This window comes from Lagopus muta, chromosome 15 (assembly GCF_023343835.1).
Source record: "Lagopus muta isolate bLagMut1 chromosome 15, bLagMut1 primary, whole genome shotgun sequence".
NCBI classification, from domain to species: Eukaryota; Metazoa; Chordata; class Aves; order Galliformes; family Phasianidae; genus Lagopus; species Lagopus muta.
The window spans coordinates 14,397,488-14,536,561 of record NC_064447.1 but is presented as its reverse complement, the minus strand read 5'-3'; the positions used below and the strand labels follow the sequence as shown (position 1 = coordinate 14,536,561).

Below are 139,074 nucleotides of genomic sequence, written 5' to 3'. Positions count from 1 at the left end.
GGGACACCCGTGCTGTTCTTTTCTACTCAGTGCTACGCCATACCCTTCACAGGCGCTTCTCTCATCCACCAGAACCAACCATGCCGCACGCTGTCACACCTGTGCTTTCTGGTCCAAGCCACCCCTCATCCCAGAGATGCTTGAGATACTTTTGCATACAATGAATTGAAGTACAATTTTAACATTATTTTCAATTCAGACAATGAAGTGCTCAAGTGTTATTGATAACTGGTCACTGTCAAGTTTAAACTTCAGTCAAATAAACACATTCCAGCCCTCCTACTTTATTCCCCCATGGAGAGGTTTTCCTTACTTCTCTCACTCAGGTCTATGCTCCCAAGTTCTCCTCTTTTAATCACAAAATTCCCTCGTTTTCCCAATTGAATTTCTGCTTCCACCAACGCCAGCTGCAGGTAACACCCGAGAGCCACACGCTGCCACTCTCACTGCGCCCATCCCCACCGCCTGCAGTGAGGAGCCGCCAGTCCTCGCCTCAGCACAAGCACAGAGCACCACGGCTCCGCTGCAGCGCCTGCCGTCTGCTGAAGGAAAAGCCTTTCACTTCAGCACAACCATCAGCAAGGTAACAACGGCTATTTTACGCCACTGAAGAGCAGAAAAACAAGCCGTTAAGGCTGCTGGGCACTCACCTCGTCCCTGGCTGCACGCAGCGCTGCTCCTGCGCCCACCGCCCACCGGCGGGGCTGAGGGCGCCCCCACCCTGAGGGAAGATGGAGGCCGGGTGCCCTGAGGCCCCCAGCGCCAAGCACAGTGGAGGTCTCCTCCTGCCGGAAGTTGTTCTGGCCCTGATTAGGGCAATTGTGCAGCACACAGAACCAGGTAAAGCCACTGCTGCTTCCTCAAACAGAAAACAAAGGAAGAGCATCAAAATTAAATAGCATCCATGGGGTTTACTCCCCACTTCCCCTGAGGACAAAAAGGAATGAAGAGGGGAAAAAAAAAAAAACCTCAGTAATTCTATCCAAGCATGGTATATATGCCTGAGTTTACGAGGCCAAAACAGCCTGTCCATACCTCACTGCTGCCCCAGCAGCACCACACAGCCGCCCCAGGTGCCCGACCCTCCTGTCACACAGCGCACAGCCCGAGAGGCGCTGCGGCCGCAGACTGGTGATGACAACTTTGTGTTCTTGGAAAAAAAGGTGCAAACTGCAGGCACGTATTTTAAACTTGCATCAGGAAACAAATGTGCATCACATTTAGGAAGCCACATTCCTCCTCTGCTAGAATTAGTGCTTTCATTTATAGTGAGGTGCACAAAAGGTCGTTTCCTCTTTACAGCAGCATCTACCCCTGACAACTCTCCACCCAAAATTAGTGCTACTGATATCACAGTCCCAACCCCATCTCATTTTATTAGTGTAAGTAGGTATTATCTGGTAAAATCAAAGGCTACGCAATGACTAGAAAACAGAACAGCGCTATTTTCCTAAGAGGTACTAAGTATAGCTGGAGATAAACAACATCCTGCTCTCCAAAATTCAGAGCAGGAAGAAGACTGGAAATAGTGGATACAGTAACTTAGAGAAATATACACCCACCCTACTCTTCATACAAAAATAATAATCTGGAAAGGATTTAAGCCTCTATATTGTAATGAAATGAAGACAAGTTCCCATGCTGCTACATACACTCTGGATCAGAAGAGTTCTGTTGATAATTTCCCGTAGCATCACTAATAACACTGTCTTCTGTCCCACGTTTCAGTGCAATAATATGATGCTACGGCTGCTACTAAACAAACCAACAATAACAACAAACCTTAGGTGCACTAATTCCAGCAGTACTCCAAGATTAGAAGTTAGACATTTCACGTTTGAGGGATTTAAATCCTTTTCCCTTTTGCAAAACAAATCCAAGATTCAAGATAGTTCTTGCAATCACTTAAAAAGCCACACATTTTGGCATACCTTCAAGCAGGTTGCTGCACTGTTAAAATGACAATGGTTCACACTGTAAGTACAGTCTGATGTAACTTTCTTAATATTCCACTTTTCCATAGAAACGGTTTTCAACTTGCTGATTTGCAGAACCCTCATTCTTTTTTCCAAGGGAAATGCATAGCAAACTTTTTTTCAGACTTGGCTTTTCTTCATTACATTTCACAAATATCTTGAAAGCAGTCAGTCCATAGACCCAGAGGGTCTGCCTGATACAGACTGAAAACTGTATGAAGACTTAAAAATAATTTTAAAAAATAGTGTTAGGAAGAGCAAAATAAGAGCACAAAAATATATTTCAGGAGCCAGTACATAAAAGCAAACCACTTCCTAAGAAAATTTCTTTAATTTTCATTTTATGGAAATACATCTTTTGTTTCTATTTCCATGATACAAAAATGTTAAATATCAAACATTTTCTGAAATCTACCAATGCAGATCTTTTTTAAACAAATAGAGGGCTGGTACAGTTAGCAGGTTTGTCACAGGTACCAAAAAACATTTTTAACAAAAACCCCACAAGATGGGGAAGAAGCAGGGAAGAAATAGATAGGGACGTAGGGGTGAAAACAGCAGCAGATGTGAAAACAAAGAAAAAAAACTACCTCCCACCATGAAATTCATATTTAAGGAGCACATAAATTATATTTTTGGAAAAGACAGGGTATCTGTAAAGCTGGTATTCAGATGAAGCTGGCTGCACTGGGAGTGAAGTAAAGAATGGAAAACTAAAAAATGATTTCCGGATAGTAACAGGTAAAAAGCAATATGTGAAACTGCAGTTCTACCTGTATCAAGAGTTCTGAGCACTCTGATGTTGCCTGAAAAAATATCTAAAGATTAGGAGATTTGTGGTAACTTCCCTCAAGCACAGGAAACAGTCTAGCACAAAATGATAGACTGCCAGGTCTTTTTGTACATTTCATAGCCAACATGCCAAAGTGGATGACTGAAATACATCTAGTCTTGCTTCTTAAATCTAACATAATTAACAACAGCAAGGATTTCACTTGATCAACAACAAGATCATATACTAGTCAATATACACAGAAGTAAAATTGACAGTGATTGTTCAGTAAACAGTTTAAAATAATTAAACTGGTTTTCAGGACACATACTGATTTGTTAACACCACTTCAGTTAAATAAATTATGGCTTCCAGGAGGTGTATTCTCACAACTGCTTTCAGTCAATTCCACTTGTTAAGGCAGTTATTTCCTACCATGTTTCAGGGACTTCAAAAATTTCAGTGGAATTACTTGTGAGGCTTCCTAAAAAGACAGAATCAGAAAGCTCTATATTAATGACTTCAGTATACAAATACTGAAAGGAAAGAAGTAAAGTCAAGACTATTTTGGTTCTTTCAAAGCATACAAAATCCTATTTTTCTCCTCCAGATACATTATTTACAGTATTCACAAAGAGAACCCAACAAGCTGTTCAAAAGACATCCCCCATCCTCTCTTCTGTTCTACAGGCTGCAATAACTCACAAAACAGTGAAAATATCAGGTGAAACATGATCACCTGTCACCTGTCTGTATTCAGCCAAACACACAATTCCAAGTATTCTGGCTAGAAAAACATGTTGCTGTTGAAGTCAGCAGAAAGAAATCCTTAAATCAGCCCCATGTGAAAAGTCCTCCAAATAAAAGCAAGACAGACAATGTTAAATATGGAACAGAACACTGCCTATTCTAATTTATACATCCTAACAGTTTTTAGGAGATAGGAAAAGATCTATAATTTGTATTAGAAACACTATTGATTTTCAAGCACTGCATATTGAGTTCTTAAAAAAAAAAAAAAAAGAAAAAAGAGAAGATCCATAAAATACCTCAGAGAGAATAAAGACTGCACATTTTGACAGTTCTACAGGTCAACTGCCCACTGTTTCTTCTGCTTTTCAAAATCGCACTCTCCTGAAAATGAGTTTCTACAAGCTGCAACAGCTAGCAGTTCATGAAATGTGAATGATCTGCTCATGGACCAGTAAATCTTTCAAATAAACACGGGCTTACTCTAAGCATGTGGTGGACTGCAAGAATTGTTAAAGATGACTGTGAGCTACTCATCCAAAATGCTAGGAAGGGAGATTAAGCACACTCACTTTTCCTCAGGAAATAAAAGCACAACTATGTGATTCATAAAAGCTAAGTACTGCAAAATCTGAAAGGCCTGCCTAAGATTAAGATCCCAGTGGATGGGCACCAATCTGGCAGCTCGCTCCTCTACGGAATTGTCTCAGCCAGTACTTTATCAGATGTTCCAGAGAAGGAAGGATATCAGCATTGTACCATGTTGTGTGCAGGAGGGGTGGTGTGGGGCAGGCAAGCTGGCTGTGAAAGTTTTGGCTTAGTCTTAATGATAGACAACATTCGGACCAGATTGAAAAATAGCACTGGTTCCTGAACTTACAGAACTATCTCCCAAATAACAGTGAATAAGGGATGCCAGTGCAATGTCATCAAGGTAGTCTGTGTTAACATTTAGAAGTGTTAATTACAAGGACACATATATTAGCCTTCAGGGCAGTGGGTAGATTTATTAAAACTGGACTCCTTTGCATACAGTAGAGTTTGTTTAATGATACACATCTTGCAGACCAAGCTGCATGCATTCATTCATTCTGAGACTCCTTCTAATCAAGCTTAAGTGAAAAGGTCGACATGAGGGGAGTCTTACAACTGCTGATGGCTTGCTGGACTAACGAGGAGATCCACTATAGAATCCTGCTTCCAGAATTCTTTTACTTTTGTTTATGGTATTTGAAGTTCCTGCATAACCTGAAAAGTCTCATTGAAGAAAAAAGAAGTTTAAAATAGCTAAAAATATTTTACTATATAGAAGAAAGTAAGCCAATAAGAAATCAAATACATCCTGCTTCATTTAGTTTGATGCAATTTTTTTTCAGTTTAAATAACATACAACAAAATAAGTTGTAACAGTGCTTAAAGCGTGACATTCATAAGTCCAGAAAAATTGAGACATAAAAAACAAACAAGCAAAAAACAAACAAAAAACCTTCAACAACAAACTTCAGTTCTGTTCAGGCCTAGGGCAGTTTCAAACAGAACAGAAAATTATGATCAAGAACATTGCTTTTACCTGCTGAAACTTGTTCTCTCTTGATTTTTTTGAACCTTTTGGCTCTCTTCTTAACATCTGGAGGTGACTCTGCATAGCAGTTGGTCTCATCTTCTGGAACCCCTTCCTCTTCCAAATTGTCAGAACCAGTTTCTTCCTGAATAGGACTCATACTTCTCTTTCCCGCTACACTGGTACCTGTAAAACTGAAATGTAGAGAAAATACTGTTATCAACAAGTTAAGAATAACTACTAGATGGGTACTAGTTACTATGTATCTATTAAATGCTTAAGAAAGTAGTAATATAAACTGTATAAAGTGCTGAGCCATAACATTACATTATCTGGAAGATGTGACTCAGCTGTAAGAGTCCATAACAGTCATCGACTAGGATGTTGTGCAAGTGAAGGTTTTTATTGTTTGTGATGTAGGTGTCCCAGGCTCAGCTCAAGTGTAATTAAAGCTGCTCATCTTCGTATTGAAGGCTTCCACATGCTAAGTTCATCTCCTCTGTCAAAACTACACGCAGTTTTACAGTATTTCTACTACAGAGAAAACATCATGAACACGCATTTAGAGCTCTGTTTCATTCAGGAAACACTGAAGTTATGCTACAGAGATTTTCATTCAACTAGAATGCAATTATTAATAATGAAACAAGATGACTATTCTTTCATTCAATATTCAATTCTTTTATTTCTAAGTTACAGAACAAAACTTTTAAACAAAAACTTTTAAACACAGTTTTAAACAAAACTTTGTATTTTTTTTCTTTTAGTCACTAATACAAAGAAGCACAGGGTATCAATAAGGTTCAGGTAAGGGAAGTAAGATCTAGCTATACAGTTTTGGCTTTGAAGTGAAGGCCCTTTTTCATCTGAACGTTTTAGAACAGACTCTTTCTGAGATGTCCAAAAGCAGTTAAAAACCATGAAACACGATTATGCTTCATGCTCTTACTTCCACGTTAGGAACACAAACACCATTTCCTCTGATGAATACCTGGCTCTTCTTCCAAACATTCACACACAGAAGGCCTTCTTGAACAACCTCTTATAAATCTTGTTTTTAAGTCACCACAACACAGCTACCATCAGCAGAATGACGAAAGCCAAAATGCTGTTTGGAAAGGGAAGGGGGTGGGACAGGAGCAAAGAGCCCTCGTGAAAACAAAATTTTTAATTCAGAAAATTAAAAATTACAAGGGCTTGCTCCAAAAGTAATGCCTCCTATTTTCTGATGTCAGCAGCAGCTGTTGGTGGGATGGCAGCAGAGGCTGAACCTGCCCACCAACATTCTGTGACAGGTTGCTGCTGTGTGACAGATGGCAGCAGAGGGGCACTGGGACAGAATGGCGCCTGACATGGAAGTGTGGGGGGAGCGAAGGGTGGAACTGAATTCCTCCATGGAGAAAAAAGGGCCCCCAGTGACACTTATCAGTGCTTGTGAACACTTATGGAGACTGAACAGTGGTGTCAGTGCAGTAAGAAGGGGTGCTGCATTTCAGCTGTGGTGACAGTGACAGCAGCCACCTCAACTGGTGCAGATTTTCTGGGGGGGGGCACAGAACATTGAAAAAATCAGGTAAGCATTTTCTCTATCAAATAGCAAGAGTGTGCGCTTTGTGTCTGCTGTCGCTTCCATGGACATAAAAGGAGGCATTACTTCTGGAGCAACCTACTTGCTATTATATTAAAAAAAAATTGAAAAGTTTAGGAACTCTACATTTGGGAAAGGTATTCTGAAAAATACATAGGGAAGAAAAATCATGACCCATAAATTACAATTCCAGGACTTCGAGATAGTCTAAGGGCTCTTAGAAAGAAACTTACTGTAAGGAATAAGTTCAAAACAAAAACTAATTTCAGGCTTCACATTTTTCCTGCAGACAAAAATAGAAAACAAAACTAAAAAAAAGAAAGCAGACCAGAAAACAGACAGCACGAGGATCAAAATATAGGCAATCAAGTACTGTTGACTTCCTGCTTTCTCCTAAATTATTAGGATTTTTTCTACATTTACTCATTCATTGCATGGACTCCACATGACTACAGATTGTGGATTTGGTTGATGTTTTTTTTTTCCCCGTGTGTCCTATTCTTCTTTGACCTAAAATAAGGCTTGAGAAGTACAGCAATGTTATTTATTCACTTAGCAATAGTAGCAAATGAGTATGGCTGTGTATACGAGTCAGAGCACTAGTCAGAGCAAAGTTCAGTTTTCTAATTTTACCAGCTATTTTGGAGCACGTCCACCCGTCTGTCTCAATTTCCTTACTCTGCTGAGAAACAACTGAACAAAGTGGAAAAACACAAACTACAAGCTATCAGTAATTTTCCAATTCAGAATCCTCATCTTTCTGGATACCTCAAGCATCTAGAGACAGCCTTAGACCAGCCTTCGGAACACACGTTTAACAGCAACAATACGATTACAAAAGAAAAAAAAAAAGATATTTGAGCAGAGTCCAAACCATTTTTGGGCAGCAAAATAAAGTTTTATTCTTAGTTTTAAAGTAAAATTACTAGCCAAGTTTAGGGAAAAAAAGTAAGGGAAGCCTATCACATATCACCAGTTGGCAAATCTCCTTAGTTAGCACAATGCAGTTTTTCTGTTGATCACTGAAGATAGCAGGTGTGGGTGTGCATGTCTTCAGCACAGGCAGAGTCCAGCAGCCCTCCCTCCCCAACCTCTCCTTTCTGCTGACCTATCTAAACACCAGCTAGGATGAATGCCATGGGAAGAAGATGGTAAAAGGGAAATCTGGAGTTAAGGAAGAATTAATGAACCTTCAATACTGTTCTTCTAAGTTTGCCAATGTAAGGCAGAGGCTTTTCTTGTAAGAAACAACCAACAACTTCACTACTGAATGAATGTTGCCACCATGGAGAACAGCCATTCTGCAGCTGTGCTCCCTTCGCTGGCAGAAGCTGATACAGTAAGCTTATTAAGTAATAAATAAATAAAGGGTGCAGTAACACGAAGCTATTATAAGAGATCAGCTGCTAGCTTCATCATAGGAACGAGCACTAAACTATATATGGTTCAGATTAATCTGGAAAAATATGCATATATACACACATATAATCATTTATAACACTGTATAAATATGTTTACATGTATCTTTAAAATATTTGTGTTTATGTATCTCTGGAAAGAAAAATGCATCTACAGTTACCTTGAGTGAACTGAAAGACCACAAGGTTTGAAGTTACATGTTATACCTAAGCTGGTACAACTGCCAGATCACACTGCAAAGAGGAAATATTTGCAAGAGACAAGTTGACAAGAGAACACCATCTATCGAGTAAAAAAGGAGACAAAACTAAGAAAAAACATGCCAAAAGATCTGCATGGAAGGGAATTTGGAAGAGAATCAAGTCACTTTATTTCTGGATTAGTGAGAACTAAAATTTGTAGAACATCAATCACAAAAGAAGTTCAGTCTACAAACAAATTGAAGACTGCTTTCCAGGGTTATCAAAATGCTGATCATCCAAAAATAACATAGCAAGGGTGCTTCTAGGGGAATCTTTCAATACAAGAAAAACAGCTTCAAAATTTTCAAGGACATGAAGTGTTCAGGCAGACAACTCACTGAGCTAAAAGAAAACTAAGGAAACAATTCACTGAAATTTATTCAACAGCTTTCCACGTTACACATTTGTCATCATCCCCTACTAACTTGAAAGACAAAAACAAACCTGTCTTGCAGTCTTACTGCTTTCCAAAGTATTTGTTAAAAGACAGAATTATCTATGGTTCAAACCATAAGCCACCAACACTCACTGTCTGTCTAAAAGCTGCGAGATGCCCAAAATACACATAACAGCATTCAATAAGGAGAGAGACTTCCTCCACTAGAAATAAAACTAGGACTGGCTATCTTCATTTACCTTCCTGTTCCTGAAACACAAGGACGACTCCATCAGGACTGTCTAAGATGGTAATTTATACCCTTCACTGTGGCAATATCACCATGGAAAATCATCCAAAAAAAAAGAAAATCATCTTTACAGTAGCATAAGAAGAGAGCTTTCAAAGCTCCCAAATGCCAACAGCCATGTAGAGATGTGAAAAAAATGAAACAGGTAACTTTTTTCTTTTGGTTTTAAGAAACACTGCTGCTCCATCGAGCTCAGACGCTGCGAGTTGGCCTGCTCCCAGTATCACAATATTTCAAGTTTTCCTCATCACCAAATCCCCTCTATTCCTTTATCCATCATCTTGTGACAGGTGCTGTACCACTAATGATTTATATGCAAATTAATAAAATATACATACAGAGAAAAACGCCAGATACGAACTATCTGAAAAGTACAATGCCTTTGGTGAAAATATAACAAAAACAATGAGTCTGCACTGCAGGAAGTCTCACCTGTTAACACAGTAGTATCGACTCTGGGAAACGTAAGGTGCACCTTGAGTTTTCAACCGTTTTCTCTCCATCTCCTTCCAACTATCTTCCGTACATTTTCTCTTTGCTCGCTTTTCTTCATGTTTTTTTTCAACATATTCTGCGTATGTCTGGATCCTGTAACTTTCAGCATATCTGCTGGTGTTCACAGCTATGGGAAAGACAAGAGATGTTATAAACCAAACACATAACAACACGCCTTCTGAGATAGCTTAGTTTTAAGAGTAGAAGGCAGCAGACTATTTATTCCATTCATACAAATGTCTTCCATCTAGTTCCACTGTTAGTGGCAAAACAAACAAATAGCTGTACTCTCCTAAATCCACACTGCATGTTTGAATTACATACTCAAAATACTTCTGAGTGAGACTTCACACAAGAAGGGTTAATTCTTTTAAATTAGAAATCATCAGTTCTTCAGTCATAGTCCTCTTCCAGATTGCTTGTTGGCAAGAAGAGATTTCCTGGATTTTTTCCCTTTTAGTCTCATTACTTAACCCAGCAGGTTTATTTTGCATGTCTGCCAGGAAAAGACGACATTTGCAAAGGCTCTGCCAAAACTCTGTTTGATTGCTGTGAAACATAAGCTTATTTGAGCTGCGTTTTTTGTTGCCCAAGATACTGGTGGAAGCAGCTAACTAGAATCCAGCTGCTGCCTCCTATCTTTCTAATGTTCCATCTCCACTTAACTGAAAAAGTGCTGCCAGTTGGAGGTAGAAGAATTAGAATCACCTAGAAAGAAAAAACTGTCACTGCCTTCACTCAGCAACAATTCACCAGTGTTCCTTTGAGCCCCAGCATCTCTGCAGAGCTGCTTTTCATCTGTAAGCCAAGCTCTGGCATAAAGCCATTGCTGGAACAGATGAATCAGCAAATTAAACTGGCTGTCAACTGGTGTCTTCTACTGTTTTTAGCTTAAGTCACTGAAATAAACCGTCATAAATCAGCAAACCCATTTAAATATAAAACAAAAAAAACCCACATTCCTTTTCATGTATGCAGACAGAGCATTTTAAAATACTGTAATAATGAAGTGGAGATGAAATCTTTATTTTATCTGTGTACTTCCAACCACTCTGTAGAAATTTCAGATGTGTGTATCACCTTCTCATTCTTTATGAAGTGCTGTCATCTCAAATGCAGGGTATTCTGCACTACCTCTAATGCACACACAAGAGGTAGCATGCTCCCACATCACCACTCAGAAATGCAGGTTGTTTTTTTTCCTCTTTCAGAGTAGGTCTCTACTCTGCATATTGACTATGCTACTATGAAAGCAATTACCTATAGTACAAGTCACGGCACGTAGGTGCTGCTGCTGCAAAGTCTTTCAAACTTATGTAAAACTTGGCATCAATATCTTGTATATCTACTCCCAAGAATAGATATCTGCAACTATGACTCACGGCCTGATGAGACTGTTGCACTACTTAAAGGCACGTTAAACATACCTCCTTTCACACCCCTTACATTTGTCTGGACTGTGAAGTCAGAGGATCTCTTCATAAGAATATATATATATATACTGAGAATATGTACTGCCCATGAAGTGAGGGAGCAGGCATCGTGAATGAATTACTAATGCTCACTGGAGTTACTGCATACCAGCCAACATTCCTAAGGGTAACATTTGTTTAGTTAAACTCAAGCATGTTTTTACTTGCTAAAATCAAGCACATAGTTACCATGGATCATCTGATAAACAGTGATTTGTTAAAACACAATAACAATTTCACATTATTTGTTTTGCTATACACTAGGAGCCAGAGTTACGGCTCTTCCATTTAATTTCCTAACAAACCCTGCTTGCATTTAAGAAAAAGATAATCCTTATTGAGCATCTTAAAGGTCATTTTTTAAAACCTGTATGAGAATAAATATTTTTGGTCAGACAACTCTTCTTTCTTGAAACAAGACCATTTATTTTTAGCAGCATATTGCATTCCACAAACATATTCACTTTATATGTACGTATACACATATGAGTGGTTCTAAAGAGCTAAACCATACTGTGACCATCAATTGAGCACATAAAAGGTATATGCTAAAAATATTTCTCCACGCAAAGCACAACTGAAATGAAGACGTGGGCAATTCTAAGGAACAACACAGACAGTTAAATCCTGCATGGTCTTGAATTAAAAAGCAGCTCTCTGTAAGTTTTAAAAACATTTTCTCTGATGCTCTGTCAATGCTACCAAACCAAATAGAACTACCTTAACTCTCCAGTGCCAATTGAAGAAAAGCACTGCTTGAATGTCTTGTGAATTCTAACAAAATATATCAAACTAAAGGGAACAGAATTTTTATTTACTTATTTTTAAACCGTAAAGTGAAGATAAATTTTCCTTTGAGAAGCCTGTTGGTAATGTTGGTAAGCAACACCACATGGCTGCATTTCACTGCATGGGTTGCAGCCAAAAAGTCTTGGTAGACAGACATTTTCTCAACTCTATTTACAAAAAAAGCTCTCTACACTTGATAGCAACACACACTAGCAAGATGGATACTTTGTTGAGCTGGATGTATTTAGCAAACCACTTGCATTAAAATAAAACTTTATCCTGAAATAGTTTTATTCACTTTCAGCAGAATTATCGCACGTAAGCCTACTTCTCATAATGTCAAGTAAATATATTCCAATTGTGGCTGAAGGAAGTAGAAAATAATGACTAATTCAGGCACAGATTGCCTGCTTTCTATTTTCCATCGCAGCTGTGCTGCTGCAAATCCTCCTGCCCATGCCAAGGTAAGTACTGCAGGCTTGCACCGCCTTCCCCAATGAAGTGACACTTCATTAGCGCGCTCCTCAAGATCCTTGTCCTCAAGGAAGGCCAAAGAGGAAAAAACCCTCACTGCAAACTGTTATAAAAATAAAACAGTCAAGAGTTAGCTAGAGCAAGGTATTGAGGTCTCAAGGCAGATCCTCCAGGATAATCCTGCACTGCGGCATCATGAAAGGAGAGTCTGGGTTTGCTCTGAAGTCAGGAGACTATTATTTATTTTAAAATAACTGATAGAAAACACTTTAGCACATAGAAGAGCCTATTTGTTCAAAAACCTTATAACGTAGTGCAACTTTGGATCCCAGAATCAACTAGAAACATTCAAATGTCTTGAAGAAGTTAAGAATTTACTCAGTTGACACAATTCCAGAAATATAAACCCCATTCACTCTCAGAGATCATCAAAATGATTTACTCAGTCTTTTATTCAGTGATAAGGAAAGAAGCCTCAATACAACTAGCTTGGAGACTTAAGTCTCAAGTCTCCAAGTAGCAGGTGCAGCACTCAGTACATGCGCTTCAAGAAGTTTCTGACTCTTCAACAACCTGCCTGATGTTTCCTCCCCAACGGAATCCATCAGACTTTCGTGTATGGATCGCTCCTCCTCAGCTGCCCAGACTTTAAACAGGCTGGAAGCTATTGCATTGAAAGTGTCAATATTTTGTTAGAGAAATTTTAAGACTCAAGTACAAAACATGCAAGGACAAATCATCGCGTCAGACACCATTTTTCCATTACAAAATAGAAACATTTTGTTATTTAACTCAGTACCTAATTCCACAAGCCACCAACACAGAAGCACTCATGGACAGTGAAGGTCTATTTCCCTGCCTCAGGTAATCTATCCACGAAAGACTGATGCACCTTTTTCCTTTTCTTCCCTTTTTCTGATAGCCTCATGCTGTTTTATTGCCATTCAGCACAACTAAGAACAGCATAAAGGTGAGACTCTTAGTTTCACAGTAGCTAGCATTATTCTTAAAAGTGCTGACAGGAGCCTGAAGCCCCATAGTACTACTCTAATATTTTAAGGAAGTTTTACTCAAATGCACTTATTTACATGTAACACAGCACCTTTACAAGTCAGATATACTTGCAAAAAACACCTTCTATGTTCCTTTCTTTGCTGCATTGTAACAATTCTTTTTTTTTTAAATTCAGAAAAAAAACAACCCTGACCTTGTCTCACATTCCTGTAGGTACCACTGGGTGGATCTTGCACTAAGCTTACATCATAACTTTCTTTATAAGTAGAAAATTGAGGTGAAATGCCATTTTAATGCAGGATAGTTGGATTCAAGCATCTCCATGCAAATGTGCAGGCCAGCAAAGCATCAAGCCAGCATCATCACCTCATCTGCCCTGCTGCACGTGCTGGCTAAGTGATTCAGCATTCCAGTTACCAGGAGAAAAAAAAATCCCTCAACAATGACCACAGAAATGATGGTATAGTCCACTGAGACTGTCCACACCACAATCTTGTAAGCAGATTGTTATAAAGGATTTTAACTTTCTTAAGTTGCAGTTTAAATACTGAAAGAATTCAAACTATTTAACCTTTGCACCCTGTTTAAATTCCTCAGTAACTAAAACAAAATCTATGACACATATTTCAAATAATCCCAAACAAATGAAAAGGCAGTGATGAGAATATTGTTGCAGATAACTGACAGCAAATCTGTCCTCCTAAATCTGCATCACTAATGCTGAAAGCTGTGAAACAGCTGTGCTGTGAATTATGCCACCAGCTCTGCTTTGAGACCAAGACTGGAACGTATCAACCAGCAATTCCGCTTCTTGTTACAGACAAGATTGCCCAGCTGTACAAAGTTCACCACACCTCATTCCCAGCGCTGACGAGCACAGGACGGCTGGTAGAACTAGCGTGTTCAAATTTGTTAACATACAAAAAGAGTAAAATGCACAGAACACTTCCTTTCTAGTAAAAGAGGTAAAAGGTCTATGAGTACCAGTAGACATTGCTCAGGTATGAGAGACTTCTTGGAAAGAAACAGAAAGCACTGCCATTAGATTTCATCTAACAGCTTGTTACCAAATGGGAGAATCCCATTCCTTACTCCTTAGCAAGTCACATGCTCTCACGCCCTCCTTTATGGTGCTTCTGATGATTTCTGAGCAGTTGCTGAGCTGGTTAACCCCACTGAGCCTGCAACAACTTTTTTCTGGACACAGAATCAGACACAGGAAAGCAGTGAGAGCTCACTGTTAGAGTAGGAAAAGAATCACAGAATCAGAGGGGTTGGAAGGACCTGAAGAGATCATTGAGTGCAATCCCCTGCTAAAGCAGGCCCCTGCAATAGGTCGCACAGCTCAGCGCCCAGATGGCTCTGGAATATCCCCACAGGAGGAGACTGCCCCACCTCCCTGGGCAGCCTGTGCCAGCGCTCCGTCACCCTCCCCACAAGGAAGCTCTTCTGCATGTCAGAACAGAACCTCCTATGTCCAAATTTTAGGCCATGGCTCCTCGTCCCGTTGCTGTGCACCGAGAAGAGCCTGGCCTCATCCGTTTGCCTCCCACCTCCCTTCAGAGATTGATAAACACTGGCCAGATCCCCTCTCAGTCTTCTTTTCCCCAGGCTGAACAGACCCGTGTTTCTCAGCGTTTCCTCACAGGAGAGATGCTCCAGGCCCTTCATCACCTTCATGGCCCTCCGCTGGATGCTTTCATGTGAGCATTGAATAAAAAGGGATGACAATACCAGAATAATCATGTATAAGAGGCTGTTTCAGGTCAGTGTTCTCAAGCTATAAGTTATGGGTAGTTCCTTGACCATGGAAACTACTGGGGTCTGGTGGACCCAGCAACAATGAATGAAGAAAATCTCAAAAGCAAAAACTGCTTTTCTGCATAACTGGAAGGTTTACTTCCAATAAATTCAGAGCCATTGGTCACTTCTCTGTGCAACACAGTGGTTTTGTCACTAGAACTGCAGATGCTGCTGGCTTAGAGAATTTTAAAGCAGTTGAAGTCTCATCTTAATTCTGAAGTAATTTCAGAAACACTTACCTATTTGTACTTGTTCTGGCTGGCTCAATGATACAAACGCTGACGTATCATCAATCCATGAAACCTGAATGTTACCTAGAAAAGGCAAAAGAAACGATTGTTTTTATCTTAGGCTCAGTCACATGTTTCATCTGCCGTGCCAGATGACAGATAAGAAGATGCTCAATTAAGTGTAACTTCAGCTGAGAATTTTTTTTAATTTTTTTTTATTTTATTTTTTTGGCAACAGGACTCCACGGTAAAGGTGAATATTGCATCACCACGTATACCTGAGCCCAGAACCACTTCAGAAAGAGTGACCACTGCATGCTCATCCTGTATACCCTCAGACTCACTTGAGTAAGGAGGAAAAAAAACTATGAGATTTGACTAATGCCTTTCAGACTCCTACAGGATTCTTCTGCCTTTCTGTATTTTTTTCTCCTTCCAATCTTTTAACAAGTTATAATCAGCAGCTTTTCAGCCCTCACTCCATGTGCCCTATATATTTTCACAACAAAAATCAAAGTAATTTTGGTATGTAATTTCAATTTTGTACCAAAATAAAGATCATCTCTTGGAGTTTCAAAACCAGTCCATTCTTCAGAAGTGCAGCATTTTTTGAAGACAAAGAAAGGATTGGCCCAAATTACCACTCACTGTTCCTTTTCCAAAACAGCTACAAGATAAAAAAAATTCTGGTAGTGTAGGGGGGAAAAGGTGGCTCACACAAGCAGAGAACTCTAAGTATTGCAACACTAAGTCTTCCAAATCTGGTTTGTGTCACACTTTCATACTATTTCCTGGATGCACAATGAAAACCTCATTTTCAGAAATAAGAGGAGGTCAAATACACAAAAACTGTGCACCTCATTTGGAAGTTGTCAAAATGGAGGTGACTGGAATCGAGTTCCTCCATTCATCAAACATACATTCCATTTTCTATGGGAATAGCTTAAAATGTAACACAGGCGCAAAAACTGCTTACAAAGGAAAAAACATGTAGGCAAAGATTCCCACCCCAGACACAAGGACTTACTCTGCAGTCTGAAATCCTTTTACATCTCCAGTCCTTAGAAGAGCGCTGGCCATACATGTCAGACACTGAAAACTGGTGTGACCTTTTTCAGGCAGACCAGGATATGACATTACATCTACAGTCATATCACCATTTAACCTTCAGACTTTACAGGATTTTAAAAAATGATGCAAACTGACTTAAAATGCACTTCAATTTCATGTGACTTTCACCTGACCCATGAAAGGCCCTTAAACTGAAAGATGTACATGTGACCTCTAATTCATGAGTCCCTGAAGTTGTAGGTTGCTAAAAGGCAGGAAAACTGTTTTACTTTGGCTCTGTTTCTTACATTTCCTAATCACTTGCTACCTTCATTTAGCCAAAGAAAAAGAGATTGTAAGTACATTCTACTGTATTACAGAGAAGAAAAATGATCACAGTGACACCACCTTAAGATTGCAAAGTTTCTATGCACCAACATCAGACAAAAGAAATAGCTGAATCTTTTCTGTGAATAAGAGTCGAAGCATATATTGAATGCAAACAACATTTTTCTGGTGAATAATTGAAAAGGGTTAACAGAGCTTCCACCTCTCTGGCAGGAAGAGAGTGCAAAGAAAGCAAAAAGAGCTGAAGGAAACATTGCCGTGAAAAGGGGGAGGAAAGACCAGAAATGTGCACAGAAATACAGGATCAGAATAAAATAATTACAATTTTAAAAGGTGCAGTACATGAAGCTCTGATGCCTATGTGAACCTAAGCTACAGAAGAATATTTAGCTAGAAGTTTTTCCTTAAACTGGATTGTTCACATGTGACAGGGTCATTTTTTAAGCTCCACTTCTCTTAAAAAAAAGCAAGAAAAAAAAAGTTAAGCGAGGATTTTTCAGCAGAGGGAGCCAGGAACAAAAGTCATAGCGTGTCAACCTGCAATTGAGTCTCAAAGTTGGATTTAAAAGTCACTTAAAGCTACGTATGTAGTAGCTCAGACTATCAGAACAAGGTTTAAGCACATGAAGGATCAATTACTTTTATTTTTTTTAAAGTCATTTATGCATCTGCAGATCAGCAAGGTTCCATGAATATACCACTGTTCACTTTCCTCTCAGAGAAGTCTCTCGTGTTCTCACAAACCAGGATGCAGAGGTTTGACTCCACTCATTTGTAAAAAATTCACGTAGCAGGTTTTTACAATACTGTGGTAGTACATGTTTTAATTAAAACCCATTAATTTAAGTGGCTGCGAAAGATATGCACAAAAGCAATGAACTGCAACAGATACTATTTTGAATACCTTCACATCAGTGTTTAAAGAAACAAATGTTTTTAGAGTGCACAGTACTGCGAGCACCTGCTCAGTGAAATTACATTCACTCATGAGACTGTAAAAACATCTTGCAACTACAGGTTTCCACTTGGTCTGCATGCAGTACTTCAGCTGCAAGTTTGACATCGCAGTCACTTCGGCTGTCTCACTGCTTTCATTAGAAACTTCACAGGAGATTACAACTCTAATTCAAGTACTAGGCTAAAACCAAGTCAAAATGATTTTTCTCTAAGGACAGATCAACGTTATTATTTAACTTGACAATTTATTTAGAGTCCAGGTGAAAGTTTACTTTAAAAACACTTCAATTCAATTAGCATTATAAATGGAAATAATTCACATCTGTTGCTGCCACATTTTTGGGGCTTTTGGCAAATCACTGCATCTCACATTGCCCCTCTCTCTATCCAGCTACAGCTGAAAAAGCATGGGATCCTATGATTCTGGAAGGCATCCTCTGCAGCCTGTTCTGACATGGATTAAGCATTATCCAAAATACCACAAGTTTGTAAATTTAAATCCGAAAGCACACAGCTCTAGAATCTGTAAAAAAAACAGATAAATTCCAATTCCAAATTGAATAGTACTTCAGATGTGTAAGCATGACCTCTGGTGGTAGTGATCCCTGCTTCCGTTTCACACCAACACTGATAAGGAGTTGTTCAAACGCGTGAAGTTATATGGCTGAGTGTTTAAAAGCCTGCAGAAACAATACCCAAGCTGCTCTTACATGGGGTTCTTACCCCTGAGAGTCTAACTGAAGAAAAATCTCAGCAACTTACATTCTAGACTTATCAAATTTGAATATAAAGTTCTATCCTGCATTATAGTAGCATCACACTGCAATGCAGATCAAGTCAAAAGGAACAGAGATCCTGAACAGGCTACTGAGTCACATTCTAGGTGAAGAGACAGATATTATTACTGAAATGTTATTATAGTTATATGACAACAGTTATTACTACAGAGAATCAGAGCAAGCGCTGAAGTGACAGTATTGAGTATACTGAGGGACTTTCACCCTGTTACTGGTGATTAGACATCCTTAGGGTTCACACTGTAACTCCTTCAATCAAGGGAAGATTCAGGTTTGCCCTGAATCCCTCTGCCACACTACAAACTATGACTTAAGTCACTGACTTCGCTCCTGAGGGCTTGATCTGCCTGTCATACCAAGAGCCTTTCCCTTTGGTCACCTTCAGTCTCAACTCTTTACCAGGAGAGGATATGAATATAAAGATGACAGTTCCACAATATTTAACAAGTACCAGGTAACAAAGATTTCTAAAGAGCAGTTCAGTGAGGCAGACATTTTAGACACATCACTACAAAGAAATTCCAAAAGATATCTTTCAAAAATTACTGATTATGATTTATGTATGATTTACCCATACTAAGCCCAAATTCATAGGTCAAAAATAACAAAGAAAAGCAGACGTATTTTCCATTGTCAGAGGAAAAAACTAAAAAATAAAAAAAGACATAAGGAAGACTAGATTATATTACTCACCAAAGGCACTAAAAAGCTGGTAAAGGTCACTAGTCTTCCACTCTTTGGGAAAAGTGACGTGAAGAACATGATCTCGTTTTGGCTGCACTGCAAAATAAGAAGTTATTTATTAGAATAAAAGTTACCACTGGTATCTTTAGCACAACCTTAAAAAAGAAAAAGTTACCTTACATGGTCATATAACTTTTACTTTTTATTATTATAAAGAAAACAGGCCAAGACCTATGGAACAACACCAGGCATCAGGGAAAACTTGTCCGCACTTACGCATGAAGTAGATATACAGATGATCTAGTATGATTTTGTGTAAGAAACTGAAGCAGCATTACATGCAGCAGGAACTGCCCACAAAATCAATCTGTTTGGGGCTAAGTATAGAAAAATAAAGCAAAAAAGCAGCAGGCTCTTCATGCTCTGGCTCCGGTTTTAGTATGTTCTTAGCAATAATTCAATGATACAATTTTTCTGTCAGTAAAAAAAACCTTAGCCCTGAAACAATGTTCAAAGCAGTTTTCATTCCAGGTACAAGACAGAACACACACTGACAGACTTCCTATTAATAAAGTCGTCACCAGAAAAAAATACATACAAAGGCCAACATACAAAAAAAAGGCACCAAAGATGTTTTATATACACTGAAAGATATCTGGATATCTTGACCTCACCCAGTGAGGATCATCTGCACAAAAGAAATCAACGCTGAAGACCACGAAAGTCACTTTCACATAATCAGACTGTTTGTGCAACCAAAGCCCATCATTTCTAGAAAAATGGCTCTAACCAGCTACAACTGAGCAGAATAAACAAGGTGACAAACACTGCAACACTCTGGGCAGTCAGCTAGTTAGCTGCACTTTTTTTTTTATTTAAAGCACAGACTCTAAGCATAACTTCCTCCATAGTGTAGCTTTATTCTTTGCATGCTTTGCATGATTTTACTTCTTTGCATAAAGGCCACCTGCAAGCAAAAAAAAATGTCCAGAAAACGCTGTCAGCCAACAGCAGTGTTTGAATCTCTGGCTGCTTTATGAACTTCTATTTCTACTCAAAGAACCACACTATGTGTACATTTTTTTGAAGCTTAGAAGGTATCCTTGGTTCAGATTCTGCTGAAATGCCTGCATCAGTCTGCTCTGCAGAGGGCACTTGCAGATAAAAGAGAGATTTTCAGAGTCTTTTTTGGCAACTCTTCTTGGCAAAGCATCCAAATGATCCTGTAATTTGGCCAGCAAGCAGAAGCAGCATCTTCACAGTTTAGTAGCTTTGGCCTTCTCTCAATGATCCAGAGTATTGCCTATGCTATCCTTCCACTCAGTATCAAACTGGGGAAATATAATTAAATAACCATTCCACTAGATCTGCATAGCCACTGCTCAGTGATCTGATCACCTCCTGCATTTGAAAATTACATGCATGCCACTACAGTATATATTTACCTCTCCATCTTTCTAGAACTACATTCTGTTACCATTGAACTAGCACATAACAAAAGGGTCATCTTTCAGTCTGAGGTTTCTAACACACGTGTGGAAAATGTCTTCACAGAGAAACAATGCTCATCTGGAAGAGCCACTGAAGATATCCTTGTACCTCCAAGATGCATCACATAAGTCATATATAAGACACTACAAAGTTAAACCCTCACCTAGGTCAAAAACTAGGCTGACCTGCAGGACTTCATGCTTTCTTAAGTAGAGGCACCAGTGGTAACACTCATCCAAAGCTTTCTCCTTCATGATATAACATTCCAGAAGAATAAGGCTGTATCAGTAAAACATGCTCTTATATTAGCAAGTTATTATAGCCCCCTGTCTGTAACCTGGAAAAACTTTAAACGTTTAAGTAATATTTCAGATAATGTTTTTCAATTTCTCAAATCACTTCCTAATGTGGCAAAAAAAATAAATCTGATATTTTGGCTGAAGTTAAGGAAAACATGCTACTACATGGCAATTGTGAAGAAAGCAAGCCAGGAGACTTTTGGGACCATTTGCTATTCAGTACTTTGCATCCTGTACTTACTGCCAAGTGGGGGGAGAGGAAGGCATGTGAGTTAGGACACCACCTCTAACAGGTCACCATGCATAGACTTCACACACAAATATAAGCTACTATCTTCAACCCTCTTACATTCAGTTCAAAGAGTCTAACCTGTCCTAGTCAATTCCCCATATAATTTCAAATAAAAGGGTGAAGTTTTTATCCTTTGATAAACGGCTAATAACCCAAACACAGCTAGAGTCCTGCGTGTAAATGTATGATAACTAATCTTCACACCTCCTCCTCCAGGAAATTTGTCAGAATGGTAGCAAGAACACAAAAAGTAAAGCTACTTACAGTCTGGTCCTTGCAAATTCAGATATGGTATGTCCATTACTCTCATAAGAAATAGCCTGAAGTAAAACAGAAAAATACCAATCATATCTTCATCCCATACAGCCTACTAATCATATGTGGTTCTTATTCTTTAAAACGATCCATTACCCAACAAGTTAATACAACAGCTTTTTGTTATTTAGATTTTAATTTTTCCACATTATTTAAGCATGCTCAATTTTAATTTTATCAGCAGTCTTAGTGTACCACACCACAAAGAACGCCCGACCGGTTTTTCTTCAACTGTGCTACTCCCAAATCTCGCCCTACAAATAATGATAAAATTACAGCCATATTCCCAACACTGACATTGACAAAGCCATTCGAGAAGTCCAGGTTTTGATGGTTTAACTCTAACAGTCTACGTTTAACTCTCCTAAGTGTCCCTTGACAGGCTAGCAGAAAGTAAATTATTGTCTTCCAAATAAAAGGTATTCACTGTACAAATTTTGGCTTCATTGCAGCATTATTAGTGTGAAGAAGAAAGTCTAGCACTTCAATTTCTGCTAAGAAAAATGCTGTTAGCCATTGATTCCGAGGCTAGTGTTACATTTCAAGGTTTTAGAAGGGTTTGGGTTCACATTCTTTGAAGTATGGCATTACTTACTTGTTAAAAAAAGGTTCGATGAGTTTTGATCTAGCAGACACATGATTTTTTGGAGGACTAAGAAACGAACCTAACAAAGAAAGCAGAAATTCAGTACATAATAAGAAGCTACAGATAGCACTAAGGTCTGAAAAAGACTACATAGATACCTAAAAAGTTAGCCATGGAGATGAAGCACAGTCCAGTAATGTAAGCATCGTATCCCGCTTCATGAAGTTGTTCAGAAGCTGTGTCATAACTTGGAAATCCTTCTGCACTTTCTAAAGAGAAAACATAGTTTGTCAGCATACATCACTCCAGTTACCTGTATGTTCACACACACACACACACACACACACACACTTATTTTGTCACAGAGTATCATTTATAGTAAGCTTTTATGATTTTCAGAAGTATTTAATCAGGTACATCTTTTAAAGAAGAACAGATTCCTGGGATAGAAACCCAACCCTATTAGGAAACTATTAATCTCGTCTTTCACATACCTACTTAGCTCTGACAAAACATTAATGCAAAAACAACAGGATTTCCCCATACACCACTCTTTCTCCTGACTGCCTTGCAGCTAAAAGAGCAGTCACTCAGTGCTTAAGTTACTCTTAAATAGATACATTTCCCTTCTACCATAGTCTTACCTTCTGAGCCACCCGCTCAATCTTGAGACAAGCTTACCCTTCTATTAAATATTCTTTCTTTCACTTCAAAGCAAAGAAAGCTCCAGAGGAACTCAACTAATTTGTACAACATGTATAACTAATCACTACTTGCAGAATTTCTTAGTTCTGTTTGCTCAAGCGCCCCTCACAGAATACTGGCTTTGATCTGACAGACAATTATAAGCAAATAAGAGAGTTTTAAACAGTTTCAAATTACTCTCCAAAAATCAAGCTAAAGAACAAATGCCATCATTAGAAAATGACAAAACTGCTGTTCACTGAAACACCTCCATTCTTCTCTTATCTGAAATAAAGTGCAAGGATTCCTACCAACTAAATACAGCTGCACTGTCTAATATTGCCCGATTTTAAAGCCCCTTTCAGCAAAATACAAAATATTAGTATGGAAATTTACATCTCGGGCCAAGAATTAAAAAAAGTCCACCATTTTGATACATCCTTACCAACTTTAGGAGGGCTGAACGGAACCTCTTTTAAACGCTTTTCCAGTTCTGCAAGGGATGTATTACTAATGATGTCCTGCAAGAAAGGTCAGTGTTAACTGCCATGGTCACGCACATTTCCTCCGGAAACCGAAATCAAACAGAATAAAATGAATCCTTACTGCTGCCACCTTGTGTCCTGCAAGGACTTGCACAGGACCTTATTCCAAAACCATTACATCAGAGAAGTCCATCCACACAAGTTTTAAAAAGCTAACTTGCCTTGCCCACAACACAGCACCTATGAGTCACAAGAATTTATCAGTACTCTCCAGAATTCTTGAAGACGTATTATGCCAAAATTATATTCTATTTGAATCTGTTTCCACATATGGGTTGTGGGAAAGGCAGCACGCTGAGCAAGGGAAAATATCTGAAATACCAGTCAAAAAGGTTGAACATATTAAGGGCAACTACCGAAGTCTGCATACTGTACACTTTGTAACTCAAAGCTCTATGTTACATTGAAACTGCAACAAACAGACATCACTTGATCAAATGTTAGTTTGTATCCTAAGAATTTCAGGAGTTCAGATAAGGTGACAAGAAAAAACTTTTTTTTTTTTTTTTTAAAGATCATGATAGAACATGTTGTTAGACATTTACCTAAAAAAAATGTTTTGATACACTGCTGTAACTTTAAACCATTCCAAAACACTACATCAATTTACCTTAAAAGGCTGCGTACTTGCCATCAGTTTTGTATCCAATAGCCTAGAAACAAAGTAAGAGTTAAGTTAGAACAGAAGAACCTTAGAAATGCTTGGGTGAATTAGCTGGGAAGCAGCAGTCTCACCCTACTGAAGCATTATTCTCAGATCTCAGAGTAGTCAAAACACATTGGCTTTGTCCACTGACTAAACAGTAGCAAAAGACATTGTCAGTAGCAAACAGATCTTGTTCCAAATGTAGTGCAGACTCATTTGATGTTCTGTCAAAACACCAATAATTGTGACAAAAAGCAAAGGGCAAAAGTATTATTTTTTGTCAAGAAGAATAGCACAGCTCTTGTGAACAAGACATGTCACATAATATTTTTAAAACTATTTATCTAACTTGTTCACAATTCTACTTCTTGTCACAGCACTACAAAAATAGCATCAGTTTGATAAAAACAGTACTAAAGAAGTTGCAAGTTTGAATTAAAATCTTACCGGGGAAAGACACATGACGTTACTTCCTTGAATTCACTTAGGTCCTAAATTAATATTAAACCAGAAAAGAAAAGCCAAATAAGTTAATTGTCAGTCAGTCTCAGAATGGTAGGGTACCATTGTAACAATTATCCAGCCAGCTTCTAAAATTACAGGATCACAGAATCAGAGGGGTTGGAAGGACCTGAAGAGATCATTGAGTGCAACCCCCTGCTAAAGCAGGCCCCTGCAATAGGTCGCACAGCTCAGCGCCCAGATGGCTCTGGAATATCCCCACAGGAGGAGACTGCCCCACCTCCCTGGGCAGCCTGTGCCAGCGCTCCGTCACCCTCCCCACAAGGAAGCTCTTCTGCATGTCAGAACAGAACCTCCTATGTCCAAATTTTAGGCCATGGCTCCTCGTCCCGTTGCTGTGCACAGAGAAGAGCCTGGCCTCATCCGTTTGCCTCCCACCTCCCTTCAGAGATTGATAAACATTGGCCAGATCCCCTCTCAGTCTTCTTTTCCCCAAGCTGAACAGACCCGTGTTTCTCAGCCTTTCCTCACAGGAGAGATGCTCCAGGCCCTTCATCACCTTTGCAGCTGGACTTCACTGAGATGCAGAGACTAACTCTCGCCCCACAAGAGATGTTTTTTCAGCATTACCGTAAGTATCACCTGCAATTACACAGAACTACAGACTGACTAATTACTTCTGTTTTGTCTGTGATTTGTAGAAAGAAATGCTCTTCAACACCTATACCCTACCTTATCACATATCCTAGATAACCTGTAATTCCAACAGTTTTACTGAAACTCCTGAAAATGTATTTCCAGCATGTAATGCATCACTGGAATGTAAACAGTCACTCCAGATGGAAAGATGACTTCCTAACGGTTTATATAATCCAAGTTTCAGTGCAAGCACAACTCATAACTGCTTGTGTTCCAACACTGTGTTCCAACACTGTCCAGATAGGTCACAGATGCTTTCTCTCACCTGCCACTCAAGTCTTTCCCATAACATCCACCAGCCCTTGAGGACTGCAAGTGACATAACCACCATGCAGCCCATCCCTTCAAAGGGATCTTTGGCTTTCTCACATACTGTTTTTAGTGCCAGTACATTACTCAGTCTATCTTAATTGTTAGACTTGCCCCATGGTGCTCATGAAAGCATGTTCTCTCCAATTACTCAGACATTGCACCTCTTTAACATAATGAGCTTCATCATAAATTTCTGCTATCAAATTTCTTATCATTCTATTAATTTTACTTTATTATATGAAAAGACATTTAACAATTTTGTAAGTAGAGGGGAAAAAGCATTATATATCATCACAGCAACCAACTGTTCCAAGCCAGTCTCTTAACAAATACATAAATTTGTCTGCCATTATTGAAGCAGATCCTGAAGGAGTCAGATACGACCAGAAAGCACAATTCAATTCCAACATTTAATTTGAATTTTTGAAAGTGTAGGAGAAGAATTCAACTAAGCTTTCTATATGAGGATTTAAGAAGATAAGGTGGCAGCCAAGAAGCCACAAGTGTTTATTTTAAAATACTTCTCTACAGTTCTTAGTAAAACCATCATATGCTTTCACTCAAAAGAAAGGTTGGAGTTGATGACATAAATGCCTTAATATATGACTTTAATCTCATCTGCACACTGAGAAGATTACTTACATCAGGTAGAGGACAATAGAACTGATGTATAGTATGCATAACATCTAGCAGCATGTTGTGCCCAATAACAAGTTTGCCCTGTGAAAAGTATGTTAGAAGTTAGTCACGCTTCCAGGCACAGATAAATCAATGATAGCATGTGAAAAGCACAGTCCCAGATGTCAGCAGAGAGCAGCCAAGAACAAGCACAAGCCCAATCTGCCTACTTGTTGCTCTCTACCTGCCCACAGACCCTTCCATTCTTTCAGGGCAGCCCCTCCTCTCATTTTTCTGTTCTCAACACTTAATACAGCCTTCAGCAACATCTTGAAATGATCAGAAGATAATACTACAGGAGCTTCTCACAACTTGGTATCCAAATGTAAACTACCCAAGATTAGAGTAACCTGTCAGTTGCTTACCTTTTAATTTACAGCCTTTACAACAAATGTCAAAATACTCCCTATGGCTGTAATTAATATACAATAGTTATGGGTGTGACATGGCTTCTCAAGCAGGGAACCTTTTGTGCCAGATGCTGTACAAGGAAGTTTCTTCTCAAAAAAGTGCAAGAAATTTCTGAAATGTCAGCTTTGCTTCATTTGACATGACAACCTTATCCACTACCCCACATCTTATACTTGGTAGAGAAAACAATATGCATACACATTTCTTTTTTAAACTGCACACTGCCTCAACTACATGAAAATAAACAGGCTGAAGGGCTCAAACTATAGCCTGCTTTAACTATGTAGAAAGAAGAGACCCAGGTGACCTTTTGTGATTAAGACTTTGGCTGCAAGAAAATTAAACGATCTCTTTGGAACAGAGGAGGAAAAAAAAAGCTCAGAGCTTAGTTTCTAAAGAGAATCCTGTTAAAGCTGTAAGCATTTTCTACTTCTACTTCTACTGTTGACTCTTACAGATAAGTAGGTCCATGACTTTAGCTTACCATTGAAAACAATGACAATAGCAACTAGAAAAAAGAAAACACTAAAAAGGGAAGCAATTTCAATGTGTATTTAATCTTCTCTTGCAAAAAAGTTAAGAAAAGAACCTTTGTTGGAACTATTTATTTTTCTTACAGCTAGAAGTACATTAAAAATAATCTCAACTCACAGAATTTGCAATGGCATGAACAACTCTGGAAAATCCTACTGCATCATTCAGTTCTTCCTGTAAGCAAAGATTCTGGCATTAGTGAAATACAAATACAACAATCATCAAAATGGTACCTGCAAACAGAATCACAGAATCGTAGGGGTTGGAAAGGCCCTCCAGAGACGATCGAGTCCAACCCCCTGCCAAAGCAGCTCCCTACACCAGGTCTCACAGGTAGGCGTCCAGGCAGGTCTTGAACATCTCCAGAGAAGGAGACTCCACCACTTCCACAATCCAGTGTACACTGAAAATTTTAATCCCAGTTTGGCTCATACCATTTTTCAGACATAAGCAGTAAGAGACCACAAAAGAAATGCTGAAGTTTGGGGACACACAGGGCCAAAGCCAGATGCCACTGAGATTACTCCAGTTTTAATGCATCTCTGGATCACTGTAATGCTGGACAAGTTGTGAGCTACCGCTGTGGGCTGACCCCAGCCAGCAGCCAAACACTCGCACTGCCTTTTGCTCACTCCCCTCTCCAAGGGACAAAAAGAAGAAGATAACAAGATAAGTAGATAATAATTAGATAATAATAAGATAAACATCTTATCTTATCCATCTTAAAGAAGGAAAGGCAAAAAGACAAGTGAATCAAAATAACAGCAAGTTAAAAAGAAAAGCGTGATCAACATCTCCCACAGTCCAAGTCTTGGTACATCGTGAAACTTTCCTAATGCTCAGTAAGCACAAGTATCAAGTCCCATAAATGCTGAGTGCCTGAATACCACAAATAACTTTGCAGTCAAGTTGTTACTACAGTAGTCATGTGCAGCACCATTCAATCAAGAAGAATCAGATTACTTTAATTGTACAGAACATTAACTCAGACAACTAAAAGCAAACAAGTTTTGTAACAGAGTACTACTCAAATTGTAAATCCAAATAATGTGAAAACTTGCTTGAGAAATTCTGCAAGGCTTTTTGCAAGGACTATAGTTCTACAGTACTACTAAAGTCAATTGACCTATGTTTCTTCTGACTAGAGCTTGCTTCTCTGATACAGCATATTCACACAAGGAGGAATTCACTGTTCCAGAACACTGGCTAAATATTGTTTAAAGATGGAGTAATGTTAGAATCTTGTGGAGTATTTTGAAATTTTTTCCTATATTGCAAAGCCAAAGTTAATTGAATAGAATTTGGAGAATCAGTTTCAAGCAACAGCAACAGCTAAGCAAGAAGGAAATACTCCCAAGCCCTATCACATGCAGTTCTGCACAGCTGATTGAAAGCATGGATTCTTCCCCACCCTCTTAAAATCAAACTAAAGAAATGGAACTTACTGCAAATATTTACCTGTTCCTTTGCTTGTTTCTGCTGTTCTCTTCTTTTTCGCTCTTCTTCATCTACCTTACTAATAACAATATATCTCTCCTTCTAAAGTCAAAAGAAGTATTGTTTGAGGAATGACCCCGAGAAGTTCACAAAGACCATTCAAGTTTTTGCAAATTGAATTGTTAAGAAGATTAAGTCATACCTAGCAGCAGTTACTTCGCAACATGACTGTTTCTCTTCTAAGCACCACTTTATCACCCATACACAAAAGTCAGCTTTAGAAAGCTATCCACTAAACCTATCTTTTACTAAATACACTTCTTACTTCTAAGAAGGGTTACCAGTATTTCATCATAGCCTGTGGATTTCAAATGTTTTTTGGAGTTGAGATCTGGGCTAAGAAGGGAGGATACAGTATGTGATGACTGTTGTTTATTACTCCTAAGATCAAGATTTACTTTTCACCAATGGACTTACTTCTCATCAACATTAAATGTCAGATCCACTACATTTTAAAGCATTCTTTGGCAATTATATTTTAAACTGTTAAATAATATTAAGCCACACATATATATGTTTATCATTCAAATGTCAGTCAGATTTAAAGATCAGAAACTAGTTAATCAAATTTCAGTTTAAATGTTCCAGATTTGGCACAGGAAAGCTCAGATTAGACCTAGAAATCAGGGCAGTTGGTGAGACCTGGTACAATTTCCTTCCAACGGGACAAAGCTCCCAGGCAGTAGCACACCTGCTCACCTTATCTGACTCTAGAGTTTCAACGTGGATACCTTTTGGATACCTACAAAATAGAAAGGTAAGTATCAGCAGTTATTTATTTGGCACTTAGCATATTGAATCCACAGTAGCAATTACGTAACTTCATGTTTCATTATTACTATAAATCTTAGTCTTACATGCAAAAGAACTATAAAAAGTTAACTGTTAAAATACTGGCCAGTCAAATTGGCCTCCTTATGCACCTAGAATATTTTAACAGTTACTAAGATTAAGGTAGTTTCTTATGCAATTTCCCATCCTACTGTTGCAGAGGCCCATAACATCTTAGTTAATCAATACTGAGTAAACTTCCAAGGCACTTCATCACAATCCAGAAGTTACTTTCAAGAAAAGCAAAAGACAAAACATTGGCAAGAAAGTTCTTGCTTACTTGAAGCCACAAGTACTTTGGTGGCTGCAGGCCTTTAACATGTAATTCATTTTAGTATTTATAAACCACCCTTGGAAATATTAATACCAATTCTGCTACCTCTGCTACTTGCTTGTATCACTGCATCACAACCACACTCAATTGCCAAAATACTTCCATATTTTGGCAGAGCCACAGAACACACAACCTTCAGGATATCAGAGAAATCTTCACTTAAAAGAATTAATCACTCATTAGCTCTCACTCAGATTTTATTTTGTTTTTAAATCAGAAATACTGAAATCACAGAGTAAAGGCAGCATTATCAGTAACTTACTTCCAGCTCAAGGTCTGGTAAATTAGTTTCCTCTGAAACCTAAAACCAGAAGACAATTGTGTTATTAACACTTATCTTATGCATTCTAAACCAGTAATACTCAAATAAAGGCTGCTTCTCTCATCTGTACAAAGACTTTTAAGCTAAGGGCAAAAGTTACTGATACCCAAACCTATAGGCTAGTTGCTAAGCTGTGGAAGCATTTACAATATTTTGTACATCCATCCCCAAATCCTCTTCTTAGCAAACACTCCACCATTACTGAATATCAACATGGCAACACAACTTCACTCACTTCACAATGATCTCTAACTTCACATGGCTTTTTTTTTTTTTTAAATCACAACCATACTCTCCAAAGATCTGGATTCCAAAGCTGAATAGACCTTGGGAAGGAGACTGACTAAAGCCAATTTTAACATGCAGCATCAACAACAAACACTGACAATTTAGATCATGCACTTTGTTAACAGCAAAAGTGGGCTTAGGTATGCAAGAAGCTTCGATATACATAAGACAGATCTTGGCTATACTTAAACGCAAGTACTTAAATATGTATGTTGATGTTACGGCTCAAAGTAGAGCATGACGTTCATACAGATTACTACACTTTCTCAACATTCAGAGATAGGACAAATAAGTAAAGAAAGAACTGCAAGTCAAAATATCTTTCTTCCTTCTCACTCTCCTAATTCAATAGAGTAAAAAAAAAATCATTTTCAGAAGACAATTTCAGAAAACTGACCCTGTACATGGCTCCAGTTCCAAACTTTCATTTTCTTCATTCTTTAAAAATTCTTCTATTTGTTCCCTGGAAGAAAGAGATTAAATAGATTATTTGGTCCTACAGATTTCAGTTTTTACCAATATGCATATAGCTCTCCCATGAAGAAAACACTATTTAAAACCAAACAACAACACAGCTAGTGAACTAATAAAAATGTCTTCAACATACAAACATGGCACTATTGTTCACATTTTTGTTTCAAAAACATCTGGAGAAAGATGCAATAAAGAAGCACTGAACAACCCAGTAGCTGCGGGATACGTCTCTTTTTCTACTTAAAACCATTAAGTAACGCCAGCCAGATGAAGACTGAATAAAAGTCTTGGGGGACTGTTCCTTCCTGTAATTCTGCTCTGCTTTGGAAAGATTTCTACCAGATTCAAGAACAGCAGTAACACAGAAATCTAATTCCTCCTTGTGCTGATGGACAACTAAAGCGATTTTTACCAAACAAAAACCTCATAATGAATTTTTTCAAACTTCTCCTTCCTTTCACAGAATATTTCATCATAAATAGCAGGAGAGGAATTCTTTTTTTTAAGATATAATTTATTGTGATGTTACCATTTGTGTATTAGAACTCCAGTTTATTACTAAACAATTTTTACTTACACTGTTTTATCAATGAATTTTCTCTGATCTTCAGGAATTGCAACAGGACACTTTGTGGCATTAGGAGAAATATAGGAGAGAGATCCTGCACCATTGGCCTGAGAACGCTTTTCATCATACTGTTCTCTTAACTGTCTTTCCTCTTCCTGATTTAAATATGGAATTCCTGAAAAAGACATTCCAAAACTCATCATAATTACAGGTACGTTAGGGACATATGATTTAGCAAAGACTTGTTACTAACCAAGTGTTTGCCCACAATACACCTCTGGAGCCTGAACACACATCCCGACCTTTCAGATCTCCTGCTCTAGAGCTCATTCTTAATTTGCAGGTACAAAAGCATTCTTCTACCACACAACAGATGAGCTGGTACCACTAGATTCTTAAGAGCTGTATGCCTCATCTGCATAAAGCACGAGCCTGAGACTGGCAGAAATTCAGATGGCAATCACCAGAATACTGAGCACTTCTCTTCCTCGACACCTGCGCTGCTTTGATAACAGACCGCAGCGGCATCAATTCCAAAGCACAGACACCTTTGCTAAAACGTTTCTAAAAAGGCCTGACAACTGTTCCATTATCCTGCCATGTAATTTGTTACCCTTATCCATGTTTAATCACAAAAACCTACCAAGTACTTATCTAAGCATGAATTCTATTAATTTTAATTCCACAGAACAGACCTTTGAAGAGTAATTATCAGCATAATTCTAGAATCAGATACAAATAACTTAGAATTATCCTTAGAGTTTAGTAATTCAGAATTACTCTTAGAGAATGCCATTGTTAAGAGAATAACATCTTAGTTGCCTTCTTCTTTCTGCAGAAAATGAAGATGTCATGAATTTAACGAACAGGGAAAAAAGAAAAACAACTCACCATTGCGAAAAACTTTATTAAAATCAAATCCTTGGTTTGCTAAAAAATCTATGCTTGAACTCTGCAACAAAAGAATATAAGTTCGCAATTGGCAAGAGTATCAGTGTCTCACAAAGACCAATTATTGTTGAAAATTTAAGCTTTTCAGAAATTATGTAAGTTCAGAGCCAGAAGCAAGTAAGTTTGTGAGTCTAAAGAACTCAGATTCACTTTAAACCATGTCACTTTTGTCACTTACTTTCAATTTTCACAAGGCATCCCTAGCCCTAAATGTCTCTCCAAGTTAATGTGACACGTGCTCAGTCTGAAGCTATTTGGTGCATCGATAACAAGCCGGTGAAAATACGCTAGCTTCAACTGGAACTGCTGTGGAAACTTTTGATTGACTTTGTTTCCTGAATCAAGACAGTAAAGCCCAACAAAGAGAATACTTCAGTCTTAGCAGCACAGAAGGTCAGGCCCTCTCCTGCCTTGTATAAGACTATACAATATAGTCTTAACACAGACAGCCCAAAACTTTCTTTAGCACTGCTCAGTGCAGTTAAGCCTAGAATAGTTATCCACAGCTTCAGTTTAAGCACCCGGTTAAGGAGCACTCATGTTCATTTATTAGAGCTTAAAAATCAAAGTAAACATCCCAGTCTAGGAGACAGGTTAATTCCCGAGTGCTTCTTGATCTGCCTGAGTGCAAAGAACAGCTAGATGAAAAACATGGTAGAGATATAATTAAAATAAGAACAATAACAAAAGAAATAACTAAATTTCTGAGAGTAAGTCTCAAATCCCAGGAAAAAGAAAACAAAAATGCACATTCTGGACAAGCAGCAAGTCTGGCTGCACGAGAACATCGTCCTCAGCTCCCTGAAGGAACAGGGAGGTTTTCTTTAACTATGTTTTGACATTTGCTTGCTTTGCTTGAACAAAAAATTTGACTAGAAAACAATCATATCCTTGAATTAAAATAATCTGAGACTCTACTTCTTTGTATTATCTTTTATTACAATTTTCCTCACTAAATACATATACTGCTTTATCACAAGGAAAAACAAATGTACGGAAAGAAATCTCTGCTGCTGTGTCAGGTTGGGTAGAAAGTATCAGCAATTCAGTTAAAAGCAACATTTAAGCAGATTGTATTCTAGGTTTTCCTCAAATACTAATCTCAAAGTGCTAATCTCAAAAATTCTGCTTACATTTATGACTTTTTTCCACATACACAATAAGAACTGATAAAGATGAAAGAACAAGTGACATGGAGCGAGGAGAGGAAAGAGAAAAACATGGTACAGGAGAACAAACCTGAGAGCAGAAAAATGCTGGCAATAGCCCGGGAAGCAGTGAAACTGAAACAGCAGTTGGGAATAGAGGACCAAATGGGAAAAGCACAGAAACAAGCAGACAGACAAGGAAAAAATAAGAATGATCTTGCCAGATTTGAAACATTAGCTCCAAGATTTTAAAACTAAGTCACAAATATTGTCTTGAAGCTCACTTTTGGGGATTATTCTTAACCGACGTTTTTTACTTCTTATCTAAGAAAACAAAACCAAACCCAGAAACTTGTGCTTATCTGTTTTCTAAGCTGTTAAGGAACCAACCACTTCTCTCTCTCGATGGTCGTACTGATCTTCCTGAAAACGCTGCTTAGGAATTTTCTGCAGGCATAGCTCAGCCAAGCAAAAAAAATCAAATCTGTTTTTCTACTAACCTGACAGACAAACTTGACATCCGGTGAACTTCTGTTAAAGGGTTTTGGAAAAATATAGAAATTAAATGACTTCATAATATACCTGTGAAAAAGATGAGTTGCACATCAGTGCAGTTTATCAACATTACTTCATAAATTGTGTTGTGAACAACACAAGGAATAAGAGAATTACATACTTCTCTTCTGCGTGGTCATATTTAAAAGTGCAAAGGCCAAACTGAAAGAGCAAAAAATCCATGGAATGCTGAAAAGGTAAGGAAAACTTTGCATGAGAACAAAAGTGGTATATATTTAAAAACAGCTTCATTTCAGAGTTAACCTAGTCTGCATCTTCACAATCAATACACATTCTGTAATTTTTAGTAAATGGACTAGATCTTTTTATCTAGCCTTCATTCCCATTTATCATCTTACTTTTGTTCAACAATCATCTGTAATACACTCTGTATATATTTTGTATCTGTAATACAATCTGTAATAATTTTCATTCCCTAAATACACAAGAACTAAAGGAACTCCCATATCTCCCCAGCTGTTACTCACATCAGGAGGACACACTGCATCTAAAGCAGCTAGCAATTCTTCTCAGTGTTCACTTACATTCCATGTAATGTGGGAACACTTTGTGAGGGACGTGTGTAGCTTCCAAATACATATAATGACACTAAATAGTCTTCTAATTCACATGGCTAACAGCGATATAAGAGCTAGCATAGCTGCTAGGCACTTTATCATGGTGTCCTCAACTGTTTCACAATCATTGAATTAACACTGGAAAGGTTTTTAACACTGCTGTAAGTGGATAAGAAAATAAAGAAGCCTTCTAGTTGCACTGATTCGCTCATCTGGAGGGCTAAACAACTCTTTCAAACACAAGGAAAACACACTTTCTCAATGGCCACCTCTAGTGGAGAGGAACAATAGGAACACCAACCACTATGTCTCTCATACTGTAATACTGCCTCTTAGCAGAATAACAGCAGTGGTTAGTCCTTGAATGTCTCTTAACAGAATAATAGTAAACAGCGTAATCCATGGATGCCATCAGAAAACAGTACTGCTGCCATGCTTAGCACTTTTCTGAGCCCTGCGGATGGGAGCATGACAACCCAAACCATCACAGCTTTAACCTCACACACATTGTCTCCCATGGCCATTGGACTGTTTTTTGTATTTTGTGTGTGTGAGTTATGGTGACAGCTGGCATTTTGATTTTGTTAGAGACAGTACATTCTGATGGAGGAGAGGCTGTTCAGGAAGGACCCTCATTCTGATGTAGCTTCTCTGTCACTGACTTTCTCTTACAAAGTCCCAGTTTGAACCAAAAATTTTTAACACCCTCAACATTCTCTGACAACAAGTTCAACAGATCTACTGCAACTTACACAAAAAATCACACTCCTTGGTTTGCTCTTCCCACAGCTTCATCAGGTTTTATACGTCTTTCCCCAATACTTGTGCTAGCAGAAACAATAAAACAAGCAACTCTTTGTCAGCTCACACAGGTAACTCAATTTTACAGACCTCCAGTTATCATACTGTGCTGCACTGCCTCTTTGCTGAACTAGAGTTCTAACTTTTTGCAACACTTTCATTTCTGTCATGGCGAACACTTTACCTTTTTAAGTTTCTGATACCGCTCTTCTGGTGTGTCAAAGCCATTGGTTAATGCACTAACAGAAGGCCCATCGCTGATCCCTGAAAAAGCAGAGCTTAGGGTAAGCTTTTGAAAATTAGCCACAGCTAGAAATGCAACAACTGGTAAGACGTCAGTCGAGAGAAGCTTTCTATTGTGTAAAAGCATGAGTCTCAAACATAAAATATGTCCAACTAGAATGTGCGGTTCTAACACTAAAGCCTTGCTTTAAAAGCATGGTTCTCATTCTGTGTGACACAAACACAGTGCTGACATTACAACACAGCAGTGGTTCAAAGTCAAACGAAAAACGTGAGTAGGGCATAGAGATTTGATGAACGACTTAAACATCCGATGCAACACCAATTAGCAGCCATGCACCCCGAAGCAGCACATCTAACAAACGCAGCTCTGCTCACACTCGCTTTGTGGTTGGCTGAATTGACTTCATCCCACAGCCAGAACATTTACTGCAGGCTCTCTGACGCACAGACCCCCAGGCCTTAGAAATGTCAGAGTTCTTGCCGCTGCCTCTCCCTGTGCAAACACAGGCAGGACCTCCCTTATGTTTCCCAACCTCTTGCGTGCACAACACAGGCACAACTGCAGCTGAGAATCAACCAACCAAGCGACACCAGAAATCACCGCGGGCGGGAGAAGAACCGCGGCCACAACAGACCATTCTCCGACTCCACGGCACACAGACATGCATTTCCTCGACCAAAGCCCCACCACTGCACACAAGGCACACCAGCAGCCTCTGCCGCTTGTCCAAGCCAAACGCTCGGCCGCGTTCCGTTACCACACGATACGGCCCACAGCTCACAGAGCGCGCGGCCGTACCTGAGAACTCCCCATCAATGGCCAGGAAGTCCGCTTCTTCGACAGCTTCGTACACTTTGCTTAGGTTATCCTTAAAATCTGCAGCAAGAGGTAAAAGCACACCTGAGGCGACCGGCCGGGGCCGCCCGCCGCGCTCAGCCCGCGTTCAGCCCTCCTTCCCGCCCGCCGCTCAGGCCGGCCCGCAGGCGCGGGAGCAGCGCGGCCGCCCGGCATCCCTGAGGCGAAGGCCGGAGCCTGCCGCCGGCCCGGGGGGAGGAAGCGGGGTCACCGGGGAACACCGCGCACGGCTCGGAGCCCGCAGCCGGTCACTCACTGCTTCTGATCACCTCCATCCCTCGCCCGCACCAGCCCGCCCGGAGCCCGGCGCGCAACCGCCGCCGCCGAGCGCTTCCGGAACCGGCCCCGCCCCGCCCCGCCCCGCCCCTCCTCTCCTCTCCTCTCCTGCGCGCCCACGTGAGGCCCTGCCATCTTGCCGCGGGCGGAGCCGTTCCTAGAGCGCGGGCGGGAGAGTGCGGCCCAGCCGCTTCTGTGTGAGCGGTGACAGCCGCGCGGCGGTGGACCGTTAGGAGCTGGAAACCGCTGCGTATCGGCGGCAGAGGTCGGCAGCCCTCGAACGACCCGGCCCGGGCGCCGCGCGGAGTACCGGGGAGCGGTCGGTGTGAAGGGAAGGGCGGCGCAGGCGCCTCCGGGAAAGAAGTGGCGGACGTCAGCTGAGGAGGTGCGAGGAGCGCGGCGGGAGAGCACCGCGAGACAGCGAGCGTTCCTCGTCCCGTGCCGATGGAAAGGCGCTGAATGAAGCTCAGATGAACCTCAGAGCCCAGCCCGGCATCCGTGGCCGTGCTGCAGGAGGGAACGGCCGTCCGGGAGACGAGCGCGGAGGATCCCGCGGCAGAAAGGCCGTCCGAAGCACGGCGCCTCAGCTGCTTTCGCTGAAACGCGCTGCGGAACGGCGGGCGGGGTTACGGCTCACACAGCCCGGGAAAGTCCTGTTCCGGCAGAACGAGAGCAAATGGAGCGAGCGCCTGCACGGAGCCGGAGCTGCGGGCCTGGGCGGTGGAGCTGGGTGAGGTTTTGCCTTCTGGCTGCGGGCGGTTCATGCTGCGCATGTCTGCAGCGAATCGCCTGCGGGATTACATGGTGCTCAGTAGGAGGTTAGTTGAAATAGTAGAGTTCTTCTGTTTTGCAGTAACTTGTCTGAAATGTGAAATGCTAACCTTGCGCACGTAATTTTCAAGAACTGTTTGAAAGTTCTTGAAACTGCAGCCTCTCGTTGAAGAGTCGAAACAAAAGTTTTAGAGGTAGCAGTACTTAACTAGTGGTGAATGGGCAAACTGAAGCTTTGAGGTGTGGGTGATCTGCTCGTGGCAGTGCTTGGCTCCCATCCATTGCTGCTCTGGAAGCCGAAGCAGGGCACCAGTGAGCATGTGTGTGTCCAGAGGTTGATGGCTGCAGAGACCGTGTCAGGTGTGAAAAGAGCCTGAGCTCGTGGTATCTGGCCCGAGGAGAAGCGGTGCTTCCAGGAGCTAGCTGCAGAATTGGGCCAAAGGCACAGAGCAGCAGGAAGCCAAGGCTGCAGGACAGCAGGTCTGTGCTGTGAGGGCAGAGCAGTCTCCATGGGGAGAATAGCCATTCTTTGTTAACAGCAACTTCTCCCAGTGCACAGGCTGCCACTGCCGAGCTATGTGTGGTTGGTTTTGTTTGCTGAGAGGATCTGGTTTGGAGAAAAATAAAATTATTGATTATTGGCCATGATCCACATCTGGAATAGTCTCCTCTTAACTGTCTTCCTATAGTTTATTGCAATAAAAAGGAAATGCTATTGGATATTAAAAATAAATTAGGAATTATTAAGAATTCTGATTCAGAAGGTAACATTTACCTAGCGAGTTAAATATCCATTTCTTTTGTATGTGCACACTGGAGCAACTCCATTTACAAATACATAGCTTGTAATCTGAAATCTTTAAATGTCCTATTTTTTTTACATGAGACAAGATTGGCTGCTTTCCGAATTACTCAGTAGCCTTGGAGGAGAGCAGGTCAAATCACTAATTACAGAGTTACATTGTTTTTGTATTATGAACATTTTGTAAACTAAACCCAAAGTCTGAGTTTCCACATCCTCTGTATCAGTCTGCAGCACACTTGTATCAGACCTGTGTACTTTCTGTTACTTTACCAAGCGTCAAAGTGAAGCTAAGTGCAAACAAAAAATAACAATATGCCAAAAACAAGGCTCTAGAGCAAGAGCTAAATATTCTTAGTCCAATTCTTTGTGTGTGCCAAGACGGATGTAGGTGAACTTCCTCTGGTCTAGAAGAGGAGCATATTTTCATGCTAGGGTGATTTAAGGGTCTGCTCAGTGGGCATTAACTTCATATGCTTAATGAGGACTGCAAATAGAGTGAGGTGAGGTATGAGCTGGGCACTCCATCTTTGTATGAAATAAAGGCTGGAACTTAGCTGGGACAAAGCCTTGTGCTTTGCGTGTGGCAGAGGCTGGGACAGGTTTTGGTCCTCACACCATGCGAACTGCACCCTAAGAACCAAGTCTCTAAGAAAATGTCACGTTATATTGCACAGTAAGAAATCCACCTTGTCAGCACTTTAAAAAAAAAAAAAAAAAAAAAAACACCAATCTTTGCTTTGGACAGTAGTCGAAAAGGAATACAGTGAGGGAAGGGACACTGATATAAATATGCATGAGGGTGTGTGTATATATATGAGCTATCTCAAATGTAGTGAAAGTAGTCTGTGTGAGCCAGCATCCTGGGTACCGCTGCCGTTAAGCCAGCCTCTAATAGCCTGACGAAGCTCTGCCATCAGGGCTCCAGCTCTCAGCCGGACAATAACTCGGGCACGGTGGGCAGACGGTCAGAAACGCAGCTCGGTGCTCTCGGAGGGAAGCGAGCGCGTTCAGGAAAACTCAGAATGCAGAGCAGCGCCAGGAGGGTGGCTTTTAAAACGTTGAAAAACAAGGTTAAAGATCGAAAAGGGACGGCCGTGCGTGCGCAGGGCAGCCGCCAGCTCAGCCGAGGCGGCCGTCGGGAGCCGAGCACGGATCCGAGCCCCGCGCTGCGGGACGAACCCCAGAGGCGCCGGTAAGTGCGGAGCGGTGCGGGGCCGGGGCTCCTCCCGGGGCTGCGGCTCAGGCGGCCGACTGCGGGGCGCGTCCCGGCGGAGCGGGGAGGAGCAGCCTGGGCGGGAGGGCCGCGCGTCCGCGGGAGCGTTAGCGCCTGTGTCCTCGGGAAGGCGGAAGAACGGTCTCGGGCGCGGAAAGGTTGCCTTTGTTTCTCCTCGTGTAAGCGATGGTTCGCTCGCCGCGCTCGGAAGACCGGCGGTCCGTGCTGCGCTGCGGAGCGGCCCGGCGGGCGGCACTGCGCCTCGGGGCTCTCCTCTCCTCTCCCTCCTCTATCCTCCCGCTCTTCTCCCTTCTCTTTCCCCTTTCCCCGCCCGGCTGCCCGCTCTCGTGCCCGCTGGCGTTGCGATAAGCGCGGTGTGCTGCGGCCCGTGCGGCGCGGCCGTTCCGTAACGGCGTCGGCGCCTGCCTTACCGCGGTGATGCGATCGCCTCAGAGCAGAGCGAGAGCGCTAAGAGAACAGGGCGGTATTTTTGGCCGCAGTCGCTCCTTTCTCACCTGCGCGTTTCCCGAGCTGGCAGCGAGGAGCGGGAGCTGCTCGGGGCGGGTTCGGCTCCGCTCGCCCCGTGCCCGTACCTGAGCGCACCGCGAGCCGCTGCCGTCCGTACGGTGTGCGGACGTCGGCCTTGCTTTTGTCTTTTGTTCTCTTCTGGTGTTTTCTATTGATGTCGCTTGTGGGTAGTCAGAAGAAGAAGGGCCTCTGAATCGGAGAGCTGGTGGCGCCTTCGGTTTCGCTTTCGCTGCGTTTTTGGTTTCCGTAACGCCAGAGAAGAAAAGGCAAAGAGGCTGAGCCCGCAGCTTTACACCCAGAGCCTCATTCTGAGCGTGGTTTGGGGTGAATGTACTGTTGAAAAAGTGGAATGATGTTTCCCTTAGGAAAAATTTAAGTTAATAAGTTTTAAAACTACAAGAGCAAGAAAATGTGTTACAATGGAAAAAACACACTTCTTGCAATCCTAAACATCTGTAGTAACTTTTTTTTCATACTGAGGCCTCTCCTGTTACTTTACAGAAGCAATGCTGTGCCGATTTGAAGACCAGCTTGCATAAGGTATAAAAGAAGATGGAAGAAGATGAGAGCTTATGCAGTGAACCCAGCATGGCAGGAGTTACAGCACGCGCTAAGCCTGAAGTTGGCCGGCAGATATCAGTGAGTGAGTTCCTTTGCCACTGCTGTTACGACATTCTGGTCAATCCCACCACCCTGAACTGTGGGCACAGCTTCTGTAGACATTGCTTAGCCTTGTGGTGGGCGTCCTCCAAGAAGAATGAATGTCCGGAATGCAGAGAAAAATGGGAAGGATTCCCCAAAGTCAACATTCTCCTGAGGTGATTTTAATATACTTTTCTGCTGTTTGTTTGGATTCCTAAACCAAGCAAAACTAACTGTCTGCTTAGGTATTTCAGTATTTTATTCAAGTCTTTATTTTATCTGAAGTCTTTCATGCTACCCCTCCTTTTTTTCTGAAAAAAAATGGAAAGCACAGAAGTGAGATGGTGGTTGCTTGTTTGGTTTTTCCCTTCTGACTTTTTAGGGGATTTGTATTAAGTTAGAATTATCCTTGATAGCAAAGGGACTTTCTATGATAGGAATCTTTTATAGGAAGAAATGTGACCTTATGGCAGAAGAAAGCAAGAAATACCGAACTGCTGTCTGCAGTTACCTACAATCCAGTTCCTGTGGTGCAAGGAAACAGTGACCTTCACTAATAGATTTTTAATAAGTAGGATATAGGATTGATGCTTTTATATTGTCTCTTGCTTAGCATTTTTGAATAATCAGGACATGCTCATAGCAAACAATTCTAATTTTGCATTAAGGACTTACTTGTTTTTAAATGAGAGATTTTTTACTTCCTCTATATTTAAAATGCTATTTTGAAGTAGTTGATTAACTGTACCAAGTGCTAATAAGTAATGTTTTCCTGCTTTCAGAGATGATAGTCTTTGGTATAAGCTGGAAAATATAAATCTTAAAATAAATTCCTTTTCTAAGTGCTAAGGCTCAGTGATGATACTGGTCAGTGACAAGTGTTTCTCCCATTAGGGATGTTATTGAAAGGCTGTTTTCTGATGCCATTGAACAAAGAAAAGAAGATATTCAGCAAAACAGTGATGTAGTGCGCAGCTTAGCAACCTTCCAAAAATATGGGAATGACCAGATTTCTACGGCTCCAAACACAGGAAGAATTAATCCTCGAGGAAGAGGGTTTTTCTCAGGCGTTCTGACAGCTTTAACTTGTGTAGCAGTAAGTTTCATCTGGATGGTCTTCCGTATTCTTGGTTAAGTATCCAATGAAATGTACTTAAAGTCTATGGATGTCAAAGCGATTGTCGGTATAGAAGAAACTTCAGCTGAGCTGAGTGAATGCGCTGTGTCAGAGTTGTCTACCAGGAGTACAGTTTCAGTTTACAGCAAATGGAAATTAGACAAATTGGCTAAAAGGTATTTTCTTATAACCTAAATACTGTAGGGTCCTTAGAATGGAAGATTTTGCGTGTCAAGCCCCTAATGCATGTTTATCTGTATGATTTAATATATTTGCGTTGCAGGTAAAGAACCTCCTTTGTTTTATTTTTAATTTACATGTAGGTAGTACTACTTGGGTATCACTGGAGTAGCAGAGAACTTGAAGATGATCTTCTTGTCCACAAGCCTGTTGCTAAATGGACTGCTGAAGAAGTGGCGCTTTGGCTGGAGCAGCTGGGCCCTTGGGCCTCTCTTTATAAAGAAAGATTTTTGCTGGAGAAAGTGAATGGAAGGTGAGTGGTCTAATTATCAGGAGCTGCTATCATCTGAGTGGATTGCTGGGTGGCTTTCATTAGGCATGGTTCATTTTGTAATAATCAGACTTTGTTCCATAGTGGGGGGGGGAATATTCTGTTGATGTATCAAGATAAAATATAGGGGAAGTTTTAACATTTGTAGTTGAAAACAGTAGTAGATACTTAGCAACCTAACTGAAGTTTTTCTGAGAGCGTATTTAGATACTGACAGTGCAGACTGAAATGGTCCTGAAAATAAAGTTCTATTAATGCAATATCCACCCCTCCACTTTTCTTTCCTGTGAAAACATGCATATGCTATATGCGTTGTTGCGCTCGACCAACGAGCTCCAGGTTTGATATCAGGAGACCAGACTAGATCTGTGATGTACTGAAGAACTGTGTTCATTAATAGCCAACAAGCTCATACATTTGCATGCTGAGAGCAGGCAAGAGAGAACTTGAAAAGAAGGATATTTAAAACCCAGCTTCTGAGATGCAGTTGATTCAGAACATGAAAGGTGATCCAAAAGGTGATACCTTCTATCAGTAGCTTATTGTTTCAGTATGTAGTTACTGATTTGTTAGTCATATCTTCTTGGTGTAGAGTCGCTGTTTGCCTTCAAAATTCTTCTGCCTTTTTAGGCTCCTTCTAACGCTGACAGAGGAGGATTTCACAAAAGAGCCTTTCAGTATAGAGAACAATAACCATAGAAAAGCAATTACAGCAGAATTGGAATGTGTCAGAACTTTAGGTGTTAAACCACCACAGAACCTTTGGGAGTACAAGGTAAATTCTCTTAGTCTACCATCTATATTAAGTGACTTTAAGTCATATATTTCAAAGACAGCTCTCTTAAAGTTGAAAGGATTGTTAGGGAAGTAGAATTATCTTTGTAAAAATTGCTTAGCTTAATCAACTATTGTATTTGAAAAAATGACCCTTTGAGAAATGACTGTTAGAAAAGTCTAAGAACTGTCATGCACCTTTCATTTCATCTTTTCATTGTTTGCAATTTGATACTTTTCAGGCAGTAAATCCAGGAAAATCACTCTTTCTTTTGTATGCACTCAAGAATTCTCCAAGACTCAGTATGTTATACTTATATCTGTTTGATTATACTGAAGCTTTCCTACCTTTTATCCACACCATTTGTCCTATGCAAGAAGACCAATATGAAGACATGGTCACAAAATTATTAGTAAGTGCTCAAATGCTACTTGGTTGAAGCATGTTAAGAATCAGTTGCTTAAAAAAGTGTGATGCAATTATTCATAATGTCATCTCCTTGCAGTGCAACTTCTTAAAAAGAAATCTTAATAGTAACTTGTTGCTTTTACTTTATTATGCAGGACTAGCAGTGTTGTGACCACAACCTGTACTAAGAATTATTTAAGATGTTTAAGGTTTTAAGTCTGTGAAACTTAATTTTCTTATTATCATATTTTTTTATCTTTATAAAAAAAAAAAGTTCACATGAGTGTAGAAAGACCTTTCACTGAAAATATCTTCACTGAAAAAATGGGGTGATAACGTCTGTCTGGCTGTGATGTTTTGGCTAATTAATTGAAGTTATTGGGTTATGATATTATCTACTGAAAGCATAAAAAAGAGTAATTACTGCTTTGAAGTTACTAAACAAATAAAAAACCAGTAAAAGATCAATAAAGGAACGGTGGAAATAAGCCAGTATTTAGTAGGAAATTATTTAACACTTTTTATCCTAATTTACAGGACCTTAAAGATCCCACTTGGAAACAGTGGAGAGAATTCATTGTAAAGTATATATTTTTGCCATACCAGTTGGTAGCTGAATTTGCTTGGGACTGGCTGGATGTGCACTACTGGACATCAAGATTTATCATTGTAAATGCCATGCTACTCTCTGTTCTGGAACTATTCTCCTTTTGGAAGCTCTGGTCAAGAAGAGAATTGAAGTAAGTCTTACTGAGCTTGTTGAGGGATGTAGGAAGTACACTATAAACTGGAAAATAGGTCTGTTATGAGGGGCTTACTGAAAATGATAATAAGATGCAAGTCTGAATCTGCACATGTAATACTCGCTTTTGAATATTTTTGTTGCTGTGGATACTTGAAAGGATTTCCTACAGCTGGTTTTACTGATCAGATGTAGTAAATGCAGTGGTTTTATTTAACTGTTCAGAAGGTGTCTCGCTCTTCCCTTGAGAACTGCCTCTTAGCATAACTGGTGTTATCTGTCAGCTGAGAGCTAAATACGTCAGAGTTCTGTCATGGTATGTTCACAGGATAGTTATTGAAGGATATTTAATTGGACAGATATTGCTGCTTTAATGCTTTAATATCACGTCATAATTGCTGTGATCTCTTGGTTATAATTCTTTAAAAGTTCTGTGGAGAAATTCTTGCTTTGGCACATATGGAGTTGCTGCTCTTGCCAGCAGGTAGGGGGCAGAGCATCTTCAAAAGAGAACTGGCTGTGTGGAAATCATCTATGGCAAATCTGGAATTCTACCGCTTCCAACTGCTGTGCTTTGTGGTCTGAATAAATTGGCATAATGCTTCCTCACATAAAAAGTAATATTAGTGTGTTTTAAGTAAGTTTTTGTGGAGTGAAGAATTCTGTTTTTTATAAGAAACTTGAGTAGGTGTGAAATAATTTGAGGCTAAAACACATACTAGCTTGTCTTAGAATGGTTAAAAGTAAAGCCTCTAAGCCTCTCCCTTTCCTTTTCCACAGGACTATTCCTCACAGAATGTGGAAACATTTTTGGAAAGTCTCAACCCAGGGTCTTTTTGTTGCAGTTTTTTGGCCTGTTATTCCTCAGTTTGTCTGCAATTGTTTGTTTTACTGGGCCTTGTACTTCAACCCAATTATAAACATTGATCTTGTAGTTAAAGAAGTAAGGCGCCTGGAGACACAAGTGCAATGACTGACATCGAGCTTTTGAGCTGGTTAGTTTCCAAAAATGCTTACTTCAAAAGAAACTTTGGTTTATGTTTTTATTTTCCTTTTATAATGTGGCAGTGAAAGTAGATTACATTAACTTAAACATATGAAAAAGCCTTGAGGTAAGTTACTGTTGAACAGCTGATTCCAAGTCTGAGGATGGGCTTTATTACCCAATGATTTTTGTAGTTAATAAAACAAATATATTCCTGATTTAGCCACTTGAAACTTAGTTAAGTCGTATTTTTGATCAAATAGTAGTTCTTTGTTCTGTCATGAAATCAGTGCTTTCTGGAAAGCTGTGGTGATGTTTTCAACTTACTGTTCCACACCAGCAGTGTGCTGTGCAGAACTTGAGTTTGCTGAAGGAAAGCTGAAAGGATAGGCTTGATATTGGAAGTACTTTGGTGTTTTCAGCCTGCTTTACGTGTGAAGTTCTGACTGAGAAATGCACAGTGAGGTTGTTCTAAAATTCCCTACGTAGATGGCAAAGACCAAGCTTTGGCCTATGGAAAATATGGCAATTGCTGTTCACATGGTTTTTTTTTTTTGTTCCGTTCAGATCAGTTAGAATTCATCAACAGCTTCTTTAATGCTCTCTTAAAATCTGTTGCTAATCCTTAAATTCACAATGAGCTCTTAAAAGGATTATTTTGGATAAGTGACCTGACACTGTAATTATGCCTTACTGCAATGAAAGGTGTGTATTTAGGTCTGTGAATGAACACTGAGTGGAGATATGGACTGTTTTGTATAAATGGATTGCCACTTACTGATGTAAGGTTTTTGACCTTTCATTATGTGTTGTGAGGTTTTTTTAGTTTTGCTTTTGCATTTGTATCATGAGTATGAGCTTTAAATTTGCCTACGAATATTTTTTAAAGATTAAAGATATCATTTTAAATCATAGTCCTTCCTGAAGAAGTTTTATTTATTTATTTTATATCAAAGTATTTGACATTACCTTTGACTTGCATTTCTTGTATTTGTTTTGTATTCCTCTCACTACAAATAAGTTGAGGTGGATGAAGATAAACCATTCCTTGTTCTTAAGCTGTTAAAGTTATCAGTTACAGAAAAATGTGTTTGTCAGTAGTTTTGTTACTGACTTCTCCTTTTCTTAAAATGTCTCCCAAAACTATGGAAACAAGCTGAAGCCATTTTTATGTCCCTGTGAGTTACAAGCTCCTGAACTGTGCAAACTGCTGTTGTGTGAGATCAAACTCTGATGGGAAAGGTAGCCAACCCAAGCCATTCTGTGATTCAGACAAATCAGTCAATTACTCCTTAAACTGATAAATACTAAAGAAGAATTTGAGCTTAGTAAAGAAAAGCTTAAACCAAACTACTGAACTTGGTTTTTGTCCATGTATTGTAGAAAGTAAATAAGAAGAGAAGTGTTTACTTTGGCCATTCTAAGGCAGAGGAGTGGCAGGAGGGAAGGACGAGAAAGAGAAAAATCATTTCCTGTCACTACTGTGACAAAAGCCATCTTTGCAGATTTCGAGTAAGTACAGAGTTTTCATAGGGGCTGATGTTGTGTGTTTAATATCTACACAAAGGTTGAACCTCACCACACATAATATCTGGCCACAGGAGGTACTTGGTATGGTAGGGAGCTTTAGAAAAACATTTGGCAGCTTCACGATCACATTCACATGCCATTTTTTGACACTTGTCTTCTAGTGATTCTGAAAGAAAACAAAGTAGGTTTGATTCTAGTTTGAAGTAGTAATAATAAAAATACCCAATGAAAGTACAATTACTGCCTCCCACGTTCACCATATAGTGTTCATTACCTTTCATAGAACAGCAGTAATGTTTCGTTTCGCTCTTGTAGTTGAAATGCAATAGGAACTGCACTAAGCTTTAGTAATGCACTGCTTTCGTGTATTAGGAATTCTTCCATCTTTAGACTGAGCTCCGTGCAAGGACAGCTCAGCAATAGAGGATACATAAGCATGGTTTGCTTCAGCAAAACATCTGTAGTGCCTTTCAAAAGGAACTCTGATAAACAGTTCCTCTTTGGGAAGCGGTGGGTACCCCTCCTGCATGTCCTTCTGGGGCAGAAATCGGGAAAAACGTTTCCATTTCACGTGCACTTTGATCTGTTACAGGATGTAGCATTAAGAATTACATATGTGAAATAAAGGATGCAAGAATGCTCCATTTTCAGCTTAAATCCCACCTCCCCTTGCTTACTGCCACTTCCTCTTTATTAGGGAATTCAGTAAGAAATTAAAGGATCGGAGCAATGGAGGAAATTAGCGAGTAGAGGGTCTGTGTGGCGTAGGGTGTGGTGTAACGTGGGCTCCCTCATACATGTCAGCTGTCTGTAGCTGGAGTGAAAAGGTGGCCAGCGTCATTTCTGTGCTGTGTGTTTGGTCCGGATTTTTAGTGCTACTGAAAGAGTACTGGAAACTTGCAGATTGGAATTTTGGTTGTGTGTCAGCAAGTGGGAATTTAGAAGAGGAAATTGGATTCGGTTGGAGAGCCGTACTTTCTGGAAACACAGCCTGCTCTGGCAAAGAAGTCAGAAATGGAGGGAAGGCAGAGTAAGGATTTTGTGGTTAGTTAATGAATGTCTTTCTGTGAAGTCCCTGAGATAATTGGTACAAGTCAAACTAAACTCACAACCAGAGCTGTCCACTCACCACACACAGCAGTGTTGTCCTCGCATTCCCAGTGGTAACTTTCTATCTTGGGGTGACAGCCTGCTTGCTCTGCCTTACCGTAGCAGCAGTCATGGTTAAAGCAGCACCTGGGAATAACAGAAATGGGCTTGCCTTAATGCATGCTGTGGTAATTTACAGCCACATGGTTTTGAGTGGCACGTTTCTATAGGTGATAGGAATGAAATAATCCATGCAAACAGTTACCTACTCAGGAATCAAAACAAGGTAATTGGTTAGTAGGTATGATGAAGAACATTTTGCCTGTATTATGATTGAAGTGTCTGCTACGTGTTGAACTCATTGAACTTCCCCTGTGTTTTCATCCATGAGAATCTGAAATGTTTTTAGTTTGCAATAAAGTAACTACTTCAGAAGGTAAGCCCTTTCTGCAGCATCTCTCTAGGTGATGATTAAACACCAGCACAGTTTGCCAGATAATAACTGCCTTATTTTTCTTCCAATTATTGATGTTATTGTAACAGTTGCTAACAGCGGACCTGTTAGGCCATAGCATATCACCCCAGATGTCTTACTGCAAACCAGCTGCTCTTTTTGACTCAGTGGAAGAACAGGATGTATCAGTGAGCTCTTTGTGTTCAGTCACTCCATTTCCGCCTAAAAGCATCGTATTACTGTAGGCACGTGATGTTTAGGTGGTGTTCAGCTTGCCTGAGGAACTTGTCTGCAATAGAGCTCACAGCACTTTTTCCCACTTGCAATTACTACTTTGTTTTTTCCCCATGCTAATTAAATGATTACCAATCTTCATTTAAACATCCTGCAGTGCTGAACAGTTGACCATCACAATGCCTGTGAAGTAGCTCAGTGCATCCATTCTAGGTAGGAATAAGTCTTCCAAAAGAAAGCAATCAAAAATCTACACTCGGAGCATTGGTAGCAGGACTAACAGGAATGACCCAGCAGCAGGGCTGCTTTTGCCACAGCTTTGTGCCAGTCTTCATGTGGTTACAAAAAATGGTAGTCTACAAAAATATGGCTTAATTTTTTACAATAGCTTTTAAGCCTTTGAAGAACAGAACATATGTTTCTGGATTTTTAGATGTTGTCTTGTAAAAGCAATACAGAAAGCAGTTGTCTCCATGTGCACATTTATAAGTGATAGGGATACATTTAAGAGGCAGTAACTATTATGTGAATAATTTACTTGTTAGCAGATTGAATTCTGAATGTAAGCAATCCACAGGACAGCTTATAACTTTAAGAAATACTTGGTGAGAGCGTTTGATGCTACGCGTTAATTAGCACTGTTCCTGATCAAATGCAGAAGCAGAGTACACATGCTCACTTCTACCTTGTTCTTAGTGTCATGTGGCTGCTAAAACCCAGCCACAAATAATGAGCCGTGCTCTGAGAGGAGCCTTCTTGTTACCATGGGACTTTACAGAAGTGAAAATCAGACCTACAAGGCAAGACTGGCAAACTGCAGATGCTCCATCCTTATCTTCAGATATGTAAGTGACCAAGAACTGGGCCTTCTTTTCCTATGTGTTCCAGCCATCAAAGTAGCAGCCTCAAGAATAATAGCATTTTATACCCAAAGGCCTGAAATACGTTGGCAAAGGCTGTGGAGGTGTAAGGTCTGACCACAAAAGCTTCAGATACTGGCTTTCTGTATGTTCTGCTCTAATGGTAAACATCAGGTGTTTTCCTTCTGATTTACAGTAGTACCTGTCTGCTAAGTGGGAACTTGAGCTGCAGTGTGTGGTGGGGAGGTGCATCACTGTAATGGTAAGCTTGAAAATGTGAACCCTTATGTAACTGTTGTCACCAGGAAATCATCTTCCTGTCAGCTAATGTTCAATTATAAATTAAATTAATGCCAGTCAGTGCAATGAGACCTAGTGCTAAATATGAGGACTGTTTTTCACGCTCATTTTCGTAAGAACTTGTTATTACTTTTACTCAAATGTTATTTTTATCAGGTTGAATTTCACACAGTTTTGTGTCTTATTTTGAATACTAATAGAGTGGGCTGAGCAGAACTAAAATAAAAAGATTTTTTCAATGACTTTTTTTTTTTTTAATAGACTGAATGTTTGTGCTTTTAAAACTTCTCCAAGAAGTCTTTAGTTCTTCAGCTCTTGGCCAAGCAGTAACAGCCAGGAAACTATGTTGTACTGTGAGGCCAGTGTTGGCAAGGTAAGAATTTCAGCTGAAGACTCGCATAGATCTACACCAATGCCATTTTAATGCTTCACGGTTTCTTAGCACTCTGAATTGTGTTTAAACTCAGTTCCACATCGATGTTAACTGGGCCTAACTGACAATTCAGACTTCTTGCTTTGGTATTTTCAAGCATTCAGCACTTTGCTACCCAGATAAGAAGTTATGCTTACCAGTCCACTCTGTCCTTGGGCCATCCCCTTCCTCCCAGGCCGCAGTAGCACCCATAGCGTAGGTAGGCAAAAGGAGACCGCCCTGTAGTGCATCTGATGGCTCCAGCCAATTCAAGAATTCCTCTTCGGTTCCTAACGTGGGCTTCCCCCAAAGTGCCTCCGTAAACTGTGGAAGAAAAACTGTTTACTTTGTATTGGATGAAATACTCAGACACAGCCTTTTCGTTTTTTTCTTCTAGCTATGATAATGAATATCAGGACTTCAGAGACTGTTCTGGAATCTCTGTGGTGCTGTTGTGGATACCTGGTCATGTCTGCTTCCTTTGCAGCTCTGAAGTAACAGCTTTCAGCTCTGGGTAGTAGAAGAGTACCTTTGAGGCATAACCAAACTGTTATCTCTACAACAGCATTGCAAGAGTTACTTTCACACGCAGTGCATTCCTGGCTGAAAAAAACTGACAGAGCAACTGCAGTGCTACAAATGGAGCAGCTTGCACTCCTGAGCGTTTGGGGAAATTTGGCTGGAGTTGTGTGGTGGCCAAAGGAACTGCGACAGCAGTTGATGGCAAAGCTGGGGCTGCTTGAGTGATGGTTGTAACTCTGAGGAAACCCCTGAGGGAAGTGAAGAATTTACGGAGCGTAGCAGTTCCTGGGCAGTGGGGAAAGAAGATGCAGGAGGGGTAGAAAACAGGAAGACAAAGGCAAGACTTTGTAAATTCTATTCCTGGTTGCATCAGGGAATTGTTTGCCAACTTTGGAGAAATCCCAATCCCTTATTTGAATCCAGGTAAGGTGGAAGCAGTGAATTGTCTTCTCCCTGGGGAGCTCAAGTGTAATTCCCGGAAGTGTGCCATGTAAGCTAAAGAAAAGGAAACAAACTTGTTCTTGCAGTTTGTTTATATTAGAGCTCCTAGTCATCCAGGCGCAAACCAAGACTGCGCAGTACCAGATGCTGTGAATATGACTGCAGGAAAGGTCTGTTGCAAGAGCGCTGTGACCTGAGTATGACAGAAGCAATGAAGGAGACTCCTGGAACCCGCAGAACTACAGAAGCAGCAAGGGTATCAGCATGGTAAGGGTTGCATGAGTGTATAAGCAGCCTAAAACCATTTCCAGAATATTTTATCAGAACTTCCGTGGGATAAAATCCAAAAATTGAAAAGTGGAGTGACATACTTGTGCAGTTCCACATAGTTTATGATTAAGATGCATTTTTAAGTTGTTCTGTGACATCTGTTGTTACAGCAGTTGCTCATTTCTTGTCGGGGTGGGAATATCCCCAAGGGTTCCATTGTGCATTCCTGAAAAAGCAGCCATGCTTTTACTAGGCCATTTGGGGGTAACTCCTGTTTTTAAGCATGGAATGGATCTTCTTGTCTGTGAGTTTTCTTTTTTGTCATGCAAATCGTGTGTGGCTGCATTGGAGACCATACTGTGGCTGAGGAAAAAGGGAGGGAACCAGACTGGGTTTAATTTGTTGGCTTAATGATGTGTACGAGAAATTACAAATGCATTGCTGTGATATGCAGAGGTCACAGGAAATAAGTACAAGCAAGTGTACAAAGATACTCTACAGCAAGACAGTTTGAGTCTAGACAGTTAGAGCTTTCAAAAAGCTTGCAATATTTAATTCCTGTGATCATCACGTATCTGGAATTGTGACTGCCTTTGCTAAAATTTCAGCTGATGAGAGAAAGCTTTAGAGAAGGGTTTTTGGAGGGGACGGTGAAAGCCAGACCAGCCCCAAAGCCCTGACGAGGTCTGTCCACGTAAATGGGTGCCAGGCAGCCGCTTTACAAGTGGAGGTCAAAGGGAAAACAAATCCATACCAATCCCAGCATGGCTCTAGGCACTGCTTCTGTCCCCACTGCTGTTTGACAAACTCTGTAGTTGTCCTTGTGATTTTAATAACTAAGTCACGGAGATTAGAGGCTATGCATGGCTTTCTGAAGAGTGAAATTAAGTAAGAAGTGAAGACAGACTGAGAGAAAGTAGAGAGAGAACAGACTGAGAGAAAGTAGCACCAGGTAATCCGTTATGGTTGTGTTGCGCTTGATTTCAAATCTGTAATTTTGTTGCCCACATTGGAGTCCTGCCATTGGAGTTTAAGCTTCTGGATTGCTGCCTATGCAGGCTCTTGAGAGCTTGGATTGTGCTGTGCATTGTGTCATGATTATCATGTCTTTGCAAGATATTTTCTGCCACACCTTCCTATATAATTTTTCCTGGCTTTCTGGCTGCCTACCTTGCAATAATATTTAAAACAAACAAACAAACAGCAGTCCCTTAAATTTCTGTTTGCATGTAGGGGGAAAAAGGCACTTAAGAAGCATGAGTTTTTTGTGGCAGGCCGTACTTCCTATACCATTTTCCCTTTGCAAGGGTCGCAAAGTTTTTCGATACTGTATTTTTATTGAGATACAGAGCTTTAGTGAACTGTGATACACAGCTGCATTAATCATTGGCATCCTGTATAGTCCATGTGGATTTTATAAGAAATTCTAAGCCATGCTATCAAAGGCGGAGGCCACAGAAACATTTTTGATGTCAAGTATATTTAGGATTGCCTATAGTGATGTTTCCTTGTAAGGTCATAGTGTTCCAGTAGTTTGGAGGTTGAGAACTAGGGGTGAGCAGTTTTTCTGATGCATCTCCCAGGTCCTGCCAGGAGTGGATGCCCTCAAACTGTATGCGTTACCACTTTTTTCTTTTTCTGGCTTAGATTTGTCCACAAATAGATTTGTCACAAGCCCTCAGGAACGGCCTTTCTCACCTCATCTCTTTGCCCAGACTGCTGCCATACACAACTACAGCTTATAGAAATAGCAAACTTCTTTGGACAGATACATTTGCCTGATAGTGCAGCACAAGCATTGAGAAAGAGGTAAATTACCTTTCCCTCCCTGCTCCCTGCCTACGGAACGGGTGAGTGCGAAGCCTGACTCAGAGCCATCAGGCTGAAGGCAGGCCCTCTCTGTAATGATCACTCCAGGCTGCCACAAGCAGTGAAACAGTCTTTCATCGCTTCCCTTGATGTTCTTGCTGAGGTTTGGACCAAGCAAGGATGAAGGCTTGGAGGAGGAACAAAGTGCAGAAGGAATAACAGGGGCACGCTGAGGTCAGGAAGTGGAATTGGGGCAGTGAGTCCAGTGGGACCTTCTGCTGGCCCCATCATGTGAGCGCCTTCCCTCGGTCTTTAATCCTGTGATTGCCCTTCTTTCCTCCCCCCAGCCCCTGCTCAGCTTGTACAGAGGACCTGCTTCAGGAATGAGTGGGACGTGTGAAGAAGTGCAGGAAGACAAAGGAGAATCTCTTGATTTAGGCAGCTGAGTGCTCTTCTGGAAAAGTGGCTTTTATCCTAGCGGTGCAGCAGCAGTCTGTTGAGCCACACGCTCTGCCTGTGCTCCATGCCTGCGCCCGGTGCTCCTGGGCTGGGGGCCGAGCGGGCGCAGTGAGAGCCGGGCTGTGCCGTGCTGTGCCGCGCTCTGTCGTGTGGCAGTGCTAAATAGTGTGGGGTTCTTTCACGACACCGCAGGAACCTAAAATTAGCGGATACTTTTCTGTGCACTAGCTGCTTAGAAAGGAGGGTATAGCTCCACAGGAGCATGGAAGAAATACGTCCAGTCAGGTTCTGCATTGATGAGTACCTCAGAAAATCTACGAGGAAATGAACTGTAAACTATTACAACTGCTCTCTATTACGGGACACCTATTTAATAAGCAGGATCCAAAAAATTAAATATTTGCCAAGTGCGTTGTCTGTGAGGGTAAGGCAGGAGGTGGGGGTCCTGTAATTACGGACCCACCCGTACCTTCTTCACTGCGCCCGCCTCGCTCTGCGGGAGCCGCCGCGCCGTGCCGCCGCGAGCAGCGCCTACGATGTGTCCCGGCACGGCGCCTCGGCGGGCGAGCAGCCGGCTGCCCTACGTGCGGGCTGCAGTCTGGAGATCCTGAACTTGAAACATGAAGTTTAAGAGTAAAGGGAGGACGAGTCAAAGGACCTCCAGCGCGGCAGCTCCGTGCCGCTCGGCAGCGGACAGGCGGCTCTCCTGGCCGCAGCGGGCCGGCCGCTTCTCGGGAGGGAAGATGCGCCTCGCCGCGTCTCTCCGAGGGCTGCCCGCTCCGCCCCAACCCCCGCCTCAGCTCCCGGGAAGCGGCACTCACCGGCGGCGAGCAGCAGCAGCAGCACCAACGGCAGCGGGGCCGGGCGGCGGGGCTCCATGTGCGGCGCGGCGGGCGGGGACGCGGCTCCGGGCAGCGCTGCAGCGCTCTGGCAGCGGCGTGTAGGTGTGAGCCGGCTATAAAGGGCTGCTGCTCCTGCCCCGGTCGGGTCCCCGCAGCCGGGGCCGCGGACCGCGCTCTGTCCGTCCCGCCAGAAGGGAGGGGCTGCGGCCCGGGAGCTCCGCCGGCGGTAACGCTCCCGATCGCTCTGCTCCGGAGCTGCGGCGCCGGGGTGGTTGATCAGCGCTGGCGGAGCGGGGCTGCGGGGAGAGGAGCGTGAAGCCTCCCGTCCACGCAGCCTTATCCTGGAGGGATGCTCTGCCGTGGGGCGTTTTTGTTTTTTTTTTTTTGTTCTGTTTTTTCCCAGTCATGTCATCTTTTGGTCTTTTTTCCCTTTTTCTCCTTCTAACTCTGCAGTTATATTGAAACAGCAGGATGCTACTTTCCCACCATTCGTTGCCCCTCTCAGTGCACAGTGCCACTTCTATACAATTTCTCTTCACTGTTGTGCTGTGATTTTTTTCATCACACCTTTGATAACTGTGTGGAAACTGCTGCGTTCCATGCCGATGCTCCCTGCAGTCCCAGCCCTCGCTATGCTGGGCCTTCGTTTTGGTGTTGGCTTTCTCTCCTGCGGCACTGGCACCCTTTGGGATAGGAACACAACTGGGGATAAACTCAAAGTTAGAAAGAAAGACAGTAGTTTCTTTCTTTCAATGGGATAAACGAGGACTCGTTCTCAGTCATCTTACAATTGGAAAGCAGCCTGAAGGTTGTTTATTTGTTTGGTTTTGTAGTGAACAGTATTTTCACCAAAGAAATAGAATATTTTTGCATGTGCATACTGAAGAATTATTCTTTTGCCTTAAAATAATCTCACTTCTGTTTTAGATATCGTTCCTCTTCCATCAGAAGTAGAAATCATACATGGTCTGATTCCAGAGGACAGGAAGCATGCACAGACTGATCGGGTTTGGTTTTGTTGCGCTGCCGCCGGTTCGCGCTCTGGATGTTTGTGTTGGCACAGAGGGGGCCGGTGGGGAGGCACCGATGTCGGCGTGCCTTCGCGCAGCTGCACGCAGAACGCCAGCACGTCTATGGCAGCCCAGGCAAAGCTGCGCACCGTGCCTGAAGTAGACGCGGTCGCGGTGCGAACCTTGCAGAGCAGAAGGAAGCGCGGTGCCCGGCTGAGAGCTGTGCTGCACGGAGGGATGGCGGGTGGTGGCCCGGGGTGCTGCGCTGTGCTTTGCTGGCAGCTGCCTGCGCGGCCGCTCCTGATGGACGGGACGCGGTGGCCGCGTGCTGCCGTGCGTCCAAACCTGCGGTGCTGCCGGCGCCGTGCAGCGCAGCTCCTGCTCTGCTTCCCGTGGGCTCGTGTGTCAGAGAGAGAACGGCCTGTGGCAAACATCGCTGTTGTTGGTGACCTGGAAAAGGTGTTGCTGATGTCACAACAGAAAATCTGTAAGTTTAGGATAGAATTGATTTATTTTTGAGATTTTGTCGCTACCGCCATCAAGTGGGTCAAAGCAATTTCCTCATTACTCATGGAGTCACACCGCTAATTGCTGTTGCACTATTTTTGTATTGTCACTTGTACATTATTTGTTTACTGACTCTTCCGGTCAGTAAGTCACACCTATTACAGTGTTCTAATAGCTCTCAACAGCAGTTTAGTGAAACTTCCAGTTGAACAGTGTCCCATCCAGCATGCCATCGGATATGACAGTGAGAACAGTGTCCAAGGGAGCAACGTGGATTGTCTGGCATGTTTGCCCTTCAGGAGACGAGGTGCCATGTGCTGCTGCTGGGTTAGTGCAGCTGACGAGGATTTTTCATCTAAGCTGGCTAATTCTTCTCTAAGTATCACGTGTGCGTTACCCAGCTGCCATGAAAAGCAAACAAACCAACAAACCATTAACGTTGAGGGGAGGTGGCACGTGCAGAAATTGTACATAAACAGTTTGAATGGAAACAGAGCCATCCTGTTGGTATTCTGCAGCCCTGGGAAATGCTCTACTACAACAGGAGAGAGGTCGACAGCGTGCTATCAGGGATTCCACAGCTGCTCTTTCTGTAGAGAGCACAGAAGCTGATTTCTGCAGAATCTTTGAGGCTATCGGTGGTGATCGTGTCTGTGAGTGCCTTTTCCACTCCTCTGTCATTATATGTGCTACCCCACGTGTCATCTTTGAGTTAGAAAAACATTGTTCTCTGGGGGAAGGGCAGTAATCTCAAAATCACTGCTAAGAATCACGTGAGACTGACATGCTCAGGCTGCAGCTGCTGTCAGAAGGCAGACGAAGACGCAGTGTGAAGCTGTATGAAGAAATGAAGTAAGGGATGCAAGTCAGGAGTGCTGCTTCATGTGAATTGTGATCAAAGTTTGGAGGAGAACATTGCATGAAACCGGGGCAAAAAAATCTCATGAAAGGAAACATTTTATTAAAGGAATTGGGTTGCAAGTTAATTGCCATGCTGTACAGCTAAGAAAAAACGCTACAAGCATTTGAAGCTTATGTATGAGACTTCACATTCCCTCTACATTTTTAAATGATATTTAAGTACTGCAAGTGTTATATCCACACTTTCTGGTGTTCCACTTTCTGAAGCACCTGGTGACTGGTGTAAGCTCTATGTCACGGGTGATGCCTACTTTCTTACTCATGAATTCTTACTTTATGTGAACTGGAGCTGTGTGAGGGTGGGAGAAGCATTTGCTTTTCAAATATCCTTAACCAAGGCTGCGTGCACTCAGTGGCAGTTTTAAGTTGTTTTGAACTCTGAGGAATAGATGAATGTAATTGAGACTTATCATTGTAGGGAACATTCGCAGCGTAAAAATATGGGCAAACTTGTTAAGTTGGCTCAACAAGTTTACTTTTTTTCAGTGTCTGTGATTCAGTTTCCTTACGCATAGAATGAGAGCATTAGTCTGCACATGCAGCCAGACAACCGAGTAAAGTAACCCAAGTGCTAAAATGTGGAGGGCAGTGTCAGCACAGCCTGGAATAGGATCACTGCGAGTGCCAGTGATCAGCTTCCAGCCAGCAGGCGAAGGCGGCGATTCTGAGAGCAGCACACAGGTGTGTCTGCGCTGACTGAGCGGTTGCAAAGCTGTATTTTTCAGGCAACAGAATTCATTCTGTTAGCACTTCTTATTTAGTAAAAGCAGCTGTTTTAACTGAGAAATCAGAAAGCACTGACCTTGGCCAAGGTTGGTGTGCACGTACCTGTGTGTCCTTGCGGACGTACTCATCGCTTAGCTATGATGACCATCTCTGGTGCTGATGATGATTGTAGTATCAGGGCGTGTAGGTATATAAGATAAGTCCTACAAAATCAGGATTCTACTATGTTAAGCATGTTATGATTACTCCGTGTGACATATTTCCTATCTGCTGGATTACTGAACTAAGCAAACTGAAATAAGAACGAACAGTGGAAGAAATTATTTTCCCCATTGTTAGAGATGGAAATGGAAGCGGGGTGATTTGATTTGCTTATGGTCTCACGTGAGAGGTACAGAGCTGGGGAAGCACACTTTGATGTCCAGTGCCCCAGCTTAACTCCCAAGTTAGGTTCTAGAACACCAGTTCCTGGAAGAAATCTGGTAAAGAAAAAATGTTCCTCACTGTGAAGGTATCAGAATAATTAAATCTGAAGAGTTCCTTCCCAGCAGCAAGTCAACGGACTGTGTATGAATGCCGTATGTGGCAAATGGTTCTGAGTTGGGTTTTCTTAAACACTGGCAGGGACGCAGGTTTGGCCTGCACCCCTTTCTGTCTATGTTCCTTCAGGTACCCGATGTCCCAGTAGTGCACAATCAACCTTTTTACCACCATCTTCACTGAACAAAGTCTTATTCCAGAATTTGTTTGGGAATGTGCAGCCTCTGTTCTCCCTTCTTAGAAGTTTGGCTGACTTCTCTTTCACCTACCCCTCCTCTGTTCTTTTTCACACCAATGCTTCCTGTTTACCAATGTTTTCTTCAGCTCGTGTTGTTGGGGATGTTGTTCCATAAGCTGTAAGGGTTATAAGGCATAATTTGGACAGAGAGACTCACGTGAAGGATCAGAAAATGTTCCACTGAACCAGACTGTGATGCTTCTTGGTACCATCTCATAAATCCACTTCTGGCATAGAGAACACAATCCAGTTTCAATTTAAGATTGCACCAGTCTATCCTGGTATCGTATAACCTGGAATGTCTTTGGAAGCTTCTGAGTACAGGAGAGAATTTTGGGACCCATGTCTATAGTGCTGTCCTTGACACCCTTTGTAGTGAGTCGTGCCCGTTCCATAGCAATGCTGTGCCAGTGCAGAGCTGCACATAACAGTTGTGTGCTAGAAAGGCTGTTATTACATAAATGTTCTTGAAACTGGCTTACAGTTACAGTGTGTGCAGAGGAGCTAAATGACTCCTACAGCATTCTTTTCTACATCAGGCTTTTTTTTTGGTTTGGTTTGGTTCTGTTCCAGATTCTGCTCTCTCCTCAACTGTGATGGCTACCAGCACAAAGTCCATCCTGTGCCTTCCATCACCCAGGCAAAGAACAAACTGTAAGTGTGTTCTTGGAGCACCATTCACATATTTATGCAAAACTGTCCTTTTTTACGATATGGAAATATCATCTGTCTTTGAGCAAAGCCACAAATTAGCAGATTGTGGTGAAGGAATCTATAAATAATTTCTGACTTTCTTAGCTCTCAAGTTTTGACACCCATCTGTCTGTTCCAGAGGATTTACTACATGCTGTAAATCAAGTTCTGTGTTACAGCATTTGCTGTAACAGAAGAGACCCAGGCCTGCTTCCTGTGGATCCTAGGGCTGCTTTTGACTTTTATACCTCCGTAGGAAGAGTTAAAGCAATGCAACTCTTCCATTAATTTTTGTAAAACAGAAGTTGAAAGCTCTAGCTTAACACTGTAAGGATGGTTGACTTGCTTTCTTTTATTGAGGTTACATCAACTTGGGTTCCTGCGTTGGCTGCTGTAATGACCAGGATGCTGGTATCAAGTGAACTCTCACCAAGTTTGTGGGCGATAGCAAATTGGGGGGAGTGGCTGATACACTGGAGGGCAGGGCTGCTGCAGATGGCCCTGGTCAGACTGGAAAAATGAGCTGTCAGGACCTCGTGAAGTTCAGACAGAGCCCTGTACAGGGGCTGACACAACCCTGTGTGGCAGGACAGGCTGGGAGCTGTCTAGGGAGCAGCTTGGTAGATTACGCAGGGGTCACAGTGGACGAGTCAGCTGTGTGGCCTTGCAAGCAAATGTGTCCAGCTGCATACTGGGCTGAGTACAGCCGGTAGGGTTGGAAGAAAATCATTTTTCCCACCTACTTGTCACCCATGAGACTTACACCTGGAATACTGTCCATAGTTTTGGACACATAGAAGACACATGCTTGTCTACTAAAATGAGACCAGTGAAGGCCACCGGAGGGCTCAGGGAGAGAGAAGCTGATGGAGGTGGGTTTGGTTAGCTTTAAAGATGATGGCGGCGAGAGGGTTGTAGAGAAGGTGAAGCTTGGAACAACGGGCAAACGGTAATAAGCTGCAACATGGAAAATCTAATAAATAAAACCTATATGTCCACTTACATCTAATAAATACATCTATAGAGGTACATATGTGTACATCTCAGCTGAAGCAACCTGCTCTAACGGGACCTGCCTTGAGCAGAAAGCTGTACTACAGACATGCAGAAGCTCCTTGCTACTTACAGACATGTTTCTATGAATTCATGACGTGAAACCAGACAGCTTCAAACTAGCAGTTCCACATTACCAAGCAAAGAGACTCTTACACCACTTTTAGATTTGCCAGAAGTTTTTTCATGAAATAGTGAAATGATGAAGCAGGAAAGGCAGCATGTCTGTTCTGTTGCAATAAGAAATGCACTGAAAATTAGTTTTGCATGTATCAAGAACTATGCTATGTAAATACAAAAGAGAAATAGTGTTATTTATTATACTATTATATATTATATTTAGTATATTATTTACATTAATTATATTACTATATAATAAAAATTATATATTATCAGTTATTTATACTGATTTCAAAGAGACCTGGCACTCTCTTTGCCTGCTTTTATTGTTTGCATTGCTTTCCCATCACCAGAAGCAGTGTCCTCTTCATAAAGAGCTGCTTTTCTACCTTTACAATTCACTGTTCTGAAATTCAGTTCCTGTGCATTTGTCCTTGTTGCCCTTACTCAAATATTCTTCCAGTTCTGTTGTATTCTTACTGAGATGGGGGAAAGCTGCAGAACTGCACACAGCAAAGATGAAGGTGGCCTTTAGACTGGAAGAGACTGTGTGGAGTATATTCCTTCGGGAGGGACGAGATGCAAATGCACCTACTGTCACTCTGTGCACCCTCAGAAGAAAGGGAAGCACAAAGAAGACCTTGTTTGTTCCAGCCTATAGAATCATAAGCTCTTCCTTAGTTGTGGGAAATAAATGTTCTTAAACCTAACCTTCTAATTTTCTACTCCTGTTTGGAGTTCTTTAATGCTGTATGAATGTTTTATTGCTGCACAAGTTATTTCCTCTCTCAGAAAGAAGAAGAGCTAAACCTTTATTAGTTTATGGTCCATGTGCTCCATAGGAAGGATTTGTGAGGAACAGATAATCACTGCTTGTTTCCAAGTCTTATTCAGAAGGGAGGATCAAGGGGAGACGTGCACAAAATATAATTATGTGGCAATTCTAATTCATGTTATTCTGTACAATATCATACTGAGCTGTTTTGTTTGTTTGTTTGTTTGTTTTTCTCTTTCTGACAGCCACCAAGGAAAATAACTGTATTAAGCAGACTTAAAATGCAAAGCAAAGTTGTTAATTATCTGTAATGATTTCATCTCTGATCCCGAGGAAAGGAGCGCACCTTCCTCTGACCAGAAATAGTTTAAGCATTAAATGACCACTTTTGTTCATATAAAGAAAAAAATATTGTTAATCATAGCACATGTATTACAGTTTTCTATCATTGGCATAATGAGCTGATTACCTCACAACTGGGAGAACTGGAATTAGGTGGGTGCCTTAATGATCAGCCTTTCTGCAGGCTGAAGGAAGAGGAGGAGCTGCAGGAGCCCAAATTTTGTGTTAAAGACTGGACTTAGGGGCTGATGTGAGAACACCAAGAAGCATGATCGCTCAGGAAAGGGTCACCATCAGAACGGTGTGTAGGTTTAAAAACAAGCAGTTCAAATATTGAGACGCAGGACAGCTGAAGCTCCATACAAAATTGCAGCAAGATGGGGAGAACAAACGTCCACTGCCACACTTGCAGTGCATTACAGGGGGTGAGGGCGGCTTATTCTGCTGATATTTATAATGCTGCACTGTAAGAGACTTTAACAAAGCTGACATGTCTGAAATATATACATATAGAGTAATGTCAGATGGCAGACGTTTCCTTTTAAAATAGCTTCTAACAACGATTTAGCATAATTATACATGCTCTGCATTGAGGTTTGGAAGAATGTTAACTCTCCTGTCAATTTAAAACCTCCTTTTGTATGCAGTCAGTGGGTGGGGTGCCACATTTTAGAGTACCGTTTTCCAGTTTAAAATAAAACCAACAAAACTAAATAACAAACCACCACAAACGTGACAAAGAAAAACCAGCCACCTAAAGCTTGTTTTGTTTGGGTCCTGGGGGCGTACAAGCTTAAAACTGAAATTTTGTGGAATTATGAGTGGTTAGAAACAAAAAAGAGGCTTGAAAGCACACAGGAAAAGAACAGAAAATTAACGTAAACACAGTTAACACAAAGGTATGAGAGAGAAGAGAATGGCAACGCTACCTAAAAGCACTGCCTCAAGACTTCACTTTGCTGCATCTCCCTGCTGAGTGCACGCTGCCCACAGGCACTGCTGCTGTTGGGAAAGACTCTGCTCCTCCACCAGGGCCATTGTTTGCAACTGTTGATGTGGATTCTCTTCCTTACCACAAAATGAGAACTTTGTGAAACTGAGTAGGTTGTGTTAGGTAATTTTATGGGACTCTTAGCACCTCTGAAACTGCATATACTTAGGTGTAATTTGTGTATACCCACGTGCTTATGCTATGGGCTTGCAGCAGAAGCTATTAAGTTGAGCAGTGCTAGCACCATGACTTACACTTGCTTCCCAAAAATCTTGAGCTATGGGCCCTTTCAGATGAGTGAAAAAATGAGGCAATGCTATTTTCCCAGGTAAGAATGAAGGGTGAATGCTACAAGTACCTTTTATCTGGAGAGTGTGTGTGAATATGCCTGGGGAAGGCAGGGAGACTTACTGCCCTGCTCCCTCAAAAAGCTGCATTATGAACCCTTTATTTCAATAACAGTGTTAAGGAAAAAGGAAAAACATACCATGGCTTTGCTGCCTAGCAATATGAGAACAGAAATGAGCCCAAACAAGCTAGCCAAATGCGCCGGCAAAGTACATTGTCTTTTGTCATTTTCTGTCCAAAAGTACTTCCCCTGAAAGAATCCAGTGCAGGCTGACCACTCCTTATTTAAAGTTTTATTTCAATTCAGCTGTTCAGAGTACGACTTACTTGCCAAAGCAGCCTTTGCTTCGCTGTGTTTTAGGTAACAGATTATTCAAACAATTTTGCTTGTCATTATGTTCTCTAACATGAAGTGGAGTGAAATAAATGAACAAGTAAATGCTATTTTTCAGGACTTGGAATGCGTCATTGATGAATCTGAAGTCCTTATACGTATTTTTTTACTCAGCTCGAAGACTCTTTGCCATTTGTACCAGTGCAAACCTGAGTCTTGGATGACTTCTTTGATTTTTTGGAATAACCATGACTGCTAAGATCAGCTGATGAATAACTGCTTATAGAGTTTGCAGCAACTGAGATCCTTGTCTGTAGCTCCACATTGCGATGGCTGCATCTGTATGTGAAGGGCCTGAGCTTCCTTTGCAGCACAAGAAAAAAAATCAGAGATAAATAAGATCCAAACTAATGACTGAGGACTAGCTGTGATTAAGTAAGGCAATGCAGTGTAGCATTTAGCCATTTAGACCTAAGCCTGTCAAGCAGACTGTTCCGATGTGAGACTGTTTCAGGATATGAGAGAGACAGTTTAGAGTATTTGAAGACACTTAACCTACTTAGCTCACCTAGGAAAAGGATAATCTCGTTGGCAGCCTTAATGAGGTTTTACCCAACTGTTGCTTCTACTCTGTGCTGAAAATGTGCAAAGAATTAGACTCTTTTTTAGTAACAGAAATGTAGCCAGCAAGAGTCTAGCTTGTGACTGGGAGCTTTTACCTCCCCCATCTTCTTTACGGGCAAATTTCAACTGCATATACAAGCTGTGATAGAAAACAGATCGATCAGTCTTATCAGTTACATTATAGTTCTCTAGTATTAAGCATCTGTTGTTGTAAATCCCTACGTATAAAGCCAAGGAAACAGGCAGGACAATACAGGCAGTGAATGGAACAAAGGCCTCTAGCTTGGATGCACCTGGAGTGTGTGTTACCCCTTCAGTGAGGCCCTTCTGGGGAGCTGCACTAACAGCAGCTGCAGGGATGTTCTGTGAGAGCTGAAGGAAGCAATCTGGCATTGTTCAATTAATCAGCAGAGCAAAGAGAAAACGATAAAGTTCAGACCTGATGTAAACAGCTGAAGCTCATGATAATGGGTTTGCTCCTTATGTCAGGGATGTAAACGTCGGATTAGCAAGCAGGTCAGAAAATGGGTGTAATTCTCCTCAGCTCAGTCTCCAGTGTGCCTTTGTAATGTATGAACGAGTAAGGCAATGCTCAGAGAAAGCAGGAAACAACAAAATAACCAACCAAATGAGGTGGGCCGAGACTGGTACGTTCAAGCTTTTTTAGCCACAATAAATAATAAGAACATAGTATGAAATGTTCAGATGTTTTTTCTTTTAGGAAAGCTGCAACAAATAATTATAATAATGTTAACAAGGAAAATTTAAAGCTGCTCGGAAATAAGAGATTGGCAAATTAATACCTTCCAGATGTGCTTTCCACGTACCCTTGAAATATCTTGATCTCTATATAAGTCTATTTCATTTTTCAATTGGTGAATATTTCCTTGAGCAGTTAAAACATATATTCATGTCTGCCCCAAATTGACTGTTTTTACAGATGTTTAAACAAATCTTTTTTGAAATTTCCTGTTTTAATTATCGAGGAAGAGAGATTGCTTCCCAAAATACACACGGGGTTGGAATAACCCTATATTTGCAAATGACTGCTCATGGAAAGAGACAATGTCATTATACCTAAATATGACAGAATCCTGGGTCTGGGAAGGAAGCAAGGACTATTTTCAAAACAGCAAAGCCAAAACATCTGCAGGGAATGCATTCCAGGAGTTATCTTCATGCATCAGTAAGTTGCTTAGGTCAGAAGCTCCTGGGAGCTGTAATCCCAATGTCAGAAGGTGTTTGATAAGGGCTTTGGATGCTGCGGATAAAGCAACGCTCTGAAACAAGCACGCTTCCACCTATCCAGCACTACCACTGGCAGCGACGTAATTCTCCTGCTCAGGGGGTTCTGAGCTGATCTACTTTTCAACAGTTGAATTACAAAAATGAGCCTGCTTTGTTTCCTCTTCTAAGCCATTCTGTGGAATTTAAGATAAGTCCCTTTGCCTGTTTTGTTTTATCAGCTTAGCAGGAAAAAAAATAGAAGTCTGACCTTACTTTTGAAAGCGAGCTGCACCAATGCCTTCATTCCTATTTGCTGTAAGTCCCAATTCTTTATTAGTTCATGACTCTATTTAATCTAAAAAAGGGACTCTGTGATTATTTTGTTAATTAAGCACTCAGTCACAAATAACAGGTTATTATATTATTCACAAGCCATAGCTTACATTAACAGCAAGGACTGCATCTACCTGTAAGTAAAGCAGCGAAGGGGAGATTCTTCTGGTTTTGTAACTACTGCTCAAAAGTCTACAGTGTTGTCAGGCTGCAGCCCGAGTCCTTTGTCTGAAAAGTGACACAAGGGCTTGGAGGACGCTGCCAGCCACTGCCACAGCAGGAAGGGTACATTCCAGCAACTGCATCTCAGAGCGCAGTCAGGGTGTTTTTGGAGTGCAGGATTCAGCTCTCTGGCTTAAAGATTTCATGGAATACCTAAGTAATGGTTAGCAACTCCAGTATCCACAGAAATGTCAGCCAGGAAAAAGGAAAAGAAATAAAATCACAATTAGTCAGATTCAGCTACCTGAAGCTAATTACATAGACATGATAGAATTACAAAAAGCATCAGGCTGGAAAACATAAATATTACTTAATAACAGTGACGATCGTACTGGGTTTTGATCTTGCTTACAGAGAATGATTCAGGATTACCTGGTTAGGAGGGGAAGAATGCCCACGCTGAGCTTTTGCTTTTGTTCTCAGATTAGCTTTACTCAACAAACCTACTGCTCTAACTGCTGCATTGGAACAGCAACCGCTGAGTTTCTTCAGCAGATCTTTCTCCCGTTCCACAGGTGTTCTGACAAGTTCAGTGCCATCCCAGGCTACCACAAGTAACGAACCTGAGTAAGACAATGTTTAGATTGATCTTTACAAGGTGCCTAGTGAAGTGTTACATGGTTTCTGTTGTTTCCATCACAGCCCCAGATACTGCCATTTCTGCAGCACAAGCTGCTAACTCTCCTTCTCTCTTGCACATTCTTTTTGGATGTCTGTTCCAGTGGAGCGGTGACAATTTCAGGACACTGCTCCAAGTGCATGTCTTTGTTGTCAACTGTTTGCATGACTGTGAGGTGAACCAGATCAGGGAGTTCTTCCATTGAAACGCAGCCACTGTTTTGCCTGTGTGTCAATTTGTTTCACCACAAACCCAGAGAATTTGTGCACCCACAAGAAAGGGGCAACAGAGGTGTAGGAACGTGAGAAGTGCTTATGATGGATAAGCTGCACTGTCACTTTTATTGCTAAATTACAACCATGGCCTAAAAAAGTCCCATTTCTGAAACAAAAAAAAAGTTGGTTTTGCTGTTGCCAAAGTTAGTTTGAATTTAACATAAAAATAACAAAAAGGAATGGTCCTGTTTTCAAGGCACCCTGCAAATAGCGGGACATGGGTAACAACAACCTGCTGTTCAGGTTCTATCTTTCAAGACTTTACAGGAACTTTTATCAGAGAAAATTCTCCTAAGTAAATGGTGCCTACAGTTAAAATGTAGAATGTATGACAACAGAGACGCAAACTAAAGATGACAACACTTCCCTGGGATTTTTAAATAAACACTTCAGAAACAACAGCAAAAAAAAAGTGTAATGATTTATATTATGATTTCCCCACAGCCCGCCCCGTAATCCCTTACTTGGTCTGCTTCTCAACTTGAAGGACCATCCTGTTTCTTTATTTTCAGCTAGGTCCTTGGGCAGCTTTGTGAAAGCAACCAAAATACATGTTTCTGACTCACAATTCTACTGCAGTGCTTAAGCTGATCAAAGAACACCGAGTTGCTCCAAAGCACAGAAAAGCTCTGTAGCTTCTCATTACAGCTTGTATGTGAAACTCTTCTGTTCCCGTCAAATCTTATTTGTTTGTTCAAAATCATCAGTACAAATAGTGATGAAATCTCTTAAACCAGGCTTGGAGAAGCCAGAATTTTAACTCTCCAAGGCAGCAACAAGATGTTCTAGCTGACTGTACTGATGTTCTAGCCAGGTACTGGTGGCTCTTCCTATTGATACCAAAACGCTTTGTTTCCAAGTTCCCTGAAAAGGGCATTTTAATCTCTCTCACAAGCCACAGTAATCAAGTTCTGTTTCTCATCTCAGTATAATTCTACAGCAATTGAATCTGTCAGAAATAATCAGCTTATGTAGGCTGCCATAAATATTATAAATGAAACGTGATCAGTTTCTGTAACAGGAGCAATGATCACCTGTTGGCTCGTGACAGTAGTTGAGGTGTGACTACTAGTCTGCTCTCAGAGCAGTTAGCTACTGAGTCATGTAAATAATTCAGGCAAATGAAGGAAGATAATTGCATTACCGCTTCCAACCTAATTTATATAAAAGCTAAACGTATTATTTCCACAAAGAACGTATTTTTGTTGGACATTTACAGTGCGTTGCTACATTCATTCCCAAGCACGCTGGCAGCAGCACTCACAGGTCCAGCTGTGGCTCGGCTGCTTTACGGGACGGCCCGTGAACAAATCGAGTGGTTCGTTCGGCAATGTCTTTCTAGCACACCGGCTTCGTTCCCTGCCGCTCTGACAGCCCGGCTATTCTCACGTCCCTCTGGCTTTAACATCACGCCGTGCCACTCGGGGCGCCCGGCGCTGCGACTCGCAGCGAGCTGTGGTGGCGGTGAGCGCCGGGATCCGGGCAGCAGCGCGGGGCTGAGAGCCAGGAAACGCCGAGCGCGGCCGCTGTGCTACAGCGCCCAGCGCGCCAACAGCTCAGCGCGGGACGGGCGGACCTCACCGCGCAGCGCCGCAAACGCTCCGCCCGTTTCTCCTCCCGCCTTCCTGCAGTCCCGGCGGCGAAATCACCGCCCTGGCTTCGCGTCCGCGCTCGCGGGCCTCTCCCGAAGCTCTACTCCACAGACGCGTACCGAACCGACGGCTCGCTGTCCGGCCGTCACCTCTCCCGCTCTGGCCGTGGATGCCGGCAGCGCAGCGCGGCCTCCCGCCCGCTCACGTTATGCAGGAAAGGTTTCTTAAGAACGTTCTGTCGGGCTCCGGCAAGAACGGGAAGAACACACAACGAGTCCTGGACTTCGCGCCCGTACGGACAAGCAACGTACACGCTGCCGGGCCATCCCGGTGCCCAAAAAGGGAGAAAACCGGTGACCGGGCAGGCCGCCTCGCCGGGCACCTCCCCGACCCGCGCCCCACAACGCAGTTCCGCCCGCCGCCCGCTCAGCTCATGGCGCATGCGCGGTAGCCCCGCGCGGGGATGAGCATGCGCAGAACAGACCGCGGCTCGCTGTCCCTCACGCAATGACGTTTCCCTCGCGCCGCAGCGGATTGATGACGTCACTCGGTGCGATGGCTGCCGCGGGTCGTCTTCTTACGTCAGTCTTCTTCCGGGAGAACTGAGGGGAGGCTTAAAAGCCCCTGCGTTGCCCCGCCCAGGGCTGCTATTGCGGGCAGCGGCAGCTGTCATGTCCCGCCCGCGGCGCGGGAGTGGCCGCGCAGCCCGGAACACGCAGAGGCTCAGGCGCCGCGCCGACAGCCGGGAGCAGAAGGCGGTGGGAGGCTGCAAAGCGTTCAACCAATCAGTACCAAAAGCTTTCCCCACCGCCACCAATCAAAAGTGCAGATTTCCAAAACAAGAATGCTGAGCCAATGAAAAAGCTCGCGGTGCCGGCGCTCCGGCCAATCGCATCCCGCTGTCCTCTGGGCCGTGTTTGCGGCCTCCCATCAGCAGGGGGCGCGCGCGGCAGCGGCACCGGGGGCGGAGCGGAGGAGGCGCCGCCGTCGTGGTCGTCGTCGTCGCTGTCGTCGCCGCCGCGCGCCAGGCCGCCCGGCTCCGCCTTCCGCGGCGCTGTGCTCCCGCGGGCCCGAGCAGCAGGTAGGGCCGCGCGGCGGGACGGGCCGCTCGCGCTCAGAGGGGGGGTGGCTCGGGTGCGGGGCCTCTCCTCATCCTCCTCTTCTTCCTCCTTCTCCTCCTCTCGCGGCCCATTACGGCGCGGCTGGAGCGCTCCCGCCCCTCTCCGCGCCGCGGGCGCCGTCGTCAGCCGCTCCCGGGCCCCGGTGGGCGCCGCGCCCCGCCGCGTCCCCGGTCCCGCCCCTCCCGGCGGAGCGGCCCGGCCCTCCCCTCCCCTGCCGCGTTGGGCGGCGCCGGTCGGTTCCGCTGTTGGAGATGGCGGAGCCGCCGCTCCGCGCGAACAAAGGCGGCTGCGGGAGCCCCCGGCCCGGCGGGAGGCGCTGCGGGCGGGCGCCGTTCGCGTCGGCGCTGCCGACTCGGCCTGGCTGTGAGCGTTTTCCTTCCCGCGGACGGGCTTTGACAACTGTGAACTTTGCGGCGCCGAGTGAAGTTTTAAGGCGCCGGGGCGCAGGCACGGTTCGTTTCTGGCCGAGCGGACCGAAGGCTCGCCGCTGTTCCTTTCCGTGCGCTCCGTCCCGGGGCGGCTCCGCTCGGGCCGTTCGCGCGGCTCTCCGCCCGCCATAGAGGCACAGGGCGTTTCTGTGTGCTCCGTGCCGTACGGAGGGTCGGTTTAGGATTCCTGTGACCCAGCGAGTGAACTAGGTGATGCGTGGCGGGAGGGTGCGCGTCCAGCTCTTGGAAAGCCGTGTCCGAACGGACGCATCCGTGGTGCTCGGTGGACGCGGAGCGCTGCTGGTGGATGTGCGGCGCTGGGGGCCGGGCTACAGTGGGCGTCTGTGATCGCTGCGGCCAGTACGGAGCCGTGTCGGGGCCTTTGGTCAGCTGAAGGTCGCGAACTCCCTGCGCTAGCAGCTCTTGTCCACAAATAACGTTGCGTGTTTTTCCTCTGTTCTCTCTGCGCCTCCCAGTGAGCTCTCTGCACTGCACAGGTCAGGCTCGGCCCTGCCCCGCTCCTTACTCTGCAGACCTCAGCTCTCAGCAGGGGCACCCACGGGTGAGCTGCAGGTGGGTGCTCCACGAGGGCACCTTGGCTCTGACAGCAGCAGAACCGTGCTGGTCTTCACGATGTGTGTTCTCGTGCTTTGCTGCCACTGTTGAACCGCTCAAGAGTCTTTGAAAAGTGCCTCCTGAGACCTAATAGTGGTGATTGCTGGGCTCGAGGTTTTACAGCATGCTCATCCTTTTCAGAACCCCAGCACCTGGGTTCCATCTGCAGAAAGACTGAATCAAAACTTTCTCTGTGTGTTCTGTGTGAATTGGTTAATTAGCATTCCAAAGATCCATTTTGCTTTGCAGCATGGCCCAGCATCTGTTGTGTTCAAATCCCCTTTGCCTAAAAAATTATCCCAGGTGCATCCTATGTATTGTCATGTCTTTTACAGCTCGGCTTGAATGCCTCAGAACTGACAAAGTATAGAAACAAGAGCACTGTCTTGCCCTGTGCTGGAAGGAAAGCAGGTAACCAGCAAGAGGTGTAAGCAGCTTTGTGTAAGAGAGAAGTGTAGGTTTTTCTGTTTGCCAGAGCTGGTGCAAACTCGCTGTCCTTCCTGCCTGCTGTTGGTCTGGCTGGCTGGTGTCTGTCAGAAGAGGTGATGCTGGCTGTCAGCAGTGAATTTTTCCTTTGCTTCTGCTTTTGTGAGATGTGATTGAATTGAAGCCTGTGGTGAGGATAAAGTGGTATAAATTGATCTTCAACTTGTTTGATTTCAGCAGCTTTTCTTGCTGTGTCAGATTTATTAAACAGATTTTGAATTGGTCATACAGCAACAGTTGTAGAAAAACGACTTCTAATGCAACAGTGTGTTTGCCTATAGCCTTAGTTACTGATGAGTTGTCTGTTTTTGCTCTGTATTTAGCATCCCATACTTTTTCCTTTGCTTTAGGTTGTTCTTTTCACTGAATTGTACAGAGTAAAGCAAGAGTGTAGGCTTTGCTTTTATAGTAATACAAACAATATTTTAACTTGTATATGTATATGTACACATCCACATTTGTTTTAAATTCTGTCTGCTCAGATGAGGGAGAAAATCTATTGCTAAATAGGTGATTTTTGTGAACTCTGAAAGTGAGTAACTAAAAGTCAGGATCCTGTTATTTACTTGCTTTGTATGTAACTGAGTCCAACATGGTTCTGGTTGCACGCGATGCTCTAAACAGGAGGTGGATGGGAGAGATGCTGGTGCAGGTGGTGTCTGAGACAGCTATAAATCTTCTGCAAAATCATCAAATAGTGGGGCAAAATGACTGTATGTTAAGGAAGAATAACTTCTGCCTGAATGTCTTACGGATGAAAATGAGTACATAGAGAAGAATAGAAAAGTGCTTTGAGTAGTAAATGACACTGCTCGCGTATGTTCATCACTTTGCTGTTCTCTTCTCTGTGGTGCCAGTTTGTAACAGTTCCATCAGCGTTATTGCTACAGGAGCCGGATCTGCACATCCTCCAGAGTCAACATGTGAGTTGCTTTTGCCAGAGGTGATAGATAAAGGCAGTTGTTACGACACCGGACTCGTGTCACCTGAGTTGGTGGAGTGCTGAGATTGCTTACAATTAGCAGAGCAAAGCCGATCTTAGTGCTGGCACAGACCTCGTGGGCAGGTACTGCTGATGGGTTGTTGTGCAGGGGCTGAAGTGCGTTTCATTTTGCTGCCGCGTTTCTGACGGCGGTGAGTGCCCAGACTGCTGCTGGATTGCGTTTGTGTGAGAACTTCTTACCAGCCTCGTTAGAATCCTGAATCCTGAATGTGAAGGAGTGAACAAAACATACTGGGGTGATGGATTTCCTTTTTGGCATTTACATTACATTTCTTTTCACCAACAATAGCATATCTTTAATGTTTCTCTGACATTAAGTCTTTTGTGTATGTACCAGAATCTCCCTGTGTAGTAATAACTTGCAGAAGAAAAGGGGATGCATAAAATCACGTGAAAAGCAGTTACAGGAAAGAATTTGGTTATTTGCTGCCGTGGGAGTGGATTACTGAGCGTTATTCCTGCGTGAAGACGTGCTGCCAGAACAGCCCATCACAGTGCTGCTGTTGGGAGCCCTGCAGCTGATGCTCAGTGCTGCTGCTGGGGATCCCCATGTCCTGCTGCTCAGTGCTGCTGCAGCTTGGGGGCCATGGAGGGGCTGGGAGATGCAGGCTTTGGGGGCTTCCCTTCCTCTGCTTGGTGACTCTAGGAAAATGAGGCAGTTCTTTGTGCTTCACTAAGGTACATGTAGAACAGCACTAACTGGGAGTATGCTTGTTGGAGGCTGCTGAGAAGTGTTTGCAAACGTTCCAAGTCAGTCAGAGAACAGAAGGATCTGATCCAGCAGTTTTCTGCTCAGTTGGCAATGTGTTCAATTCAGTGAGAAGTGTTTCATTTTGTTTTCATTCTTTTCATTTTCCATTGTTGCTGTGAAATAAATTCCTACTTAAACTAGTTTTCTTCCAAAAAATACATCTCTCAAGGTCATTATTTTTTATTCAGTCTTAGGGTTTTCAGAATAGGACATTTGTCTTGCTGATCTTTTGGTTAAAATGAAGTCGGTTCTTCTGTTGCAGCGAGGTGCAGCCATAGGCAGCAGCAGAACTGTGCTGCAGGCAGCTTTCTCTTGGGTGTTACACACATCTTTTCTGCCTGTTTAACTTAAGTGATTGTAAGTCCATTAAATGAATGACATGAAAAAAAATCACCAATTCAAACTAGTGAGATGATGCTTAAATGTTCGGATGGCGATGTGGAATGAAAGCCATTCATTTTTACAGATGCAGCAGGTGGTCTCTGCCAGCTGTGATGTCTGCAGGTCTGCCCAGGCAGGATTGGGCTCCTGCTTCCAGGCACCCTTCAGTGCTCAGCCGGCAGCGAGAGACTCGGGAGGTGGCTCTAACGGTAGTTTTCTAATCACCTTGTCTTTTTATTAATAAATACACTGGGCTTTTGAGGTAATTTCTACTGAATACTGAAACAAATGAAGTACAGAGCTGTTACAGCAGCCCGTGGAAGCTCTGAGGCTCAGCTTGGTTGAGCAGTAACGTGCGCATGCGGCGTGAGCGGCTCTCTTCAGCCCTGCTGCTGTGGTGCAGGGCGGCAGGCAGCAGAAATGGGCTGGGAGGTGTGGAGCAGTGGGGCTGCGGGCATCGGCTGCTGCGGCCAGCACTGCTAACTGCACTGTCTGCTTTCCTTTTTGAGGAGGTGTGTATCCGAAACGTGGATGTTCAGGATAACATGTCCAATGCGTCGGAAGAAAGAAGCACTAGACAACAGGACATTAAGAAAGGACTTCAGTTTATAGAGTATGGTGCTACGTTCTTTTCTTGTGGGTGTACGTGTCTGTGGGTACGGACGGCTCTGAGGAAGTCCCTATAATTTAGTACTGTCAGAGGGCCCTTAGTTCTTCCCAGAGTCCCTGCTTCATTCCCAAACAGAGCAGATGGGGTGGGTGGGTATTCCTCTTCAGCCTTTGGGAAAAATCGGCTCTGACCTTTTGGGTGCCTGGAAATCCCCCTTCCTCTTATGGCCCTCACACCTGAGACGGGCTGTTGCTGACTGCTGGCTTTGTGTGCTGCTGCCTGGGTGTTTCTGCTCTCTGGAGCTCAAGTTTAACTTGAAAAAGCCTCTTAGCAGTTAATTTGTGCTTGGATCAGTGCCAAGGTCTCCCCTAGAAGATCCCGACTAACTTAAGCAGATTCTGAAGTTTCACATTCCTTCACTGTTCTCATAAGGCATTGAAAAAAAAACCTGCGCTTTTAAAACTGATTTAGAACCAGGTTCTTGGTTAACCTGAAAGGGAAGGGAGGGAGTTTCTGGTTTTCTTCCTGAAAGAAGGGAGGTAAATGCCTCTGTTTTCTGCCAGAGAAAATCTGTTAGGTGTCACCTGAAAGAACTCTTAAAAACCCTTCAGTGTTATGTGTATGACTTAATTAACATTGGTGTGTTCTTTTGACAGGTAATTTGTCACTTTATAGTGCTTATAGAAAGGTGGTGGTTGTCATACAGAAACTGTTCCTACATGCTGGAGAAGAAAAAGGAAATTGTTTTTAAACAAACAGCACCGAGTTTTTAAACTCAGCATTCAAAATTGTAATACATTTTGAAGAGGAGAGCTGAGACTGGCTATGTAGCTTTAAATGAAAATGATTCATTAGTAATAGCAAAACACTGTTGTTTAATTAAATCTGCTCAGCAGCACTCCTGCCTTGTTCAGTACAGGCTGAAGAACACAGCTGGGTTTAGCCTGCTGCAGCAAGCAAGGCTGCTTCTAAGTAAGAGCCAGTGTTGTCTGCTGTGACTGTCTGGTGAGCCGTGTGTTCCATAAGTGCATCTTGTAATTTCTTTTTCTAGATCTACTTTGCCCTACCCAGGGACACAAGAACAATATGAGGTAATAAAATTACTTTTGCATTTCCAGAAGTGTTTCTTCTTTTTTTAATTTTTTTTTTTTTGTATGTTTATTCTTGCTTTCAATCATTATTTAAGGAATAACACAGTATGAATGGTAATTTTAAAATGTCTCAGCATAGAAGCTACATAAACTGTGCTACAGGTATTCAGATATTTGGACAGCTGACGGTTGCTCAGCAGCTCAGATGAGCTCTGCTGGTGTTAGGGATGAATTTGGGCATTCATTGGATAAAATGACATGCTGTATCTGGTGAAGTTTAGGGTAGTGCAGCAAAGTGAGATAAAGGACTTGAGTCGCACATTCTTGTAACAGATTTTGGTTATGCTATGTGTTACTATTTAGTGTAATTTTGGGACTTACATTTTCACACATCCTTCTAGTATTTTTATTCAACAGTAAATTGTATCACTGGACTCAAGAATGCGTTACTGCAGATTGTTAATGTTCACATTTTACATTGGAAAAGTCTTTTGCTTTGCGGAAGCAGCCTTTGTGTGCTGCTGGCTTGCCAGCTGCTGTGGCTGCTGTTTGCTAACAGTGTGGGGAGCACAGATACATACGCCTTGGATAAGTCCCACACACAAAGCAATGACTGCAAGTCCTTCCGCCTGCTCCATCTGCATATGTTGTGATGCTGAGTATTTGGGAGTGTCTTGGGAAAAAAAACTCTAGACAAAAAAAAATCATTTCTGTTCCATTTATTTACAAGTATACATTTTTCTGTTTGTTTAAATATGTATTTGGAAATATGGAAGATGCACAACAAATACTGTTGTTCATGAGTGTTTTTCTTTATTACAGCTATTTATACGAGAACTTGTTAGAAATCTTTTTAATGAAGGGAATGATGTGTATCGAGAAGGTGATTGGAGGGGCTCGCTGAATCACTATTCAGAAGCTATAAACATAGCAGATTATGCTAATTCTGAAGAAATCCATGTGTCTGATGATATTTTAGAGAAGCTACATGTAAACAGGATAGCATGTTTTTCAAATATGGTAAGCTTCTATTGAAACAGTATCACTCCTTGAGAATCACCTACTAACACTGTGATGGCATGGAAAGTTTAGCAGTGAAAAGCTGTTGGTGTTGCTTTGTTGGTATTGCTTTGTTTCATCTTTTCACAAGCGTGGTCACCTGGATGTTTGTAGTTACCAATACTAGATAAATAGCAGAAGAGCCAGAACTGTGGAATTGTGGAATGGCTTGGGTTGGAAGGGACCCCAGGGACCACAGAGCAGGCCACCAACCTCCAGAACAGTCGTGCCAGGAAGTTGATAGAAGAGTAGTTTAATCTATTTCTGTTGCTGACTGCTCCTGAGTCTGCCACTTTCTCTGTGCAATAACATGGCTCTGAGAAAGAATTAAATTGTCTTCATCCCTCTTACTGGATTCTATATGAGTGATAGCCAACTTTTTAGTTGCATAGGTCAGTGGCTTAGAGCAGTTCATATGTGTGGTGTACAGGGGCCTTGGTGGATGTTTCATAGTGTTTCAGTACCTGTGTCTAATACAGCTCAAATTCTACATTCCAACTATAAAAATTGTTCTGATTAGTTCCTATTTTCTTTTCTCTCCCTTGCAGGGACTGCATGAAAAGGTTTTAGAAGACTGTGAGATAGCATTAAGGTTAAATGAAAATAATTTTAGAGCACTCTATAGGAAAGCAAAAGCACTGAACGAGCTGGGAAGGTATAAGACAGCTTATGATGCTGTAGCAAAATGTTCTCTTGCTGTGCCACAGGTAGGCAAATGATGCATTTGTTTGTAGCTATTTCTACAGAATTAATGCAGAAAATATGCACTTACATCAAGAGCATTACTTTTTTGTTTGTTTTAAATGCAGGTTTTGGTGCGTTGTTTTTTTTATTCCCATTCTTACTGCTTACTTTGAATGTGAAGACTGATAGCAGATCTCAGCAGAGGCAATGAGATCACCTAAAGAAATACATTCCTGTATGGATCAAGCGCCATAAGCTGCTGCAATAAACAATAGAACCATTGAATTAACTGTTGTTTAAGATTCTCTAGACAGAGGTGTATTCTAAAGAGAAAAAGCACCTGTAATTATAAAGTTTAGTATTTGTGCATGTGATTGTGGCATGTTTGCTCTCCAAGCATTTAGTAATGTAGTTCTCAGCCGTGCTCAATGAGACCCATAGTTGTAGGCTACGCCTGTGTCAGCAGGCAGTGGGTGCTGTAGCAGAACAGGATCTGCAGGCTGCAGTGAGGCTGCTGACAGTCTGATTTCCATGCTTTTTTTTGTTTTGTTTTTTGGAGCACAGCAGGTGTGCACTCCTGCTCCAAACTCCAGCAGCACTTCTGTTTCATCTAAAACAAGTCTAATTTGGCACTCTGAGCCTGCTCATACTGCAGACTAAAATGCAGAGTGTGAGGATGATTGAGGGGTTCGCCTCAGAAATGCATTCCTGTTTGAATGAGCATGGTGATGGAATCTTCTTTTAAAATGGATAGATAACAGGGCAAAATACTGAGGTGTTTTTTTTTTTTTCCTTTCTCTACCTCATAAATAGTGTAAACGTGTGTGTGTGTGTGTGTGTGTGTACACACCCCACATCTTCTCTGAACTGCTCTAGTTGTGGAAAATCTTTGTTTTTTATTCAGAGAAGCAGTAGAGCAGGATACTGTCTGTTTTCTGGCTTTTTTTTTCCCAGACCTTAAAATTATGTTGCTTGAGGATCTGCATTTTTCTGAGTGCAGCTTGCAATCCCATGGTTGTGAGAGTATAGCGTGCATTGAGAGACATCGTGCACGTAGAGATCTTGCAGAACAAAGAGTATTTGAGATGTAAAAAGTTGTCTTTCACTAGATGGTAATCCACGTACGTTATGATATTCTATTTCTTTCAGGATGAAAGTGTGATTAAGCTTACTCAAGAACTAGCTCAAAAATTAGGATTAAAAATAAGGAAAGCATATGTAAGAGCAAAGGTAAGATTTGGTTTTAACTCACAAATTGTTACAGTTTTAACAAAGATGTTGAGTTTTTCCCTTGATATCAGTTTTGTAGCTAATGAAGGTGTCTTTTCATTGCAGCCGCCCTCGAATTCTGTTTCTAGTGATATATCAACTCAGGTGAGCTTTGACACGTTGTTAAGCATAAGCTGACTTTAAACTGCAGGGAATAACTCTTCCATCATTTCACCATGATTAAGTGAAAATTTGCACTTGACGTTTTATTTTGGACTTCAGGGTTCTGTTGTTTTCTGTATCCCGCTTTGCAATGTACTTATTGCAGACTGAGGTGAGGTGAGATTATCATTCAGGTTATCTCTGTAGAATGAATATGAGCTAGAACTTTAAATCTAGTGCAGTGAATATATTTACTTTTAACATCTTGAGGCAAGGATGTAGCTAATATGTTTTTTTATTTTATATCATGGAGAGTAATGAAAGTGAAGAATGTTGAGGTGAAATGCCTTTAGATTTACGTTTGCCAAAATTTGACCTTCATTAGTAGCTAAATGGGTGTTTGTCTTCCTACAGCTAATGTGTCTGAGTAGCACCGAGGAAGAGTTCTCCTTTATCTTAAAGACTTTTTCAGATGAAACAGGCAATTTAGCTGTAAAGGAGGACTTGGGATAGAACGAGGAAAACACCGGAACGGCTCACTGCTCTTTTATTTGTCGGTTAGTTACAGGTTTTGAGTGGTACAGCAATTGTATTTCAGTCTGCAGTGGGATGCGTTATCTTAAAAATTATTTCACCCTTAAATCCACTGGACTTCATAACTTAAGTTGTATTAAACCTAATTTTGAGGGCTTACATTCTCTGCCTGTAAGTATATATGTTTGAAAAATATTAAAGACTCTTGTGCAAAGTACTGAGAGGAGTTGTTTTTTCTCACTTGCAGAATTCTTCTTCTGTAGAAGATATTGAGTTAGGTGAGTCTTGTGTATGTTAGAATACTAATACTAGGAAACTAGATACGTAATATCTCTAGTTGTATTTGTTATGAAAATTTTTTAAAGAAGATTTAACTTGTCATTTGCAAGATCTGTGTCAGAAGTCTGATATCTTTATCTGTGAAACTACACATTCAGGTGCTGAGCCAGTCCTCATCATGATAGGACTGAACTGCTATTAATATAATTGTTTCACTGACCTGTTAAACTTGAGAGTAAGGAGGGGAGAACGTGCCAGAGGTTCAGGAGCATATCAAGCCTGTAACTTTTCTTGTCTTTTTAAGTTTGAGCAGTATATGAGCACAGAGAGACAGGTACATATGAGTTGGAAGATATTTAATGTAGTTTTGCTTTACAATTCAAGTTTCTCTATTCTCTCTCTCCTGACACCATCAGGCTAAAGGTTAGGGGAGGCGTTTTTACACTTCTGAATAAAAGTTCCACTCATTCCTGTCTTTCTGTTCCAGATTTATCTGACCAGAAGCAAGATACGGTTTCTTCTGCTTCTTCATCAGCCTTTGTTTCTGAATTGTCTAAAGTGGCATCAGTACCCATATCGTCTTTATCTTCTGTTATGTCTCTTCAAGTGGAAAAAGCTTCTTTGCCTTCTGCAACATTGGCAAACGGAGGAAATGTTTCTTTCTCTATGCCAGAAGCATGTTTGGATTGTGGAGATGGAGATATAATTATTGGTGAAGAACTTGATGAGTTACTTGATTCTGTGCCTGATCCAGATGAAAGCATAATGGTAAAGCTTTGTTTGCTTTCTTTTGAGTGAGATCTTGTTTTGTTTGTGAATTAATTTTTATGGTTACACTGAGCTGTAGTTGTGTATGGTCAGATTGATCCGCTCAGACGTGTGGGCTTGCAAATGTGGCTGTAAAGATACCAGGACGTGGCAGAGCTCCAGGGAAATCCTATTGGATTTGTGTGCTAGAAGATTTGAGTGAGGTTGCTCGTAGATGGAGACTGCTTTGAAAAACACTGCTACCAACAGTGCCTCTGTGGGAGAGATATTACTTCCAGGAAATGCCATGAAAAGCGAAGCAGACCATTGAAGTCTGACTGGTGTATATTGTTATAACTGAGGCCTCTGTGAACCTGAGGATGTTTGGTGTGCCCACCCGGGACTGTGCAAAGTCAAGCTCATGCTTATAACTTTGCAGGACAGCAGTACTTGCGCTGCTGTCTCCTAGTGCACCAAGCAGTAGCTCTGCAATCAGAGCTTTGTCCAGACCTGCGTGGCAGATAACCGGAAATGGGCCACTGTGAGGCTAACTTTGCATATTTGTTAGAAGAGATTATTGGAAAAATTGAGGTTTTTTTGAGTTATTCTTCATTACACAGCCTTTCTAGAGTTAGAGCATACAAAGCATGCAGAGCTTCTCAACTTACAGTCAAAGTGAAAGTTCTGATTGCTGAGCAGCAATGGCTGAACTTAATAGCAAGGTTACTGACTCTGAGCTGTGTCTGTGACAGTCATTTGGAGCCCTTAATATCACACTACTAAATGAGGATCTGGCATGTTGAATTTTTCAATTAGTTGTGATTTTTAATTCTCATGTAGCTATGGATACAGCTGTAAAAAAGATTGACTGCAGAACTGGTTCTGTCTTGAGCTTGATTTCTTAAAATAAAAAATGCTTAGACTTCTTACTGTAAGTTTTATGCATTTCATTTTGTTGTATCTGTTGTGGAAATTTCAGTTGCAATTATTGTTAAATTATAGCAAACTTGCCACAGTAATGGCAAATGCTATCTTTTGAGGTAGATTGAAGCCTCATGTAATATAGAACCTGAATGCACTTGGGGACGAGACATTGCCCACTCTGTGCAGACAGTTTGATCAGCCTCCAGCCAAGGAGGGAGCTTCTTGTGGCAGCAGGTGAGATGTAGGGAAGGAAGCTCCCAAATTCTGTCACGTCCCTGTCAGAGGTGTACGGAAGGATGCGTGGTTTTCCTTTGAGGGAAGAAGGTAAATTGGCTTACATAGACAGTGCTGTCATTTGGTACTGCCCCAGGTTCCATTTCAGTGCTAACTCTTAACTCCTTACTGTTTGAATTATGGTCTCTTTATTTAGAAAAGTCTGAGTAGGTTTCTGACTCAAAAAAAGTTCAAAATTTCTTCTTCAGTTCAGCTAACTGAACCTTTAAAAAGTTTGATTTATAGATGACTCCTTGCATTAAAGCATTGAGATGTGATTTCTGCAGTTCTCTACAGTACTGTAGTGTATTTGTCGTTGTTTTTCTGTAGGTTTACAAAAACTTATTGAAAACATTCTTAAAAGGAAGAATGGGAGGCTGTTACAGATTGTATTGAGGTGGTTTCTTTTCCTGTGTGAACTCTTTTTTTTCTTTTTTTTTTTTTTTAACTTCTTTTTATACAGCAAACTACAGGTGCCAGGGGACCTATTCCTGCAGGAAGTGTGGCTCCCAGCGTGCCCTTCTCTGCTTCTTTGCTGGGGACATTGCCCGTCAGTACAGGATTTGTTCCTACTCCCTCTCTTTCAGAAATCTTTTCACAGCCTTTGGCTTCTTCACTGGAAAATTTCTGTTCACCATTAAGCACCTTTTCAATCAGTGACCCAAAAAGAGGTAAAAAAGGAGTATTAATATTTAACCTTATGATGTGAGAGTGAGCTAGGAGACAGTCAGACTGACTCCTTGTTTAACAGATTTTTACTGCTACTCAGCAGTGCTTAGCATGTGCAGAAAATATGGTCTGTGCTCACATTTTTAGCTGTACTGATTATCAGTGTTGGGTGTACACGAGATTTCATAAAGAAAGCTGTTGTTTACTTTGGGTCTGCATAATTTCTTTAAGCTTCTTCTCTTCATTTCTTTTACATTTATTGTGGAAGTTACTAGTTTTGGGTGAACAAGGATTAAGTAGGAGCCATGTTAGCTTCGTGTTATGTATCTGTTTTAACAAAGCATAAACCATTGCTGATGATTTGACAATAAACATGAAAAGACCTAAAAAGATGGTTGGTATAACTGTGTAGTTTGAAAAGATAGCAACATTACATGTTTGGATTCAAGCTGCAGGTGATTATGTGGTGAAATGGAAAGAAATAGGTGGAGAACTAGAAAAGAAGAAATAAATTTTATCTCTAATCACCAGTGTTACAGAATGAAGCCAAATTAACAAAATAAAGTTAAAAAATAGAAGAATCCTCTTATCCCTCTTGCATATCTGTATTTTTGATAAATAAGTTTTGCTTATCTAGCTAACCTTTTTATCCAGCGTTAGTATTCTCTTTATGTTCCTTCAGCAAATGTCTGCAGAGCTGTTGCTACTGTTAGTCAGGTGGTTGTACTGACAATGATTACCTAGTTATTTTTCAACCAAGATGTTTACAAGGGGGATTTTGCACAATTTGAAAAAAAAAAAAAAAAGAAAAAAAAAGGTGCAGAACTGGGTAGCAAACAACAGCAAGATGTGTTGCTTGTTAAAAAACAAACCTCTGATACTCTGATACCTAATGCTTTTCGGGAGTTATAATTTTGTGAATAGGATGTGTTGGGGAAACTGAAGTAATTGAAACTTTTCTTTTAGACCTTTCAAGTTCAGCTTCTAGAGATGGAGCACCAACACTTAGCAGCAATAACTCTCCGTTGTTTGTAAGTATTTAATGTTCTCTTTTCCATCAGCTCAGATGTTGATACATCAAGGGTTTAACGTAGGTCTTAATGAGTGTATGTCAAATCTCTGCATCCACTTTTATGACACGTACTTAAGTTTGTACTTGATTTTTTTCCATGCAACTTTTTTAATGCTTTGAATAATAATTTTAATAAGCTTTTCTTTTTTTTTTTTCTTTTTTTTTTTTTGGTGAAGAAATGAGATGTAAAATGTACTTTCTCAAGTAACTCAAGTAAAATGTACTTTCTTCCTACAGATAAATGGCCCTAGTAGTTTGTTTGGGTCTGAAAATTACATGGGAATTTCAGGTCAAACTAGAAATGACTTCTCAAATGTTTTTAGCAGTGCAACTGCTAATATACCTGTATCTTCAGCACTTGCGGGAAGAAACCCACTAGAAGGCACACATGAGCTAAGACAGGCCTGCCAGTTATGTTTTGTTAAAAAAGGTAAGGGGCGCTGGGACCCGACTGGGTTGATTTAAATACAAAACAAAAACATATTCTTAAAACACTGTGAAATAAAACAAATAAAAGTACTTCTGGCTTCTAAATAGCGTTCAATTCTGACTTGTTCTTAGCAAATGTAGTATGATTGTGTTATTAAGGAACTGGTAGAATGTTTCAACAGCTTTTTATCTTCTTTCTTCTTGTCTCTATCTGTTGTCCTACTACGTTCTTGATTTCTAAAACCACCACCAGTCACCACATGCTTTCCCCAAGCTGTAGGTCAGCTATGTAAGGACATTCACATTCTGTATTCACTTTCCTCCCAATGCCCAGGGTACTGTGAAGAATGACACCTTTGCTCAAGACTAAAAAAACTTGCAATACCCTCTCTGATTGGCCATGGGGAATTGAACTGCAGTTCAAAGTACCTGGTAACCTTCACATCCCATCTGTTTTATTGTTTTTTTTCCAGACTAATTCTAAATCATAATCATGAGGCTTCCAAACCTTAGTAATAATTAACTTCACTGTATTGACTGAAAGGATCCTAACCTGTACTGGGCTTTAATATAACTAATCTTTTAGGCCTGAGCTGCTGCTGTTAAAAAGAGCTGTATTCTAGGAGCAATAGCTTTATTAAGACTAATCTTAAAAAACAGACATTGTGCTTCAAGTTACAGGTGTCAATATTAAAGTACTCCATAGTAATGGATCTTGTAGAGAATTGTATTGAGGCATTTCGATGATGGCTATTGCAGTTTCAAGAACTTTTTTTAGGTTGAAATTATTCTTACAAGAAAAATCTATGAAGTGATTTGAAACATGCTAAAGGCACAGGAGATGTAGAACATTGAAAGAAATACTTTGTGTGTTCACTGTCTTCTCTTTTTTATATCAACACATCTATTTCTTCTGTTTCTTTGTTTCTCTGTCAAAGCCTTTAAGAATCTCCTGCTTATATAACCGAAAATTATACTGTTCCATCAACTTGTCCAGGCACAATGGGCCACGTGCTTGTTTTCATAGTCCCTTCAGTAGCAAAGAGTGAAGGTCACTGGGCGTTGCTAGTCTTCAAACTTAACTCCCAGATGTCTTTCTTTTAGGTGTAATATAATCTTCACTTGAATGTCATCCTGAAGCGGAAGTATAAGCAAAGGCACACTTTTCCTTCCCAAACAACAAAGCTTTGGGACTGACATTTGTATTTTGGGCACATGTACTTCTTACCTATTGTTTTGAGTCTGAACATAGTAGCTGTTTTAATATAATAAAAAATGAAGGTTAAGTGAGCCATTTTCTGATCCTTGGGGTTCACCTGTGTAGACTTCTTGTAAATCGCAAATTAAGTTTAAAAATAGTGTCATGGAAAAATATACTTTGGAATTTGACAAAAGGTGGTCATTTGTAGCTGTCCCAAAGTACTTACAAGGTTATAATGCAGTACTCCCTCCATGCTGTTATTGCCAAAACTGGTCATTTTGTAAGTATTTAGTTTATTTCTGTTCTGCTCAACATGGCTGCTGATGAGTTGTGGTTCTTCAGACTTGCTGCTGCAATTAAGGATTCCATGCACTGTGTTTGTGTACTTCACTTTTGGGTGTATGTGCCAGTCTGTGCATGGAAATTATGAAACTTTGCTGCGGTTTATGTGAATATAAGCCATTTCGTGATTGTTGCAGGTCCTAAATTACTGGATTATGCTTACCACCCTAATTTAGAACATAAATGTAAGAAGGATATTCTAATTGGTAGAATAAAAAATTCTGAAGATAAATCATGGAAAAAAATACGTCCAAGACCAACAAAAACACAATATGTGGGACCATATTATATATGTAAAGGTAGGTGTGTTACAGATGGTGAATGTTAATGTTTGTGCTTGAACTAATATCTCTTAGGTTTATCACGGTGAAGTATTGAATGAGATTTTATATGTGAGAGGAGATGGGGAAGTTACAGGTTCTGTATATTCTCAGTCATGAGGGAAGCTGTGTTTTGACAATGTGATTATTTGGAAAACATGAACAGTACTTCTGCTCTTCATCATGAGTAACTTAACTTTTGAGCGGGATATTTTTATATTCTTGCTTCATTTTACTGTATCCCCTTAAGCCATCTCCCTTTTCCTTCTTTTCCTGCGAGTTGTGTACGGATGCAGTACAGATAAATGGAGACTGGCAAAGAAGGAATTCCCTTCTGATCTCTGACATTCCCCCAAAAGTTCTGGTGTGCATACGTGTCTCTGTTTTGGCAAGCCAGCAGGAGAGAGGGAGGACAGATCATGCTCTCTGACTACAGCAGGTCTGTCAGTGTGCACACCTGCTAATCACAAGTTAGTCTCTGTCAATAAAAAACATGCTCTGGACTAGGAGGGACTTGCAGGACAGCATTTTCAGCTTCCTGTAGGTTTGCAAAAGAACTGGTCTGACTGTCACGCAGTCTTGGTGGATACTGTTGCCCTCAATGCAGTGTATTCCGAGTGCTGAATATGCAAAACAACAATAGCAAGAAAATATTCTTTTGCAGTATGGACTGCTTATGGTGCAAGCAAGATGACTGGTGTGTTAATTAACAGCTGTATCTGACTGTATTTAAGGAAAGGTTCTTGGTTCTCAGCATTGTTGCCTTAAAATGCAGAAATATAGTTGATGGAGATGTTGAAAAGTTAAAACTCAGAAAGGCTGATGCACAAATCAGTTGAGGTGAGATGAGGTGCTGCTCCTATCGGCTAGACTTCACAACAGATGTTGCTTGATAAAGGTTCTAAGATGGACTTACAATAGAAGTTATGTAAAAGCAGCATCAAATTCAGTGTTACCATTTTAGATGTTGCTGCTGAAGAGGAATGCCGATATCCAGGGCACTGCACGTTTGCCTATTGCCAGGAGGAGATAGACGTGTGGACACTGGAGCGCAAAGGAGCTTTTAGTCGAGAAGCTCTTTTTGGAGGGAATGGAAAGATCAACTTCACCGTGTCACGACTTCTTCAAGAACATCATGGATTCTTCATGTTTCTTTGTGAGGTGCTGCTTTATCTTTAATGATGTAATAAAAATAGGTAATATAGTTATCCTATAAGAAATGTTTTTGCTTGTGACTGACTTGTAAATTTTGAAATGTGTGTTCAGTAATAATCTGACCGGCTTTGAAGTAGAGACTGGCTGAAGTCTATGATAAAATACTTAAGGTGAGGTATACTTTTAAATATATTTAAACAAATACTCTATAATTACTTGTTTTTTTTATTCCAGAAATGTTTTGATCATAAACCCAGAATAATAAGCAAAAGGAACAAGGATAATTCATCTTCTTGTTCTCACCCTGCTATGCATGACTTCGAAGATAACAAGTATGTCTGAAATAACCATGCCTTTGAATTTCAAATTAAAAGCAAAGATTGTGGGGCATTCTTGAATATTGATTTTTCATTTCTTCCTTGTTGATGATTTTTTTTTCCTTGCTAACTGACTGCAGTGTTTTGACAGTATGGCTAAGACAAGCTTTGAGAACAAGGATTGCCCTGTGTAACTAAATTGTGAGAGCTGAGTCATTATCAGTGCATTCAAAACCAGCGGTATCCATCTTTGTGTTTGGCTCCTACTTCTCTGTGAGCCTGTTAGCAGCTTGTCTGCTTGGTGAGCTGCATTCGTATAATTATTTGTGTGGTGCTGAACTTGCATAGGATTTTATGAATATCTTCTTTCTTCAGTCTAATTTGCTTATTCTTGAGTTTTAACCCAGTCAGTCAAGTACAGGCTTACCTTAATTACCTGCAGTTAATTACCTGAATTAGACCGTAGGTCTTAATAATTCAATTTGTGCAAAGCAATGTGGCAGAAGCCCCTTAAATTATTCTTGGAAAGATAAAAAGATTTCGTAGCAGTATTAGTGGATTTTTTATACTGCATACACTTAAAATTTTATATGACAGAAATGGAAGTAGGAGCATTTTAATTGCTTTATTCATGCTCCACTTCCCTACGTTGAGGAAATACTGCAGCTGTAAGAGTAAAGCTTTTACTGGGACGCATCAACTCTTTATTTAATGATGCTTTAAAAAAAGAATAAGTTCTTGTGTGAAAATAGAATGTATACTTAAAAGTGAACGTGATACACTTTGCTGCTTTGAAACCAATGATCCAGTTGGATTGGATTCAGTAATGCTGTGTAGAAGATGAAGAGCGCTGATTTGTAATTGCTTTACTCAGACTAGGAACAATAATTAGGTGCTGCTTCCTTCTGGAAACCGCTGGTTTCAAGTGAGTGTTACAGAGGCATTTGAGTAAGCTGTGATAATGGTGGGTTATTTTACATCTTTTCCCCACACGTTAAATCATGTTAAGACATATCTAAGACTGGCTCTTCTTTAAATAGGTGCCTTGTCCACATTTTGCGAGAAACTATGGTGAAGTATTCCAAAATTCGCCCTTTCCAAGTTCGGTGTCAGCTTGACCTGTGCAGACACGAGGTACACTATGGCTGCTTAAGAGAGGATAAATGCTTTTATGCTCACAGTCTGGTAGAACTTAAAGTCTGGATAATGCAAAAAGAAACAGGTATGTTTAACAGAATGCTCTTCATTTTGTTCTGCTGCAGTACCTACCTGGGGAAGGTGCATTGACTTCCAGTCTGCTGAAACCTTTTGTAGCAGCATGTTAGAGAAACAGCTGTGTAAATAGGGTGCAAAGTGTTGATAAGTGTACTAGCTATTGAAGGTTAGAAAGGTTTTAATAATAAAATCTGTCAGAACGGCTTATTATCATCTGATACATCTTTTTCTTGAAATGAAATCTGAAGTCTCTCGTGATTATTAAATCCAAGTCAAACCAGATTTCTTCTTGATTTTAAGCATTTGCAGTTTAGAAGATCTTGATCAAATATCTTCTTCATGGAGCACCGGGGAAAAAGAAAACAAAACCTTGGTGTATGTTATTTATGCCATTGTTCCAATCTGTCCCCACATGCAAGAACCTTGTTGTCCTTGTAGTTAAACTTAGAATTCTAAGTTTAGCTTAGTATTGATCTGGTATTCCTATGTAGTAAGCCAGGCGATAAATGCTTCTAGGTGGGCATCCTGTCTCAGTAGTCTATATGTTTAGTCAGTTTTTCTGTTGTTCTTTACACGGGATATTTAGAGTGCTGTTTTGTTTTGCTTTGTTCTTGCTGGGTTTTATTGGCTTCTTTGAAGATAACAGATTTCAGTACTTTATTTCTAGCTGATATCTTTTGAACTGTATGTCTCTGTACTTATTGTCCTTCCTTGTTCAGAAGTTTAAAACCCTTCATAATCTTGTTACGAAATTTAAAGTAATCAATGAACTGTTGGCAATAAAGGGTTTATGGCCCAGCATAGTCACTGATTTGTTCTACTTTGCTCTGTATGACTGTACTTTATTTAAGCAGTGCTGGATCATTGTGATGCAGAGGAGGAAGGAAGCTTGGCAGTCCCCATGTAGTGCAATGTCACTGGCATTTTTTCCCCTTTCTGCTGGTGGTTTATTCCTCAGTTTATCTCAATTCTTGTACCAGTGTGATAACAGATGTCACACAGCTGTGACGTCAGAGAGAGATAAGAGGTGACTGTTTCTGTGCAGATTTCCAGTCTGTCTCTCCTGAGCTGATTTAGAGGTCTCTGTGTGAAAATAAAACAGTTATTTTCTGTTCTTAGCCGCCGCCCCTACGAAGTCCAGCATTGCAGATACTTGCTCTGTAATCTCTATTTTGAAGTAAGGGTTGGGTTCTCCAGGAAACTTGTTTTGTCACAGAAGGATGTGTTTTATTTTTGGAGGGATGTGTTTGTGTTGCCCTCATACTTCCCTAAAGTCAGTTAGAGCTCTGGATCTTGTTCCGATTCTGGTTCTCTGCTCTCAGCACTAGGCTTCTCTTCAGAGCGTAAGGTGTGGGAAGAAAACAAATCCTACCTCAGGGAAGAAGCATTTTACCAACCCACAAATCCAAACACAGATAATAGACCCTGTTTGTGTGGAATTGCAGTAATAACTGTTACAGTATGTAAGAACACTGTATAGCTCCAATAGGAACCTTAGCCAAAACAGCTGTAAGAATGGCCTTCCTGAAACAAAGCTTAATTAGCAGGGCTTGCTTTTTAAAGAGGACGGAGGCAGTCTAGTTTCTGCCAGTTGGTATTGTGTTTTTTTTGTGTGTGTAATAAAATGCAAGTTCTCTAGTGAGATGGCAGAGGATATGTTTACAGAAGTTAGTTTGCACAAATACTCAGAGATGCATCTTTATGTAGTTGGACAGTCTGTAATTTAGAAACTTTTGTCTTTTTAATGTAAGGTTATGTACTACATTTATATTTTGGAGGTGAGATTCTTAATATGCGTGTATGTGTATGTACACACGTAAATAAACGTTTGGGACTTGGGTAGCACAGCAATTTGATCATGTCTGAAATTTTAGATTAGTTGTAAGTGCTCATGAGCTTTTAACTTTCCTTTGAAGGTATTTCACATGACACTATTGTTCAAGAATCAAAGAAATACTGGCAGAACATGGAAGCTAGTGCACACGGGTCACAGGTATTTTCATTTTGCCTTAAAACTGATGCTGTAGCAACTTTGATTCTTTTTTTGGTCTGTGTGTAATGTAGTGTATCTTAGAAATTGCTTACTTCTCATGCTCCCTAAAACAATCTTTCAGCGTAGCCTTCCGTATTGCACTTACGCTTGAAACGCCTGCTTTTCTTCAACACAATTCCTTTTTTGCTTTGCTTATTCTGTCATAGGTGAAACAGAAAACTTAAGTACCATTTCAAAGGCATCTGCCACAGGGCAATTAATTATCTTTTCAATATGTTGGACTTCTGTACAGTGATAATATGATGTATCAGCAGCTTCTGGGTTCATATGCCTAAATCAGAAATAAGTTAAAAATGCATTCTTTAAAAAATGTCTAGGTTTGAAATTTCAGGCAAAACTATTACAAGGTATATAGTGTAACTACAGCTTACGGACATGTGTCGTAAACTTTTATCATAGGGCATAATTCATAATTATGTGTGGATTTCTTTGCAGATACACAATACCTTTCATTGTTGTTGTTCTTGTTTTTGCGTAAGATCCTTGGGAACCAAATGAAATATGGATCACTTAATTTGAAGATGAAGTTTGTTTGTGGTCAATGCTGGAGGAATGGTCAAGTTAATGAGCCAGACAGAAACAAAAAATACTGCAGTGCAAAGGCAAGACACCCGTAAGTAAGACAGCAGCAAAAATTTTGCCTTTTGTCAGCGGCTTAAAATCTCTTTTGGAACAGTTTGTGACTTTGTCAAGGAAAGAAGTCATACAAGGAATTTTAAAAAGCACATTGAAGCATAATAGAGTTTCTAGAAAAATTCAGTTAAATCCCAACTAGAAGGATGGAGTAAACATTCATTGTAGTCTTTCCTGGCACTGCTTTGATCTAGTAGTGTACCTTTTGTTATCCCAGAGCCATAGAATGGCCTGGCTTGAAAAGGACCGCAGTGATCATTGCCTTTCAACCCCCTGCTGTGTGCAGGGCTGGCAGCCACCAGACCAGGCTGCCCAGAGCCACATTGGTTACTATTGCTTCTCTTCACTGAACGCCTCTGTTTTTCTCTAGGTGGACCAAAGATCGCCGCGTGGTGCTTGTAATGTCTAACGAGCGCAAGAAGTGGATGACCATTCGTCCCCTTCCTGCAAAGAAACAAGTGCCTCTGCAGTTTGATGTACGTTAACCTAAAATAACCTTTTGCGTTAAGAAAACTGAGTAACTGTAAAATACCAGTAACTGGCCTGATTTCATCAGTTCTGCAGAAATTCCCAGGGGAGCTGGTGGAAATATGCCAAGTGTTTCTCCAGAGTTCATCCTTAACCTGTGAGACTAGTCCTTTTCAGTTCCTGAAGCCCTCTCTCATCAGCAGAAGTTGATCACTTAAAAATGCTTTAACTAAATTCTAATTCTTTAAGTGATCATCTTAGAAATCTTCCAAACATCTGTGTGATGTGGTAATCTGATAGAAGGTAAAAAGCAGGCCTGGTGCTTGCAATTAACAGTTTACATTTCAAACTATGTTCACTTCACAAAGCAGGCATGGTTTTATGTTTCATGTAATGTAAATGTCTGTCAGGTGAGAGAAAACGTAACTTTAATAAAATCTGCTATCACCATTTTTACTTTATATTCATGGCAAATGTATTTTTAATTCGTATTCTAGTTGTGCAATCATATTGCTTCAGGCAAGAAATGTCAGTATGATGGAAACTGCTCATTTGCTCACAGTCCTGAGGAGAGAGAGATGTGGACATACATGAAGGAGAACAGCAGTAAGTAAAAAAGTAGAGATTAAAGCAATGCTGTAAATCTGACTGCTCTGCTCTTCTTTTTTGTTGCTCGATAACTTACTAATCAACTTTCCTTTGCTACCTTTTTTTTATAGTAGGCCTTGAAAGCACTTAATTTATTGGAATGAGCCCTGGCTGAGTATTCAAAAATAGTATTAAATAAAAATAGCTGCATTAAATATTCATGACATGATGAGTTGTATTTTAATAACAAAGTAGTTTGTATTATATTCTTAAAGTGTTAGAAGTAGCCTATCGGTCCATGGAGCAGATTACCAAGTTATCTTTACTTTGTGTGTCTGTTGGAAATACGCAATGCACTGCTTTCCTCTGTGTAGGTAGAAACAGGTCTTGGTGAGTAGCCAGAGATTTGTATTGCTCTTGGTTCTTATCTCTAAACCGTGTAGCTGCCTATAGCATGTGCTGCTTTTTTTCTTATTAAAATAAGTGGGGACTGAATTATGCTTGCAAACTCAGTCATTTATCTAGTATTCTCAGACTTTTGCCTTAATTGCTAATTACTTATTTTAGCTTCTGCTCTCATTAGTTCAAGACTTGGAGCAGTTGTATGACATATGGCTAAAAAGTCAAAAACCAGAAAAAGGAGATGATACAGCTGCTCAGGCAAATAAAGAAAATGGGAAGCAAATTCACATGCCGACTGATTATGCTGAAGTAACAGTAAGTAATCATAGGTGTAAATGTAAGATCGTGCTTTCTTTTTTCCTCCCCAGTCAGTAATGTGCTGTTGTCCTTACTCTCCTGCTGCTCTCTTATCTCATAGCTAGCTGTGCTAAATGCACAATTTAACTGAGACTATGAGGCACTTCTTTGGGATCCTCTAAAGCCAGTGGAAATCACAAACTTCAGGTGTTGTTTAAGTAACTGTATCCAAGCTAAGCAGCAATTTGCAAGCTGACATAAAAAAAACATTTAAAACGCATTAGGAACATGTCTGTGCTTGTAAAATTGAATTCTCAATGCTTTGTTTTCAAACACGCTGTTAAACAGGTGGATTTCCACTGTTGGATGTGTGGGAAGAACTGTAATAGTGAGAAACAGTGGCAGGGTCACATTTCTTCTGAAAAGCATAAAGAGAAGGTTTTCCACACAGAAGATGATCAGAACTGCTGGCAGTATCGCTTTCCAACCGGATGTTTTAGTATTTGTGATAGGTATGTGCTTTCTAAGATCTATGTTGTAAACTGAAAAATTCCACTTCATGGTATAAATAATTAGTGCCATTGCAAGTTTGAGCACAGCGTTGCAATATTTCTTTTCTTGCATGTATCTTTCAACAAGAAGGTAAGTGATTAACAGTATTTGAACATGTGCTGTTAGAAGTTGGAGAGTGACAAGCTTCCTCATTGTGGAACCCAGTGAATGGTTGTGTGATCTTCAGAAAGGGCCACAAGTTTAGAGTAGCAGGGAAAGAAACTTGCTTAAAAAGTACTGTTTGTGAGCTTAGACATCTGCCTTCCATTACCTGTGGAACACAAGAAGAGTTTCTAGTTGGACAGTGTAATCGGAGCTTTAAGGCAGGTAGAAATTTTATTGGCACAGCCTGTTGTTTTTTTTCAGCTTTGGTTGTTCTTTTTGCTGCTTCCTTTAATCCTTAAATGCAGCCTGTTTACCTGACTGAGTAGATTTTGGTAAGCCTGCTGGCATCTCTTTGCACTTTTGCAGTTTTACTGGGAGGCTGAAAACTTTGAAATCTGCATTCTGGTGTTAAAAGTTAATTTTGCTCATTCATAAACTTTTTCCATTTGATATGGTGTTAAAGATTTTGAATGTTTCAAATCTCTTGAGAGACTGCACAGCATACAAAGCAAGTTATTTGGTGTGTGCAGGCACTGCATGCTGGTTTATGCGCCCTGTTTAATGCATTTTTAGTAATATTCTAAATTTGGTGTTCAGAACGGTAACAGAGCTCAGATATGCAATATAAAGTGAATATCAACTGGTATGCTCACCATTTAACAGAAAAATACTAGAACATAATGAATTCCTGAGTCATGCTGAATACTCCAGAACCAAATTTAGTTAGCAAAACAAAATTAATGGAATTTCTAAAACTGGTTGTTCTGCAGCTCAGTGAATTAAATGTGAAGGTCATATTATCAGTTACATTAATACCTCAAGTAATTGAAAGATGTCAAGCGTTAAATAACTCAGTAAGGTGTCACAAAGAACAGTCATCTCTTCTCCTCCACAAATACTTGACAGCTAGGAAAGAAGAGTATAATCAAATGCTAAACAGTCTCATCTTATTAAAAATCAAGTATTCTTCCAATTATTTTTATGTCCATAAGAATCTCTTGCATCTGAAAAACATGACGGGGAAAATACCTAGATATAACAGTTGCCATCACAGTGCTACTGATTAGCTACAGAAACACTGATTAAAGTCTGTCCTAACAGATATATGGCTGGTACTTGCACTGAGGGAAACAACTGTAAATTTGCCCATGGAAATGCTGAACTCCATGAGTGGGAAGAACGAAGACAAGTTTTAAGAATGAAGCTCAGCAAAGCAAGAAAAGACCACCTGATTGCTCCCAGTGATAATGACTTTGGAAAATATAGTTTTTTGTTTAAAGGTTTAGACTAATACTGAGATGACACATACACGTTGCCAGCTGGAAGCATAAACCAGAACAATTGACAATAATCAAAAGCATGTGACAGAAAAGCTGCAGGTTTTCTGCTTTTATTGGCATATATTGTTCCTCCTGAACAGCAAAATATAGTAGATTTAGGGGAATTGAGTGGACCTGTCTGTGCTGTCATGAAGCAGAGCGGTGAATAAAAAAATCTGAAGTATTATGTGCTTTCTCACCTCCTGTTGGACAGAAAGTTAGGGAATAGAAGGGGGAGAGAGGTTGTAATGTCTAGGAAGCCCCCTAGCGTCAGTCCTTCAGCTGAAAAACTTCACGGTATCAAGGTATTACAAAGCAGAGTGTTACGGGCTAAGAAAATGATGGATGAATATTCTTCAGATCTTGTAATGGAGACGATTTGTTTAAAACAAAGTTTGCTACTTATCTATATGTAGGTTGCTAAAAAGGATTTTCTTATTAAAGATTTTAAACAAAATAACCATTTAACTACAATATATGTTGAATGGGTATTTTTTCTCTATTTGTATGTTTCAATATAATTTACTGAAAAAGGATCGTGGGAGGAAAAACGTATTCATTTTTGAAAATGAAGTAGTTGAAATTGTTTCTTGGTCTTTGCTGTTTAAATGACGATTTTGAAAGATTACACTTGTATGTCAGTATTGTGTATTATTGTATGGACTAATGTTGCCTGTAATAAAGAGAACTTTACACAAAGCTCTTTTCTGCGTGTTACTTCTTAGGACCGAGATTTTGTAAAAAGTGCTCCATTTGTTTGCCTTTTTTTTCCCCCCTTCTGATTCTCCCTCCTCTCGAGCACTTTTAGTCACCCTTCTTGGCACAATTACAGGAGCTTGAAGAATGACGTTGGCCGCGTGCTGTGTACGTGGTGGAGCCGAAGGTCGGCGGGGCGGACGGGCGCGCGGGGCTGAAAAACACTTCGTGCGCCACAGCCTGCCTGCACCGCGTGCCTTTCTGATCTGTTCTGCTTTACGCTTTCGCTGCTCGATGCACGTGCTCTGTAAACTACTGGAAGTCGTTCCAGACGCAACTAAACGTGAAGCCCTTCTTCGGAACGGCGGTGCGAGCCCGGATCGCCGTACGGGCACCGCCGCGTGCAAGAGCTGAGCGCAGCGCGGCCGCGCTCCTCCTCAGGGCCGCGCTGCCGCCGGCCGCTCCCGGCCTGCCCTGCGCCTGCCGGGCTCGGCTGGGCTCGGCGCTGCGTGGCGGCGCTGGGTTGGCGGGCGGCGGGCGGCGGTCCCGCCCCGGGCAGCTGACGGGCGGGCGGCAGGGAGACGTGTGCGAGCGGGAGCGGCCCGGTGTCCCGCGGCCCTCCCCGCCGCGCCCAGCGGCGATGTCGTTAAGCGGCGGCCCCGGGCCCGGCCCTGTGGACGCCCCGCGGCTGCGGCCTCGCGCCGCCCGGATGGCGCGACGATCCGAGCTGCTGTGCGGGGCCGCCATCGTGCTGGGCTGCGCCTTCCTTGTCGCCCTCAAAGTCACCTGCAGGTAACGGCGGGGGAGCGGGTGGACCGAGCCGCGGGGACCCGGGGCCGGCGGGCGGAACGGGGCCGCGCGGCCCAGAGCGGGGCACCCTCCCGAGCAAGGCCCGGAGCGCCGCTCTGGCCCTGCGCCTTCCCCGCTCTGCGGTCGGGCGCTGAGGAGCGCGTGGCGCGCGGTGCCGTCCCGTGACGATCGCGGCGTCCGAAGCCGGCCGGGCCGGGTCGTGCAGGCGGGGCGGAGGAGACGGCGATCCGAAGCCGCGGGCCTTCACCAGCCGTGCCGGGGAGCGGCTTCTTCCTCCCTTGCGAGCGGCGCTGCGCTGCCGGCCGCTGCGCGCCGAGGGAGAACGGGACGGGAGCGGCTGCTGCGGGGCTCTGCGGCCTGAGGCGGAGTCCGGGTGCCGTGGCGGAAGCTCGAATCGACGTGAGCTCCGTTCGCCGCAGGCCGCATCGCCCTCGCTGGGAAGGTCGGGGCGCGACGGCACCCGGGGTTTTCCCTGCCCGGGGCCGCGCAGCCGCAGGGCTCCGCTGAGGGCGGCTGTTGGGTGCAGCGGTGCGGCGAGCTGCTGCTTTGTTACCCGGCGGCTCTGGTTGTCAGCTGTTGGGGGTGTTTCTCCTACTTGAGGACAGCCGTGTAGTTTCTAAGTCGTTCTTCTCGCTGCCTGTCGTGTTGACCCGTTTTCTTGCAGTTTAGAGCCAATCTCGTATCCCGTTTTTCGGCCTTAAGCTATTAGGCGCCGTCCGTCTGTCTGCCCACCCACCCAACCCTGGGACCTGCCGCGGGATGGGGCGGCTGTGCTGGCAGGGCTGCCGATGGGGGAGGCAGAAGTCTAACACAGTGCTTTGGGGCAGCCTGTGTGAGAGCACATCCTTTTGTGGGTGCTAGAGCCAATGAATTGTGAAGGTGAGGAGCTGGTCTGTATGTTAAACGCTTTGTGACGGATAACTATCTCTTAGGTATGAATTATGAACTCCCATAACTTCCAGAAAGTGCTGGAAGTGCCGCGTTCTGGATCATTGGAGTGCTGGTGTGACAGAAAGCAGTTTCTTGGTGCTGCTGGTCGAAGTCATTTCTCTTAAGAGACTCAATCTGTTGTCATCCCATCTTGTATAGTCTTCAAATCAAGACCCCATTTCTTGACATCTGAAAGGAAACGTGCCCTGGGCAATGTCTGTGGTCCCAGCTCTGATCAGTGGTGTTGGTAAAATGAACTGGTACGCGTTCACCTGGTGGTAAATGTCATAGTAAAACAGCTTTTCATAGCAGAGTATAAAATAATAGAAGTATGGAGCACTTTACAGCAATGTGTAAGTTACAGTAATGATCTCTGTCCATTTTAGCATCAGAAAGCTGTATGACCAGTGTCTCCTCTCTTATTAGGTGCTGTTACCTAAAGTACAGGTCTTAAAAGAGGATGAGGCCAGGGAAGGAATCCAAAGCAATCACTCTTCCTGCTAATTCTGTGTTCTGAAGCACCCAGCAAGAAGAGTGTGGGCTAACATACCCATGAGCATGGTGCATGTTACAGCAGCACGAATTTCGGAAACTTGTTTAAAAGGATGATCTTTAGATTTTCATGGTATTTCTTGAAACTGATAATTTGTGATAATTTGTGTCAATTCTTGCAGTTTTGTCACTGTATGACATTCACTAGCCCTAAGGTAAGGCTTTGGGCATGCTTCTTTAATTACTGCACAGCCTCACTGAGCCCTCTTAATTTCCTTCCCACAGCCGAGCAAAAGATGTAACAATGCCAGCAAAGCTTCCAGTGAATTTTTTCTCCACAAGATCTCCCGTCATCGATCTTTTTCGGGGACAGTTAGACTATGCAGATCACCTTCGTCAGGACTCAGAGATTGCATTGTATTTCTTCTACGCGCCGTGGTGTGGCCAGTCGGTTGCCGTGAGAGAAGAAGTAGAACATGTGGCCAGCAGATTGTCAGACCAGGTAACTAGAGAAGACAGGAGTCTTACATGTGATCTGATAGAGCTTTGGTCCCTAAAGAGAGGCCAACTCCTGTCATCCTGTGGGAACCAGAACGACCTGCATGTCTGTACCATGCAGTGATTGAGCCAGTCGTCTTTAATCTTACATACACATTACTAGAATGAATGGAGCAAAGCTGTGATGCATGCTCATCTGTGTGTTATTTCTGCTCCTGGATGGGGAGCTCTGCAGCTTCTGTCTGGTAAAGTGTTTCTGGATTTATTGCTGTGCCTTCAGGTAGAAACTACGGGGAGTTTGCCTGCAGTCCTAGGATTTAGATTAGGAAGCTTAAAAACCAGAAGGAAAAGTGACCATAAAATATTGCTGTGCAAAGAAATGACAACAAAAAGATTTTAAACAAAAAAGGGAGGGTTGGGGAGGAAGGAAAGAAAGTGATAGAATTAAGAGGAGCGGGTATGAAATACTGCTTTGAGAAGGTGCTGAAAATAACAGGTGGAATGCATTGGGGGTAAAAGCAAACTAGATAAAGAAAGTTACAGTAATGTACTTTGCTGTTAGCTGTGAACTTTTATCTGCTTTGCAGGTGCTGTTTGTTGCTATTAATTGCTGGTGGAACCAGGGGAAATGTAGGAAGCAGAAGCATTTCTTTTATTTTCCTGTCATACACTTATACCACCGCAGGTAAGACCTTCATGTGGAGTCTGTTTGTCTAGTTGGTACTTTGCAAAGCAGAAGTATTGTATGTGAGTTGCTCCAAAAGTAATGCCTCCTACTTATTTCCATGGAAACTATGGCTGTTGCAAAGAGCACAACAGTGTGTGTGATAGAGCAAGTTCTCAGCTACAAAACTCTTTCAACATCTGCCTCTCACATCATCAGCCAACACAATAAAAAAAGGAGGCATTACTTTTGGAGCACCCTTCCTAAAAACATTGTGTTTTCAAAGTTCCTTGTCTACAGTTAAAAGACAGCTGAAAAAGGGGGAATTCTGGGTGAAGCTGACAGTGCTCCTGAGCTACTGAGAAGGGCTGTACCTGTCCATTAAGTGTTGTGCTGCTCAAGTTTTCATCCTTAAGGAAAATTGGTATTGCACATGCATCTCCTGGAAGCTCTCTCTCCAATGAAATGTAAATTATTCAGATTTATGTTTTTATTTTAGTTTCCTCTTTGCTCTGTAGGTGGATTCTATTCATTGGTCCCAATTTTTGGCAGCAGTCGTGTTTAGGAATGGAATTTAGGTGCATGTTGAAATTGAGCAGTGCAGTGAAGGCATTCTTCTGAATCTGAATCGTATGCTCCTTTCTTATGCCCCGGATGCTTGAGTAACGTTGTATAGTATTCTGTAGCCTCACTTTTGGTTTTTTTAGTGTTTGTATGTGTGCATTCTTTTTGTGTGGAGCAGAAAGTAATGCTTTTCCAGTACTGGGTACAGCAGAGCTGGGTGCAGTGTAGTTTCTCAGTGTCATTTTTGCAGCTCTCCCATTACAGAAGCAGACTGTACTTAGTTTGGGGATTTGTGCTGAGGATGAACAATCCTAATCCTTGTCAGCTGAACTTTGAATGGTACTGGAAGAATTCAAACCCTAATAAAAGCAAACAAAGAAAAAAACCCAACAAATACATTTGTGCAGAATCTTACTTGGACATGCATTAAGTTAGAATTACTTTATTTTGAAATAACAACACATTAGATGAATACACTTGGGTATTATCAGTAACTGATTGCTGTATCTTTAAACAGAGTTGCAACAGTGAGATGTAGATTCATGTTGATAACCCTATGAAGCCCTCAGAGGGCAATAACTCCCTCCTGCCTGAGATATTAAACTCCTGGGCATTGTACAGTGCACGTGAGAGGAAGCAGTGTGTGTTGCTGTTAAGGCAAAAACTTATGATATACCAGCGTAAGATATAGATTAATCCAGGAAGCTCTAAAAAAACATTCCAGAACATTTGCACATAAGTATCTCAGTGCAAGCTTGAATTATTTTTTTAATTTTTTTTTTTTTTTCTTTCAGCATGTATATGCATAAGCTGTATTACAGAATGCATGATGTTAAATTCTTCAGTGGACTAGTGGGAATGGATTAATCCTTTGTGCTCTTGTTTTTTTATTTCATTTTGAACTGTGATGTCTTGTCCAACCTAAAGATGGTAAATGAGATGTAGGATTTAAAAGAGCAGTGGCCATTGTCATCCTCTGCTCTGTCCTGGTGAGGCCCCACTGTGCCCAGGCCTGGGGCCTCAGAACCGGAGGGATGCAGAGTTGCTGGAGCATGTTCAGAGGAGGCACAGAGGTGCTGAGAGGGCTGGAGCACCTCTCCTGTGAGGAAAGGCTGGGGGAGCTGGGGTTGTCTGGCTTGGAGAAGGGAAGGCTGTGGGGAGACGTCACTGTGACCTTTCAGTACTTGAAGGGAGCGTATAAACAGGAGGTGACTGACACTTTTTACATGGTCTGATAGTGATAGAGCAAGAGGGAATGCCTTTAATCTAAAACAGGGGAGATTTAGGTTAGATGTTAGGAGGGAACCCCTTACTCAGAGGACGGTGAGGCTGTGACACAGGCTGCCCCATCCCTAGAGGCATTCAGGGCCAGGCTGGATGAGATCCTGGGCCACCTGATCTGGTGTAGGGCAACCTTGCCTGCAGCAAGGGGGCTGGGCTGGGTGATCATCGAGGTTCCCTCCAACCTCAGCCGTTGGGTGAACCCAGGGGGGCGGAGGAGGAGGTCTGGCACCGCAGCCCCGCGGCCTGAGGAGCTGCAGGTCACCCCGGCTGCCCAGCAGCAGCATGGCGGGGTTGGTCCTGGTTTTACTGAATGATACTTGGAAACATTCATGTGAAGAACCTTGCATATTTTCAGTCTCAAGATTTAAAAAGGAAAAGAAAGGGAAAGCAGTAGCAGCTTTTCAGATCTATATTCTGTGCTGTACTTCCTTCAAATAGATAAAGCAGAACTATATGGATAGGAACATTTAATTAATTCCTGGCTTTTACCTGCTTCGTTAATGGAACTCAGAAGCTCCATCCCCACCAACACATCACATCTGCACGCAGGCGCCGTGCTGTCGCTGTGACTTCAGCTGGGGATGCTGTGCTGTGCCTCAGGGATGCTGTAGTGTCAATGTAACACAGTCTGCCAGCTGCAGGCACCACGGATGATGAGCACAGAGAGCAATCCCAAGAGCTGAACTTGCTGTCTGTAGAACACCTCTGCCACCTCCAGCAGGGACTCTACTGTGAATTTCAGTCTTAATGTTCTATTATTTTTTTTGGTACTAGTTTTGGACCAATTGAATACAAAGGCCCAATGAGTGCTGTTTATATTGAAAAGTTTGTTCGCCGGGTGATGACACCACTACTCTACATCTCGTCTCGATCAAAATTACTAGATTTCCTCTCAAATTATGAGGTACATGTCTCTCTTCTCTAGCTTTTCTGCTGTGGTTCAGAAAGAGTTTTGTTTCACAGTTAAGTTTGATCTGCTCCCAAGTGCTCATTGCTCTCCAGAGTCTTAAAATCAGTGCCCTGTAAATGTGCTTAAATCATAAATACATGAAACGACACATTCATAACTCTGGTTCCCTGTGCAGTGACTGTTATGATTTAATGATGCTGTTAATTTCCATTACTTTAATAGAGGCAAGAATCATAGCTGTTACCTCGCGGGGCAAAAAGAAACACGAACCAGAAAGACAGAAGAAATCTTTTCTCCAAAATCTTGCAGCACCTGAGAAATATATAATAATTGTTTTAATTTTAAAGGAATATTAAATCTTTCTACTGAGATAAATGCTAAGTGAAAACAAATGTGAAATCACTTGAAATAACTGTTGGCTCCTGACCTCTGTGTGTGCTGTTCCTTCATGACCTTAACCCACCGGTGCGCTGCCTCTCTCATTTTCAGTCCTGTGTGCTCAGAGGTGCTGAGGCTGAGAGCAGTGCTGGTGGATTAATTACTTCCGAGTGGGCAGTGTGCATAGAAATCAGAACCATTTCTAATCCCTTCAAAACTGTCAGTTTCTGCAGCACATGATGGAAAATGCCCTTGTCGTACTGCACGCCCAGTTCCTGGGGAGCAGCCCTGCGCCGTGTGGGCAGAAGCACAGCGCTGTGCAGGGCTGCAGATCCCAGTGGCTCCTCTTTAGTTTAGCAGTGTGGGTGCTGCAGTACAGGCAGCTCGTGGTGCAGGTGCTGGGCTGGGCTCAACATTCAGAGCTCTGCATTTGTACAGATCCCCAGCATTGTAAGCGGGGGCTGAGAGGCAGGAGTAGTGGGTTCTGTGTCTCTTTCTGGTGCATTCTGCGATTCTGTTGTCCTTTTTCTGCTTCAGTTTTACTGCTCTATGACTTCGTTGTTGTTCTGCTTGCCTCCTTGGAAAACAGTGGTGCTCAGGCTCCAGATTTGGGTCTGGGAGGGCTGTATGGGTGGGTGTATGCACTGCAATGCTGCTCATCACCCACAGTTGAGGCTGCATTTTCTGACAGTAATTATTTGGATTTTTTATATATTCATGAAATGATAGCAGTGCAAAATTAAAATAGGATAGGAGTTAAATTTACTTTTGAGAGCAAAGGAAAACATCCCATTTGGAAAACAGAACATAAAGTGTATAGGAAGATCTTAGTGCATCGGGAGAGGAATCTGCAGTTGTGCCGTAGCTACAAGGAGGTGGAAGTTGGTGCTGTCTGAGCTCCTCTTAGCAAATCTGTGTTCCAAGATTCAGAACTTCCTATCTATACTGAGATCTCCTTTATAAAAGTTGAATCTCTCTCCTGCTGAGCTGCCCCTGTGTTGGTCCAGCTCCCAGAGCTGCTCAGGTTCCGTTAGGGGACCCAGATAGCTGGCAGGAGAGCAGGACAGTTTGCACAGTGCTCAAGAAGGGATGCAGCACTTTGGCCACTTAGTTGCCTTGTGTACCTGCCCCAGTCACGAGGAGGAACTTTTAACTTGTCAGATGGTCACAGAAAGGACATTGTTCAAACAGGTTGCAGATCAGGTGTAGAGCACAAGGTTCATACATAAAGCATACTTTCTGCTAAACCCACCCAGTTTTCTTATTGAAACCTCCAAGAGTCACTCCCAGTGTGCCTGTGATCGCCTTCCGCTGCAGTCAGCACTCGGAGATCTGTAGCCACAGCTGATGGGTAACAGCAGTCAGGGCCTCGTCTGCTCAGTGGCTTTGAACTGCTTTCTAGGTCTGCCCTTCGGCTTCTTGGCACTTCTGCTATCACTTCTTGCTTTCAGTTGCTGTTTCGTGCCAGTGATGGTGTTTAGAAATGGTGCCAGAAATGAGAAGCCGTGTAAGGAGCTGTGTGTGTCTCCTTGCTGGGTTTACTTGGCTGGTTTGTTACTTTCTTAATTTGGTGTTAGGAAGGGAAAATGAAGAGAAGCAATGACTGTCTTTTTTTGGTAACTGTTATCCTTCTTTGAAGAACAAATGCTATTACATTTCCATATATTTTCACTTCTTTATTTATATTATTATTTTCTTTTTAACAACTGTTACTGTCACTTTTATTGTTGGTAATTTCTTGGAGTGTTTCATTAAAAATCTTTAAGAGGAAGGCTCTTGTGGGTAGCATTGAGTGTCAGGCAGGATAATTCCTGCCTGAATGAACAGCTCACTGGTTGGAATGGGGAACCATCTTATCAGTGAAACATTCTGAGATATTTTCACTAATATCAACAATAGGCAAATCACATATTCATGTTTTGAAACTATACTCATTTTTTATATGTAAAGCTGAAATAATAAAAGCATCCTTTGAAATACCAAATGAAGGTATCTCGCTGGGGAGGTATTTGCCTCACCCGGGACAGTCGGTGAGGCTGGAATCTTTTGTCCCACAGCGATCCCTGTGCTCTTGTTTTGTGCATTTGGTGCATGCACCGGGATGGTGGAACTGGGAAACAGCACAGAATGACTGAATTCCATCGCTTTCTTTGTCCTGAAGGCCTGCTAAACCAATTGGAATGGTGAATAGAAAGGCAGTGATTAATAATTATGATTTAAAATGAATTGTATTCTGCAAAATTTAAACTCAAAACGTAGGTGATGTTTCGGAGCAGCAGCCTGCAGGCAGCTCCAAGCTGTGCTCGTGGCCTTGCCAGCAGCCCTGCCTATGGATGAGTCTTTTACATTTCACGTTGTCTGATCAGCAATTGAAGATCTTTTCTTATTTGTTTTTGTCTCTTTGTTCTGGTGCAGCTGGTCTCGCACGGAGCCCTAAGTGACACAGCGAAAGAACTTGCAGTGGCTGTAGCTTTAACATGGGGAGGCTGTGGGCTTAGCAGTTCCTGTACTGACTCACAGGATGTGTGATGCACACACAGTTGCTGATTATGTGCAACGTAGTAAATGATTAGAATGTAGTCTGAAAAATTATACTAGATATTCTCATTCTGAAGAAGTCTCATAACAATTATGATTTATATTATACGATTGGAACTGACTGATAATTTCTAGGGATATTAATTTTCAGTCATGCCTCTGCAGTCCTAAAAGCATCCTTGCATTTTATGTAGCTGTCAAATGACAGCTTTAGAACTGATTCCTGATCAGTCTTTTAATACTAATTCTTTTCTGACAGCATTAAGTGACTGTTCTTCAGCAAACGCTATTTTGTTGTCTTTTAAAATGTTACATTTTAGTGTAGGCAAACAGCTTTCATCTCCCACGTAGTTGCAAATCGTTCAGCTAACTGTAATTCTTACTCTTTCAGCCTGGAGTTGTGGGATATTTTGAGTTCAACGCTTCACCGCAGCCTCCCGGTTATTTAACCTTCTTTACGTCAGCTTTACATTCATTAAAGAAAGGTAAAATTCATCTTCAAAATTTAAGGGGTCTCTGAACAATGTACTTGTATGGACTTCAGTAATTCTTTGCAACATTTTGTAATTTGAAAGTGGATCCCTTTTGAGTGTATATTAAGGTTCATCTAATTATGAGACTGTATTTAATTACTGTGCAAAGTTTGCTTACGTGAAAGGTTTATGGTATGTTTTGGGGTCAGCCATCGTGGAATTCCAGTACAGGGCAGCTGCTCTCAGTGATACACAAAGGGGCACTTTTCTCAAAATCCCTCAAGTGTAGCTGCAGTGCATCCATAGCTGGAGGCAGACAGCATTTGACCGCGTTGAATTCCAGAGTGTCTTCAGTTCCAGTGTTGTTGCATTTTAAAAATAAGATGTGTATTCTTCTAAGGCTCTCAGGAGAGAAGTTCAGTGTAGAATTCTATTTAAAACTGAACATTTGCCCTTTAAGATTACCTGGGAACAGTACGCTTCGGAGTGGTCACAGATAAGCTTGTTGCGGAGGAGATCTCGTTGGTGCATTCGGGCAGTGTGTATTTGCACAGACACATCAACACATCTCTTGTGAGTATCATATTGGTGTTGTGGTGACTGAGACAACTGTGCTGCAGTGCAAACATCACGTGGACAAATATATAATAAAGGAGTGTTCCACAAAGCAGTAGAACAAGGAGCATCTAAGTAGAATATTTCTGTACAGTAATACACATTTTCTTTCTGCTAGTCAGCAGCTGCTCTAAATGATTTAAACTTTAAGCAGTGTCTAGACCAGGTGGCCGATAGGGCCTCAGGAGAAGTATCAGACTCAATTCTGTGTCTGGTTTTTGCAAGAGTCAAAGGTATACACTTCTGCTTGTTGGCTTTTTCCCTTGCACATGTAGGGAAATGAGTGCCAGAGCACAGCAATGTGAAGCTGCACCAGCACTGCTGAAATACATGCAGTCATAGCTCATCCATCTGTGAGGGAAATTGAATTATTTCCTTGACTGTCTGTAAAACCTGTATATTTATCTGAGAATTACTTTAAAGACCTTAATACCTGGACTTTCAGCATATGAAGGTATATAGATACTTCAGCTCAGCTCTTGTCCTACTACTCTGAAGTGTGTGACAGTGGGCTTTGTGTTCACAGCGTATTTGGCTTTCTGTAGTAGATTGACTTAAGTTTTCAGAGGCCCTTGGGTTCATCTTAACAATTTGGGAAAGTCTTTTTAATGGGAAATAGTTTGTCTCCTTCAAAACAAAACCCCAGAAGCCCAAACACCTCGTAAGTGGTCATACTGAGACTCTCTTCTGATTAAAAGAGCTATTTATATCAATTTAATTGAAAATTTATCTAAACTTTAAACCTGCTGTTCATGGTTTTGGAATACTAAAACTGAAAATACTTTTGGAATTGTTATTGTGTATGGAGTCCATATCTGTCCACACTGCTAGCGTGAGTGCAAGCTCTGAAGATAAGCTTCCATGCAGTATTTTATTCAACTGACATTAGGGAAAACATGGCTTTTTTCTAAAAATCATTGGTAAATGCATGAGACTGCTGTTGTCTTTGCAGCGATTCAGGATAAACTTACCTTAATTCATGAAAATGATCCTAGAAGCTGTAAGCCAATTTTCAACAATTTTCTTCTGTACTTTCAGTACTAAAAAACAGTATAGCCATTTTAAATGCAGTCTGGTTATTGGGTTCTTAAAATATTGACGTAAGGTGAGTTAATATGTTTAATTAGTAGTGGAAAAAATTACTCTAGTATGCTATAAATCAAAACACGTCATGATGTCAACTTAGAAATGGCACTCTTTATAAAGCCTTGACTGCAAACAGTAAAGATCATAGTGATGTGATGAAAGAAAAAGGAGCTTGCCTGGCAGAAGACTTGTTGCCTGGAAGACTGAATCTTGACGTGATCTCATGAGAGGGGGATGGAGGTACGAAGTTCTGAAGCTCTCTGAATAGTTTTGCTAAATTAAAAATGTGTTTCAGGCATTACTGTAACAAAGCACACTGTAGTTGGGAACTGCGTTCAATAGTGAGCAGTATGTTTTAGTAAGTGAGAGCAAACAATTGTTGTTTCCATTCTCGAGATCTATCCAAATGACACCATGAACTATACAGCTGAGAACGTGTGCAAGTGGGCTCTGGAAAATCGAGAGCTGCTCATCCGCTGGCTGAGACCACATGGGGGAAAAAGCCTTCTTCTGAACAACGAGCTGAAGAAAGGGCCGGCGCTTCTCGTGTTTGTACCTTACGACCCCTTGGCAGAAATTCAGCCTCTGTTAGACGAAGTAAGTGAAATAGCTTCATCTTAAAGGTGAGATGGAAGGGAAGTCTGCTCTTTTCTTTTTCAACCATTGTGTTACTGAACTGTGATAAACAGTACAGAGAGGACCTTGAGATCAGTGTCGTGGAATGAAAGTGATTTAAACAGTATTTTTGTATTTAATTCTTGTAGACTGAGATGCTGAGTTTTGTTACAAAGTCACAGCTTCCTGTAATTCTTTCCTAAGGATATAGAAGAGTGGTAAACTTTGTAAAATTCCATCAAAAGTTGCAGAGGTTGTTAAACCTGCAACAGATAACTGCTTTTGAGTGAACTATGTGCAGTTAATCTCACTTTGCTTTTCTCTTTTCCTTGTAGATTACCAAAGTGGCCTTGGAATACCACAGCTGTAACAAAAGCCAGGGAGCTGAACCAGAGCTTCAGCACTTAGGGAACAGTGATTCACCAGCTTCTGATTCCTCTGATCCAGATGCACATATGAAATTGGCAGACACATTTTTGATAACCAAGTACCCATGCTGTAACACAGTGGTGCTTCCGCAGTGGCACTCGATATCCAGAACTCACAACGTGTGTGAGCTGTGCATTAATCAGACGCTTGGTGTCAAACCAGATAAAGTCAGTGTGCCACGCTGTAACTTCTTTGAGATAGAAACAGCTTTGGACTCTTTCTACCTCCAGGAACACACCTTTTTTCAAGTTGTTTCAAGTAGCATTGAATGCAGCAATTTCCTAAGTTTTTACAGTCCCTTTAGCTATTACACTGCATGTTGCAGAACGGTCGATAGACATTTTTTAAGTTTCATTAGTTCTGAGAAGACCATCTTTCAGACCCCTAAAGTTGCATTTTCTTCCCATGGGAAGAAAGATAATGCTGACATCCAGAATTCTATTCCTCATATTGAGGATAGGAACTGCTTTATTCCTGACCTTCATATTGCTGGCACTAACATTACTGGTCTGAGCTGCAGGACCAACAAAACCTTGAACCTCTATCTGCTGGATTCAAATCTTTTTTGGATATATGCAGAGAGACTAGGAGCATCAAGATCGACTCATCGTAAGGAATTTGCTGCCATTGTTGACCTGAAAGAAGAGCTGCATTATGTCCTTGATCAGAATCAGTCGCTTACAGGATCTACCCTGGGTATGCTGTCTGCTATAGAAATGCTTTAAATAATAAAAACAAGTTTGCAAGTAAACTTATGAATGGAAAACTTCACACTGTTCTGAAAAGTGAGACTGTGGTCACCATTGTGAGCCTTAATTTATTCTATTTAATGTATTTAGTAGCTAACTGACTAGTAGAATATTTTTCTAAATGGCATGAGAACCAAAATGCACACAACAAAATGATTTGCTTTAAGTGAAGTGAACATTGGAGTGTGCAAATGGTGACTGAAAACATTGAAGGAAGTGGTAAAAACTGATTTGCTTGTGGAAAAAAAAGTAACGCTGAACCTCTAACAAATGTGATACTATAAAACACATTTGTGTATTAATGGTACTGCTGGCGTTCAGCTGTTTCCACATACTAAAAGCTGCCAGCATTCCACGAGATACTGCTCCCTTACCAGTGCAGACCAGTCCTTCCTTTGTCCTCTGATTTATACATTGTTTTACTTTTTTTTTCTTTAAAGGTGCATGTATTTTTCATATAGAACTTTGAATTGCTTCTGTTCTGATCTGGCAATACTAAATTGCCAGGGGGAAGAAAAAAGCCAATTGTCTTCAGGGGGAGATGACAACAATCACTGCTCTGGCTTACTGCAGTTCCTGGAGCAGGCTGTGAGCTGCCTGCTAGAGTGCATTTGCTTGCCCTGACAGTGTGCTGAGTCAGCCTGGGGAAAATGCAGAGTCTGCAGATATGGAAGTAAATTCTAGTGAACACAGTATCAAAGTAAATTGTTCCAGAAGGTTTAATCAGTGTAGGTGCTACATCATTACCTTGTATTTGCAGTTTGCCATAGGTGTTTAAGTTGCACAAATAAGTAGGCACAACTGGAGAGCAAAGAGCTGTGTTGAAGTTCCAGCTCCCACCTGCCCTCCATCCCCTCTGCATCTCCCTGCCCCACAGAACGCTCTGGAAAGAAAAAATGATGCTAAAAACAAAAATTGTTGACCACACATGGATGCTCAGGGGGTAATAAAGAGCTGGGTGAGAAGATAATAAATTTTCTTCCTGTTTGTGCTCTCAGTGCTTTCTGTGTTAAAATATTTTCTGTTCACAGGATTTCCTAAGTGGGATGAGAGTTGCTGTGCTGAGTTACATTGTCTGAGTTACTTGAGCTTCCAGAAATGTTTTTTTCTACATATGTTGTCAGAGTCACTGTGATTTTCTTTCTATTTTATTATTTATTTTGTTGTATTCCTATAGTTGGAATAACTTCTGATATTTTAAATTAATGGAACAGGTTTGTGTTTAATATCTTCAACAGATTTCAGTTTTTATGGATGGTTCTTAAATATACAGGAGTAGGCAGAGTATTTTTAATTATTCCTTAATAATACATAAGTACTCAAAAGCTGGAGATATGGAAGGAAAATAACAATATTGTCATCTGCTGTGAGAATTTCATGAATGTTGAGCAGCAAATACGAAATGAAGTACTGCTCTTGGTATGTCAGAGACAGACTTGTTGATCTGCTGTTTTCTGCCTGTGTACGATGTGTCGGCTTTAGTTTCATCTGGGAATGGCAAAGTGCAGCCTGCCAAAACCCAGACGTAAGTTTATGTATCATTTTTGTTTCAGAGAACTTCATAAAGAATTTCAGCATTCTCTACAGTCCCTTGAAGAGGCATCTCGTGGATGGCACCTCAGTCCGTGTCCCTGCAGAGCGCGTCGTGGCTGAAGTGACCACCAGCACCTTCCATCACATTGTGTTTTCAAGTGAAAAGGTACTCGTTGCTGTAGAAAAAGCTTCTGCAAGTCATTGCTCACCTTCTGAGGAAGGATTCTCATTCTTTTTTAGCCACCTGCGTTGCTTCTGTGTAAAATACAACAGTCTTTATTCAGAACGCCAGAATATTTGTTTCTTAAAAAAAAAAAAAGCAATCAAGTTTAGTGTAACTTTAAGTGAATCTCCAAAGTGCCTTTTTCCTGGTAAAAGAATGAAAAAGTCCATGCTGCGGATTCCTGCATAGCAGCTTTCTACCATCGTTCAAAGTTCCATTCCTTTTACTTTGCCTGTGCTTTTGAGATGGAAAGAAGTCCTTGACTCTGCCTGCAATCTGCAGCCCCATTTCCCTCCTTCCTCTGCAGCAGCACCAGCACATGCTGCAAACGTGGAATTTGAGGTAATGCTGCCAGGCGTTGTGATGTCTGCCTTTCATAACTTAAAGGACATAAGTACCTTTTGTTTTCTATGTATTAATTGTTTTTAAACTTAAAAAAAAAAAGCACTTGTAAAGCTAACAGAAGTTTTAAACCAAAGATAGGATTTGGCACACAGAAATGTCAAAGGCACAAGCTGTCTATTTGCATGCCATGAAATTGCTTTATGTATGAGGTCATCTTGAAGAGCAGTTAAATCACTTTTTATTCTTTGTAAGAAGTACTCAGGATTAGTGTCTGTTGGCTGTGGGGCTGCAGCAGGTGGGTACACGCGCAGTGCTTGGCTTCAGCATCCCGGCTGCCCTTTGCTAGCCAAAGGCCCAAAGCAGGAGGGCAGACATCTTCCCCAGCACCACCTCCTGGGGTGTACAGTCACTGTTAGACATGTAGGAGTTCAAGGCTGCAGAAGAATCCTAAGAAGTGTAAGAAAGTTTGATGCATTTTTATTTAACGAGAACTAAATAATTCTTTGTTTTCTCTTTACGGAGAGGAGATTCCCCAGGACTGCCTGTGTTAACCTGAGAGACAGAAGGCATCAGTAAACAGCTTGTAATAAAGCATGTCAACATTAGCATGCAGTGTATTTTCATATGTTAAGAGTGCTAAATAATTGAGATTTTGTGAAGACTAGCCCTTCTTTAGTGCAGATCAATTACAGTAGGTAATAAGACTCTTCATTTCATTTTACAGAATGTCTTGCTGCTCTATTATGCACAGTGGTGTGGATTCTGTGCTTCTCTCAATCATATCTTTATTCAGCTGGCTCGGCTTTTGCCTCCAGATCATTTCACTGTGGCAAGGTAAAAAAGATTCTAATTTAATCTCTCTAGAATAATGCAAGTTCATTGAGATAATTGGCCTAGAGAATAATTACTTTTTTTCCTCTCTACAGTCTCGCAGTAGTTGATGTGAATGTCGTCTGTTTCATTTTTCTTTGAATCCATTATCTTTCTTTCCTCTGCCTAAATTTGATTCTTTTCAATCTCACTGCAGCGTTTCTGCAGTTCAGTTAAAATGAATTTTCAAATTATTCTTGGAGCACACTGATTTTGGAAAGGGAACCAGTACAGCAGGTGGCAGCAGAAAAGCATTTTTAACTTTCTCTGATCATTTGAAGTGAAGAATTGAATCGTACAGTGTTGTATTTTAGGAATTGAGAGACATTTGTACGCATTTATACAACATGTGTACGATACGTGTGTTGTCTGACAGTTCTTTAACATGGTCAGGGTTTCAGTGCAACCGAAACATTCTTATTGATGTGTTCTCAAATACATGATTGCTTACATCTCTGTTCTCATTGTGTCCTTATTTCATTCTGACTGAATTTCCTTAAGGAGCAGCAGGAGATATATGGGCAAAAAATTAAAAGCTACAGCTAGCACTGGTTTGTTTTTGCTTTAGCACTTGTTTATAATTGCTGCTTTTTTGCCCTAGGTAAAATGCTGCTCTCAAATCTACACCCATTCTCTTTCCTGACGTTGAAGTTCTATCATTTGGTCTGTTATTTTTGTTTCAGTGGTGCTGAAACCCACTGTGTGGTTATCTGTTGGGTTTTTTTTTCTTTTCTTTCTAATAGAATTGTAACAATTTATAATCAGAAATGACTGAAGAAAGCAAAATAAAGCCATAGCAAGCAATTGAACAGTCGTTTCATTAATTAAACTCATGTTCCTTTCTATGTAGAACTTTAGGGGAAAAAAAATTTGCATTTTCCCTTTTTGTAATCCCTCCAATGACTTTTTGTGTGCGTGTTTTCTTAACAGAATTGATACCACTCAAAATGATCTTCCTTGGGAATTTATGACAGACCGGCTCCCGACCATTTTATTTTTTCCTCAGCAGAGGTAATGCGGTTCTTTCCCCTCGTGTGTTTTGTTTTTTCCTTCACTAAGCTACAATAACTCTGTGATCCGTGCGTCTCAGTATAGTGACAGCGTGCGTCTCAAGTATGAAATGGCAAAAAAGGTCTTTGGATTACGTTAAAGCACTGGCAAAGCAGGGCTAGGAGCAGTAAAACCACTTGTGGTGGGGCTTCCTCTGGTACCTGTCTGTGTGCTGTTACTATGTAGTCCCGTGTTTCTTGTTTTTTCACAGATGCTTGTTTTGTCTTGGCCTATTTTACTAACCATCTGCAGGCTAACTTCATAGTTTTTAGTGAGATTGGGTTTGTAACATTCACAAATGTGGTTTCTTAAGTAGTTTAGCACTGGAACTGTATCTGCAGATTTCTTTCCCACTTTTCCTTTCTAGCATGTTTTAGTTTTGCTACATGTAGGTAATAAATGAAATCAGGCTTTGACAGTATGTGTAGTAGCACTAGATTGTTGTTGCTGTTTTAGATGTAAAGGTGCTTTCTGTGAAGGCTTTGTACAGCTCCTTGTGCATTTGCCATGGGACTGTTTTTGCAGGTTACCCGGCCTGCTCAGTGTTTTCTTCCTCACACTGCTGCTGCTTTGGTTTGGTTTTCACTGCAAATAGCCTTTCAGCTTTTCTGATGTATGCTATGGTTTTGATTAAAATAATAATAATAATTTTTAAAAAGGATAGTGACATAGTAAAACATTACTGTTGTATAATGAGTCAATTTTGGCTTAGTGTAGGCTATTTTTTCCAAAATGTCATGAATCATTAAGTTTGGATGTAAGCTGCTTGTCAACTGAGAAACTGCTGCTGCTAATTACAGAATTGACTTGGCTGATCACCAGGACTGCAGGAGAAGAAAAAACACATTGCCTAGTCTGCCAAAAATAGCTTAATTTTGATGAACACAAACCTTATCTGCCCCAAGTTCTTGAATTATTCATTAAAGCATCTTATCTTTGTGGAATACAGGTGAAACAGTTTATGAAATAGAAATAGCCTGTGCTGTATCTTCATTATACGAGTTTAGGTTTCTTTTAACTGTGTAATTAGCCAAGATACCAATTTTGAGTTGGGCAGCAGATACTTAGTTATCACTGCTTCTGTAGCTTTATGCCTTGACACTAACTTGGTATGTCCTTCCAGGAAGGATCAAAGCGTGAAGTTCCCAGAAGACCTTCCAGTTAGCCTTCCTCATCTTCTTAAATTTATTTTACATCACTCGAGTCTTTCTTCATCAGAGCCCTGCACCAAAGAATGCCTCCATAAAGAGACAGTTTTACAGCAAGGACACATCTCCCACTTGGAGCAAGAAGTTCAGAAGTTAAGGTCAGAAATCAGGGCCCTGCATCAAGCCCATGAATCCCTTGAGGCACAGCTTTCTGAAGCCAGAAGAGAAGAACATCGACTACAGCAGCAGAAGCACACACTGGAAAAGCAGCACAAGACTCTGCAGCTCCACAGCCAGCAGTTGCAGGCAACATACGATCAGAAGAATCAGGAATTGCTAGAAATGGCCGAAAAGCTTCAAGAACTGGCTGACGCATCAGAAAACCTCCTTAAGGAAAATACATTACTGAGAATCCTGGTGGCATCGAGGGAAGGAAAGCTACAGAGCAGAGACGAACCTAAAGAAGCCCTTCAGTCAGAGCAAACAGTGGCTGATGACAGCAGTGTATTGGTTTCAGCAGCTCTCAGCACAGAGGAGAAAAGGATTGATCGTGTTGATGCCGTAGCGACAGAACACAGTAGTGAAAACAGGACAGAATGATTGCTTACACAAAGTCATGATGCCGTACTGAGTAGGTATTTATGCAAATTTTATTGAAATCCACTGTAAATAAAGACTTCTCCCACATGATCTAGAAAAAGAAAATCAAATGGAATATTTTTGTATACTTGAACAACTTATTAGGTACCCCATTCTAAAGTGAAGAGAAGGAGTATGGAAAACTTTCTGCACTTTACTATTGCACTAACTTGCAAACACCTATCCATTTAAAATTAAAGATGCTGATGTTTAGGGGCAGCAGCATAAAGCATCTCTAAGGACCAATTATTTTTACACCAGCTTTCTCTGTAACAGCTGCTAGAAGAAAAGCTAGACCTTTAATGTACACTTCTCCATAAACTTCTGAAATTTGCCCTTTTCATCGCATTGTTTGCAGAATTAAAATGAAATACTTCATCTCTGTGATCAGTGAACTTGAATGGACAAAATACTTTATTCAAGAACTTCAGCACTTTGTATCACTTTTGTATACCAGTTACCTGACTGTCTTGAAATCTGCAAGAGCCATGTGTGAACTGTTACCCAGTGAAACAAAACTAAAGAAAAATCTTACTGAATTAATCCTTTTCTCCTTAATTTCTAGGATTTCTATAATACACAGGTCTAGGTGTATGGGTCTGGCTGCATGTATGCCAGTCTCCTGCCACTGACATCTTAAGAAGCATGTGCCAGGGCAAGGACAGCTCTGCCAGCTGTATTCTAAAAGCAACTGCAGGAGCTTTTCCCTACTGCCAGTATTCTTTGCTGCTTCAAATTCTAGCCTTCAATGAAAGAAACCAAACGTAGCACTAAAAATACAATACAATGTCTTACTCTGGAAGGAAGGGACAAGACTTTATTAACTATGACAATGCCATTATCATTTTGCTAAGCCAGTGTTACTTAGTTATTTCATATGTACAGGGACAAGCAGCAGTAATCACTTCCTGGTCAGCTAGAAAAACAAAAGTTGGATTTGATTATTTGTAGTATATTTCAAGAAACAAATCGTTACAGTAAATTTTTATCCTATGCAGTTCAGTGTTTGAAATTGAAATTAGGCACAAAGATGCTTGAGAGAGCCTAATAGTTCTAGGGTAGGCAAAAGCAGGTCTTGGTTGTTTAGCTCTGTCCCTCTCCCAAGTATTTGAGTTTAGAACCCCCTATTTGACACATCTTGTTGCAGTTTCAGTAGCTGAACTATAGTATAGAGCAGAAAATAAAAAGATCTCCTTACTTGGAAGTATTTTCAGTTGCTAGCTTGAAGGCTGCAAACAAACCAGAAATCTTTCACCCTGTCAGCATTATTTCTCATAGAAGAGGCTGAAATGTATCTTGTGGAGTTAAACCGAGAGTCATTTACAAGATACAGGAACTGAATTCTATACCTGACTGTCTTAGTCTAAAATGCCTTTTTACAACAGGCTATTGATATCTTGATTACATATACCCAAGCTGCTAATTACATGAGGTCCTAGGAAAAATTCATTAGTTGCATTTATGCCAGTTTTAATAGGTAAAAACTTCTGCTGTTTCAGCATGCAGAAACACAGAAGAGAAAAAGCCTGCTCTACTGCCACTTCACACTGCTGGAAACCTTCTGGACCACCCCGAGGGTTTGGTGACCATCATTAGTTCCCAGGTCAGAATCCATCACAATGGCAGTTTCCTTGCAGTTGCCATGTGATTAGCAAAATCTGCTCTAGCAGCCAGATGCTTAACCAATGCCTAGCTGTAACTGAAGGAAGTTATTTCCTTTCGTGAAGCTCCTGTGTTTCTTCCCTCAGCGTATTATTGTAGGCTTACACCTTTTTAAAGAAAGTATTCTACACCAGTCCAGTAAGCCGGTGCTGTTTTGACCTTTTGGCTGTGCACTCAGAAGTTAATAGCAGAAGCAAGCTTTAACCACATGTCTGGTTTGAAAATTGGGATTCCCATCGACAGCTGTGGTTCAGTGTCCCCTCGTGTTATGTGCAGTTGCGTCATGCTATTCTCATATGCTGTGAATGCAAAGCATAAAGCTTCTGGCAGCCTATTTACAGTTCACAGTTGTAAAGTAGTTCACAGTACAGTAGTGGTTCCATCAAAATAGGCTCAGCTGAACATTCAAGTAACAAAAAAATGCTGTTAGTCTCTTTGCACCAAGATATCTTTGCATCCATTGCCAGCAATGGACTTTATGCCAGATGAGTCAGCTCCTGTGTCCTGTGAGTCTTCCTCCTGCGGAGGAATTAGGATCTACAGTTGATGCAGAGAGCAACTTCTCTGTGTGTGCAGTTGCAGACAATGCTTAAAAGTCTCATGGAGGTGTTCTGATGCGTAGTGTGCATGTGAACAAGTTCTTCACAGTATAGATTCTGCTGGTTACACACATCGTAGCCACAGTCCACGTGTCGCTCCAAGTTAGCTATGTACATCTGTGCCATTTGGAGTTAGCTTGGCTTTCCTCTCTACGCAGGGTCCTTTAGCAGAGTACTGCACCAGAAGAAAGGGCTCTTTGGTTTCTCCTTCGCCCACGATGCTTTCTTCATCTTCAGACTGGCTGATCCTCTGCAGCCGCAGGTAACACCAGCAGCCCAGAATCAAGGCGCCAAGAGCTGCGATAGCAATCAGAATAACGATAACCGTCACCACTCCCGTGGTGGGGCTGTGATCCATAATAGACATGGTCAGTATTTCAGATTGTCCAGCTTCTTGAAGACTCTTCTGTCTGCACCGTCAGGCTTCACTGTATTTTCAGACTCCTGCAGGGGAAAAACAGACATTTAATGAGGCTGTGCAGTTCCGTATCTTCAGAAATATTTGCGGTTGGCGCTCTCTGTGTGACTCACACAAGTCTCCTGCACGAGAATCTTGAAGTGCTGAATGTGCCCATATTCGTTTTAAGGTATTTCTTCACAAACTGCCTTTGAATTTAGAAGTTTTCATAGCAAACTAATGCAAATGAAAGCCAGACTTATTTCAGCTCTTGACCTGTTTCCAAGATGGATAACCTCAAACTGCTAAGGAGTAACAGTTTTTACTGAGAGCTTGAGACAAGATGCAGATGTACCTTAGGATGAAGTAACTCTGAGACATGACAGTCCATTAACAAATTTCAATTGTAACCCAAGTTAAGCAAGCTTTTTACAAACACTGAAGTCATTAGGCACAGTTGGGCAAGCTGACCACATCAAGGCTACACCTAGATTTGCATAGCAAAGTTGTTTTTTCCTCCAGTAATGGAAGCTACACAGTTCTGTGTGGAGAGACTTATGACTCTTCAGTACAAATATTAAATCATAGTGGAGTTGTCAAGTCCATGACAAGGTAGCAAGTCAGCTCCCTTTAGCATGCTTAAAGCAATCTTGCAGAAGTGGCACATCTGACAGCCAGAAATCTAGCACTTGTAGATCTGATATACACTATCTTCCTTATGCTCTATGGGTTCCAGGATTGGTAACACTTGCAAAAAAAAATTGTAACACTAATAGTTTGCTGGAAGCCCATCCGTAATATTGGTCTACTGAGAAGGCTTGACTACATGGTGATTAATTGGTTGTTCACTGAGCTGAAGAAAAATAATGCTTCCCGTGCACTTATCATGAGAAGCCAGAGTTACTGAAGACTCCAATAAAACATTAAGGGGAAGATTATTATTACAAGCTTCCGCTCTTAGTGGCTTCCAAACAGTAGAGGCAAGGTAGGGTTTAGATTGGTTATGTTCCCAGCCCTGAAGGCAGAGCAGCCAGCAGCTTGCTGTTGAATTGTGCCAGGTATACGACAAATCTGGCAGACCCAGTTTTCCCCAATTAAAAACAAACAATAAAAGTAAGTGTACCACATACCATCAGCAGCAGAGCTGTGTGCCCACTGCAACCAGACAGGTGTACGATTTGTCATCTTTGTTTCGCAGTGTTATGAACTCTGCTTATTCAATACAGGATGAACAGCTGAGGGTGACTCAGGGTGGCTCTTATGGAGTTCATTTTCACCAACTAACCAGGAGAGCTCCCTTAATACAACAGAGGTGTCAATAGATAAGAACAGAAGCTTGCAGGACTTGTCTTTGAGGTTCTCCTGTGCTTTGGTGTGGCAAAGTACAAGGTGTCATGAGGTGGAAAACTAGGACCTACAGGATGCATGATACCAATTCAACTTCATTAAGCAACTCATAGTCCAATCTGGAGTGTACGTGACCACTGACAGACCCCTCCGAAAGTTTTTCCTTTGCCAAATCCACAAATCTGCACTTTTCAAGTTGCCTGCTTTTTAGTTTCATCAGAAGACTCAGATCTTCGGAATATTTTCGGCTCTGGGACACGGAGGGACGCAGCTTCCTCTGGATGTATTACCCAGCAAGTTTCCTTTCTCTATGCATAGATCTGGTCTCATTAATACTGCCAGGAAAATTGGGTTGCATCAAGCAGCTCACTTCTACCCAGGAAATCCCTGCTAGTTTTGCACCACACTATAGTTAATGCAGGAGTTATAGGAGAAAACTAGCCTACATGCCTTTGGAAAAATGACTGCATGGACATTCACCTTTTAAGAAAGTGATGGATAAAATTCGAGGTCATCTTTCTCAAGTTACTTCAACTCTCAGAAGATGCAGTAGCAGTCATTCTTTCTTCATGCATATCTTCTCCTTCATGCTCAAGAAGACAGGCACCAGCATCCTTCCTAAGCCAGCTGTTAAGCCCCTGCCCAGCTCTACAACAGCACAGACTGCCAGCTCCTGGTGAAAGGGACCAAGCAGGCTGGCAGCAGCATTTTATCAGCTGGCTGCTTTGTTTCAAGCAAATGCAGCATTCCAGCACAAACTTCAGTGTCACCATTAAGTCTTGCTGCTGTTTCTCGGGCTTTTAGGTGAATAGCTACAGCTTTCCTGCTAAAAGCTATTAATTCTGTCTGTGGGGTGGCACATGCACACTAACTACACCAGTAGGAATCTCCAGAGAGCCCTTTGGTGTCTGTGTTGTGTTCTAGATGCAGAACTCCAGCCTCGCGCTCCACCAGCAATGGATTGAAATTTGCATTGTCTTCAGAGTCCATTTCTCATCTGGGGGAATGCTGCATTCTGTAGATCCCCTTAAACTGACCCCACAGCAGATTACAGCTAGCTTTCTGACTCACCTTCTCTAAAGCCCACCCAAGCTGACATGCCCACACGCATACCAGGAGCAGCACTGACTTCATCTGTCACTTCTACTGTAAGTGATGAGAAGTTAGAAATCGCCAGTCTTCAAAAGAATTGCCAGCAACACCTGGTGTACCTGTGTATGTACTTGGTGGTGCTGCTGGAGCTGTCTCTCTTCCACCCCACTTGCTGTAAGACACATCTGAGTACATTTACTCATTAGTAAGATACATCAGATTAACCGCTGGGAATTGCAAGTAGCCTGCCTTGGTTCTTACAGCATTCTTAGCAATCAAGCAGTGAAAATAGCAGCGCTATGCCATTGCTCCAGAAATAATAGCTTTTTCCTGCCCAGTGCCAGCCTCTGCTCCAGCTTCGTGTGGGAAGAGGTTATTAACCCATTCAGCAGCACCGGATCTAGAAGTGACGCCTCACAGCAGCGTGCAGCTTCCACGGGAGGCGTGATACTGCCTGGCACTTAACCAAGAGCCGCCTTTAAAGCTTTACGCTGCAGTTCACGCTTCGCAGAAGAGAGCAGGGCAGTGCCGCGGGGCTGCCAGCCGCAGGCACGAGACCTCAGCGCGCAGAAGCTGCGCGGCAGCGGGGTGCTGTGCGGGGCGCTGTGCGTGCTGCAGCCGCCCGCCACGGGCAGCGATCCGCCGTGATGCCGCGCACAGCTGGACGCGGCCCTGGGCTGCCGGAGCTGTGCCGGCTCGGGAGGCGCTCCGCGGCACGGCGGTGCGGCCCCACGGACGCGGAGCGGGGCCGGAGCCCGCAGCGTGCCGCGCCGTGCCGCCGCTCGGTTCCCATCGCGCTACAAAACTCATAACAGCGCTGTGTCTGCCGATTAAACCTTATTACGCAGACATTCAAAGTAGCTCTTCAGACGCTCGCCGGTTTTCTAAGCGCTCCGTCCAGGCCCGCCGCCCTCCCGCTCCTCGCAGCGCACACCTCCCGGCGCCGCTCCGGCTGCGGCCCCGCTGGGCACGAAGCGCTACCCTTTCCCCGGCCGCCCCGCAGCCACACACCCGGCAGGGCAGGCCGGCAGCCCGCAGCCCGGGCCCGCTGGTGCTGCGGAGAGCGGCGAGCCGCCCCCAGCCGCAGCGCATAGACACAAAGAGCGGCTCGGCGGCGCCCAGGAGGGCCGGGAACGGCCCCGGAGCGGGGCGGAGCCCGCACGTCTCGCCCGCCGCCGCCGCGGGGCTTCGCCCACCGCCGCACCACCCCACCGCCCCAACGGCCCGGGCCCCGTCGCGACAGCCTGCCCGCCCCGGCCGAGCCCGGCGCTCACCGTCCGTCACAGCTCCGCCGCCCCCTCCGCCGCCACCCCGGGCGCGACAGCCGCCACGCAGCGGGGCCGGGCGGTGTCACGCGGCGGCCAATCCGCACCCGGTGCTCGCGGCCCGGCGGCAGCGGCTGACGGTATGGGCGGGGCGGCGCTGCGCCGCGCCGCGCTGGGGGAGGGCCGTCCTGCCGGGGTGCTCCGCCCGCAGCCTTCGGTCCCTTCCGGAGCCACGCGGCCGCCTCCGCCGTGCTGCCCGGCGTCGTTGCCGCTCCGTGCCGAGGTGCGGCCCCAGCAGAGGCGTCTCCTCGTCCCCTCATCGCCCCGCAGCGCTGCGCTGGGCTTCTGCTGGGAGCGCCCGCGGCGCACCGCAAGGGCTCCGGGACAGCCGTGCCTGCGCTCCCGCCGTGCGGCTCGGCTCAGAGTCTCCTGATGGTTCCGCTGGTGCCGGCTGTTGTCGGTGGAGGAGAGCAGTGCCGACCCCGGCTTGTCAGGCTCAGTTACAGGAGGGGGAGGAACGGGCTGCGGCAGAGTTCCGGGCCCGGCCGTTGCCTTGCGGTGCAGCGCACGCCGCCCCTCACTCCGGCGCCCGGCGGCAGCTGCCCGGGGCTGCGGGCGCTGATGCTCAGAGCTGATCGCGCTGAGGCCCCCGTTCGAGCAGAGATGCAGCTGTACAGCGTTCACCCGTTCAAGTAATTCCAGTATTCGCTCATCCAGAACGGTTTGGCTGTCAGCCTTTTCCATTTTAATTCTCTCTGCTTTGTTTTCACGCATCGATTTGTTTCTACCCTCACAGCCCTTGCAGTTCTCTGGGCCACCGCAGATTCCCCTGGGGAAGTTCTAAGCAGTGCTAGAATATTTTATACAAAAACCGCAGGAGAATTACCTGCATTAAGAAAGCTGCAGATACATTTTTCTACTTTTTAAATCTACACATTAAAAAGAAGGCTCCGAATTCTGTTTCAGGGAAAGCGACCAGCAGAGCACGTTGGTGCGCCCAGCAGGGGGGCGGTGCGGGCACCGACTGTCAGATCCTGCATCCACCGAGAGGCTGCCTGTCCCTGAGCACCAGCACGGGACCTCTACAGCTGCCTGTGCTCTACTGAACTGTACTTCTCTCAGCACCTGGAAAGTATCGACAACCCAATTGTAAAAGAATCTTGCTGTGTACATACAACTCATGTTAGTGAGAGAGCAGAATTGGTCTGTAGGCAGTTTTGGAGCGACACACGGGTACATAACCTGTCCTGCAGACTGGAACTGAAGCTCTTCTCTCTTACATTTATCTTTGTCACTATCAGTACGTTCAAATAGGGAAAAGGTCTCCTTATATATTGTAGGGGAATTGCTGAGTCACTGCCCTAAGCAATAATTGAGCACCTGGGGAAGGACGCAGCCCTGGGAGCACAGGTGGCAGCAATTCCAAAAACCCGGTTCCAGCCCTCCCTGCCCTCATTAAAGGGCTGGCTGCCACAAGGGAAAGATTTCTATCTGGAGATCCCTCCTTGTGGAGTGTTTGGTGAGCCCCAGGCCTTGGGACAGGTGAGCAAATGTTTGTTGAACTGGGTGGTGACCAGCAGCCTTTTTTGGTAATTCAGAACTGGTTCTCTGCTCTCACCTTTCCTGATACACGTCTGTAGTTTGGTGGCTCTCTTTCTGGTTGTTTGCCCTCCTGTCTAGTCTTCTTGGCGCATTCTGATGCTGAATGTGTTATCAGGGGAAGCCCAAACAAATCTTACATTTCTCATTTGCATATTCAAAGTGCATTTTTTACTTGGCAGCATAGGAATAGCTGTTTGCTCCATGTGTCTTCTTGTGTTCTTGAGCTCAGCTGCAATAGAGCTAGAAATTCATGGTGAGATTGCTTACGAGCTTGTTTGCATTCTTATGGGGTTTTATCAGCCTGGTTCTGCTTCCTGCAGCAGGTGCTTCCCAGGCCATAATAAGCATGCTGTATGCATCTCAGTGCACCAGTCCCGTGTGCTCACTGTGACACACTGCCTTGCAGTGGGACATTCCTCTAGGGGAAGCCCAGTGTGATCCTTCCCCAGCGTGCCAAGAGAACAGCAATCCTTCATTACCTCAGCCTTCGTGCCCACTTACATTGCTGTGCTTCGAATGTTTGGAGTCCTCTTGAAAATGATTCCTAAAAGGGTTCAGAATGGAAGTGCTGCTCGTTCCAAAGCACTCCGTGCAGCCGATCCCCGCAAACAGCAACCCAGTGGCAATGTTTGCTGCTGTGCTCAGTGATTGGAGCTGCCAGGTGTTAGTGGAGCAGGTAGGGGTGATTTACAGACCAAGTGGCCTTTGAGTGGTGTGAACAAAGGAGCTGGGGATGGTCTGGAAAACTGACCCCCAAGTGGTCTGTCTGTTCAGGCAGCTCCAGGCTGTCCCAGGTGGCTCTGCTCACACCTGCGCGTCTCCTGGTTGTTCTGCTGGGCAAAGAGCTTTGCTGCTTGGGATCCTGGAGGGCAGGATCATGAAACCAAGGTGGGAAGGTTGCATCAGAATGATCAGATCTGAATGCAGTCAGTATTTCCTGTATGATGTGGCTATTTTACCTATTAGTAGCAAGGGGACTTAAATACAGTAGTCTGATTGAAAGTAATTGTTTTAATTGTAACTAAGATCTTCAGATTAATTTGCAGGCTCGTCCTCTAAGAAGAAAAAATCTTGTGTTAGGACTTACAGGACAAAAGGTTGAAAACAAAGGAGGGGAAACAGCAGAACAGCAAACTCTGACTTACAGTTAAGCCTTCATCTTAGCTGGGCCTGGCAGCAGTACTGACAGTCTGCTCATACTGCAAAATAGAGTTAACTATTAACTTTAGGCAGAATTGGGCTTCAGAAAAAGTCGGAGGGTAACCTTCTGAAGAGAAGGAAAAAGAGTCGCCCTTTGCTATGGCTTTGAGACTAAGATGATGGCAACCATGCAGACAGTAACTGGAAGTCTTGGGATGGATCTGATTTGCCTCGGGGGGTGCAGTTGCCTTGCAGTGTGTGCTGCCATCAGGAAGGCCATAGTGTACAAAGTGTGAAATGGAGAGCAGGGGATCTTTGCTAGAAAATGTTAAGTTGTGGGGTATCTCCTTCTTTGGGGAGAGAGGTGGGGAGGGGAGGGGGGAGACATCCTCAGCTGTTACAAAGTCAGGGTGATGATGTTTGTTTCTGGGCTCAAAGCTGTGACCTCTGAAAGCATTCAAGCCAACCAAGAGAAGCAGGGCTGTGCTGGCACTGAGCTCACAACACAGCGGTGCTGGAACAGTGCAATCTTTCCTTGGGCCTGAAATAGAAGTGGAAGTAGGTCACTTCTCTTTGTTTGGGTGGATGTGAGCTCACGTGTTTATCCAATCAATGAGCCTTTTATTGAATATTTCCTGAAAATAGGGCCCATGTGAGGTTTGCTCACAGTCAACTGTCAGAAAAAAGATCTGCTGTGTGTGCTGAGGTGCGGCTGTTGGTGAGGAAGCCCGGCTGCAGCTGCCCTGCCGTGTGCTCTGTGCGATGCAGGCTGTCTGCAGTAATGCAGCAGTTAGCAGCATGCAAAGCACCCTGGGGAAATGCACTGCTGTGTTGGTTCCTGTATTCCTTCTGTGTGTTAGGACTGTCTTCCCACTGAAGTGCTGCCTTTGTAACACTGTCAGGAGATGTGCTGTGTGACTGTGGAACTCGAGCTGTGCACAGTCCGAGTTATTCTGAGCTCCAAAATGCCCTGCTTCCTAACGGCCATCAGCTCTCAGTACATATGTGATATTGATCAGCTCTTTGTTGTTGTAGTTGTGCTGCAGGAAACGAAAAATTGTGCTTGGAGGGGGGGAAAAACACTTGGAAATATTTGCGAAAGAGAGAGTTCAGTCGTAAGTGGTTTATATTTGTTCAATTTTTCCCCTTTGGTATACATCACTGTGTTTGTTTTTAAGCCAATTAAATTTGTTCTGTTAGGCTGCTTGGAGGGAGAGTGGAACCAGACTGGGCTTGGAATCCAATATGTATTGAGCTGTGTTGTTCTAATGTGCCTTTTGGTTGTGTTCCACCTACCCTGTACAGACAGTAGGTCAAACTGCAGTAGCTCTGCTAATACAGATATTGTGTTACATGGAGCTTCGTGCACTTCAATCAATGTGGAAGACTTTAATTAAACCACTCTGTAATGATTCACTGGTCTCTGGAAATTCATACCATATCAAAGATAAGCTAGTAATACAAAATGCGCATTTCAAACATTCTGGTGGTCTATCTGTCAAGAAGATATTTTTGCATGATGTCTTTTAGGTGATACAATAATTACTTTGCCTTTTTGAAGAAACCTTTAAAGGTCAGCTGCCTTTCCTCTTTTCTCTGTGGTCCATACAGTGCTTAACTCCAAGTGTAGCTGCTTGCACAGCGAAGGCCAGACCCTGAGGATCTTGGGTTACATCTACAATCCTGTAAATGCCAGAATTGGAAGTACCTGGTTCCCAGCTCTTAATGCACCTCTGCTGGCATTTTATCCACCCGTTCTAAAGATTTATTTTGCCTGGATCAGCTCCAAACAAAAGCTTGGTTTTGCAGCAGCAAGTGATGCTACTATTTTCCCATAAAAATGATTCACCTGCATTTTAGGGAGCAGATATACCTAGACTGAATATTTGATATTATCCATTTGGAAGGAAGACCCTCTGTTTTGATGTACCATGGCTGATCAACCATTTGTGAAGTATAACTCTTGATCATTCAGGTCAGATCAGAACCACAAATAACAGCCTGGGCAAGGGGAAGGAGCAGGTCTGAGTTGATGTTAACTAGCCAGTGGCTGGAGGCACTCATTGCTACATTTAAACTTACTGGAGGGCAGAGGGGAGGGAGGGAGAGGAGAGGGAATCAGGCAGTGTCTGCTGCAGGTGTGCTCCTTTGGGCACGGGAGGAGGTGCCCATTCCATGGGAGCCAGAAGAGCCAGTTGGGCTCTGCAGTGTGAAAGAATGAGCTTTGCTGAGAAATGCGTTGCTCGCCGAGCAGACCTTAAAATACTTAGTGAAAATAAGCAGGCAAACAACAAAATCCCAAAGCATTTTAAATACAAGTGTGGAGGAGTGAAAGATTGAATTTTCTTCATTCAGTTACAGAAGAACTTTAAGCCTTTGTGTCCCTTCAGCCTTTCAAGGGCAATGATAATGAAGCTATTTTTATTCCTTTCCCTATCCTCATCCACTGCTCAAAATATCCCAGCCGGCTGAACACGCTCACGTTTTCTGCTTCACAGAACATGGTGAAGAAGAGGTTGGTCTGCAGAAGGTCTGCCCGGAACGTGCCTGGCACTGCTCTGTGCAGGTAGCAGAGCTTTGGCACCAGTAGACACTGGTGGTGGAGTTGCTGCGTTTGCTCTGTTTCTGTTGTGCTACAAACTCTGTGGTCTTTTACAACAAAGTTTGAGAGATGTCTTTGATAAATTGCTGTGTTGTTTCTGCAGACAGTAGCATCAGCCCTGCTCTGTTTTCCAGTCAATGTGGACAGGAGCAAAGCCTTTGTCACTTGCTATTTGTGGCATGGCTAAAGATAATTGAGCCAATTAAACAACTTGGTAATTTGTTTCTGATGGCCGCAGAAGAGCTGCTCAGCATATTGAAGCTTGGTTTTTGAGGTCTAACTTTTCCAGATGCAAAAGGAAAATTAAAAATGAGGTCAGCTCATTGTGAGTAAGGCACTTTGGTGGGTTTTCGGGTCTGTAGGTTTTATACACTTCTCCACTCACAGAATTTTAAACGCATGTTTTAATTGAAGTGAGACCTCTGTTCTTAAGTGGTGCACACAGACCTGCTCTCGTTTGTGTTCTCTCCAAGAGGTCGCAGGGTGGGATGTGGGGCTGTGGCTCCTGGTGCCCACACTGCCCAGAGGGGCTGGGGCTGTGCCCAGGGATGTGCACAGCTTTGTTTGGAGCACCTCTGCAGGGCTGTGAGGGTCGGTCAGAGGCTGTTCTGAGGTACAGCTCAGCTTGCAGCATAGAGCAGCTCTGCTCCCAGACCTTGGCAGCCTGCGCTCCGGGGGAAGCCGCTCTCAGCTCCCATTGCTCCCAGCACTGAAAAACACTGGTGCGCTTTGGTGTCAGTTTGTTCCACCTCAGCAAATATTTTGCCTCCAAACTGTCACTGCCAGAGCTTTGTTTTTAAGGGATGTGAATGAACCACCTTCAATCTGCTGCGTTGCCACAGGTGTGGGCACCCCTGGGCATGCAACAGATGTCCCTGCAGCTCTCAGCCCTGCTGTGTGGGGCAGGGAGGCCATGTCTGTGACCACCTGTATGCAGCGTTCTGTGTAAGGGCGTGAGGAGCTGTGGGGATGCAGCAGATCGTCTAATGCTAAAAGACTCTGTTGAGTGTTTTTTACTAAACCATCAAATGTATGATTGCTGATAATAGCTCTGCTGCTTAGCATTGACTCTTTGTAATGCATTTACACCCGCACCATGGGGTGCTCACACAGCTGTCAGTGCCGATTGCTCACAGAGCTTCAGTTGCTTCCCTCAGCCTGTGCCCTCCTCCTCCATAAAAGCTTCAGCTTATCAGCACTGATACCACGTTGTGCAGCACCTGCATGCAACCTGTGCTGTGCCAGCCATCTCCTGCTGGAGAGGAAAGCATCCATCGCTTGTTCCTCTTTTATCTGCTGGTACGAGGAGAAAAATGGGAAGGTAGCAACAAAAATTATTCAGTGTTTGCCTTTAGATAAAATCCTTCTGCTCCTTTTGTCCTTTGAAATGTTCCAGGTTGGGCAAAGCAATTTTCTGAGTAAACTGACTGCAATAATTTAAATTGAATGGTAATTACTTTTTCTATCCTTCCCATATGTCCTTGCTCTCCATGCAAAGAGAGGTTTTCTATCACTGGTGGACCTATCCAAAATCTGATTTTTGGAATCAAGTAGTAAATAATTTGTTCAGAAATTTGTGTGCAAGACAGAAGTAAATAGGCTGTACTAACAAAGCTGTCAAAACCTGAGCAGTTCTGATGAGTTCAGGGGATTGGTTGTACACATTTCTATGTTTGTGATGATCTCCCACAGAAGACTGAATTGGAAAAATGAAGATTATTTCATTGCTGACTCAGCAGCCAAGGCCCCAGTGCAGATTTTGTAAGAGCAATAAATGTCCCAAGGTTTAGTAAGGAGGGCAGGGAGGGGTTTGGCCGTGTGAGCAGAGCTGGGGGGCTTTGGACCATTTCTGCCTGTTGTACATTTCCAAGGACAGTGTGAGAAATTCTCCAAAATCAAACACACCTTTATCAGAAGAGAAACGTGTTTGGTTCCATCACACAACTGTTGTGTACAGGGAAAACTCCAGATTGCAGGCAAGAATGAAAGTTTGAGGAATGATTCCTAATTTAGTGGTGTTTTGCACAAAACAATGGGTTTTTTTATGGATTTTCATAGAGTCAAAATTTCTGCAATCTTGCAAAAGCTCCAAGCTGTTTGTCCAATTTCCCAACCATGATCTCCACATTCAGTCAGCAGTGCTTGAGTGGGAATCCTGTGGTGTCACTCAAATGATTCCAGTGCTGTGCAGGTTGCTGTAACTGCTCTGACGTTTGCTTCCCACAAGTGCTGTGGTAGTAAATGGGGTTCTTGGTTTTGCACGGCTGTTGGAAGGGCACCCAATGTCACAGCAGCCTGTGATCCAGAGCTGCAGCTGAGTGCCGCACAGCGATTTAGAAATAATAATTTAAGCAGTGCATTGAATGAGGGAGCACATAGCAGGGTCAGATCGAGAACTGAATGTGCAGCTACCAAGGGCATCGTGGACATGGGGAAACAGAAATTAGAAACTGTCAGCAGCCAATTGCCGATAGAGTTAACATTAAATGGAAACAATTTCATGAAAGTGAAGGTCTGATCAGCAGCTAACTGCACAGTGCAGATTTTCCAGCAGCAATTACACTACCAGCACTTGGAGCTGCTAGGGAAGGAGGAAGATGGCAGCTCACTGCACACCTGCCATCCCTGGGCAGCCTGGTCTGGTATTAAATGGGGAGGTTGGTGGCCCTGCATGTAGCAGGGGGTTGGAGATTCATGATCCTTGAAGTCCCTTCCAACCCTGGCCGTTCTGTGATTTTAGGGCCTTTCTGGGGGGGGTTCAGCTGCAGGTACGGCCACCTCCGCTCTCTCCACTGTGCTGCAGGAGGTGCTGCCACCTCATTGAAGTCTGTACATGAAAACAGGGATGGAAGTCTTCATTTGTTTGTGAGCTGGAGAGGTGTTATTCCTCAGCTCTTCTTCCTAGGGCTGCATTTTATACAGCTGGGGGAGTGTGCTCAGATAAGAGATTTTGCCCCAGGAGCAGCAGCCTGCAATGTCTCAGGTATGGGAATGAAAGGAGCAAGAGGAATTAAGTTCAGTTTTAGTGTCATGCCGTAATTGCTGCTAGCTGTTGTACATTTCTATTTAGGAAAAAAAAAAAAAAAGAGAGAGAGTGATGGGAGTTCTGCCATCCTGGCAGAGCCATGAGAAAACTATCCTTCAGCTCACGGGGAATTTGTATCATCTGGAAATAATCTGTCTGTAAAAGTGCAATAGTGGCAATAACGACAAGAAAGGAGCATAGATAATACTGAAGATGATCCTGTTGTGCAGCAAGGCCAGTAGGTGTGAGCAACCACAGAGAGCTCTTGTAGCTGGGGAAAACAAATGCCATGCAATTTGGAAAGGGTGCAGGAATCTGCTTTAAGAGTAGTGCGTGCAGGAAGGAAATAGAAAGGATGGAAACTGGTGTACTTATCCATTAAAACATTGTCTGTCCTAATGCATCTTTTCTGCTTATAAATGGCATTTCATGCCTTAAAAAGTACTGTAATTTTTGTATGCATGTATGAGAAATATAATTGCATAAATCATATGTATAGGATATAAAGCTGCTGAGGGGCTTAGAGACGGCTGGGGGTGTTCTAGCTTTAAGGAGCAACTGATGCAACTTCCATCCCTGCATACGAGTGATTTTTAAATTGACCTTTTTCCTTTCTTGCCACAAGTCACACTCGTACATAACGGGCTGTCCGTAATGTTTGCTTGAACCGCCGTCCCATAAAATCAACAAAAGGACATCCGTGTTCTTTTCTACCCATCCGCCTCGCCCTGCAGCTGTGAGCTTGGCTTTCCACGGGGTTTGCTGAGGTCGGCTTTAGGGGCCCTGTGCGTGAAGCTCACCCCGTTCGTTCGGTGACGGTAGGGCGCAGTGGAGGAACTTCGGTGAAGGATTTAAGCTCGGTGCGGCGCTGCGAGGCCAACGCGCGCCATCTCATGGCCGAGGCGTGGTACGTCTGGATCCTTGGGGCAAATACTTGAAGATCATTCCGCGTGCATGCGTGCATGGCATGAAATTGGTTGGCAGTGCAGTGTGTGAAGTAGTACGAGTTAGTGGCTGACTGCAAACAGTCCCTCTTCTGGGACGCTGATTTTGTGATGGCAGTTATTTGGGTTTGCTTTGTGCCCCTGCTTTTGTGGAAGCAGAAATGTTTGCTGGAATATGAACTGCACGCTACCAGGTGTAGTATTAATGTAAAATTCTTTATTATGTTCTTCATAATTAATTTTAAATTATTATATTTCAATTAATGATGTAGAATTGATGGAAGCAATTCATTAACATAAGTCAGGACGTTAAAGTCCTCGTATTGGCTTTGGGTGGATTTAGCAGTGCTGTAATTACCCATTCCATCCCAGAGGAACGTTTCAGTTTCCAAGTAGCCGTGCTGCTTCTCTGTTTCCTGTAACAAACCCGTGAATGTTCCAGCCCTTCCCAGGAACGGCACCCAGCACATTACCAACTGCAGAGAAGGGAACAAACCTTCTCCCTTAGCAGTCATGCTAACCCAGCATGTACAGTGAGGAGGGTGCAAGCTTGGAAGAGAAGGAACGTTTTCATCCCCTTGGCTTCCAGTACCAGGAGAAGTGAAAAAGACACTGGAAGAAAATAGGAATTGAGAAATAAGATTTATGCAAGATAACGTGTCTGAGAGCTGACTTGAAGACATCACTTCTCTTATCTGTCATATGAGGGGGCTTCTTGCCTTGTTTCCCTACAGTTCCCATGCTGGTAGAATTGCAAAGTCATGAAGTATCTCTTATGAAAGTTTTTGAAGCCAAGGGTGCTTTTGTGGCTCTCCGTTCCTTTTCTCTTCTCCCTGGGCCATGCACAGAACTTATCTGGGGATATCTGATGTTATTAAAGCCCAAATGTGCACCGCAGAGCAGTGAGCACTGAAGGTACCTGGCTTCATGGCAGCCCTCAAACCCCAGTCCTGAGTTTCCTGGAAGGAAAAGGACGAGATAGGAAGAGATTATTTAGGTTTACTTAAACAGTTACGTAAATGGTTAGCAAAACAGAGGAGTATTTACATTGGCATTGCACATTAAATAATATTAAAAGGAACTTAGCTCACAGAGGAGCTAAATGAGCTATGATTTTCATAGGAAAGATTTACAATTGGCAAAATCAGTGCTTACCTCTATCAGTTTAATTAAAATTCAGTGTCTGTGTTGTGAGGCAGCCAGCATTCCCCTGGGCAGAAGCTGCTCTTTGATTACGGCCCGTCTGATGTTATGAGTGCAAGTACCTTGTCTTTTATCAGCGCTGATCCCCTCTGCAAGTTCATGCCCTGGGACTTGGAGGGACGCCTTCCCCAGGCCGTGCTTGGAGCAGTGAATGATGTAGGAAGGATTGTTTTGGAGGTTTGGGTTGGTTTGGTTTGTTACTTTGAACTTAAATCTTCCAAAGTATTTCCTGTCTTCAGCACTGCACTTCTAGATGGCACTGTTGCTTTGTTTTTGTTTTCCAGCCTTAGCAAGCTTACCTGTTCCTACCTTAAAACATTTGTGTTCTGAAAAGCAAACCTATGAATGGCTTAAATGTTAGCTGTTGTGTGGGACAGGATATTGACTGACAATTGCAATTACAAAGTGACTGACTGTATTCTTCTTGTATTAAATGTTCATACTGCATTGCCTTGACAAATTCATATATGCAAAATGACCACCAAAAAAAATTGTGTGTGCAACCCTTTTGATTTCCAGGCAGGAAAAAACAAGGCGACATTAAGACTTGGTTGCTTATCCTGCACATCGAACGCACGCTGACTTCTGATTCCCAGCTTCAAGTGGTTACTTTGGTGGAAACTCACTGAAGCAAAGGCTGATAAATCATCTATGCATAGGAGTTCTTTTTTGAGATTAAACTGACATCTGCTGGTGTCCCGTCATAAAATACCTGCAATTAACGTGATGACAAAGCACATACAGTACTGTGTGTACATCTGTGACTCATGATGCTGTTGTATGACACGGTAGGGTGGAGAAAAGCATCGACAGCCAAATACAGAGTGTGGGGCTGCTGGGCACCTCCCTCCATCAGAAAGGAGACTGGGGGGAGCTCTCACGGGATGCTGCTTTTGAACCTACTTCCATTTTCTGAAATTGCCATGTGGCCTTTCCTCTCTCTCTTTAACAAGGTGTATTTATCATAGAGCACAGCTCATACAGCAGGGGAGCTCAGCAAGATTTGTCTTCATTTCTGGCCTGTTCCCTCCTGCATGGAGCTGGGAGTTGGAGTCTGGTCTTTGAGGGTCCCTTCCAACTCAGGATATTCTGTGACAGCGAGGGAGGACAGCATGAAACAAAACAGAGTAATAATTTTGGGTCCCCACAGAAGGGGAAAAGTTTTAGCAGGAGACAGGCTGTGAGGAGATGTAAGCAACACGTGACACAGAGTAAGAAGGTATTCAGGTGCAGCTCGTGCCTTCCTTCACCCCAGGAGGTGCATTCAGTCCTGGCTTCTCTCTGCTGTGGCTTCTTAGCTGCTCACACCCACCTGGCAAAGGAAATCTAGTTCCAAAGAGCACAAAGTTATTCTGGTTTTAACGCATCTGGGGATCACACATCATGATGTGATCATATGATAAATATCATCATGGGACCTCTTAACAGAGGTGGAAAGTCATTCATCTCTAAGTCACATTTACTTTTGGGTTCAAATGCTAAGAAGAAGGACTGAATGTAGCCGAATCAAAGCAGAAGTAAACCCATCACACGTTTCCTTCCCTTTCCCCTCCTCTTCTTTCCCAGAATATTCACAGTGCCCTCGCACTTCAGCATCTGATGCAAGCCTGTGCATGAATACCTGTAGCCAATTCTGTAGATTGCTCTGACTGCAGAGTTCACCTCTTGTCACTTGGATTGCGAACACCTTTTGTCCTGTCCCTGGCTCTGGGACGACTTGAATTGAAGCTTTCTGTGTGTTTCTTGAGGTGAGGTCCAAGAGAGGATTTATGCTCAAAAATAGGACTTCAGTGGATTTTTAGATACTTTCAGCCAAAAGCCTGAACAAAGTTCCTGCTGAGCCCTTCCAGTCCAAAGCAGATTAAAGCTCTCAATGACAAATCTGGCCAACTGGCTCACTTCAGCTACGGCAGGGACGCAGTGCTCTTTGAATCCCACACTGCGATCTGCCCGGTGATCATTTTCTGCTTTATTTCGTGCGTTTGGTTGGATGGAGAAAGGAGCAATGTGTTGCAAGTTTCCAGAGGCTGAATCCAATGGATTGCCTGTAAGAGCCCTCGTTAAAGTCACTGTGTCTGCTGGGAGGCTTCTATAGTTTTCTTTGTTTTGTTGCGTGCAGCGTTGGCTGAAGTAACCGGACTTGGTAACAAAGGCGTGCCTTGGAGTTAAGGGGAGCCCCTTCTTCTCCTCGCTCTCAGAAACGCGCGCTCCGCCACTGCTGCTGATAGGGAAGCGGGCGATCGCTGTTTTCAGTTCGGGTGCCCCGAGGCAGAAAGCTGCAGGAGCCGCACGGCGCGGTGCTCGGGTCGGCTGTGCTCTGCTCTGCAGCAGCGGGCGGCACGAGGTGCTGCGCCCCGAGCACCGTCAGAAACGCTTCGTCCGCACGAGTGCTGGGCCGGGGGTGTCCCGGCAGCCGCGATTCGTCCGAGCAAACGGGGAGGGGAAAGGGACGGGACAAACGCTACGGGGCGGAGGTTCGGGAGAGCGGGGCTGACACGGATCCTCTGTGGGGCGGTAAGGGCCGAAGGCGTCGCCCGGAGCCTCGCTGCGTCGGGTCGGCTCGGCTCGGCTCCGTCCCTTTTTCGGAGAGTTCAGACGACGGACCCGGGCCGGAGCGCCGCGCGGAGCCCCCGCGGAGTCGCCCCGTCCGGCCGCCTCGGCTCCCGTCTGTCGTTCCGCACGACCGAGGCCGGCGGCAGCGACCCCGGGGCGGCGGGGGCCGCGGCCGAGCACCTGCGGGGGGAGCGGAGCGCGTGCGGCGGGCGGCCGGGCTGCAGCGCGGAGACGTCCGGCCGCGGGGAGCCAACGCCGCGCTCTCCTGAAGCGCCTCTGCTGAGAACGGGCTGCTCGGCGCAACCCGCCGCGGCTCTCTGTGCCAAAGAGCCCGTCTGAGAAACGCGCGCCGCTTTCAGCTCGCGGGCGGGGGAGGTGAGGGCTGCTCTCCGTACTCGGGTGACTCGGGTGTCCGAGCGGGACACGGCTGCCGCTGCCTTTTGTTTCATGCCTGCCGCCTTGTGCTTAATGCCTTTTGTTTAACGCCTTTTGTTTCATGCCTGCCGCTTTTTGTTTAATGCCTTATGTTTCATGCCTGCCGTCTAACCCCGGCGCACCTGAACGCGGTCGCGCTGCGAGCTGCCGGGCTCAGCTGCTGCTCGCAGTGCCGGAAAGCAGCCCGGGCTCTTGCGAGGGGAGAAGAGAAACAGAAAGCTTGAGATAGAGAAATAGGGAAGTTCCAGCTTCCCTAAGAGAAAGGGAAAGATGACGATGCACTGACATGGCCGGCCCGGGTTTGGAAATCTGTTCTTTGAGGAAGAAAACTAAGAGGCTCTGCTGCCCGGAGGCTGCACGAAATGGAGGCAAATCTTATCACCAACTTCACGTCCTCACCAAATAACGTTCCTCGAGTGAAAAATCCCGCAGACGCTGAGTGCCAAAGCAATACGAGAGGTTTTGCAGCCTGGATAACGAGGCGGGTCGTTCCCTCCTCTTTCTCCTGATCGCAGGCTTCTTTCGGGGACAGCCGGCGGTGCCGGACGCGCTGTGCACCGGGGCGGCACTGAGAGCTGAAACCCTTCTTTGAGCTGCTCTGAGGGACGAAGGCAGCAAAGCGGTGCGTGGGGCTGGGCTGCAGTTACTGCGAGAAGAGCCGGTCTTGTAATCCTACAGCTTTTTCGTTCTTGTGTGTGTTCACTTGTTTTATTAACGAACCGCCGCTTCGATAAATGTCAGAGGGACTGATACTCGGTTTTATTTTTGTACTCTTTGTTGTAATACTTCGTAGTTGTCTGTGCTCCAGAATTACTACTTCTTTCCTTAAAAACAAAGGAGGAGAGGGAGATGAGAGCCACGGCCATCAGTGTGGGGCACTGGTTTCACACTGCTGCATGGGCTTTTAGTTCAGGATTAACCTGGGGGAGCAGGAAAGTGTCTGAATTAACAAAGTGCAAAATTATGCAAAAACTGCTGTGCATTTCTGACCTTTGCTAAATATACAACAGTTCTAGAAGCTTTTCATTCCCTGAAATGTAATGTGGCTTTAGTGCCATCACAGAAGTGTCAAAGTGCTGTGCTGCACTCTCCAATGGGTGGGAGAATATTCTTCTGTTGGTAGAATTTGTTGCTTTGTTGCTTCCTGGTCTCCAGCTAGCATAAGTACCTCATCTAGTGTGCTGGTTTAGCTCCAGCAGCAGTTTGTGAATGCTGTATCCTTACCAGACGTTTTCCTCTGTTTATGCCGACGTTTTCTGCTTTGTTTGTGGAGCAGCAGAGCTCTGAAGTGAGGGATGTACAGAGAAAAGTGCTTTGTGTCCTGCAGGTGCTGTTCTGCCTCAGCGTTTGCTTGTAATGCAGGTGGTTTGAGCTGGGAAAGCGTGAGCAGATTTAGGCGTCCGTTCTCTCAAGGAAGAATCGCAAGCAAAAAGAAAAATCTGGGGGAGGGAGCCGGTGCTTCTGCTGTTTGTTAATCCTTCTCTGGAGTCTGGTGACTCACCTGCCCAATGTTAGTGCAGCTGGGCACAGTGTGCCGATGGCCGCCTTGTTGTGTGCTTGGAACACAGGAGGTTTTATGAAAAGTAGAAATGTGAAGTGGGATGGGCAGCTGAAACCATTGGTCCTTGTCCTGCTGCATGCATTTCTGAAGGCTTGAGGGGGAAGGGTTGTGAGAGTCAGGGTGCAGAAGCAAGAACTGCTCAGTTCTTCTCCGTGCTGGGTGGTTTTTGGATCTGAAACTCCCAGATGTATGTGGAAATTCTTGTGTATCCAACTGAAAGGTCTGGTCCTGCATTTAGTTTGTGCACTGGTCATTCACTGTTTGCGTATTGTGTTTTGTCAGTAAGTTGCACGTATGCAAACCAGTAGGCTGACCTTCTGGCATCGTTTACTTCCTTGTTACGTCTTATCCTGGTTTTTCCTTACAGCCTAGTATTTGCCACCGTCTTCCCTTTTGAAGCATTTGGAAGCAGCAATTGAGAGTGGGCTTTAAGAAGACAGAACTTGGGGGCTGTTTCTGCCTCTGCCATCAGCTCTTTTGTGCCTGTTTATTTCAGTCGCGTAAGTTCAGATTATCTTTTAATTAGTGAATTAGTGTCCTTTCATACAATCACAAAATACCTTGAGTTGGAAGGAACCCATGAAGAGTCCAGCTTCTGCTTGGCTCAGTTCCCCTGATTTAAGCCAGCTTTAAGCCATTAGATAGTTTACTGTCTGTCCTCAGCTACTCATCACATGACGTATGTCCTTGCATAAACAGTTGGGTACAGTTTGTGAATTTGTTGGAAATTCATCTCAGTCCCACGTGGGGCCCATTAGACTCAATTTTGTTTTGATCCGATGTTGGTTTGTGATTTTAACTTTTTCTCTCCTTTGCATTCAGGTGTTATACGTTGGTTGCTCTTTCCAGGCAGCTGTGTATCAATGGCATTTTAGATGAGAGTATCTGAAACATACCATGATTAAGGGTATAAGCTGCTCTGCACTTATTTGCAGTGAGCAAAATACAAATGGAAACTGTGAAAAGTCTATCAGTGCCTTTTTGGGGTTGCACAGGGAATGTAACACATTGCTGACTCAGGCTGTGAGTCTTGCCTGAAATAAAATGCTGACCATACTTCCTGGAATGTCCCTCTGATGTCTGTTTTCTAATCTTAGGTTAACACTTATTGGGAAAAGGCAATGGTTAGCAAGCCTCTATTCTGTAATAAAGTAATCGTTGGTAAAGTTGTGTTTTGCATTGATTGAAACATGGGTAAGCAGCAAAAATGATACACTTACTACTTGATTGAGTTGTTAAAGATTTGAATTGAGCTGGACGTGCTTAGTCGTTTGGGGTTTCTTTTCCCTTCAGTATAAGCACTTGTTTATTTCAAATTGCAGCAAAGATCAGTGTTCTATTTTAATTATTTGCACTTCACCACAAACGAGGCTCATGTTAGTCAGCAAACGCTGTGCAGTCCGTCGTATTTCTTGCTTTTGGAGGAGACTGAGCACATCTGAAGTACAGTTCTGGAGAACTGGGAGAAACTGCCAGACAGCTCAGCACAGTAATAAGGACACACCATGTCCTGGCTGTGGCATTTTTAGTTTGTGAGGGAAAGATGTATAAAAACTGTGAAGAGATAAAGAGAAGGAAAAAAACAACAATACTATTGAGTTCAACTTTTATGTTTTGTCTTTCTGATGGCATTAAATACAGTTTGTGCTGTGAAACGTGCATTTTAATCTAGTTACTTCCTGCTGTTTGTCTGAAACAAGTTGCTGCTTTCTCTAAATAAGTTCTTCTGTTATGACATTCTTTTCTGTTATGTTCTAGATATGATGTCTGCTCCTAGTGGCTTTCCTGCCCCATCTGCACCACCTTCATATGAAGAGACAGTAGGAATCAATGTGAACTATCCTCATCCCTACCCTGTCCCAGATCCTGGCCTCAGACCAGGTGGGAAGGGAGTGAACCCTCCCCAGTACCCAGAACAGCCCATGCCAACAAGTAGCCCTGGTAAGCCTGAAGCTTGACTGTACCACATTAAAGAGCAGACAGGTTGTTGTCAGAGGTGCTGTGCAGAAACTGAAGGACTGTGGCTGACGGGTGTTTCCTACCTAACTAGGAAATAAGATCAAGCAAGTCTCACAATACATACAGAGCAAAATGACATAAATTACATGCTTTGCCTTTCTGCAGTTTTTAATACAGACCTATTCTTATATTCTATGTGTTCTGCATTAGGAAACGTCATGGTGATTTCTTTGTCACTGTGCATTTCAGTGCTCTGAGCCTCAAGTATTTCAGAACTGCGGCTGATTGTAGTTCAGAGGAAGCTGGTTATCTTTTCTTCCTCATTTACCCACTGAATAAACAAAATGTTTCTTTGTTCAGTTACAGTTCAGACGGTGTATGTGCACCAACCAGTAGTGGTGTTCTACGACCGCCCAGTTCAGATGAGTTGCCCTTCCTGTAACCAGGTGATCGTGACACGTCTCTGCTATGAGCCAGGAGCATTGACTTGGCTGTCATGTGGTGGCCTCTGCCTGCTGGGGTAGGTCGATTCATTTGCACTTCACTTTTTTTCCTCTTGTGTGACCTTTTAGAGCCTTCAGCAGTAGTAAAGCCTTGTAGTCTCAGCTTTGTTGCTTTCTCATTCTGACCCTTGGTGGTTTGAAGAGATGGCGTTGGCTGGAAGCCCTGCAGGGCCTAGCAGCAGGTTGATAACACCTAGCTCTGCGGGCACCTGTGTTCGTCTTAAAGCTTTGTGGCACCAGTTTTGCGGATGGCTTTGGTAGGAAAGTTTAAGGAAGTGTTTTTTGTCCTTGACAGAAATGTGGTTTGATGATCTTGTGTATGTAACAAGTGGTAAAGCACTATGGTCAGCATGCTGATGCCGGATCTAACAGCAGAGGAAAGGCTGCTGGGACCAGGACTTGAAAACTCCCAGTGCCCCACATGATGTTATGATGTGGAATACCGAAAACCAAAAATCATAAAACCTTGACAGGCATTGTGTTTTTTTCCTTGCAGGTGCATAGCTGGCTGTTGCTTAATTCCATTTTGCGTTGATGCTCTGAAAGATGTGGAACACTTCTGTCCGAATTGCAATGCCCATGTTGGTTCTTACAAACGTCTATAGGCAGTGTGTAAGCACTAAGAGTTGGTTGGCACCTCTCTGAGCCCTTACTGAAGCTTAATGGAGGCTTCATAGTTTTTTTTCTGTCCTGTCACTGGAAACCAATAAAAATTGATGTTTGTTGCCAGATTGTTTGAATAAGAATTTGCTAAGAATTAATGATTCTGACTTAGGTCTTTTTAGGGCTCGATGGACTGCTCAGTCCTGTACCAGGTGGTGGCTGCTAATTGTTTGCCCCTTTCTGCCTTATGCAAAACAGGTTGCTGATGTTGGTCCAGTTAATCTTAACTCAATTGTGTTGCACGCTCTTTGCTTGCTTTACAGTCTTGGCACAGACCACAAGGAGAATGTCTGTAGAGGACTGCATAGCCTCGTGCTTGGTGTTGATGCTAGTGCAACAGCAAAGTTCACAAACTGGCAGGCAATTGCTTGCCTCTCACGCAGGAGCCCCTCTGACGAAGGAAGCAATTTGGTCCCCAGCGTTATCAGTTGGGTACTTTTTTATGGGCACTAAAACTAACTTCAAAACTTTCTGTGAAAGACAATCAAACTTAGAGGCTTCTTCCTTTTTGGAAGCTGCGTTACCAAATGGACAACTCAGGTTATTGTGCATCACTGGTGATTGAATGTAGTACCCGAATTTCCTTGCTAATTTTCAGTCTACTTGTATCTTTACCTTGCAGTAGAGTTGCCTACTCAGAAATTATTAATAGATATTTCTTCATTTTTTTCTTTCTTACTGCTGATTTATTAGACTCGTTTTCCAAATAAAAGGTAACTTCTGTTCTCAGAAACCTAAGCTGTATGTGATGGTGAACACAAAAATTACAGTGACACTGAAGGTTGAAGAATTTAAAAAATGGTAGACGTGGTCTGAATATCCTCTGAGTTCATGTGGGTGACAGCTGTGTGGAGCCAGCAGCCAGGTGTTGGGGCAAAGCTGCGATGCTGACGTTGTGTTCATCTCTGTAAAGGCTACAAATAAATATGGATTTAAAAATGTGTTTATTGTTTTTTCCTGATGCGCCTCCTACAAATATTTGGTATATGGTAACTTTTCAGAAATCTGTCAGTGCTTCATTTTTGAAATCTCTGAGTTCTGTGGGTCACAAATGCAATGGCTGGGCCTCATTCATTAATCCTTGCAAATTGCTGTTGCTTGTGGGTCAGCTTGCAGATGGTTTAAGATGTGTGTCTGTTCATGTGTCCCTGCAGCTACAGCTGGCAAGGGGCCGATGGAGAGAAAGAAGTGCTTCTTCTGTAGCTTTCTGTTCTGGGTGTGCACCACTTGCTCACGTTTCCTGTCAGCTCCCCAGTGATGGGTTTGGTGTTCTCTAAGGCTCTGGGTGGTGCTGCTTTGAAGCTTCTTTGAATTCTCTGACTACGCTGTCACTGATTCTCACATACGCAAATCGTGCCTTACTGTAAAGCCATCTTTTCCCTTGGATTTCACAAAAAATGTTCTTGTCAGTTTACCACCAGAGTAAGACAGGAAGTAAAGAAGCTCCCGCATACGAAGTGCTGGGAAAATCTGAGGTGGGAGTACCATGATTTA

The 139,074-nt window shown here is 42.8% G+C and overlaps 7 protein-coding genes across 22 annotated transcripts in view; 4 read left to right on the top strand and 3 right to left on the bottom strand.

The window, feature by feature from the left end:
- The window catches only part of PARN (poly(A)-specific ribonuclease), a 54,925-nt gene extending 18,074 nt beyond the window's left edge, over nucleotides 1-36,851 (bottom strand). Inside the window, exons 1-25 of one of the 3 annotated variants that reach the window (XM_048962340.1) lie at nucleotides 36,767-36,822; nucleotides 36,454-36,531; nucleotides 35,593-35,672; nucleotides 34,151-34,218; nucleotides 33,975-34,056; nucleotides 32,267-32,327; nucleotides 31,385-31,550; nucleotides 30,731-30,796; nucleotides 29,986-30,024; nucleotides 29,258-29,300; nucleotides 28,520-28,600; nucleotides 27,179-27,235; nucleotides 26,081-26,158; nucleotides 24,413-24,456; nucleotides 23,930-23,972; nucleotides 23,220-23,295; nucleotides 22,249-22,359; nucleotides 22,100-22,169; nucleotides 21,454-21,509; nucleotides 19,117-19,203; nucleotides 15,281-15,355; nucleotides 9,427-9,616; nucleotides 5,069-5,253; nucleotides 1,932-3,232; nucleotides 651-1,150 (exon numbers count right to left, since the gene is read on the bottom strand). In XM_048962340.1, coding sequence (XP_048818297.1) covers nucleotides 3,180-3,232; nucleotides 5,069-5,253; nucleotides 9,427-9,616; nucleotides 15,281-15,355; nucleotides 19,117-19,203; nucleotides 21,454-21,509; nucleotides 22,100-22,169; nucleotides 22,249-22,359; nucleotides 23,220-23,295; nucleotides 23,930-23,972; nucleotides 24,413-24,456; nucleotides 26,081-26,158; nucleotides 27,179-27,235; nucleotides 28,520-28,600; nucleotides 29,258-29,300; nucleotides 29,986-30,024; nucleotides 30,731-30,796; nucleotides 31,385-31,550; nucleotides 32,267-32,327; nucleotides 33,975-34,056; nucleotides 34,151-34,218; nucleotides 35,593-35,672; nucleotides 36,454-36,531; nucleotides 36,767-36,785 — 1,908 coding nt within the window. In that variant the 5' untranslated portion in view covers nucleotides 36,786-36,822 and the 3' untranslated portion in view covers nucleotides 651-1,150; nucleotides 1,932-3,179. Of the gene's footprint in view, nucleotides 1-650; nucleotides 3,233-5,068; nucleotides 5,254-9,426; nucleotides 9,617-15,280; nucleotides 15,356-19,116; nucleotides 19,204-21,453; nucleotides 21,510-22,099; nucleotides 22,170-22,248; nucleotides 22,360-23,219; nucleotides 23,296-23,929; nucleotides 23,973-24,412; nucleotides 24,457-26,080; nucleotides 26,159-27,178; nucleotides 27,236-28,519; nucleotides 28,601-29,257; nucleotides 29,301-29,985; nucleotides 30,025-30,730; nucleotides 30,797-31,384; nucleotides 31,551-32,266; nucleotides 32,328-33,974; nucleotides 34,057-34,150; nucleotides 34,219-35,592; nucleotides 35,673-36,453; nucleotides 36,532-36,766 lie in introns of all 3 variants that reach the window. The other 2 variants (XM_048962339.1, XM_048962341.1) reach the window with 2 other exon arrangements.
- Nucleotides 36,852-36,882: 31 nt separating this feature from the next.
- Nucleotides 36,883-54,543, top strand: BFAR (bifunctional apoptosis regulator). 4 transcript variants are annotated; one of them, XR_007380107.1, is made up of 10 exons: nucleotides 40,656-40,921; nucleotides 41,640-41,841; nucleotides 42,186-42,355; nucleotides 43,004-43,148; nucleotides 43,390-43,560; nucleotides 44,094-44,296; nucleotides 45,079-45,293; nucleotides 49,647-49,712; nucleotides 50,012-50,123; nucleotides 50,560-54,543. XR_007380107.1 is itself a non-coding variant. In XM_048962343.1 (8 exons), the coding sequence occupies exons 2-8, from the start codon at nucleotides 40,656-40,658 to the stop codon at nucleotides 45,269-45,271; spliced, it is 1,350 nt and encodes a 449-aa protein (XP_048818300.1). In that variant the 5' UTR covers nucleotides 36,883-37,516; nucleotides 40,605-40,655; the 3' UTR covers nucleotides 45,272-46,197. The 4 variants fall into 4 exon arrangements, 2 of the variants coding, with proteins under 2 accessions (XP_048818300.1, XP_048818299.1); XR_007380108.1 differs by lacking the exon at nucleotides 49,647-49,712; XM_048962343.1 differs by lacking the exons at nucleotides 49,647-49,712; nucleotides 50,012-50,123; nucleotides 50,560-54,543 and adding an exon at nucleotides 36,883-37,516 and having other exon boundaries at nucleotides 40,605-40,921; nucleotides 45,079-46,197.
- On the bottom strand, nucleotides 46,797-54,572 carry PLA2G10 (phospholipase A2 group X). Its single transcript, XM_048962350.1, has 4 exons — nucleotides 54,485-54,572; nucleotides 50,321-50,486; nucleotides 47,943-48,049; nucleotides 46,797-46,979 (listed from the first exon to the last, which is right to left on the bottom strand). Exons 1-4 carry the CDS (start codon nucleotides 54,540-54,542, stop codon nucleotides 46,834-46,836), a joined length of 477 nt encoding a protein of 158 aa, XP_048818307.1. The 5' UTR covers nucleotides 54,543-54,572; the 3' UTR covers nucleotides 46,797-46,833.
- A 14,373-nt stretch (nucleotides 54,573-68,945) lies between these two features.
- On the top strand, nucleotides 68,946-93,987 carry ZC3H7A (zinc finger CCCH-type containing 7A). Of its 6 annotated transcripts, XM_048962330.1 has the most exons (24): nucleotides 68,950-69,076; nucleotides 72,866-72,989; nucleotides 73,290-73,393; nucleotides 74,442-74,481; nucleotides 75,304-75,501; nucleotides 76,089-76,247; nucleotides 77,374-77,454; nucleotides 77,560-77,598; nucleotides 78,377-78,407; nucleotides 78,896-79,176; nucleotides 80,816-81,023; nucleotides 81,988-82,052; nucleotides 82,331-82,523; nucleotides 84,203-84,364; nucleotides 85,350-85,546; nucleotides 85,775-85,872; nucleotides 86,898-87,079; nucleotides 88,989-89,065; nucleotides 89,605-89,738; nucleotides 90,129-90,234; nucleotides 90,724-90,832; nucleotides 91,398-91,531; nucleotides 91,862-92,025; nucleotides 93,272-93,987. In XM_048962330.1, exons 2-24 carry the CDS (start codon nucleotides 72,894-72,896, stop codon nucleotides 93,459-93,461), a joined length of 3,048 nt encoding a protein of 1,015 aa, XP_048818287.1. In that variant the 5' UTR covers nucleotides 68,950-69,076; nucleotides 72,866-72,893; the 3' UTR covers nucleotides 93,462-93,987. The 6 variants fall into 6 exon arrangements, with proteins under 6 accessions (XP_048818289.1, XP_048818288.1, XP_048818287.1 ...); XM_048962332.1 differs by lacking the exon at nucleotides 72,866-72,989 and having other exon boundaries at nucleotides 68,946-69,076; nucleotides 73,293-73,393; XM_048962331.1 differs by lacking the exon at nucleotides 72,866-72,989 and having other exon boundaries at nucleotides 68,946-69,076.
- Nucleotides 93,988-94,746: 759 nt separating this feature from the next.
- TXNDC11 (thioredoxin domain containing 11) lies at nucleotides 94,747-113,571 on the top strand. 3 transcript variants are annotated; one of them, XM_048961786.1, is made up of 12 exons: nucleotides 94,747-94,977; nucleotides 96,703-96,919; nucleotides 97,503-97,600; nucleotides 100,202-100,331; nucleotides 103,645-103,738; nucleotides 104,187-104,299; nucleotides 105,824-106,024; nucleotides 106,378-107,167; nucleotides 108,774-108,919; nucleotides 110,046-110,155; nucleotides 111,122-111,202; nucleotides 112,365-113,571. In XM_048961786.1, the coding sequence occupies exons 1-12, from the start codon at nucleotides 94,826-94,828 to the stop codon at nucleotides 112,987-112,989; spliced, it is 2,757 nt and encodes a 918-aa protein (XP_048817743.1). In that variant the 5' UTR covers nucleotides 94,747-94,825; the 3' UTR covers nucleotides 112,990-113,571. The 3 variants fall into 3 exon arrangements, with proteins under 3 accessions (XP_048817743.1, XP_048817744.1, XP_048817745.1); XM_048961787.1 differs by lacking the exon at nucleotides 94,747-94,977 and adding an exon at nucleotides 95,751-95,874; XM_048961788.1 differs by lacking the exons at nucleotides 94,747-94,977; nucleotides 100,202-100,331; nucleotides 104,187-104,299 and having other exon boundaries at nucleotides 96,903-96,919.
- A 260-nt stretch (nucleotides 113,572-113,831) lies between these two features.
- On the bottom strand, nucleotides 113,832-119,541 carry SNN (stannin). Its single transcript, XM_048961789.1, has 2 exons — nucleotides 119,400-119,541; nucleotides 113,832-115,733 (listed from the first exon to the last, which is right to left on the bottom strand). The coding sequence occupies exon 2, from the start codon at nucleotides 115,654-115,656 to the stop codon at nucleotides 115,393-115,395; it is 264 nt and encodes an 87-aa protein (XP_048817746.1). The 5' UTR covers nucleotides 115,657-115,733; nucleotides 119,400-119,541; the 3' UTR covers nucleotides 113,832-115,392.
- Nucleotides 119,542-120,846: 1,305 nt separating this feature from the next.
- LITAF (lipopolysaccharide induced TNF factor) lies at nucleotides 120,847-138,429 on the top strand. Of its 4 annotated transcripts, XM_048962097.1 has the most exons (6): nucleotides 120,847-120,932; nucleotides 130,426-132,420; nucleotides 134,823-134,955; nucleotides 136,214-136,396; nucleotides 136,775-136,934; nucleotides 137,414-138,429. In XM_048962097.1, the coding sequence occupies exons 4-6, from the start codon at nucleotides 136,216-136,218 to the stop codon at nucleotides 137,520-137,522; spliced, it is 450 nt and encodes a 149-aa protein (XP_048818054.1). In that variant the 5' UTR covers nucleotides 120,847-120,932; nucleotides 130,426-132,420; nucleotides 134,823-134,955; nucleotides 136,214-136,215; the 3' UTR covers nucleotides 137,523-138,429. The 4 variants fall into 4 exon arrangements, with proteins under 4 accessions (XP_048818054.1, XP_048818051.1, XP_048818052.1 ...); XM_048962094.1 differs by lacking the exon at nucleotides 130,426-132,420 and having other exon boundaries at nucleotides 120,864-120,932; XM_048962095.1 differs by lacking the exons at nucleotides 120,847-120,932; nucleotides 130,426-132,420 and adding an exon at nucleotides 132,439-132,834.
- The last annotated feature ends 645 nt before the right edge of the window (nucleotides 138,430-139,074 follow it).

Bases quoted from the DNA above. Each gene is read 5' to 3' on its own strand.
- SNN (XM_048961789.1), bottom strand. From the start codon at position 115,656: ATGTCTATTATGGATCACAGCCCCACCACGGGAGTGGTGACGGTTATC.
- TXNDC11 (XM_048961786.1), top strand. From the start codon at position 94,826: ATGTCGTTAAGCGGCGGCCCCGGGCCCGGCCCTGTGGACGCCCCGCGG. The intron at 96,920-97,502 runs GTAACTAGAGAA...TCTGCTTTGCAG, and splicing joins CCAGCAGATTGTCAGACCAG to GTGCTGTTTGTTGCTATTAA. The intron at 103,739-104,186 runs GTAAAATTCATC...TTGCCCTTTAAG, and splicing joins TTTACATTCATTAAAGAAAG to ATTACCTGGGAACAGTACGC.
- PLA2G10 (XM_048962350.1), bottom strand. From the start codon at position 54,542: ATGGAGCCCCGCCGCCCGGCCCCGCTGCCGTTGGTGCTGCTGCTGCTG. The intron at 50,487-54,484 runs GTGAGTGCCGCT...TTTCTTCCACAG, and splicing joins GCTGCTGCTGCTCGCCGCCG to TTTACGGAGGCACTTTGGGG. The intron at 46,980-47,942 runs GTGAGTGGACAG...GTTTTCTTTCAG, and splicing joins GGACAACACTGCTGTGTGTG to AATCACTAGAAGACAAGTGT.
- LITAF (XM_048962097.1), top strand. From the start codon at position 136,216: ATGATGTCTGCTCCTAGTGGCTTTCCTGCCCCATCTGCACCACCTTCA. The intron at 136,397-136,774 runs GTAAGCCTGAAG...TTCTTTGTTCAG, and splicing joins CATGCCAACAAGTAGCCCTG to TTACAGTTCAGACGGTGTAT. The intron at 136,935-137,413 runs GTAGGTCGATTC...TTTTCCTTGCAG, and splicing joins GGTGGCCTCTGCCTGCTGGG to GTGCATAGCTGGCTGTTGCT.
- BFAR (XM_048962343.1), top strand. From the start codon at position 40,656: ATGGAAGAAGATGAGAGCTTATGCAGTGAACCCAGCATGGCAGGAGTT. The intron at 40,922-41,639 runs GTGATTTTAATA...TTCTCCCATTAG, and splicing joins AAAGTCAACATTCTCCTGAG to GGATGTTATTGAAAGGCTGT. The intron at 43,561-44,093 runs GTAAGTGCTCAA...CCTAATTTACAG, and splicing joins ACATGGTCACAAAATTATTA to GACCTTAAAGATCCCACTTG.
- ZC3H7A (XM_048962328.1), top strand. From the start codon at position 72,822: ATGTTCGGATGGCGATGTGGAATGAAAGCCATTCATTTTTACAGATGC. The intron at 84,365-85,349 runs GTAGGTGTGTTA...TTACCATTTTAG, and splicing joins ACCATATTATATATGTAAAG to ATGTTGCTGCTGAAGAGGAA. The intron at 92,026-93,271 runs GTATGTGCTTTC...CTGTCCTAACAG, and splicing joins TGTTTTAGTATTTGTGATAG to ATATATGGCTGGTACTTGCA.